This window comes from Oncorhynchus mykiss, chromosome 4 (assembly GCF_057628025.1).
Source record: "Oncorhynchus mykiss isolate SJ-2025 chromosome 4, ASM5762802v1, whole genome shotgun sequence".
Taxonomy (NCBI): Eukaryota; Metazoa; Chordata; class Actinopteri; order Salmoniformes; family Salmonidae; genus Oncorhynchus; species Oncorhynchus mykiss.
Window position 1 is genome coordinate 50942323 of NC_143025.1, and position 133724 is coordinate 51076046.

Consider the following 133724-nt stretch of genomic DNA (forward strand, 5'->3'; position numbering starts at 1 on the left):
ATCTCCCGCCGTCTCAGGGGAACACCACGGTTCTGGTAATTGTGGATCGGTTCTCTAAGTCCTGCCGTCTCCTCCCGTTGCCCGGTATCCCTACAGCCCTACAGACTGCGGAGGCGTTATTCACCCATGTCTTCCGGCACTACGGGGTGCCGGAGGACATCGTTTCTGATCGGGGCCCCCAATTCACGTCCCGGGTATGGAGAGCGTTCATGGAACGTTTGGGGGTCTCTGTCAGCCTGACCTCCGGTTATCACCCCGAGAGTAATGGGCAGGTGGAGAGAGTGAACCAGGAGGTGGGTAGGTTTCTGCGGTCGTATTGCCAGGATCGGCCAGGGGAGTGGGCACGATACATTCCCTGGGCTGAAATGGCTCAGAACTCACTACGCCACTCCTCTACTAACGTGTCCCCTTTTCAGTGTGTGTTGGGGTACCAGCCGGTCCTGGCACCATGGCATCCGAGCCAGACCGAGGCTCCTGCGGTGGAGGAATGGGTACAGCGCTCCAAGGAGACCTGGAGGGCCGTCCAGGAATCTCTACGACAAGCGAGTGGACGGCAGAAGAGGAGTGCTGACCGCCACCGCAGTGAGGCCCCCGTGTTTGTACCGGGGGACAGGGTCTGGCTCTCGACCCGAAACCTACCTCTCCGCTTGCCCTGCCGGAAGCTGGGTCCGCAGTGTGTAGGGCCCTTTAAAGTCCTGAGGAGGATAAACGAGGTGTGTTATCGATTACAACTCCCTTCCTATTATCGCATTAACCCCTCGTTTCATGTGTCTCTCCTCAGGCCGGTGGTAGCTGGTCCCCTGCAGGACAGTGAGGTACCGGAGGTCCCTCCCCCCCCGCTGGACATCGAGGGGTCCCCGGCGTACACGATCCGGGCCATTCTGGACTCAAGACGCCGGGTGAGGGGCCTGCAGTACCTCGTGGACTGGGAGGGGTACGGTCCGGAGGAGAGGTGCTGGGTACCGGTGGGGGACATCTTGGATCCCTCCATGTTGAGGGATTTCCATCGCCTCCATCCGGATCGCCCTGCGCCTCGTCCTCCGGGGCGACCTCGAGGCCGGTGTCGGCGCGCTGCGGGAGCCACGCGTCAGGGGGGGGGGGGGGTACTGTCACGAGTCCGACCGAGGGTGTTTCCCTTTCCCGGGCAGGTGGCGCTCGGCGGTCGTCGTCACCGGCCTATTAGCTGCCACTGATTGTTTTTCCTTCCCCTCCTTGTATGTTGAGTGGTAGCACCTGTGAATGTTTAATTAGTTTGTCTTTATTAGACAGCCGGCCCGCCTGGTTGTTGTGCGGGATTATTTCTATGTAAACCTTCGGCTCTGTGGTATAGGCACGTGTTAGTGTCCGGTCGGGATTGTTTCCCATTGTACATTTTGATTTCCCTGTGTTTTGGGAACGTAACATTTTTGTGAGCACCCTGTGGTGCATTGGTGCGATTAAAAGACGCGCAGCATTGAACTCTCTGTCTCCTGCATTTGACTCCACACCCACGACACCCGGAGCATTACACTTTGCTTTATCTTGGCTAGGTCGCAGTTGGAAATGAGAACTTGTTCTCAACTAGCCTACCTGGTTAAATGAAGGTGGAATGAAAATAAAAAATAAAATAAAAATGTCCAGGTTGTCCTGAGGTATGGGCCTAGGGCTCACGTCCTCCAAGAGAGAGAAAGAAAGACAGCGAGAGAGGGAGAGAGAGAGAAAGTGAGAGAATTAGAGAGCATACTTAAATTCACACAGGACACCGGATACGATAGGAGAAATACTCCAGATATAACAGACTGACCTTAGCCCCCCGACACATAAACTACTGCAGCAGAAATACTGGAAACTGAGACAGGAGGGGTCAGGAGATACTGTGGCCCCGTCCTACGATACCCCGGACAGGGCCAAACAGGCAGCATATATAACCCCACCCACTTTGCCAAAGCACAGCCCCCATACCACTAGAAGGATATCTTCAACCACCAACTTACCATAGGACCTACTGAAGAGATGAGTCTTCAATAAAGACTTAAAGGAGACCGAGTCGGCATCTCTAACATGGATAGGCAGACCATTCCATAAAAATTGAGCTCTATAGGAGAAAGCACTGCCTCCAGCTGTTTGCTTAGAAATTCTAGGGACAGTAAGGAGGCCTGCATCTTGTGACCGTAGCGTGCGTGTAGGTATGTACGGCAGGACCAAATCGGAAAGATAGGTAGGAGCAAGCCCATGTAATGCTTTGTAGGTTAGCAGTAAAACCTTGAAATCAGCTCTTGCCTTAACAGGAAGCCGGTGTAGAGAGGCTAGCACTGGAGTAATATGATCAAATGTTTTGGTTCTAGTCAGGATTCTAGCAGCCGTGTTTAGCACTAACTGAAGTTTATTTAGTGCTATATCTAGGTAGAAAGTATAGTCGTGGCCAAAAGTTTTGAGAATGATACAAATATTAATTTTCACAAAGTCTGCTGCCTCAGTTTGTATGATGGCAATTTGCAAATACTCCAGAATGTTATGAAGAGTGATCAGATGAATTGCAATTAATTGCAAAGTCCCTCTTTGCCATGCAAATGAACTGAATCCCCCAATAAACATTTGCACTGCATTTCTGCAAAATGCTTCAGGGCGCCCAAGAAAGACCAGCAAGCACCAGGACCGTCTCCTAAAGTTGATTCAGCTGCGGGATTGGGGCACCAACAGTCCAGAGCTTGCTCAGGAATGGCAGCAGGCAGGTGTGAGTGCATCTGCATGCATAGCGAGGCGAAGACTTTTGGAGGATGGACTGGTGTCAAGAAGGGCAGCAAAGAAGCCACTTCTCTCCAGCGAAAACATCAGGGACAGACTGATATTCTGCAACAGATACAGGGTTTGGACTGCTGAGGACTGGGGTATAGTCATTTTCTCTGATGAATCCCCTTTCCGATTGTTTGGGCCATCTGGAAAAAAGCTTGTCCGGAGAAGACAAGGTGAGCGCTATCATCAGTCCTGTGTCATGCCAACAGTAAAGCATTCTGAGACCAATCATGTGTGGGGTCGCTTCTCAGCCAAAGAAGTGGGCTCACTCACAATTTTGCCTAAGAACACAGCCATGAATAAAGAATAGTACCAACACATCCTCCGAGAGCAACTTCTCCCAACCATCCAGGAAAAGTTAGGTGACAAACAATGCCTTTTCCAGCATGATGGAGCACCTTGCCATAAGGCAAAAGTGATAACTAAGTGGCTCGGGGGAACAAAACATTGATATTTTGGGTCCATGGCCCGGAAACTCCCCAGACCTTAATCCAATTGAGAACTTGTGGTCAATCCTTAACCTGTTTGGGATAGGGGGCAGCATTTTCACGTTCAGATGAAAAGCGTGCCCAGAGTAAACCACCTGCTACTCAGGCCCAGAAGCTAATATATGCATGTTAGCTAGGATATGGATATAATTAGTAGATTTGGATAGAAAACACTCTGAAGTTTCTAAAACTGTTTGAATGATGTCTGTGAGTATAACAGAACTCATATGGCAGGCAAAAACCTGAGAAAAATCCAACCAGGAAGTGGGAAATCTGAGGTTTGTAGTTTTTCAAGTCATTGCTTATGGGGTCATATTGCACTTCCTAAGGCTTCCACTAAATGTCAACAGTCTTTAGAACCTTGTTGCAGGCTTCTACTATGAAGGGGGAGCGAATAAGAGCTGTTTGACTAAGGGGTCTGGCAGAATGCCATGAGCTAAGTCTCGCGCACGGCCGTGAGCGCGAGCTGCATTCCTTTTCATTTCTAAAGACAAAGGAATTGTCCGGTTGAAACATTATTGAAGATTTATGATAAAAACAACCTAAAGATTGATTCTATACATCGTTTGACATGTTTCTACGAACTGTAATATAACTTTTTTGACTTTTCGTCTGGACTTTCGTCTGGACTTGACCGCACCTTGTGACTTTCAATTGGTGAACTAAACGCGCTAACAAGAAGGAGGTATTTGGACATAAAGATTAACTTTATCGAACAAAAATAAAATTTATTGTGGAACTGGGATTCCTGGAAGTGCATTCTGATGAAGATCATCAAAGGTAAGTGAATATTTATAACGCTATTTCTGACTTTTACTGACACCACAACATGGCGGGTATCTGTATGGCTTGTTATTGTGGTTTAGCGCTGTACTCAGATTATTGCATGGTGTGCTTTTTCCGTAAGGCTTTTTTTAAATCTGACACAGCGGTTGCATTAAGGAGAAGTATATATTTAATTCTATGCATAACACTGGTATCTTATATCAAAGTTTATGATGACTATTTTTGTAAATTTATGTGGCTCTCTGCAAATTCGCCGGATGTTTTCGAGGCACATTACTGAACATAACGCGTCAATGTAAACTGAGATTTTTACATGAGATATAAAGATATAAATATGAACTTTATCGAACAAAACCAACATGTATTGTGTAACATGAAGTCCTACGAGTGCCATCTGATGAAGAACATCAAAGGTTAGTGATTAATTGTATCTCTATTTCTGCTTTTTGTGACTCCTGTCTTTGGCTGGAAAATGGCTGCATGTTTTTCTGTGACGAGGCGCTGACCTAACATAATCGAATGGTGTGCTATCGCTGTAAAGCCTTTTCGAAATCGGACACGATGGCTAGATTAACAAGAAGTTAAGCTTTCATTTGGTGTATTGCACTTGTGAATGTATGAAAGTTAAATATTTCAAAAAATATATATTTCAATTAAACGCTCTGCCATTTCAGCGGATGTTGTCGACGGCGGGTAGACAAACAAAAATCCACAAATTCTGACAAACTCCAAGCATTGATTATGCAAGAATGGGCTACCATCAGTCAGGATGTGGCTCAGAAGTTAATTAACAGCATGCCAGGGGGGATTGCAGAGGTCTTGCAAAAGAAGGGTCAACACTGCAAATAATGACTTTTTGCATCAACTTCATGTAATTGTCAATAAAAGCCTTTGACACGTATGAAATGCTTGTAATTATACTTCAGTATTCCATAGTAACATCTGACAGAAATATCTACAGACACTGAAGCAGCAAACTTTGTGAAAATTAATATTTGCGTCATTCTCAAAACTTTTGGTCACGACTGTAGAGCATTGCAGTAGTCTAACCTAGAATTGACAACAGCATTGATGAATGTTTGGACTGAAAGTTTCAGATTTTTGCAATGTTACATAGATGGAAAAAGCTTTCCTTGAAACACTCTTGATATGTTCGTCAAAAGAGAGATCAGGGTCCAGAGTAAGGTCGAGGTCCTTCACAGTTTAATTTGAGACGACTAATTGTCAGATTCAACAGAGGATCTTTTGTTTCTTGGGACCTAGAACAAGGGTCTCTGTTTTGTCCGAGTTTAAAAGTAGAATATTTCTCACCATCCACTTCCTTATGCCTGAAACAGGCTTCCAAGGAGGGCAATTTTGGGGCTTCACAATGTTTAATCGAAATGTACAGCTGTGTCATCAGCATAGCAGTGAAAGTTAACATTATGTTTCCGAATGACATCATGAAGACGTAAAATATATAGTGTAAACAATAGTGGTCCTAAAATGGAGCCTTGAGGAACACCGAAATGTACAGTTGATTTGTCAGAGGACAAACCATCAATAGAGACAAACTGATATCTTTCTAACAGATAAGATCTTAACCAGGCCAGAACTTGTCTGTGTAGACCAATTTGGGTTTCCAATGTCTCCAAAAGAATGTGGTGATCGATGGTATCAAAAGAAGCCAGTCATTTGACGCCATTAAAAGGTCATTTACCACCTTCACAAGTGCATTCTCAGTGCTATGATGGGGTCTAAAACCAGACTGAAAGGTTTCGTATACATTGTTTGTCTTCAGGAAGGCAGTGAGATGTTGCGCAACAAAAATTCAAAATTTTGGAGAGGAATGGGAGATTCTGTATAGGCCGATTATTTTTTATATTTTCTGCTTCAAGGTTTGGCTTTTTCACGAGAGGCTTTATTACTGCCACTTTTAGTGAGCTTGGTATACATCCGGTGGATAGAGAGATGTTTATTATGTTCAACATAGGAGGGCCAAGCACAGGAAGCAGCTCTTTCAGTAGTTTAGTTGGAATAGGGTCCAGTATGCAGCTTGTAGGTAGAAGCCATGATTACTTTCATCAATGTGTCAAGAGATATAGTACTAAAACACTTGAGTATCTCCCTTGATCCTAGGTCCTGGCAGAGTTGTGCAGACTCAGGACAACTGAGCTTTGGAGGAATACGCAGATTTAAAGAGGAGTCCGGAATTTCTTTCTAATGATCATGATCTTTTAGTTTCATGAATTTATCACTGCTGAAGTGAAAGCCATCCTCTCTTGGGGAATGGTGCTTTTAGTTAGCTTTGCGACAGTATCAAAAACATTTTTTTTCCTAAATTAAGTTGGAAAAATAGGATGATCGAGCAGCAGTGAGGGATCTTCGATACTGCACACAACTGTCTTTTCAAGCTAGTCGGAAAACTTCCAGTTTAGTGTGGCACCATTTCCGTTCCAATTTTCTGGAAGCTTGCTTCAGAACTCTGGTATTTTCTGTATACCAGGGAGCTAGTTTCTTATGACAAATGTTTTTCGTTTTTAGGGGTGCGACTGCATCTAGGGTATTGTGTAAGGTTAAATTGAGTTCCTCAGTTAGGTGGTTAACTGATTTTTGAACCCTGACGTGCTTGGGTAGGAGGAGGGAGTCTGGAAGGGAATCTAGGAATCTTTGGGTTGTCTGAGAATTTGTAGCACGACTTTTGATGATCCTTGGTTGGGGTCTGAGCAGATTATTTGTTGTGATTGCAAATGTAATAAAATGGTGGTCCGATAGCCCAGGATTATGAGGAAAAACATTAAGATCCACAACATTTTATTTCAAGGGACAAAACTAGGTCCAGAGTATGACTGTGGCAGTGAGTAGGTCCGGAGACATGTTAGACAAGACAATTCAAAATATATTTTATATTTGAGATTCTTCAAATAGCCCCCATTGACTTTGATGACAGCTTTGCACACTGTTGGCATTCTCTCAACCAGCTTCATGAGGTAGTCACATATAATGCATTTCAATTAACAGGTGTGCTTCTAAAGGTAATTTGTGCTATTTCTTTCCTTAATAGGGCTAGGTGTTCCGCTTGGTGTTCCGACAACATCCGGTGAAATTGCAGGGCACGCAATTGAAATAAATATTCGTAATATTAAACATTCATGAACATACAAGTGTCTTATATCATTTAAAAGCTTACCTTCTTGTTAATCCAACTGCATTGTCACTGTCAAACGCTACCTGAAACACTTCAGCGAGCAGGCCTTTCTAATCAACCTGGCCCGGGAATCCTGGAAGGATATTCATCTCATCCCGTCAGTAGAGGATGCCTGGTTATTTTAAAAAAATGCCTTCCTCACCATCTCAAATAAGCATGCCCCATTCAAGAAATTTAGATCTAGGAACAGGTATAGCCCTTGGTTCTCTCCAGACCTGACTGCCCTTAACCAACACAAAAACATCCTATGGCGTTCTACATTAGCATCGAACAGCCCCTGTGATATGCAACTTTTCAGGGAAGTTAGAAACCAATATACACAGGCAGTTACAAAAGCCAAGGCTAGCTTTTTCAAGCAGAAATTTGCATCCTGCAACACAAACTCAAAACATTTCTGGGACACCGTAAAGTCCATGGAGAATAAGAACACCTCCTCCCAGCTGCCCACTGCACTGAGGATTGGAAACTCTGCCACCACCGATAAATCCACTATAATTGAGAATTTCAATAAGCATTTTTCTACGGCTGGCCATGCTTTCCACCTGGCTACCCCTACCCCGGTCAACAGCACTGTACCCTCCACAGCAACTCGCCCAAGCTTTCCCCATTTCTCCTTCTCCCAAATACAGTCAGCTGATGTATTGAAAGAGCTGCAAAATCTGGACCCCTACAAATCAGCCGGGCTAGACAATCTGGACCCTTTCTTTCTAAAACGATCTGCCAAAAAGTCCTATTACTAGCCTGTTCAACCTCTTTCGTGTCGTCTGCGATTCCCAAAGATTGGAAAGCAGCTGTGGTCATCCCCCTCTTCAAAGGGGGGGACACTCTAGACCCAAACTGCTACAGAACTATATCTATCCTACCCTGCCTTTCTAAAGGTCTTCAAAAACCAAGTCAACAAACAGATTACCAACCATTTTGAATCCCACCGCACATTCTCCGCTATTCAATCTGGTTTAGAGCATGTCATGGGTGCACCTCAGCCACGCTCAAGGTCCTAAACGATATCTTAACTGCCATTGATAACAAACAATACTGTGCAGCTGTATTCATTGACCTGGCCAAGGCTTTTGACTCTGTCAATCACCACATCCTCATCGGTAGACTCGATAGCCTTCGTTTCTCAAATGATTGCCTTGCCTGGTTCACCAACTAATTATCTCATAAGAGTTCAGTGTGTCAAATCGGAGGGCCTGTTGTCCGGGCCTCTGGAAGTCTCTATGGGGATGCCACAGGGTTCAATTTTTGGGCCGACTCTCTTCTCTGTATACATCAATGATGTCGCTCTTGCTGCTGGTGAGTCTCTGATCCACCTCTACGCAGATGACACCATTCTGTATACTTCTGGCCCTTCTTTGGACACTGTGTTAATAACTTACCTCCAGATGAGCTTCAATGCCATACAACTCTCCTTCCGTGGCCTCCAACTGCTCTTAAATACAAGTAAAACCAAATGCATCGCTGCCTGTACCTGCCCGCCCGTCCAGCATCACTACTCTGGACGGTTCTGACTTAGAATATGTTGACAACTACAAATACCTAGGTGTCTGGTTAGACTGTAAACTCTCCTTCCAGACTCACATCAAACATCTCCAATCCAAAGTTAAATCTAGAATGGCTTCCTATTCTGTAACAAAGCATCCTTCACTCATGCTGCCAAACATACCCTTGTAAAACTGACCATCCAACAATCCTCGACTTCGGCGATGTCATTTAAAAAATAGCCTCCTCAATAAATTAGATTTTTCTACTGTATTATTGACAGCATGTTTGTTTTACTCCATGTGTAACTCTGTTGTATGAGTCGAACTGCTTTGCTTTATCTTGGCAAGGTCGCAATTGTAACTTGTTCTCAACTTGCCTATCTGGTTAAATAAAGGTGAAATAAAATAAAAAATAAATGCAAATTGTCGGATTTCAAAAAGGATTTACAGTGAAAGCATACCATGCAATTATCTGAGGTCAGCTCCCCTCATCAACATGTTTTTGAACCAGCACAGGCTTCACAAAATCACAAATAGCGATTAAATAAATCACTTACCTTTTGAAGATCTTCCTCTGTTTGCAATCCCAAGGGTCCCAGCTACAACATGAATGGTCGTTTTGTTCAATAAAATCCTTCTTTATATCCCAAAAAGTCTGTTTAGTTGGCGCCATTGATTTCAGTAATCCACTCGTTCAACATGCAGACAAAGGAGTCCAAAAAGCTACTGGTAGACTTTGTCCAAACAAGTCAAACAACATTTCTATTTAATCCTCAGGTAAACTATAATATTTCACACGGAAAGGACTATGTTCAATAGGAAAGGAACATTTGTAAGCGTCCGCCTTCTCCCTTGCGCGCCAAAAGACTGATTTGATTCAGGTGGTCCTATTACAAAAACTCTAAATACTTTGTTTGTTTTTCAAAAAAGAAGTCTGAAACCTTGAATAAAGGCTGTTGACATCTAGTGGAAGCCATAGGACTAGCAATTTCGGTGACAGACATATATAGAAGCAATAGGTTTCCATAATAAGAGCCTGGGAGCTGAAGAAAAAACAATTCTGGTCGGATTTTCTTCAGATTGATAAATGCTTCACAAAGTTTAAGTAACAGACGCATCTCAACATCAACTGTTCAGAGGAGAATGTGTGAATCAGGCCTTCATGGTCGAATTGCTGCAAAGAAACCACTACTAAAGGACACCAATAATAAGAAGAGACTTGCTTGGGCCAAGAAACACAAGCAATGGACATTAGATCTGTGGAAATTTGTATTTTGGTCTGATGAGTCCAAATTTGAGATTTTTGGTTCCAACCACCATGTCTTTGTGACACGGTGTGGATGAACAGATGATCTCTGCATGTGTATTTCCCACTGTAAAGTATGGTGTTATGGTGTGGGGGTACTTTTCTGGTGCCGCTGTCTGTGATTTATTTAGAATTCAAGGCACACTTAACCAGCATGGCTACCGCAGCATTCTGCAGCGATACGCAATCCCATCTGGTTTGCACTTAGTGGGACTATAATTGTTTTTCAACAGGACAATGACCCAAAACACACCTCCAGGCTATGTAAGAGCTATTTTACCAAGAAGGAGAGTGCTGCATCAGATCACCTGGCCTTCACAATCTCCCGACTTCAACTAAATTGAGATGGTTTGGGATGAGTTGGCTCGCAGACTGAGGGAAAAGCAGCCAACAAGTGCTCAGCATATGTGGGAACTCTTTCAAGGCTGATGGAGAGGCATACCAGGTGAAGCTTGTTGAAAGAATGCCAAGAGTGTGCAAAGCTGTCATTAAGGCAAAGGGTGGCTTTTTGAAGAATCTCAAATATAAAATATATTTTGATTTTGATTGGTTTAAAACCTGTTGGGGCAAGGAGTCCCCCCCCCCCGTTCAGCTGAAAAGGTGGCGCAGGGAATTCAAAAATATTCTATAGAAATATTAAACTTATCACACATTAACAAGTCCAATACCTCAAATCAAAGATAAACACCTTGTTCATCTACCCATCATGTCAGATTTTTAAAATGTTTTACAGCGAAAACACAACATATATTTATGTTAGATCACCACCAAACCAAAGAAAAACGCAACCATTTTTTCCAGCCAAAGATAAAATCACAAAAGCAGGATAATAAATCAAATGAATCACTAACCCCTTGAAAATTTTCATCAGATGACAGTTATATGACATGTTACACAGTACATTTATGTTTTGTTTGATAATATGCATTTTTATATCCACAAATCTCGGTTTACATTGACGCCGTGTTCAGAAATTCCTCCAAAATATCCGGGGGATTATAGAAAGCTACGCCAGATAACAGAAATACTCATCATAAACTTTGACTAAAGATACATGTTCTACATATAATTAAAGATACACTGGTTCTTAATGCAACCGCTGTGTCAGATTTTTTTTAAACATTACGGAAAAAGCCTAACAATAATTGCAATAATCTGAGACGGCGCTCAGACGTAACCGCCATGTTGGAGTCGACAGAAATACGAAATTACAACATAAATATTCCCTTACCTTTGATGATCTTTCATCAGAATGTAGTGCAAGGAGTCCTGGTTCCACAGTAAATTGTTGTTTTGTTCCATAATGTCCAATACTAGTGTCCAAGTAGCTGCATTTGCTATCACTTTCAGCTCACGTGCCCAAAAACTGACTGCTGGTCCAAGATAACTCGCACGAAAACTTCCAAAAGATATATTCCAGGTCGAATAAACTGGTCAAACTAAGTAGAGAATCAATCTTCAGGATGTTATTATTATAAATATCCAATAACGTTCCAACCGGATCATACGTTTTCATCTGGGCCGATTAGAACAGCCGTAGCACCCACAGAGAAATGCGCCACAGCAAAATGGCATTCTGTTGCGACACTGACTATTTTCCCTCCCATTAGGTCAAAGTTCACAGCAAATGCTCCATTACACTTTCTACTGAATGAGGACAACTAGTGGAAGGCGTAGGACGTGCTTCCAGATTCATATCTTGTTGGGAAAGGAGGGGGCGATGACGTCAAAGTTGCCCCAACTTTCAGAATTTCACTCCTTGTTTGGAAGATTGCCTGCCCTATGAGTTCTGTTATACTCACAGACATAATTCAAACAGTTTTAGAAACTTCAGAGTGTTTTCTATCCAATAGTAATAATAATATGCATATATTAGCAATCTAGGACAGAGTTTGATGCAGTTCACTATGGGCACGCAATTCATCCAAAGTGAAAATACTGCCCCCTATCCTCAACAAGTTTTAACACCTTTTTTGGTTACTACATGATTCCATATGTGTTATTTCATAGTATTGATGTCGTCATTTTTATTCTACAATGTAGAAAATAGTAAAAATAAAGAAAAATCCTTGAATGAGTAGGTGTTCTAAAACTTTTGACCTGTAGTGTACCTAAGTCTTAAAATAGTGAGAGAGCTACCATTGTTAACTAAATGTTTTATATGTTTTAAATACATTTTGTAACGTTTATTGACCAAGTTGGAAAACGTATTGACATTGCCTTCATTAGTCAATATGGGGGAAAAGATAGCTATAGCTTTACCACCCTGTGTTAGTATGTTTTACTCACTCAAATAGTTATTTATATTATTTCTAGTTACTTCTATATTCATCTGTGTTAAATCTAGTCAAGAAAAGTCTAACTGAAAAATGTCAATAGTAAGATTCTTCGGCTAGCTATATCTGGAAAATGTAAATAAAATGTTAATATATCCATTAAAATGCTGTGTCATGTTGTTTTTGATAAGTGAGGCATGTTTATAAATACTTTAAGTGTTTTATGAACGGGAAAATAGAAATCACATTACATTGACTGCATAGAATTAAAACATTAACCTTTAATGTTGGTGTTATAGATAATAGTTGCAAACTGTAGAGTTGATTGCCATGAAGTGCTTAGCTATTAATGCTTTTTGAATGGGAAATAGATTACTTTACTTTGACTGCATAGAATTTATGCATATACATTTAATGTGTACATTATAGACCAGTATGACCAACTTATTTATGATGTAGAGGAGGGCTGTTAAAACCTCTCTCGCCAACAGCCAGTGAAATTGCAGGGCGCAAAATTCAAAACAACAGAAATCTCATCATTAAAATTCCTCAAACATACAAGTATTATACACCATTTTAAAGACAAACTTCTCATTAATCCAGCCACAGTGTCAGATTTCAAAAAGGCTTTACTGCGAAAGCACACCTTGCGATTATGTTTGGTCAGCGCCAAGTCACAGAAAAACATACAGCCATTTTCCAAATAAGGAGAGGTGTCACAAAACTCAGAAATAGCATTATTTACTTACCTTTGATGATCTTCATCGGAATGCACTCCCAGGAATCCCAGTTCCACAATAAATGTTTGTTTTGTTCGATAAAGTCCATCATTTATGTCCAAATACCTCCTTTTTGTTCACTCGTTTAGCCCAGTAATCCAAATGCACAATGTTCGAGTAATTAGTTCAGATGAAAAGTCAAAAAGGTCTATTACAGTTCGTACAAACATGTCAAACGATGTATAGAATCAATCTTTAGGATGTTTTTATCATAAATCTTCAATAATGTTTCAGCCGGACAATTCCTTTGTCTTTAGAAATTAAAAGGAACGCAGCTCGCTCTCGCGGCCGCGCGCCTGACTTAGTCAAACAGCTCTTATTCGCTCCCCCTTCACAGTAGAAGCCTGAAACAAGGTTCTAAAGACTGTTGAATGGAAGCCTTAGAAGCCTTAGTGGAAGCCTTAGGAAGTGCAATATGACCTCATAGACACTGTATATTGGATAGGCAAAGACTTGAAAACCTACAAACCTCAGATTTCCCACTTCCTGGTTGGATTTTTTCTCAGGTTTTTGCTTGCCATATGAGTTCTGTTATACTCACAGATATCATTCAAACAGTTTTAGAAACTTCAGAGTGTTTTCTATCCAAATAGTCTAATTATATGCATATTCTAGCTTTTGGGCCTGAGTAGCAGGCAGTTTACTCTGGGCACCTTATTCATCCTAGCTACTCAATACTGCCCCCCAGTCCCAAATAAGTTATTAATGAGCTATAACATGATCCTCAACTACATTTTTTTATCTGGAAAATGTTCAAAGGATTCAACCCTGTGGGGATCTTCATGCACCATTGACCTTAGTGAGAAGGTGGTAAGGTACAGGCCAATACTGGCCAATGGGGGAAATGGGGCTGTTACTTGCCGGCTATATACAGTATCAGCATAATTTTCAAAACATGGTTTGGCCTTTTGGCATATTCACTAACACTGGTATGGCAGAAGCACACTTTTGAGAACAGCCATAATGATTGACACCATGCTGTCATTGAAATAATGCATTTATTAAGATACCTAAATATGAGCTATTTTAATGCATGACATGAATGTGCTATAGATATACTATGGATATATCTCATTAACTTTTAATAATGCGGTTGGGACATGTTATAACACGTTCATGAAATTCTTGTGAATGTGTAAATAATGCATTAAGGATATGTAGTCAAAGTAAATCATTACCGTTTTGGTATTAATTATTTTATATCTGCTATACATTCACTCAAAATGGGATCTTATGTTGCCAGAGTTATTGGTCAGATGACTAAGTCTGACAAAGTGTGTGATTCATATGGGGATTTTTATGACTGAATAAGATGAGTCTGACTATTATGACAAATGCGATGTAATGTTGGCAATGAGCCTTGTCATCACACAATCTGCTTTGACAGGATGTTGTAGGAACAAGCTGGAACACAACCGTCTTTGGCACGTCAGGAAAGCTCACCAGGGAGTATATGTCAAGAGTCAGTAAAAAGAGAAGAATCAAATTATTCATTTTCCTTAGGTGGTCTGTAGTGAAATATACATAATACACAATTTTGAAGTGAAATACCAACCTTCAATTACCTTTATCTTATTTCCTTATTCTTATGAATGTTGTTTTAGTGGTGTATTGCCTCATGAGTGGCTGGTTAGTATTTGGCAGTGGCATTTGCCCTGAGGTGGGGGTGGTGTTTATACGTAACACTCTATTACTGATGTGTAATCTATTCAGTGTTTTTCCTGCTGGAATGTAGATATCCTCTGGACGGTTTTGAGGTTGTGTGAATACACTAACTAAACCAACCACCAACAGGTATTCTAGCTATGGATTTTTTCTTAGTCTTTTTTAACATGTACTTTTTAACCCAGACCTTCACCATTGAATATCATTTTCTAACATACAAGTGGAATGGTAGGCATGTAGGATAATTGTTTTAGCTCATGGCCCCATGTGGGAAACCACGCACATACAAAGGAATTATTTTTACTGCAGCCAGTGGAGTCGAGATATGAGAAGCTGTGCTGTGTCACACACCCTCTACGTCAGACTACTCTTGCCTCAAACTTTTCTCCCTCATTCCCTTCACTCACGGCTGTCACCTTCTCCTGTAAAGTTGCCCCGGTAGAATGAAGGAGGACATTCTTGAAATGAGTAGTAGAACGAATGAGAAATTCCGTTTACACAAAGGATTCGATAGAAAATATTTGCACAGGTAAACTTCACCTGGTAAGTCAGTTTTCTTAAATGCTATGTTTAGCGTACATTTGCATATCATTTCCGGCATGATCTATAAGACTTACTGTCTTTCAACCGCAAATAAATCAACTTTTTTTGCATTTGGAAATTCCATATTGTAACCAGAGAGGTCTACATTTTAAGTGTTGAAAGACGAAGCATTTATGGCTACACTATTTTTATTATTTTTTATAAATAACTAGACATTCCATAGGAACGTTGAATTACATGGCAAAACATTTCTCTTGATTGTACTTTGGTATTTTATTCTGAAGCTTTCTGTCATACTAAAATTGGTTGTTTCACAAATTGCATGATACATAGTCATTAGAAAATCATGGGAATACAGTCTGTTCCTGTAAGTTGTTATATGGAAGAGATTGTATCCATGATATCTGTAAAAGTCATACCTAATTGGTTTTGGCAGAGTCCATTGCCTATACTGTTGGAAAATATCTTCATAGTTGAAGCTCAGAATGTCTTTATCCTTATCTCACTATACCTCTGTAATGAGAAAATGTGTGATTAACCAGTGATTTATGCATCTGTTTCCAGTAAAATGGGTGTTTGACATGTTGATTGCCCTTTAAAGTTGGGTAATTTAATCTTTCTCAGTTCAGGAGTTATTTGGCCTTGGGAAAATTGGCACGGTACAAATAATGGGTTTATTAGAATTTTTGGTCTGGAGTTCTCATTACCGTCCTTGCACTAAATTAGCCCATATAGTTATACTGTGTAGACCTACCATGGATTCCAAAAGGTTGATATTTGTTAGAATGTTAAAGAGAAACCAATAAATAATGCTTATTTTTTTCTCTCTTTATATCTCTTGTCAACTCTCGTCAGCAGCCTTTCACTCAAGATGGCCAGCCAGAACAAATGCTACCATGATGAGCCAATGAGCTTCTTCTACAACAACAGCAACCAGACCAAAGACGACTGGAACTCCACACAGCTCATTCTGGTCCAAGTTGTAGGCTCCCTCTTCTGCTGCTTTATCCTGGTGTCCAATGCCATGGTCATTGCCGCCATCATCACCAACAAGAGGTTCCACTACCCGTTCTACTATCTCCTTGCCAACCTGGCCGCTTCAGACTTCCTCGCTGGAATAGCCTACGTATACCTCATGTTCAACACCGGGACGGTGTCCAGGAAACTAACCGTGAGGGGCTATTTCATTCGTCAAGGGCTTCTGGACACCAGTCTCTCAGCCTCTCTGGCGAACTTGCTAGTGATCGCCTTGGAGCGCTACATCTCTGTGATGAACTGGAAGGTCCACAGTAACTTGACCAAGCGGCGGGTGACCCTGCTCATCGTGCTGGTGTGGGCCATCTCTATCTTCATGGGCACCGTGCCCAGCCTGGGGTGGAACTGCATCTGCAACCTTCAGGACTGCTCCCAGCTGGCACCCATCTTCAGCCGGAGCTACCTGATTTTCTGGTCCGTGTCCAACCTGGTTTTGTTCCTGGTCATGGTGTCCATCTACCTGCGGATTTACACCTACGTCAAGAGGAAAACGGCGGTGCTCAGCCCGCACACCAGCGGCTCCATCAACCGCAAGAGGACACCCATCAAGCTCATCAAGACAGTCATGACTGTGTTAGGTAGGCTTGAGGCCATCGGATTCCTCTCACATTGTGTCAATGTGGGAACTTCAAATGTGTTTCTGAGTAGTACTGAGTCCTTTATGAAGGACTACATTAAAAAAAAGTCATTGATTGGACCCATCAGAATTTCACTGTTGGGAAATGTAGTCCTTCCTAATGTCTGAGTAACACTAGTACTCTGTACTCTTAAGTAGCAGAACATTTGATAATTTCATTGGTTCTTAAAGGACTTTCCACATAAGCAGTTAGACACACTCATAAGCTTGTCTCAAAGGTTATTTAGCTGGTTGAGTGTGGAGAAAGGTAGGGAAAGCATTGTTGCTGACAAAAGTGGATTGTAATCTACATTTCCAAGATAGTGGGGAAAATCCTGATTAAATTAACTCAATTGAGGTTTGAGCAAAATGTTATGGTCAAGGCCTTCAAAAAAACACTTCAATATATCCGACATTGTGAGATAATTTGGCTGATATTGACATCATTTTTTAAGTGATCTTTGTTTGACCTGGGTGTTGGTTTAAAAAGTGGACGGTTGTACCATGAACCTCAAAGTTTGCTGTGCAGTTGTGCGTCTTCAACTTGGGCTGCAGTTACTTAGCACTTTATTCAGCACAGAAGCATATTATTTGCTCTGATCTGTCTCCGCTTAATAACAGTGTTCTCCACTTAGGATCACTCATCTGTGCACGTGTCTAAATCACTAACAAAGAAAAGTCATTTCAACTAACATCATTAGAGCATGTGTCGATACTGATAGGGTCGAAAGAAAGGCAGAGCTGCTCTCTAATCAGCTTTCTCTAGTCAAATCTTACCTTAACATTATAATTATTCAAAATACTGATGACGGATCAACTCCTAGAGTGATATTACCACCTATATGGCTGCAAATATTGAGTCAGCTTATTCTAATGCTTACCCACATAATGAAATATTACAGTAGCCTATTAGCGAAATATACAGTGCCTTGCGAAAGTATTCGGCCCCCTTGAACTTTGCGACCTTTTGCCACATTTCAGGCTTCAAACATAAAGATATAAAACTGTATTTTTTTGTGAAGAATCAACAACAAGTGGGACACAATCATGAAGTGGAACGACATTTATTGGATATTTCAAACTTTTTTAACAAATCAAAAACTGAAAAATTGGGCGTGCAAAATTATTCAGCCCCTTTACTTTCAGTGCAGCAAACTCTCTCCAGAAGTTCAGTGAGGATCTCTGAATGATCCAATGTTGACCTAAATGACTAATGATGATAAATACAATCCACCTGTGTGTAATCAAGTCTCCGTATAAATGCACCTGCACTGTGATAGTCTCAGAGGTCCGTCAAAAGCGCAGAGTGCATCATGAAGAACAAGGAACACACCAGGCAGGTCCGAGATACTGTTGTGAAGAAGTTTAAAGCTGGATTTGGATGCAAAAAGATTTCCCAAGCTTTAAACATCCCAAGGAGCACTGTGCAAGCGATAATATTGAAATGGAAGGAGTATCAGACCACTGCAAATCTACCAAGACCTGGCCGTCCCTCTAAACTTTCAGCTCATACAAGGAGAAGACTGATCAGAGATGCAGCCAAGAGGCCCATGATCACTCTGGATGAACTGCAGAGATCTACAACTGAGGTGGGAGACAATCAGTCGTATATTGCACAAATCTGGCCTTTATGGAAGAGTGGCAAGAAGAAAGCCATTTCTTAAAGATATCCATAAAAAGTGTTGTTTAAAGTTTGCCACAAGCCACCTGGGAGACACACCACACATGTGGAAGAAGGTGCTCTGGTCAGATGAAACCAAAATTGAACTTTTTGGCAACAATGCAAAACGTTATGTTTGGCGTAAAAGCAACACAGCTCATCACCCTGAACACACCATCCCCACTGTCAAACATGGTGGTGGCAGCATCATGGTTTGGGCCTGCTTTTCTTCAGCAGGGACAGGGAAGATGGTTAAAATTGATGGGAAGATGGATGGAGCCAAATACAGGACCATTCTGGAAGAAAACCTGATGGAGTCTGCAAAAGACCTGAGACTGGGACGGAGATTTGTCTTCCAACAAGACAATGATCCAAAACATAAAGCAAAATCTACAATGGAATGGTTCAAAAATAAACATATCCAGGTGTTAGAATGGCCAAGTCAAAGTCCAGACCTGAATCCAATCGAGAATCTGTGGAAAGAACTGAAAACTGCTGTTCACAAATGCTCTCCATCCAACCTCACGGAGCTCGAGCTGTTTTGCAAGGAGGAATGGGAAAAAATGTCAGTCTCTCGATGTGCAAAACTGATAGAGACATACCCCTAGCGACTTACAGCTGTAATCGCAGCAAAAGGTGGCGCTACAAAGTATTAACTTAAGGGGGCTGAATAATTTTGCACGCCCAATTTTTCAGTTTTTGATTTGTTAAAAAAGTTTGAAATATCCAATAAATGTTGTTCCACTTCATGATTGTGTCCCACTTGTTGTTGATTGTTCACAAAAAAATACAGTTTTATATATTTATGTTTGAAGCCTGAAATGTGGCAAAAGGTCGCAAAGTTCAAGGGGGCCGAATACTTTCGCAAGGCACTGTAACTCAATTGATTGTCAAGCAATCAATGTACATAATGTATTTCAGTATGATTTAAATATATAGGTATATGTAGCCTATACTGTATTTATCTTTTAATGCAGTCATCTCAGTTTTAATTTCAGGCATATTTTTATCCTTTGCTTGTTTGTAACAATTGCAAAGACATTCACAACTTTGTTTTTGTAGTTATCGGTGGTCACAGACAGATGGACAAACATCTTGATTCTAAGTTTCGTTTAGTTTATTCGGATCCCCAATAGCTTTTGCCGAAGCAGCATATATTCTTCCAGGGGTCCACACAAAAACATAAAACACGACAAGTAACAAAACACCAATACACTGATAGACAAGACCAGTCACACAAATGTAAAATACAATGATATACAACGATATACATATATAGCGGAGATCTTCTCTATAAAGTGATGCGGGAGGGCAAAAAGCATCTAACGATGCACTTAGCTGTTAACAAAGCTACTACGAAGGTTCCAACAATGAACTTAGCCTTAAGATGCTCTTGGGAATCAGGGCCCAGGTCTCCCCTGTAAAAAATATATTCTGAACTGAATGACCTCAAATTCCTGCATAAATGAAGGTAAAAAAAAATTGCAGATCAGTCTACAAGGGCTTGTTTTCAACATGTGTGTGAATAGCAAACATACCATAAATGTGCGGTCCTAAACATACACATTTGCACATGAGCATGCACATCCCAGATAAGATAATGCGGGCCTCTGCTGGTAGGTGTGTCGGAACAGGATATGTTGCACTTAAGACAATAGTTGAGCACACCCACCCTCTCCTTAGCATGGCTCCTCAGTACAGGTCAGACGAGTTTGATTGTTATCAACTCGGCCAGTAGGTGCTGCTGAATTTTCTAAACATCAACTTTTTGTATGTTCCAGATAGCATATTTACAGCTCTATGTTGTGCTAGAAGGAGTGTTTTCTTATATGATGTCCTCCTGCCAGATTAATCGCCCCCCAGATAGGCGTGGAGGAAGCTGACTCGCTCTCTGTACAGAGTGTCTTCAAGACTGCTCTATGTAATTATCTCTCGCACAAGGACACACACAGTCACACACTGGTTAGGCTGCCAGGCATCTCAGCCGAAACCGCCCAAGACTGCACGGTCTGCGGCTTTCTCAGAAGAACCCCCAAAAAGAACCTATACTTTCAGGGGGTTTTCAGGCAGCGTGCAATTGCTTTCAGATGCAATTGTCCCCATTAAACTAGCTGTTGTGCTCTTATGTCTTCAAGTTTCAAGTCAAGCCTACCGTTACGTTATTCTGAGGTGAAAGACTCAAGACGCTAGGGAGTGTGTCTCATTGTATTATTTTGAGCCTGCTGGAATTTACCCACATTATAGGCATGGGTCATTTGACGTTGTGTGTTACCCAATCACTTTTGTCATGATACAATTGTCTCTATCCTAGAGCAATTTGGAAGAATTGATGCAATTCTCCACATTCCATCTGTGAGTTGTTGTTCGATAACATTGTGATGCAGAAAGTCAACTCAAGATTGAAAAATAAAAACTCTATTGTCAGTATCACAGTTGGGAATACAGTAGGCAGCAAACTGGTAGAAAAAACGTAACAAGCTTCTAAATATGCCTAAAATGTTCATGTGAAAGCATTATCCTATGTGACAAAGATAAGAACATGGGAGAAGTATGAGAGAAAGTGAGGAAAGGAATGGGAGTTTAAGAAACAAGTACTCAAGTATATTACTGGGGCTGTAGGAAGAAAACAGCTCTTGTTAGCTCATGTTTCAGGTGAATAGAAATCTGTTCTTTTGTGTTGACTAACACTGAACTAGTGACTGGATAAACCTGTCCAGACTTTTTCTGGGGCCTCATTTATAACCGCTGCATACATTTCACATTAAATATTGTGTGCGCACGTACAAAAATATTGATGTCTATAAACTTAAATAATAAATAAGCATGTTCCCTGTAATCAATCAGATCCATGGTGAAAACTCCACCTGAAAAATGCCAATCATTCACCTTTTATGGTGACAATAATGCCCTTATTTGCTGTATACTTTGGAAGTATTGGAATTAGGCCAAGGCAGTTTCTAAAGGAACTAGCAATTGTGAACTTCATAAAAATGTCTGGAGGTGTTGGCAGAATGTTTAAAACTTTTACAGGGACATATGCTATATCTGACAGTTTCTGAAAGAAAAAAAATATTGCAAATTGTTGTGGACCTGAAAACAGATGGTTTGAATTAAATAATGATTTGCATTTACTTTTGCACCGAACCTAAATATGCTGCACTGCCTGCAAATTCTGAAACATTGTATTGTTAGTATGTCTACTGTATAAAAAATAATAATAAAAAAAAACAGTAGGCCTACTTGCAGTGGTAGCCTACACACTTCAAAGCAAAAGATCAACTGTCTGTTCATCTGTAAAATCTATACTGTATATTATAAACCACGCTCCCATTTGGATAGAGAGGCTATTATTTCAAGTATTTTAGGCAGTAGGCACAATTCAATGAGAGATGCACAAGGCAATTTGTTGTAGGCTAAAGTTTCTTCAGGAATATGAACCCATCAATGTCAGAAAGGGTGGTGAGGAATGTATTCTGCAATGGTTATAAAAAAATATGTATTATGTAGGCCTATTATGTTTATAAATTAAATATTGTTTACTTGAGACATTTGAAATGACAGTAGGCTATTCAGAAGTACAGTAGTCTAAAAAAAACTAAATGGAAAAGGTGAACCGTCTGTTCGCATAGAGAAAAATACTTGAAATTGTTAAAATATTTACAACTGTAAAGTGGGTCCAATGAAATGAGAGATGGGACATTGTAGGCCTAAGGCTACTTTGAAAATATGAAGCCATCACAGTCAGTAAGGGTGATGAATGTATTCTGTCATGGAAATTAAATAGGAAATATATGCCTATTTCTAACTATTTCAAAGACGCAAAGATACAAAAAACAATATTTTCTCTTCTCACTAACGCAAAATGATTGCATCTTATTATTATATTTACCTTTTGTTATGAATAAGTGTGTCATCATATTCTTAATTTGCACAAAAAACTAGGCTACTTGCCTGCTTGTATTGCAATACTTCAACCACTAGAAACTGTTTATGCATGGTCTGAACTTTTGCGGGAACTAAAGTTTGCAGGTAGCTAAACAAATTCTCACATAGAGTTTGGTTATAAATGCCAACTTTTGCCTGAAATCTGATGCATGCATGTTTTGGAGTATATTTTGTACTCAACGTTTATAAATGAGGCCCCAGGGGCGGGTGGGTGTGTCGAAAGAGTGGGTGCAAAACCGCAAACTGGACATACTATTTGTTGCCACTCAAGGCCGTTTTGCATGGCTGATTGGACTTGGACGACGAGTCGATAAGCCGGCGACTAGCACACCAGTGTTGTATTGACGTGCCTGCCGACCTTTATTTATTGTTATTTAACTAGGCAAGTCAGTTAACTTCTTAAGGTATAGGGGGCAGCATTTTCACTTTTGGATAAATAGCGTGCCCAATTTCAACTTCCTGCTACTCATGCCAAGAATATTAGATATGCATATTATTAGTAGATGTGGATAGAAAACACTATGAAGTTTCTAAAACTGTTTGAATCATGTATGTGAGTATAACAGAACTTATGTTGCAGGCAAAACAAGGACTAACCATTCAGATTTTAAAAAATGTGCAGGTCACTGTCTATTCAATGTGCGTTCATTGGGGAACTATATTTATAAGGCACTTGTTTGCAGTTCCTACCCCTTCCACTGGATGTCACCAGTCTTTGGAAAATGGTTGAGGTTATTCCTTTGTGAAATGAAGAAGTATGGCCATCTTGGAACTGGGTAACACTGTTGAGAGTTGCCCAAGACTTGAAAAGTAGCGTTGGTTTGTTGTCTTCCTGTATTGAACCCAGATAGACCTGTCTTCAATTTGATCGATTATTAACGTTTAAAAATACCTAAAGTTGTATTACAAAAGTAGTTTGAAATGTTTTGGCAAAGTTTACAGGTAACTTTTGAGATATTTTGTAGTGACGTTGCGCAAATTGGAAGCTGTTTTTTCTGGATCAAACGCACCAAATAAATTGACATTTTCGATATAAAGGACGGAATTAATTGAACAAAAGGACCAATTGTGATGTTTATGAGACATATTGGAGTGCCAACAAAAGAAGCTCATCAAAGGTAAGGCATGATTTATATTTAATTTCTGCGTTTTGTGTAGCGCCTGCAGGGTTGAAATATGCTACTCTCTTTGTTTACTGTTGTGCTATCATCAGATAATAGCTTCTTATGCTTTCGCCGAAAAGCCTTTTTAAAATATGACATGTTGGCTGGATTTACAACGAGTGTAGCTTTAATTTAGTATCTTACATGTGTGATTTAATGAAAGTTAGATTTTTATATAATTTTATTTGAATGAATCTGTATTTTCCCTGGTTTTGGCCAAGTGGGATGCTAGTGTCCCCTATCCTAGAGAGGTTAAGAACAAATTCTTATTTTACAATGATGGCCTGCCCCGGCCAAACCCTCCCCTAACCAGGACAACGCTGGGCCAATTGTGCGCTGCCCTATGGGACTCCCGATCACGGCCGGTTGTGATACAGCCTGGGATTGAACCAGGATCTGTAGTGACACCGCTAGCACTGAGATGCAGTGCCTTAGACCATTACGCCAGGTGCTTCCTACTAGGCAGATGTACCACAGTTGTGTCGCCGGCAGTAGCTAACTTGACAACAACAACAAAAAATCACCCACATGATTTTATTTCAAGTAGGATAGCAGCCTATACAATAAATAACTTATATTGATAACCATCTAGATATCAATTCATACATACAGTACCTTCAGAAAGTATTCACAACCCTTTACGTTTTCCACATTTTGTTGTTACAAAGTGGGATTAAATTGTAATTTTTGTCAACGATCTACACAAAATACTCTGTAATGTCAAAGTGGTAAAACATTTGGGGGGAAAAATGTGCTAATATATCTTGATTAGATAACTATTCAACCCCCTGAGTCAATGCATGTTAGAATCACCTTTGGCAGTAATTACAGCTGTGAGTCTTTCTGGTTAACTCTGTAAGAGCTTTCCACACCTGGATTGTGCAACATTTGCCCATTATTCTTTTCAAAATTCTGCAAGTTCTGTCTAATTGGATCTTGATCATTGCTAGAGAACAATTTAGGTTTTGCCATTTGTCTTCAAGACAATTTTAAGTCAAAAACAACAATGGGTTAACTGCCTTGTTCATGGGCAGAACGAAAGATTCTTACCTTGTCAGCTCGGGGATTCGATGCAGCAACCTTTCGGTTAATTGCCATACCTTTCGGTTAATTCCCATAAACAATTTAATCAATTTTAGAAAAAGACTAACATAGCAAAATGTGGAAAAATTCAAGTGGTCTGAATAATTTCAAATGCACTATAGATATACAGTTGAGTCCGGAAGTTTACATACACCTTAGTCAAATACATTTAAACTCAGTTTTTCACAGTTCCTGATATTTAATCCTAGTAAAAATTCCCTGTTTTAGGTCAGTTAGGATCACCACTTTATTTTAAGAATGTGAAATGTCAGAATAATAGTAGAGAGAATGATTTATTTCAGCTTTTATTTCTTTCATCACATTCCCAGTGGGTCAGAGGTTTACATACAATCAGTTAGTATTTGGTAGCATTGCCTTTAAATTGTTTAACTTGGGTCAAATTTTTAGGGTAGCCTTCCACAACCTTTCCACAATAAGTTGGGATAATGTTTGCCCATTCCTCCTGACCTTTTATATAGGATTGAGGTCAGGGCTTTATGATGGCCACTACAATAACTTGACTTTGTTGTCCTTCAGCCAGTTTGCAACACCTTTGGAAGTATACTTGTGGTCATTGTCCATTTGGAAGACCTTTTTGCGACCAAACTTTAACTGACTGATGTCTTGAGATGTTGTTTCAATATATCCACATAATTTTCCTACCTCATGATGCCATCTATTTTGTGAAGTGCACCAGTCCCTCCTGCAGCAAAGCAGCCCCACAACATGATGCTGCCACCCCCGTGCTTCACGGTAGGGTAGGGATGGTGTTCTTCGGCTTGCAAGCCTTCGGCCATGATGTCAAGCAAAGAGGCACTGAGTTTGAAGGTATGCCTTGAAATACATGCCAGAAGGTATGCCAGAAGTACACCTCCAATTGACTCAAATTTTGTCAATTAGCCTATCAGAAGCTTCTAAAGCCATGACGTAATTTTCTGGAATTTTCCAAGCTGTTTAAAGGCACAGTCAACTTAGTATATGTAAACTTCTGACCCACTGGAATAGTGATACAGTGAATTATAAGTTAAATAATCTGTCTGTAAACAATTGTTGGAAAAATTAATTGTGTCATGTTCAAAGTAGATGTCCTAACTGACTTGCCAAAACTATAGTTTGTTAACAAGAAATTTGTGGCGTGGTTGAAAAACGAGTTTTAATGACAACAACCTAAGTGTATGTAAACTTCCTTACTTCAACTGTATTATACACAGTACCAGTCAAATGTTTGGACAGATGTACTAATCCCAGGGTTTTTCTGATTTTTTTTTTACTATGTTCTACATTGTATAATAATAACTATGAAATAACACACGTGGAATCATGTTGTCTCCAAAAAAGTGTTTAACAGATAAAAATATATTTAATATTTGAGATTCTTATATTTGAGCCACCATTTACCATGATGACAGATTTGCACACTCTTGGCATTCTCTCAACCAGCTTCATGAGGAATGCTTTTCCAACAGTCTTGAAAGAGTTCCCACATATGCTGAGCACTTGTTGGCTGCTTTTCTTTCACTCTGCGGTCCAACTCATCCCAAACCATCTCAATTGGGTTGAGGTCAGGTGATTGTAGTGGCCAGGTCATCTGATGCAGCACTCCATCACTCTACTTCTAGCCCTTACACAGCCTGGAGGTGTGTTTTGGGTCATTGTCCTGTTGAAAAACAAATTATAGTCCCACTAAGCACAAACCAGATGGGATGGCATATCGCTGCAGAATGCTGTGGTAGCCGTTCTGGTTAAGTGTGCCATGAATTCTAAATAAATCACTGACAGTGTCACCAGCAAAGCACCCCCACACAACCTCCTCCATGCTTCACGGTGTGAACCACACATGCAGAGATCATCTATTCACCTACTGTGCATTTTACAATGACACAGCGTTTGGATCCAAAAATCTCAACTTTGGACAGATTTCCGCCGATCTAATGTCCATTGCTTGTGTTTCTTGGCCCAAGCAATTATCTTATTTTTATTGGTGTCCTTTAGTAGTGGTTTCTTTGCAGCAATTTGAACATGAAGGCCTGATTCACACAGTCTCCTCTGAAAAGTTGATGTTGAGATGTATCTGTTAGTTGAAGTACTATTTGAAGCATTTATTTGGGCTGCAATTTCTGAGGCTGGTATCTCTAATGAACTTATCCTCTGCAGCAGAGGTAACTCTGGGTCTTTCTTTCCTGTGGCGGTCCTCATGAGAGCCAGTTTCATCATAGCGCTTGATGGTTTTTGCGACTACACTTGAAAAAACGTTTGAAGTTATTGACATTTTCCGGATATGCTGACCTTCATGTCAGTATATAATGATGAACTCTGATGGACTGTCATTTGCTTATTTGAGTTGTTCTTGCTGTAATATTGTCACGCCTTGGTCTTAGTATTTTGTGTTTTCTTTATTATTTTTGGTCAGGCCAGGGTGTGACATGGATATTTATGTGGTGTGTTTTGTCTAGGGTTTTTTTGTAGGTTATGGGATTGTGGTGTAGTATAGTTGTCTAGAAAAGTATATGGTTGCCTAGAGGGGATCTCAATCAGAGGCAGGTGTTTATCGTTGTCTCTGATTGGGAACCATATTTAGGCAGCCATATTCTTTAGGTGTTTCGTGGGTGATTGTTCCTGTCTCTGTGTTTTTTTGCACCAGATAGGGCTGTTTTGTTTTTTTCACATTACGCTTAGTATCTTTCGTTATTATCTTTATTAAAGATGTTTCTAAATAACCACGCTGCATTTTGGTCCTCTCCTTCATCGGAAGAAAACCTTAACAAATATGGACTTGATCTGTTACCAAATTGGGCTGTCTTCTGTATACCATCCCTACCTTGTCACAACACAACTGATTGGCTCAAACACATTAAGAAGGAAAGAAATTCCACAAATTAACTTTTAACAAGGCACACTTGTTAATTGAAATGCATTCCATGTGACTACCTCATGAAGCTGGTTGAGAGAATGCAAAGAGTGTGCAAAGCTGTCAAGGCAAAGGGTGGCTACTTTGGCAAATATAAAATATAAAATATGAACGGTATATGAATAGGAAAGGTGTGTATAGCAGTAGTTATATAGGATGAGCCTTGACTACCTTACAGTAAATACATATGAAGTGTGTAAAAACTGACCTTTTGAAATAAAGTAAATTCATCTCGAAGAGATACAGTGCCTTCATAAAGTATTCATACCCCTTAACTTATTCCTTATTTGTTGTGTTACAGCTTGAATTCAAAATGTTTTTGTTTTTTTATTCTCACCGATGACAAAGTGAAAGCATGTTTTTGTATTTTTGTTTTTGCAAATGAATATGAAATACAGAAATGTCTAATTTACATTAGTATTCACACCCCTGAGTCAATACTTTCTATATGCACCATATGTGCTCTTCTTTGCGAGGCATTGCAAAACTTCCATGGTCTTTGTGGTTGAATCTGTGTTTGAAATTCACTGCTCAACTGAGGAACCTTACAGAGTTGTATGTGTGGGGTACAGAGACGAGGTAGTCATTAAAAAATCATGTTAAACACTATTATTGCACATAGTCCATGTAACGTATTATGTGACTTGTTAAGCACATTTTTACTCCTGAATGTATTTAGGCATGCCATAACAAAGGAGTTGAATACTTATTGACTACACATTTTTTTTATTAATTTGTAAAAAAAAAAAAACATAATTCCCTTTGACATTATGGGATATTGTGTGTATGCCAGTGACAACAAATCTAAATGTAAGCAATTTTAAATTCAGGCTGTAACACAACAACAACAAAAAGTCAAGAGGTGTGAATACTTGTTGAAGGCACTGTATATCTCCAATATCACTAACATCTATCATTTAGGAAATGGTGCAAGGAGAATGCAGGGAGATATGGCATCACCTGGCTGGAGTTTTAATGTTATTTATTTTTGACCATTTTAATTGAAAACAATCACAGTGATGTACTTCATTGTTACCCAGAAATTATTTAATATTGAGATCAAAATGGCTGCATTGGACGCTAAAGTGTTTTCTACACTGTTATGGTTACAGTCATCTCTCATGACAGATATAAACAGCTAGCCAGGTGGCATTCACAATATGTGATATTTGACTAAAGATTTTGAGGAGCATTAGGTTAGAAGAAGCCCCCCATACAGGTAGCTGTAAAATCATCTCAAAAATTCACACCGAGATTGGGACCTGATTGTGCTTGATGGTTGCTATTTAGGCACACGTGCATAAACTTAACCCCTATGCTTTGATTCATCATCCTTGTGTTTCTGTGGAAAGGAAGAAGGCTAACATTCATGATAGCCATTTCACTGTAATATGTGGGACCATTTATGGATTTAGACTGAAGCAAACAGAACTGCAGAACTCATTCTGCTTCCCTTGATGTATAGCCTGCCATATATTTCAGAGGTTAATGAATGCTGCTCAACTGAAAGCTCACATGTGCTAGAAACATGCCCGCTTCCCAACCCAGATGTTTTTTTGTTTTTTTGAATATTTCATATGAAACACCCATGGAACCCCACCATTTCTTTCTGCCTGCTCCTTGTATTTTAGTTGGTGACCTTGTATTTTTGAGAGAGAAGGTGTGGCTCATATTCCCTCCCTCTCTTCTCTCTTGTGGAGAACACAATTGTTGTTTTTGTTCTACTGAGCTGAAGCAGGGTTCTGGAGAAGTATTGGCAGAACGGACAAGCTGCTACATGTCCTAGAAAAGCTCCCTAAAATCCCTTAATCTTGCCGCAACACGCTCTGCTGTCGGTGACTAGCCTAGATACATACTGGTTGGGATTTCACGTTGAATGAAAATTCAGACAAACATTGAGTGTAGTGTCTGAGACACAAAGATTGAAAATTATAATTTATTCTTTGGTCCGTCGGTTTTCCTCTAACTTGTACCTGCTTTCCTCAGCCTCCACCTCTCTAATACTTTTAGATTTGTGAGAAGTAGTGAATGAGTGCACACCTCAGGAGAAAGGAGATATTATTGGGACAGCATCCTATCCCTCATTGCCTCTTTTCTAACTTGAATCAAGCATTAATTATCTCTTTCAATCTATGCACCCAAGTTCAACAGCCGTCTTCAGTACGATAAGCTGTTGCTCAAGTCCACTGAATGACACTGAATGAGAATGAGTTTTCAGTCACCTGACTTGTTGAAATAAAGTAAACAGATCTCCAAAAGAGATATCTATAATACATCTAGGGCTCTATTTTCATCTGGAGTTAATTGCCAAAGCTTTATTAAAATATAATTTTCGCAGCAGCAAAACAGTGAGTGGACAGCTATGTAGGCTATTACATAATTTTAGCCAGCTACTGTTCTTATTTTGGATATGCATAAAAAACTCTCCATGTAGGCCATATGCCCATCATGGAACGAGAGATGAGATAATCTGGTGACACTTGAATTTAGAAAAATATAAGTTATTTTCCTGTAACAATTGCTAGTTTTCCATTTCGTTTGATAAAAAAACAAGCCCTTAGTAGGTTACCCTTACCCTACTCAAGCAAAAGCTTGTTCAACCGCAATGCTTTTGGTGTCTTTCTTATCCTGGCCATGCATTAGCCAAGTAGCCTATCCATAAAATGTTTCTAAAGGGTCTACTCATGAGGCTTTCATGCTTTTGCATTATTCATAATTCAAATAGGCCTACCTGCAGGGCATACTCCATTCTGTTTGGATCTATCCCCAGTGCCTGTTGTCTGGTTACCAAAAGTGCGCTCCTCCAAACACAGGCTATTCACATTTTCAGTCCTATAACACCATATCAACGGTAGGTCTCTAGGCTATATCTTGCTTCTTGAGAACATACAATACAATTTAGCGCAGTGCTTAAAGGCCAATACTATTTGAATCCAATTACAACAATGCTGACTGTCAACACTCAAAACATATTGAGCAAACACTGGATGTTTTTTTTCTACTGTTGCTATCACTGTAGCCTATGCTATTTAATACATAATACTTGAATCTTACCCTTATTTCCTAAACTGTATTATCAATCCACAACGGACTAGGATGAGAATATTCCATACCCCCAGACAAATTGGAGTTGATGACAACAAAAAGACTAACACATGCAATATTAAGCCATGGAATGCCTTGATTGGCCAGTGACTGTCCAAGCCCTGGTCACACCTACAACTTGTTTATGCATCAAAACCCATCCCTTTCGTGCCACCACCAGCTTTTGCGCTCATAATAACTGCTGTGAAAATAGCACTAATATTTCTGACCCACCCAGGGACCTGTAGCGCTACCGCCAGCGCTTAGATTTACCATTACATTAGGTTTGATAAAATATAGCCCCTAATCTGTAATAACATTGGAGATGTCTCTAATATTCCTAATAATCTCATCTCTAATGATGATAAAGATATCAACAACTTTTGACCTTAATAAACATGTTGGCTGGAGTTTTACTGTTATCTATTGCCAGGGAAGGAGAGTTGTGTAATAAGTCCAGTGTGACTCTGGCAAATAGTATATATTATATTTCTAATAATCTCTAATCTATTGATCGAATCTCTAATGCTTTTGGATATATCTCAAATATTTTGAAATAATATAATATATTTTATCATCTTTAATATTGTCTTTCATGACAGGGGCGTTTGTGATCTGCTGGACGCCGGGCCTGGTGGTGCTGCTGCTAGACGGCCTTCATTGCCAGCAGTGTGAGGTGATGCTCTTTAAGCGCTGGCTCCTCCTGCTGGCAGTACTCAACTCGGTCATGAACCCTGTCATCTACTCCTACAAGGATGACGAGATGTGGACCACCTTCAAGAACCTGCTTCGCTGCGTGGGCAATGGCACCCGGCGCCAGCGCTCGTCCAGGGCCAACGCCCGGCCCCTCAGCTCAGCCCAGGAGACGGGCACCACGCCGCAGACCTCTGAGGAGAAGGAGACCACCAAGGGCTCTGACGCCCAGGAGATGCTCAAGGCCTGAACCAAGACCTGAGGCAAGCAAGGCCGTTGTGGGAGTGTCTCTACAAGTGGATGTAGAGAGACATATAAAGACACAGATGGGTCTTCTATGGTCCAATGTTGTCTTCAGTGTAGCTGACTGGTTTAAAGGGCAGCTCAAACTGGGTCTGGACCTTAGTGGAGGATTCTTAGAGGAGTGAAGGGCCATCCCTACTCTGCCCAATATGGGATATTAGCCTGCAAACTAAGGGGGCGACTACAGTATATCCAAATGGCTGAAGAAAGATGTTGTGATATGAAGTAGACAGTGGTATAATTGTACATTTCCTGTTTTTACCTCAATAGTTTTTTTAAGATCTTGAAAAGAGTAACTGATGCTTTTTCCACCGTATAACCTTTAAGTCTCATGGATTTTTTTCATCAGGGTATTAATCTTGCCCTTATTTCCTTTTGAAAACAAAGTACTGTACTTGACGAAATAGCATTGTTCTTAATACATCATTGTACTATAGTACTAGGCTTATTAGGGGTTAAAGATGGTTTTCAATTCTCATTGTTCATATTTTTGATACACACAGGGAATCATAATCTACTGTATTTGGCTGCTAACATCCCTGAATGTTGTGTTAATTAATTGACAAATTCCTTTCTAATGGAAGGAAAATGTGTGAAACTAGAATCGATAGCACTAGTCCCAATTTGCTCCCTTCCCCTTGCTCTTGTCCCTTACCTTAAAATGTTTGCAGATCTGAAGTGTCAGTGTAGTGGTGGAGAGTCCACCATTTTGTGTGCCTTACAATCTGCTAACATCGAAGGATTCGGGCCAATGGGTTAATGAGGGACGATTTTTGGAAACATGTCAAACTTTTCTAATGTCTAACTGCCCTAGATACACAGTACATGGCTATTGGCACAACTGTCATTATAAAGGAAGACCATTAAATCCTTTGACAGTTAGTGGTCCATGCAGTACCCCAAAAGGAAGTCATTTCTTTTGCCAGATATATCATCAGTACAGCTGTCACTCCCTTTAACACTACTACATGTACAGTGCATTGACTTTTTTCAAATTTTGTTGTTACAAAGTGGAGTTAATTTCATAGTCTTTATTTTTCAATGATCTACACAAAAAAATATATATATTAATGTAAAATTAAACACGAGTTCAGTGCTTTCAGAATGTATTCACACCCCTTGAATTTTACACCTTTTGTTTTGTTTTGTTTGTTTTGTTACAAACTGGGATTAAAATGGATTTAATTGTCATTTTTGTTTGTCAATATACACAAAATACTCTAATGTCAAAGTGGAAGAAAAATTATAACATTTCTAAAAAAGCTAATGAAAAATAAAACACTAATATATCTTCATTAGATAAGTATTCAACCCCTTAAGCCAATACATGTTAGAAACACTGTTGGCTGCGATTACAGCTGTGAGTTTTTCTGGGTAAATCTCACACCTGGATTGTGCAACAAAACTAGGTTTTCCACTAGGATTTTGCCTGTGCTTAGCTCCACTCCCTAGTCCGATTACAAGCATACCCATAACATGATGCAGCCACCACTATGCTTGAACATATGGGGAGTGGTGCTCAGTAATGTGTTCTATTGGATTAGCCCGAAAACATAACACTTTGTATTCGGAAAGAAAATGTATTGCTTCACCATGTTTTGCAGTATTGCTTTAGTGCAGGGGTATTCAACTCTCACCCTACAGGGTCTGCTGTTTTTCTGTTCTACCTGATAATTAATTGCACCTACCTGGTGTCCCAGGTCTAAATCAATCCCTGATTAGAGGGCAATAATGAAATATTCAGTGCAACTGGCATCGAGGTCCAGAGATGAGTGTGATGGGTTTAGTGCCAGGATGCATGTTTTGGACTATTTTTTATTCTGTACAGGATTCCTTCTTTTCACTCTGTCAATTAGTTGTGGAGTAACTACAATGTTGTTGATCCATCCTCAGTTTTCTCCTATCACAGCCATTAGACTCTGTAAATGTTTCAAATTCACAATTGGCCTCATTGTGAAATCCCTGAGCGGTTATCTTCCTCTCTGACAACTGCGTGAAGGACGTCTGTATCTTTTTAGGGTGTATTGATACACCATCCAAAGTATAATTAATTACTTCATCATGCTGAAAGGGATATTCAATGTCTGCTTTTTTCATTGTTTTTTCATAGGTGCTCTTCGTGAGGCATTGGAAAACCTCCCTGGTCTTTGTGGTTGAATCTGTTTTTGATATTCACTGCTCGACTGAGGGACCTTACAGATTATTGTATGTGTGGGGTACAGAGATGAGGTCGTCATTTAACTTATTATGTGACTTGTTAAGTAAATGTTTACTCCTTAACTTATTTAGGCTTGCCATAACAAAGGGGTTGAATACTTATTGAATCAAAACATTTCAGCTTTTCATTTTTAATACATTCGTCAAAATTTCGAAAAACATAATTCCACTATGACATTATGGGGTATTGTGTGTAGCCCAGTATAAAAAAAATCTAAATTTAATACATTTCGAATTCAGGCTGTAACACAATAAAAGGTGTAAAAAGTCAAGGGGTGTCAATACGTATGAAGGCACTGTATATCAACACACAGTCAATGTCCAAGCTGAGAAGAAAAAGAAAAGCCTGCAGCACTGTCAACATCAAATGTTTTTTACTTTCGCAGTGGAATTTTTGCACATCCTTTCATGCAACTCGTAATGGCGATCGCCGCCTCATGTTGACAAAACAGCTGCTCGCTCACCTGAGAGCAAGGCCCAGGCTTGTAAACATTGCGACACACTGGATTCCTGCAGTAGATATGCCTGCAGGGAACTGACAAGGATATGACTGGAGCACCCCTTCCTCCCACAGGAGACCAATGATTAATAATTTACTGGGTCATTGAAACTCTTTACCTGCTGTACACTATTTATGTGGTTAAACCACTCTTTGTGTAAAAGGAAAAGCTTCATTAAAACACATTTTTCCTCTGACTTTGTTTGATTCAGTCGGACGTGTTGGAATGTCGTACATGTAAACAGGATGATGAAAGCATTGTGATAACTCTGTAGTCCAATGATATAAACGCAAAAAAAAAACAGGAGACCTCTTGGTTTCAGAGTCGGGGTGGGGGGGGGGGGGGGTTGTTGAGCGGTGCTATAAACAGGAAAGATATGCGTGCTGTGGCCTCAACAGGGTAGTGTTCTTTAGGACACACCGTAGCAAAACAATGAGCATTTCTTATAGGACAAGTACAGACAGTTCCTCCCCGTTTCACTGTGCCTAGATTTTTTTCTTCTGTTTGGTGCCTCATAAACATTATCTAGGTTTTTCTCCAAACCCACATGGCTAGGTCAAAAAGTCCCTTTTAGTCAGTGTTTCTCAAACTTTGATGTATCAGTGACCAGCATAAAATTTGAATAAAAATAGTGATGTCAGCTTACTCACAGCGGACCTTGGTTGTGTTCATTAAGGAGAAAACATTTTGAAATGGATTGAAATGGGGGAAGTGCTATCTAACTGAACGTGTCCAATAAGAACACAAACATTTGTGCTCTTATTTGACACTATCAGGTAGCACCTTCCTGTTTCACTCTATTTCAAAAAATGTCTACCTACTGAACACCAGATAGAGTAGCATGGGTGGAGAAACACTGCCCTAGATTGCTTGTGCTCAAGTAGAGGTGCTTCAGAGTGATTTACTCTGTTTTGCTGGACTAATGGATGACCCTTGGTTGCTATGGGTTCAATTGAGTCATTTGTTAAAGTGCTACAGAAAATCGTTGGACAGTTAGAAAGGAGGTACATTTGACCTTTATAAAATAAACTGCTCTCAACAGTTTACTATTTCAGACAAATTTTAGTTCCTTAACTCTGATTTGCTTGACTGACTGAGAACTGCTGGGAACCTATCACCCTTTATTGGTTGAAACTCAACGTAAGCCTACTGATGGCAAGATTACATCATCAAACAGCTATTTCACAGTCTGTTGTCAAATTAAATCTGTTGGTGACATTTCATGTTGTGTAAGGTACATTATCATTAAGCAAATTAAGTCTTAATTTTAGTCAAGGTAAATAAAAAAATAAGGTAAATGATATATTTGGGCTTCAAATCTCAGACTGCCTCTTTCAAAAGAGTGTACAACTTTGACTTACTCAAAAACATGTACCCTGAATTAATCGGAAAGCTAGCCCACCCTAAACCTAATGTTACTGTTGCTCACTGTTCTGCGTTTATATTCTCTCAGACATGGACTGTAAACTTAGTCCAGTGGTCTCATTTCTACTGCTTTACTGTTATTACCGTGCTCTTGTAATGCAAATTAAAGCTGCAATATTTAACTTTTTGGGCAACCCCAGTGTACATGTTAACAGAAGCTCTTATCCAAAGCGACTTACAATAGGTAGTGCATACATTTTCATACTTTTTCTATACTGGTACCCTGTGGGAATTGAACCCGCCGTGCTCTACCAACTGAGCCCCACGGGACCATAGAAATCTGCGTTATAGCTCTTTCATTCTCATTGAACGTAAGTCTGAGAGGTGGTAGATCCCTGGGTTGTTAATCTCATCGCAATTGTAAGTGTTGTATACTGTAAGTGCATGCAATGGGCCAGTTTCTACCTTTTTGCTATTTTTTTTGCTCTCGGAAATGGTCCATTGTCCATGTACAGTAGATACTTACACTTGATATGATATTCCAGGAAACAGTTGTGTGTGAAAGGTACACAGCAAATTAACTTGTGTACATTTAACTCAGAGACTGTTAAATGTAACACCACTACATACTCGTTTCACAGACTACATACACAACAATAACAATCAATTTGTTTTTTTAAACTCAATGGAGGCTTAAAAAAGAGAGGGGCAACTTCATGCCCAAATACTTGGTTCTGTTGGTTGTTTCCTGTTGGTGTTGGTGAAGGTTAGGTGAAGGTGAGCCACAGCTCCAGAGAGCCAATCCCCAATCTCTGATTGGAGAGACTATTTTTACTGATTGAACAATTAAGGGGGCTTCAGTACCTCCGTTGAGAGTAGAGGGCAATCTGGGCACACACACACACACACACATGCTCCCACACTCTCTCTCACACACACACACACTCATACACACTCACTCGCTCACACACATAGTTGGTCGGTCATTCTGGAGCTTGCCATTCACAGAAACAGACCTCATGGCTTTATGGATAGCCCTATACCTATCCCTCTTCTTGGTAAGTGCACAACACAAACTGTGGATGTTGTCTGTAGAGTGTACATTGTATGTGCAGGTAACCAAGCTGTTGTGATGGTGCCTGTGACTAGGTGGCAGTGCCACCATATCTATGACCAGAGGAGTGTTGGAGGTACGTTTGGTGTGATTGAATTTATCTCAATGTAGCTGTTCCATAGTCTGAGCATCTTAGTGCATACAGACGTCCACACCATGGCGAATGTCATTTGGATTTTGTTCACAAAAATAATATGCTCATTATTGTTGAGGGAACACCCTTGCTTTTGTTATCGTGTCAGAAACACTTGTGGCTGCAGACATGACCTGCGTCATTTCACCGGGCAAATGTAGATTGCACTCTGGCTAGAAGTGTCTGTCTGCAAACAGGGCTGCTCAGCATATGTCTGGTTAAGAGTCTGGTTAAGATTTGTAAGGTACATTTTCTTTAATATCCTTAGTCAGTACATTTGTCACCTGCTCTGATGTTCTCTATCTGTGGTGACTGTTTGTTATATGGGGTAATTACATCAGAGGGTGATTTTCTCAGTGAGTGCTGCCTCACTTACCTAAATAGCATTTTATTATGAATTCACTGCTTTTCTTTGAATTTTGATTTTGCCAACAGATTACCAAACAGGCTAGTGTTGAGTCTGAGCGCACATGTGAGGTCACATTAAATCCGATGGTGGGCCAAAAATGTTACTTTTTATTTTATTGTTTTATTTATTTACTTTATATACTATACTTTGTTTAAGCTTTTTGATGGATTAATCTGTTGCACGTAGGTTGTCGATTGCTGGCATGATCTGGATAACACCGAGTATGACTGTTGGCCATTAGATAGCCCTAATGATTACAACATGATCAACTGTGGAGGTAAGTCCAACCCCATTCATTGTGTGGAATTGACTTAAAGGAGGGAAGGCGGGCTGTTGTTGTAGTGCTAATAAGTTGATGGTCAGAAAGTGCAGAAATATTGCTTTGATGATTTCTGGTGTCAGTGGATTCCTTATCTTGGAGAATACACACAAAGTCCTTCCTCAACAGTGTGTCTCTGTCTGTCTGTCTGTCTGTCTGTCTGTCTGTCTGTCTGTCTGTCTGTCTGTCTGTCTGTCTGTCTGTCTGTCTGTCTGTCTGTCTGTCTGTCTGTCTGTCTGCCTGCCTGCCTGCCTGCCTGCCTGTCTGCCTGTCTTTCTGTCTGTCTGTCTGTCTGGCTGTGTCTGTCTGTCTGTCTGCCTGCCTGCCTGCCTGCCTGCCTGCCTGCCTGCCTGCCTGCCTGCCTGTCTGCCTGCCTGCCTGCCTGCCTGTCTGTCTGTCTGTCTGTCTGTCTGTCTGTCTGTCTGTCTGTCTGTCTGTCTGTCTGTCTGTGTGTGTGTGTCCAGGGCTGGAGATGTCGTGGGTGCTGCGGCCACCGGAGAAAGTGACGGACGGGGAGGAGTTCAATGTCACCTACACCATCACGGCATCAGACGACTTCTACGAGTATGCAGTCAAAAACAAAATATTCCAGTTCAGGTAAGCCAATGTCTATAATTCACTCCCTGCCAAACCTATCTGCCTATCCGTCCGTACATTTGAAATGGATTGAAATGACCACAACATGAGGAAGATTACAAATGTACTGGGAATGGGAATGCAGAGAAAGATACTCAAACATTTACTTTATAGATTGAACCTTACAGTGTACACAGTAGATCTACTGTGCATCCAATCTAGTAGATTGCCATCTACTGTGTACACTGAAAAGTCCAATCTATAATGCAAATGTTTGAGGCATATCTTCGCAATCTAGTGAAAAGATGTAATTTACTCAGTCAACATTTGTGTAAAAAGTTGTTGAGGTAACCAAGTATATCCTATAGGGCCTTTTAAATATATTACCCGTGAATCTCCTGTGTTTTACTTTAGCCTCATATCTGGATGCCTTTAGATACTGTACATAATTGCTGTTTAAACAGAGTGTAAAGATCTATCTGTCTATCTACCCACCACTCTCCAGCAACGCCTCCGAAGCCAAAAGGTTCTGTGACAAGCACGACTGTCCCGCAAATTGGAACAGCGCCAACGAGATCAACTGTTGCATTTACCATGCCAACATTCACTCCTGCCCTCTGGCTCTCATGGTCAGTACTGTCACCCTAAAAATCTGGGTTGTGTTCATTGGGCACTAAACGTAAGAAAACGGACTGAAACAGGGAGAGACTAAATGGACTTGTCTAATAAGAAATGTTCATTTTTGTTTTCAATTTCAGAACGTTTTAAAATGTTTTCTTTTTCATGGCTTAATGAACATGATCCTCGGCTTCCCTGTCTGTATTGGGTCGCTGCCAGTCTGATGAAAGTACACTGAGGGGGAAGACAGATGCAGGCTAGGCTACTTGATAGATGTAAGAGGATTAGATAAGTGTGAGCAATAGTAATATTGTGCCTCCACTTTGGCTTCTGATTGAATGGTATGTATCATATTATAACACCTATCCAGGGGCATAGCTCTCAACATGTGTATGTATGAAGTTGTCGGGAAATAGACAGAAGATACATTTCTGGTCTAACCAAATGGACAATAATGCTATTCTATTATTGTATTCAATACTTTTAGGTCTACTCAAGTGGCCAGGGTGGGGGCTATAGGGGTTGACTTTAAGGAACTTTTTGGGCTAGAGGCATACAAAAAAGATAATGGTAGCAACAGTAGCATTTGGAGTCCCTTCGAATTGCTTTTGTGTGTGAGGAAAAGCTGCCCTATTTTACATGGGCAGCTGAGAGCCTTACAGATACACTGAGGCCTGAGGCCAGCCCATTATCTTGCTGCTGACATTAAAACATTTGATTTGTGTGCAAAGGACCTAAGGGCATCAAGTATGTCTCATCAGAGGCCTGAATGTTTTGTTAGCAGGGATGGTAAAGAATTACAAAATACATTGAAGATCAATGCATCTAAATAAACTACAAAATACTTGTATTTTGAAATGTATTTCATTAAAATACATGTATTTTGCATTTTAAAATAAATAAATACATTTGCAAATAGCCGGCCCGTACAGCAACAACATTCTCAGTAACAGTTACAGAAACCTTTTACTTGCTTTGACTGTGACATGACTGTAAGTCACTCTGGATAAGAATGTCTGCTAAATGTACAGTATGTGTGAAAATAAACATACCATTTACCATGTACCATGTACATTTACATTTAGTTAATTTAACAGACACTCTTTCACACAATAGTGTGACTTCTGATACCAATGTAGTGTGAAGGAGAGCCAAAAAATCGTGATCCAAAATAAAAATGGTATACACAAGTATTTTGAAAATACAAATGACAGCTCTCAAAAGTACCTTGTTACAAAATCCATTGGAGTGTAGTTCAGCCCAGAGTAAAACAAATTTAAAAATTGTCAGAAGTTGTCAAAAAACTGTCAATCTCTGCTTGTTAGCCCTCATTCTCTCTCCCCCACCTACTAATCACTGTTTGTTGAGTACAATGGTATAACATTGCAGAAGATTGAAGGATTTAGATTGGTTTTGATTATGATGCTAACCCAATCATGTCGCCCCCATAGAGGCACGGCGGTATTTGTGGCCCGTGGATCCCTGATGACGGGAAGATTGTGACACACACCGTGTCCAAAGCAGGAAAGATGAGCAAGAAGTTCTGGACATCAAAGGTACCTACCACTGCAAAGTAAATGTAAGGGCTATTCACACAACTGAGCCGAACTGAGCTGAACCAAACCAAGCTGTACTGCTCTGGCCTGGCTAAGCATCCACCATTGTTTTTGGAATTGGGCGGAAAAGGACAATGTGAAAAGAAATATCCAAGCCAGTATGGGCACGATACTGTGTTAAGGGTACTAGTAAACAATAGTGCTCATGTTGTCTTTATGTGCTTTGGGAGCTATCTGACAATTGAGTTTTTAATCACGGTCCCATCCAGGTGGTTCTGATTCATGTAGGAGTGACCTCAGTCATTGCACATATCAAAATTGGACATATGCATGCAGCTCTGGAGTCCAAGGTGCTGGTTGTCAGTGCTCAAGGTCAGTGTGCTGCTAACACCAGTAGTGTATCAATTTGTTATTATGCAAAACTTCTATTGCTACTCAAGGCTCACCCCTGTGGTGAGCATCAAACTGTGTTCTTTATTTGTTGCGGAAAAATACAGACATTAGGATGTTGTTGCTGCACAGAAGTGTTAAACTCTAGCCTGGGTCGTAGTGGTAATCTTTTCTTCTTGGTGCTGAGATTGACACGCTAATGTTATTGATGAGCCAGCTGGTTTCCCAGGTTCCCAGTAGTTATTTCAAGGCACTCTTGTGCCATAATAGTTACATGGGATTTTGTGTGTGAGTGTGCATCTCTGTGTGTGTGTGTGTGTGTGTGTGTGTGTGTGTGTGTGTGTGTGTGTGTGTGTGTGTGTGTGTGTGTGTGTGTGTGTGTGTGTGTGTGTGTGTGTGTGTGTGTGTGTGTGTGTGTGTGTGTGTGTGCGTGTGTGTGTGTGTGTGCATCTGTGTGTATCTCAGTGTGTGGGGATGACGTCTGCGAGCTGGAGGAGAACTGTCTCACGTGCCCGGCGGACTGTGGTGCCTGCCCCATGTCCATCACCATCAAGGTGGCCATCGGACTGCCCGTCACACTCTTCTTCGGTGGCTTCATCTTAACCATGGTGGTGAGGCACCAAACAAAACATATACACCAAACAATACTACTTTTTTTATATTCTCTTGCATCCAGACCAGGCACAAAACAAACTCACTTCAGAGTTTGGCCATGACCAGGCAAATCATTCTCATCCAATGCAGATGTTTTTGATAGATGTCTTCTCTCTTTCTCTATAGTGGTTCCAGTACCAGAAACAGAAGATGTTTTGGGACGAAAGTTGGATTATCAACTATAAAAATATAATGTTTGGTAAGATGAGATGTCATCTGAGATTTATAAAAGAGAAAATAAGTGAAAAAAGCAAACAGGTTAACTCTTTTGCTTGCTTGCTTGCTTATGCAATGCAGTTCAATACATACAGTGGCAAGAAAAAGTATGTGAACCCTTTGGAATTATCTGGACTTCTGCAGAAATTGGTCATAAAATGTAATCTGATCTAGGTCACAACAATAGACAAACACAATCTGCTTAAACTAATAACACACAAACAATTCTATGTTTTCATATCTTTATTGAACACAACATGTAAACATTCACAGAGCAGGGTGGAAAAGTATGTGAACCCTTGGATTTAATAACTGGTTGACCCTCCTTTGGCAGCAATAATCTCAATCAAACATTTTCTGTAGTTGCGGATCAGACCTGTACAACGGTCAGGAGGAATTTTGGACCATTCTTCTTTACAAAACTGTTTCAGTTCAGCAATATTCTTGGGAGGTCTGGTATGGACTGCTTTATTGAGGTCATGCCACAGCATCTCAATCGGGTTGAGGTCAGGACTCTAACTGGGCCACTCCAGAAGGCGTATTTTCTTCTGTTGAAGCAGTGTTTTGGGCCGTTGTCCTGTTGCATCACCCAACTCCTGTTGAGCTTCAATTGCCGGACAGATAGCCTTACATTCTCCTGCAACATGTATTGATAAACTCTTGGGAATTCATTTTTCATTTTTGTGCCTTTTTTTCCCCCACACATAGTGTTGTATGTTTCTTCCAAACAACTCAACTTTAGTTTCACCTGTCCACAGAATATTTTGCCAGTAAAGCTGTGGAACATCCAGGTGCTCTTTTGCGAACTTGAGACGTGCAGCAATGTTTGTTTTTTGGACAGCAGTGGCTTCTTTTGTTGTGTCCTCCCATGAACACCAATCTTGCTTAGTGTTTTACGTGTCGTAGACTCGTCAACAGAGATGTTAACACGTTCCAGAGATTTCTGTAAGTCTTTAGCTGACACTCTAGGATTCTTCTTAACCTCATGAAGTATTCTGCGCTGTGCTCTTGCAGTCATCTTTGCATGACGGCCACTCCTAGGGAGAGTAGCAACAGTGCTGAACTTTCTCAATTTATAGACAATTTGTCTTACCATGGACTGGTGAACATCAAGGCTTTTAGAGAGCCTCCGGCGCTGACAGAGATGGCCGCCTCGCTTCGCGTTCCTAGGAAACTATGCAGTTTTTAGTTTTTTTACGTGTTATTTCTTACATTGGTACCCCAGGTCATCTTAGGTTTCATTACATACAGTCGAGAAGAACTACTGAACATAAGAGCAGCGTCAACTCACCATCAGTACGACCAAGAATATGACTTTCGCGAAGCGGACCCTGTGTTCTGCCTTTCACCCAGGACAACGGAATGGATCCCAGCCAGCGACCACAAAAAACGACTTCGAAAAAGGGGAAAACGAAGTGGTCTTCTGGTCAGACTCCGGAGACGGGCACATCGAGCACCACTCCCTAGCATTCTCCTTGCCAATGTCCAGTCTCTTGGCAACAAGGTTGATGAAATCCGAGCAAGGGTAGCATTCCAGAGGGACATCAGAGACTGTAACGTTCTTTGCTTCACGGAAACATGGCTCACTGGAGAGACGCTATTGGAGGCGGTGCAGCCAGCGGGTTTCTCCACGCATCGCGCCGACAGAAACAAACATCTTTCTGGTAAGAAGAGGGGCGGGGGCGTATGCTTTATGGTTAACGTGATGTGGTGTGGCCAAAACAACATACAGGAACTCAAGTCCTTCTGTTCACCTGATTTAGAATTCCTCACAATCAAATGTAGACCGCATTATCTACCAAGGGAATTCTCTTTGATTATAATCACAGCCGTGTATATTCCCCCCCAAGCAGACACATCGATGGCTCTGAACGAACTTTATTTGACTCTTTGCAAACTGGAATCCATATATCCGGAAGCTGCATTCATTGTAGCTGGGGATTTTAACAAGGCTAATCTGAAAACAAGACTCCCTAAATTTTATCAGCATATCGATTGCGCAACCAGGGCGGGAAAAACCTTGGATCATTGCTATTCCAACATCCGCGACGCATATAAGGCCCTGCCCCGCCCTCCTTTCGGAAAAGCTGACCACGACTCCATTTTGTTGATCCCTGCCTACAGACAGAAACTAAAACAAGAAGCTCCCGCGCTGAGGTCTGTTCAACGCTGGTCCGACCAATCTGATTCCACACTCCAAGACTGCTTCCGTCACGTGGACTGGGATATGTTCCGTATTGTGTCAGACGACAACATTGACGAATACGCTGATTCGGTGAGCGAGTTTGTTAGAACGTGCGTTGAAGATGTCGTTCCCATAGCAACGATTAAAACATTCCCAAACCAGAAACCGTGGATTGATGGCAGCATTCGCGTGAAACTGAAAGCGCGAACCACTGCTTTTAATCAGGGCAAGGTGACTGGAAACATGACCGAATACAAACAGTGTAACTAATCCATCCGCAAGGCAATCAAACAAGCTAAGCGTCAGTATAGAGACAAGGTAGAATCTCAATTCAACGGCTCAGACACAAGAGGTATGTGGCAGGGTCTACAGTCAATCACGGATTACAAAATGAGAACCAGCAACGTCACGGACCAGGATGTCTTGCTCCCAGGCAGACTAAATAACTTTTTTGCCCGCTTTGAGGACAATACAGTGCCACTGACACTGCCCGCAACTAAAACATGCGGACTCTCCTTCACTGCAGCCGACGTGAGGAAAACATTTAAACGTGTCAACCCTCGCAAGGCTGCAGGCCCAGACGACATCCCCAGCCGCGCCCTCAGAGCATGCGCAGACCAGCTGGCTGGTGTGTTTACGGACATATTCAATCAATCCCTATCCCAGTCTGTTGTTCCCACATGCTTCAAGAGGGCCACCATTGTTCCTGTTCCCAAGAAAGCTAAGGTAACTGAGCTAAATGACTACCGCCCCGTAGCACTCACTTCCGTCATCATGAAGTGCTTTGAGAGACTAGTCTAGGACCATATCACCTCCACCCTACCTGACACCCTAGACCCACTCCAATTTGCTTACCGCCCAAATAGGTCCACAGACGATGCAATCTCAACCACACTGCACACTGCCCTAACCCATCTGGACAAGAGGAATACCTATGTGAGAATGCTGTTCATCGACTACAGCTCGGCATTTAACACCATAGTGCCCTCCAAGCTCGTCATCAAGCTCGAGACCCTGGGTCTCGACCCCGCCCTGTGCAACTGGGTACTGGACTTCCTGACGGGCCGCCCCCAGGTGGTGAGGGTAGGCAACAACATCTCCACCCTGCTGATCCTCAACACTGGGGCCCCACAAGGGTGCGTTCTGAGCCCTCTCCTGTACTCCCTGTTCACCCACGACTACGTGGCCACGCACGCCTCCAACTCAATCATCAAGTTTGCGGACGACACAACAGTGGTAGGCTTGATTACCAACAACGACGAGACGGCCTACAGGGAGGAGGTGAGGGCCTGTGGTGTCAGGAAAATAACCTCACACTCAACGTCAACAAAACTAAGGAGATGATTGTGGACTTCAGGAAACAGCAGAGGGAACACCCCCCTATCCACATCGATGGAACAGTAGTGGAGAGGGTAGTAAGTTTTAAGTTCCTCGGCGTACACATCACAGACAAACTGAATTGGTCCACCCACACAGACAGCATCGTGAAGAAGGCGCAGCAGCGCCTCTTCAACCTCAGGAGGCTGAAGAAATTCGGCTTATCACCAAAAGCACTCACAAACTTCTACAGATGCACAATCGAGAGCATCCTGTCGGGCTGTATCACCGCCTGGTACGGCAACTGCTCCGCCCACAACCGTAAGGCTCTCCAGAGGGTAGTGAGGTCTGCACAACGCATCACCCGGGGCAAACTACCTGCCCTCCAGGACACCTACACCACCCGATGTAACAGGAAGGCCATAAAGATCATCAAGGACAGCTACCACCCGAGCCACTGCCTGTTCACCCCGCTATCATCCAGAAGGCGAGGTCAGTACAGGTGCATCAAAGCTGGGACCGAGAGACTGAAAAACAGCTTCTATCTCAAGGCCATCAGATTGTTAAACAGCCACCACTAACATTGAGTGGCTGCTGCCAACACACTGACTCAACTCCAGCCACTTCAATAATGGGAATTGATGGGAAATGATGTAAAATATATCACTAGCCACTTTAAACAATGCTACCTAATATAATGTTCCCTACATTACTCATCTCATATGTATATGTATATACTGTACTCTATATCATCTACTGCATCCTTATGTAATACATGTATCACTAGCCACTTTAACTATGCCACTTTGTTTACATACTCATCTCATATGTATATACTGCACTCAATACCATCTACTGTATCTTGCCTATGCCGCTCTGTACCATCACTCATTCATATATCTTTATGTACATATTCTTTATCCCCTTACACTTGTGTCTATAAGGTAGTAGTTTTGGAATTGTTAGCTAGATTACTTGTTGGTTATTACTGCATTGTCGGAACTAGAAGCACAAGCATTTCGCTACACTCGCACTAACATCTGCTAACCATGTGTATGTGACAAATAAAATTCGATTTGATTTGATTTGAGATACTTTTGTAACCCTTTCCAGCTTTATGCAAGTCAACAATTCTTAATCTTGGGTCTTCTGAGATCTCTTTTGTTCGAGGCATGGTTCACATCAGGCAATGCTTCTTGTGAATTACAAACTCTAATTTTGTGAGTGTTTTTTATAGGGCAGGGCAGCTCTAACCAACATCTCCAATCTCGTCTCAATGTCTGTACTCCAGGTTAGCTGACTCCTGACTCCAATTAGCTTCTGGAGAAGTCATTAGCCTAGGGGTACATACTTTTTCCAACCTACACTGTGAATGTTGAAATTATGTTTTCAATATAGACAAGAAAAATACAATCATTTGTGTGTTATTAAGTTTAAGCACACTGTGTTTGTCTGTTGTTGTGACTTAGATGAAGATCAGATCTATTTTATGACCAATTTATGCAGAAATCCAGATAATTCCAAAGAGTTCACATACTTTTTCTTGCCACTGGTTTTATTGTCCAGGGATGGTAATTTGTAGCATTCACAATTGTAATTTGTAGGATTATTTTTTTGTTTCTTTAACATATCTCGCACAATATAGCAAATTAATTAATGTAAAAGAGCATGTCACGCATCCAAACATGTTTTCTTCAATGCTGCACACAAATTGCCATCCGGGGAATGGAGTCTTTTACATACATTTCTATACCTAATAGTTTCCTTTTTTTGGCATACGCAGGTAAAGTGTGTTACATGGGTTTCTGCAGTACGACCAGTCTCCAGCCGGTGAAGAGTAACTCCAGTGTGAGCCGAACTACAGACGTGACTGTCTGCACTGTGGTCAACACCACCTTTAAACAGAGCTTCATCCAACCTGCCATTTAGTAAGACGTCTTACCTTAACACTGTACTGCATAACACATGTCTAAGGCATGGTATTTATTACACAGTTGAAGGGGGAAAGTACTGCGGCCTGGGACAGCTGTAAAGTGGAGCATGCAGAGATATTCACGGCTATTGATAATAATGTATTTGATTCAGAACTAGTGCACTGCAATGCACTTAAACGGAGTACATGCACTTATCCAATGTGCACCTATCAGTCGTCAACTATATTCTCAGACAATTATTGTATGAGGAACATGTTTATTTTAACACCTGTTGCTTTGCATCTGTCAACGTGTAGTAAGTTTGCTGTTTTTCTTGATAACTAAAAAAAAGTCATTATTTTCTATTGGTTAGTGATGGAAGGACTGTAGCAGTGAAACACATCCAGAATAAACACTTCACCCTCTCCAAAACTATCAGGAGGGAGGTGAAAGAAGTGAGGTGAGTACAACGTGTGTACTCCTAAAACCCCATACACAGACACAATTACCTAGAGTATATATTTTGATTGATCTCATGCAACATTTTCATCACTTACTGAAGATCTGATAAAAGTCACATAGTAGTATCCCATCAGGCAAAAGCATTTTGAATTAAAATCAAATCTGGCGCCAACCCAGACAGGAAGACCACGTCAGCGACTCAACCCACTCAAGTGACGCACCCCTCCTATGGACGGCATGGAAGAGCACCGGAAAGCCAGTGACTCAGCCCCTGTAATAGGGTTAGAGGCAGAGAATCCCAGTGGAGAGAGGGGAACCGGCCATGCAGAGACAGCAAAAGCAGTTAGTTGCTCCAGAGCCTTTCCGTTCACCTTCACACTCCTGGGCCAGACTACACTCAGTCATATGACCTACTGAAGAGATGAGTCTTCAGTAAAGACTTAAAGGTTGAGACTGAGTCTGCGTCTGTCACATGGGTAGGCAGACCATTCCATAAAAATTAGGCTCTATAGGAGAAAGCCCTGCCTCCAGCTGTTTGCTTAGAAATTCTAGGGACAATTATGAGGCCTGCGTCTTGTGACCGTAGCGTAAGTTTAGGTATGTATTGCAGGAGTAGAGACCAGAGAAGGCTCGGCCTCTGACTCCAACTTGCTGCTTAAAGGGGAAAACCGGTTGAAAGTTTCTGTCGGCTGAATGAGTGACACCGGTTGAGCATTCCTACAGCATTTCCCTCCAGAAGCCATGAGAAAGTTGTCTGACCGTGCGAGGGGATTTATACTTCTAACGTTACCATCTGCACTTACTGGTGGCACAGACGCTGTTTCATCCTTTTCTAAACTGAAATTACCCTTACCTAACGATTGCGTCTGAAGCTGGGCTTGCAGCACAGCTATCCTTGCCGTAAGGCGATCATTCTCCTGTATATTATGAGTACAGCGACTGCAATTAGAAGGCATCATGTTAATGTTACTACCTAGCTTCGGCTGTTGGAAGTCCTGACGAACCATGTCCACATAAAACGTCTGGAGTGAAAAGGTTGAATGAAAAAAAGTTGAGTGAGGGAAAAACAAAAAATATAAAAGGTAATTAAAAAGTACAAAACGTGAAGTTGTCAGGTAGCAAAGTAAGTTTGGCAACAAAACGCACAGCAGCACGTAAACACATAATCCTATGTAGACCTTTCCTGCAGTCAATGACCAAAAGCGCCCTCTTTGGCTCCATTTGTGGATGGTTATTAATATTTTTCATAAGGAATAAAGACTGATGAAAATCCGGTGTTTTCATGTCAATCCCGTTTCTATGTCAACATTCTCTTAACATCACAATTCAATGTTGAACGTACAGTTTTTGTCTAATTTCAACCTAGATTTCAACAACATATCAACGGCAGGGTGATTTCAAGGTTTGGTTTATTTCAAATAAATTCACCTTCGTTGACAACTCAACGTCAACTAAAATTGGATGTTGATTTGTTGTTGACGTCCGGTCTGATTGGATATGACACATTTGCACCACTAGTTCATTTCTAGATATGGCATTGCTTTTCCTTAGGGAACTGGATCACCCAAATCTCTCCAAGTTTATTGGTGGTTCCATTGAGGTCCCCTACGTCAGTATCATCACTGAGTACTGCCCCAAAGGAAGCCTGGCTGATGTCCTCCTGAATGAGGATGTGCCAATCAACTGGGGGTTCAGGTGAATGTCAAGACATCAGCTTTTTCTACCATCTGTCTGAAGAGAGAATACTGCACTGTGTAGGGCGGTTTCCTGGACATTAACCTAGTCCTGCACTAAATGCATTTCCATTAAACATGCTTCTTAGTCTAGAACTAGGCTCAATATGTGTCGGGACCGTGAAGTAATATAACTATTTTTTTTGTGTGTTCTTCATTTATGTTCTTTGTGTTCTTAATTTATGCTGGCACACAGGTTGTCCTTTGCTACTGACATAGCCCGTGGAATGGCTTATCTCCACCAACACAAGATGTTTCATGGCAGACTTCACTCAAGGAATTGCGTCATTGACGACCGCTGGGTTTGCAAAATCTCAGGTGATACAATTAAGACTTCCCTCTGTAGGAGTGTGTAGGCAGGCACCATATCTCAACATGCTTCTACTGTTGTGTCCTTGAGCAAGGCACTTAACCCCTAACCTGCTCCAGAGGAACTCCTCTGCAGCTGACACTATGTTGTTTCAAGCCTCTCGTGTGAGTATATACAATTGAAGTCGGAAGTTTACATACACTTAGGTTGGAGTCATTAAAACTTGTTTTTCAACCACTCCACAAATTTCTTGTTGACAAACTATAGTTTTGGCAAGTCGGTTAGGACATCTACTTTGTGCATGACACAAGTAATTTTCCCAACAATTGTTTACAGACAGATTACTTCACTTATAATACACTGTATAACAATTCCAGTGGGTCAGAAGTTTACATACACTAAGTTGACTGTGCCTTTAAACAGCTTGGAAAATTCCAGAAAATAGGCTAATTGACATCATTTGAGTCAACTGGAGGTGTACCTGTGGATGTATTTCAAGGCCTGCCTTCAAACTTAGTGCCTGGAAAAATCAAAAGAAATCAGCCAAGACCTCAGAATAAAATTGTAGTCTGGTTTATCCTTGGGAGCAATTTCCAAATGCCTGAAGGTACCATGTTCATCTGTACAAACAATAGTATGCAAGTATAAACACCATGAGACCACACAGGCATCATACCACTCAGGAAGGAGACGCGTTCTGTCTCCTAGAGATGAACGCACTTTGGTGCGAAAAGTGAAAATCAATCCCAGAAACACAGCAAAGGACCTTGTGAAGATGCTGGAGGAAACAGGTAAAAAAAAGTATCTGTATCAACAGTAAAACGAGTCCTATATCGACATAACCTGAAAGGCCGCTCAGCAAGGAAGAAGCCACTTCTCCAAAACCGCCATAAAAAAGCCAGACTACGGTTTGCAACTGCACATGGGGACAAAGATCATACTTTTTGGAGAAATGTCTGGTCTCAGGTCTGATGAAACAAAAATAGAACTGTTTGGCCATAATGACCATGGTTATGTTTTGAGGAAAAAGGGGGAGGCTTGCAAGCCAAAGAAGAACATCCCAACCGTGAAACACGGGAGTGGCAGCATCATGTTGTGGGGCTGCTTTGTTGCAGGAGGGACTGGTGAACTTCACAAAATAGATGGCATCATGAGAGAGCAAAATTATGTGGATATATTGAAGCAACATCTCAAGACATCAGTCAGGAAGTTAAAGCTTGGTCTCAAATAGGTCTTCCAAATGGACAATGACCACAAGCATACTTCCAAAGTTGTGACAAAATGGCTTAAGGACAACAAAGTCAAGGTATTGGAGTGGCCATCACAAAGCCCTGACCTCAGTCCTATAGAAAATGTGTTGGCAGAACTGAAAAAGCATGTGCGAGCAAGGAGGCTACAAACCTGACTCAGTTACACCAGCCCTGTTGTAAGGGCATTTGTCTGTAGGAGGAAGAGAAGCGGACCAAAGCGCAGCGTGGTGGTTATTCATGTTTTAATAAATCACTACACATGAACAAACTAACAAAAAACAAGAAATGTGAAAACGCAAAACAGTCCTATCCTGTGACAACAAACACAGTGACAGGAACAATCACCCACCAACACACAGTGAAACCCAGGCTACCTAAGTATGATTCTCAATCAGAGACAACTAATGACACCTGCCTCTGATTGAGAACCATACTAGGCCGAAAACATAGAAATGCCCCAAAACACAGAAAAACAAACATAGACTGCCCACCCAACTCACGCCCTGACCATACTAAATAAATACAAAACAACAGAAATAGAGGTCAGAACGTGACAGTACCCCCCCCCAAAGGTGCGGACTCCGGCCGCAAAACCTTGACCTATAGGGGAGGGTCTGGGTGGGCGTCTGTCCGCGGTGGCGGCTCTGGCGCGGGACGCGGACCCCACTTCACCATTGTCTTAGTCCGCCTTATTGTCCGCCTCCCTGGCTTACTCACCATGGCCACCCCTCTCAATGACCCCACTGGACAGAGGGGCTGCTCGGGACAGAGGGGCAGCTCGGGACAGAGGTGAAGCAGCTGCTCGGGACAGAGGGACAACTGCTCGGGACAGAGGGACAACTGCTCGGGACAGAGGGGCGATAGCAGCTCGGGACAGAGGGGCGATAGCTGCTCGGGACAGAGGGGCGATAGCTGCTCGGGACAGAGGGGCGATAGCTGCTCGGGACAGAGGGGCGATAGCTGCTCGGGACAGAGGGGCGATAGCTGCTCGGGACAGAGGGGCGGCAGCTGCTCGGGACAGAGGGGCAGCTGCTCGGGACAGAGGGGCAGCTGCTCGGGACAGAGGGGCGGCAGCAGCTTGGGACAGAGGGGCGACAGCTGCTCTGGACAGAGGGGCAGCTGCTCGGGCGGCCCCTGGCTGACTGACGGCACTGGCGGCCCCTGACTTACTGGCGGCCCCTGGCTGACTGGCGGCACTGGCGGCCCCTAGCTTACTGGCGGCCCCTGGCTTACTGGCGGCACTGGCGGCCCCTGGCTGACTGGCGGCACTGGCGGCCCCTGGCTGACTGGCGGCACTGGCGGCCCCTGGCTGACGGGCGGCACTGGCGGCCCCTGGCTGACGGGCGGCACTGGCGGCTCCTGGCTGACGGGCGGCATTGGCGGCTCCTGGCAGACGGGCGGCACTGGCGGCGCTGGGCAGACGGGCGGCACTGGCGGCGCTGGGCAGACGGGCGGCACTGGCGGCGCTGGGCAGACGGGCGGCACTGGCGGCGCTGGGCAGACGGGCGGCACTGGCGGCGCTGGGCAGACGGGCGGCACTGGCGGCGTTGGGCAGACGGGCGGCGCTGGCGGCGCTGGGCAGACGGGCGGCGCTGGCGGCGCTGGGCAGACGGGCGGCGCTGGCGGCGCTGGGCAGACGGGCGGCGCTGGCGGCGCTGGGCAGACGGGAAGCTCAGATGGCGCTGGGCAGACGGGAAGCTCAGATGGCGCTGGGCAGACGGGAAGCTCCGATGGCGCCGGACAGGTGGGAGGCTCCGGCAGTGCTGGACAGGCGAGGCGCACTGTAGGCCTGATGCGTGGTGCTGGCACTGGTGGTACTGGGCCGAGGACACGCACAGGAAGCCTTGTGCGGGGAGCTACTACCGGAGGGCTGGGGTGTGGAGGTGGTGACGGATAGACCGGGCCGTGAAGGCGTACTGGAGATCTTGAGAGCAGGGCTGGCACTAACCGCCCTGGCTGGATCTTCACCCTAGCCCGGCAGATGTGGGGAGCTGGGATGTAGCGCACCGGGCTAAGCACGCGTACTGGGGACACCGTGCGCACAACTGCATAACACGGTGCCTGACCAGCACCACGCCCGCCACAGTTAGCACTGCTAGGAGCACTGTAGTGCTGAGATGGCACAGGACGTGCAAGGCTAGGGAGATGCACAGGAGGCCTGGTGCGTGAGGCTGGCACAGTCTTCACCAGACCCCTCGCACGCACCTCAGGATGAGTATGGAGAGCTGACCCCGGTGCCATTAAATCCCTGACACGCTCCGTCGGGCGAATGTCGTGCCTCATGCACCAAACCAGCAAGTCCCTCATATCACTCTCCTCCAATTTCCCCATTAACTCCTTCACAGTCTCTGCTTCGCTCACCTCCAACACCAGCTCTGGTTCTGAGCTCCTCCTTGGCTCCTCACGATAAACGGGGAGAGTTGGCTCAGGTCTGACTCCTGACTCTGCCACACTCCCCCTGTGCCCCCCCCCAAGAAATTTTTGGGGGTGACTCTCGGGCTTCCATCCGCTCTGCCGTGCTAGTTCCTCATAATGCCGCCTCTCTGCTTTTGCTGCCTCCAGCTCGGCCTTGGGGCGGCAATATTCTCCTGGCTTTGCCCAGGGTCCTTTCCCGTCTAGAATCTCCTCCCAAGTCCATCTCTCCAAGTAGTGCAGCCTCTCCCACTGCTGATTTTGCTGCTGCTGCTGTTGCTCCTCCTGCTGCTGCTTTTGCTGCTGCTGCTGTTGCTCCTGCTGCACCAGTCGCTTCTCCTGCTGCTGCTGTTGCTGCCGCCTCTGTTTACCACGCCGCTTGGTCCTTGGTAGGTGGGTGATTCTGTAAGGGCATTCGTCTGTAGGAGGAAGAGAAGCGGACCAAAGCGCAGCGTGGTGGTTATTCATGTTTTAATAAATCACTACACATGAACAAACTAACAAAAAACAAGAAATGTGAAAACGCAAAACAGTCCTATCCTGTGACAACAAACACAGTGACAGGAACAATCACCCACCAACACACAGTGAAACCCAGGCTACCTAAGTATGATTCTCAATCAGAGACAACTAATGACACCTGCCTCTGATTGAGAACCATACTAGGCCGAAAACATAGAAATGCCCCAAAACACAGAAAAACAAACATAGACTGCCCACCCAACTCACGCCCTGACCATACTAAATAAATACAAAACAACAGAAATAGAGGTCAGAACGTGACACCTGTCAGGAGGAATTGGGCAAAATTCACCCAACTTATTGTGAGAAGCTTGAGAAAGGCTACCCGAAATGTTTGACCCAAGTTAAACAATTTAAAGGCAATGCTACCAAATACTAATTGAGTGTATGTAAACTTCTGACCCACTGGGAATGTGATGAAAGAAAGAAATGCTGAAATAAATCATTTTCTCTACTATTATTCTGACATTTCACATTCTTAAAATAAAGTGGTGATCCTAACTGACCTAAGACAACGAATTATTACTAGGATTAATTGTCAGGAATTGTGAAAAACTGAGTTCAAATTCATTTGGCTAAGGTGTATATAAACTTCAGAGATTTGGAACAACATAAGAAAGAAAAGGCAACATTTATTTCACAAAGGACAATTAAAATGTTATTGTATTGTAGCATATTATGTTTGGTTTATATTAGTGAGTACACAGGACCAGTAAAAAAGCAAAAGAAAACATTTGAAAATTGAATTTATCCTGTGTTGTTCCAGACTATGGCCTGACAGCCTACAGAAAGGATGACTTTGAGGTAGTCAGTAATGGGTTCCACTGTGAGGATACCTACCGTATATACTATGCCCCTGAGGTCCTCCTGGGAAGCAGCTCTAATGTCACTCCGGCTGCTGACATTTACAGGTACTGTAGCCCAACTGCGACAGCTATTATATAGTTGCACCATGGGGATAACCATGTTTGGGACTAATTCCATTTCAATTCAGTCAGTTGAAAAGTAATGCGGGAAATTCAAATTTGACTTCGTGAATTTACAGTTGAAATGGAATTAAGCCCGACCCTGGTGATAACAATTGTATTTACTGTATGTAATATTATTATGCTGGTATGGTAATGACTTAAATACTAGACCATGGACATGTTGTTTAAATCAGCACAACAGTACCTGCAAGTTTTTCATCCAAAGTGATTTACTATATGTCAGTAGTTTTATGCTATGCTAAATTGAGTCAGACATGTAGGCTATAAAAGAGCATGCATGAAAAATCTGGGATATGGTGATACCATCTGTATGATCTGGTGTTATTAGATGTGTTCAATGGTTTCTGTCTTCTCCTCCCCAGCTACTCTATCATCTTAGTTGAGATTGCCACTCGCTCTGACCTCCTTTCAGTAAGTATGATACAAAGATAATACTAATGATAATGACCTTTGACCAGGCACGCTTAGGTTTTTGTTTAACATTTTTTTCTACGAACACCTCTCCGACAGGACCAAACAGAGGGCGTGAAGTTGGATATCATGTGGCGTCCTTCCCTGCCTGAACTGAAAGCTGGGAAAGCGGATACTGATTGTCCTGACCGGGGAGATTACTGTGAGGTCTGTGACAAAATCCACTGACATTTGCCGTGGCTTATTATTTAATATACTTTGTCCAATGATTCAGATCTATTCATTTAAGCACTTTAAGGAGAATTTTACACCCAAATATTTTTTTACCTTTGTTCATGTTATGTATGTCACCATTCAAGTTTTGTAAAGTAAAATCCTTTAGTTGTACTGTAAATGTGCCAAAGATGCTATTTTTTTTTTTTGTATCTCTACTCTAATACTTCAACAGCTGATCAAGAAGTGCTGGTCTCAAAATGTCACATTGAGGCCAACTTTTGAGCAGGTGAAGAAGATGCTGGATAAAATGAACCCACACAAAGTCAGCCCTGTGGACATGATGATGAATCTGGTAATGCTATGATATAACATTTGGCCACTTAAAGGATGAGTAAGTTATTTCAGTAGCTAACAAATTCATTACTTACCAACAGCTGCAAATCTCAATAAAACTACATATTGATTTGAAGTTCACTTTCCTTACTTTTTCTTAATACACAGTCCTTAATCTAGCAAACAAGTTTTGTGGGTCAGAGTGCAGTATTTATTTAGTTTCATAGCACAAACACTTGCTAGCAAGTTTCTCACACTGGCTTTAGCCGGGGCCTCCCTGGAGATGCATCCAGGTACAGACCCGAAGCAGCTTGCTTTCCTAACTTCCTTTCCTTTTCATTTCCTGGCCATGGTTAATCCCTACCACATACTGTACATGTGAACTCCTTTTCTTTCTAGATTGCCCTTTTCTCCTTCACTATAATGGGGGATCCTGTTTTCTGCAAACAATGCTTGAAGTACCCCGGTCCGCCTTGAAATTCGTGGATTGAATGAGGGGGGCAGTCATTCTCCCCTGGTTCTCCCCTGGTTTAGCGTAACAGCTAAAATGGCTTTGAAAAATACGATTTCAGCTAATCGGGAGAAGTAGGCCTATCTAAGAAAATAACTACATTAGGCATTCACTAATCATAAATCATTTTTAAGTGATAATGCCCTCTAAGCCGGTGTTTGGAGGATATATTGGCATGGGCAATGTTAGGCCTGAGACGAAGTCGAGGTCAAACCGTGCCAATATATCCTCCAAACACGGGCTTCGAGGGCATTATCACTTTTTTACAACGGGTTACCAACATATTCAAATAATGATTGACATATTTTCATTAAAAACGTTATTTTGATTAATTTATTCATATTATTTCATCCTTCCACCAGATATAGTCCAGACACAATTCTAGTGTTGCTACCCAAGCCGGCTGGTGTTGTTCAGTATCTATGGACCCAGTCGTTCATTCTAAATGTTCCATTTTCATACTGGCTAGCAATGTTCTTATCCCTTGCTTGCTAGCTGGCCAACTATGGCTAAAAAGTACAGCCAGAATAACAGAAAAGTAGCTTAATTTGCATTTGTTTAACTGTTTTCTAGTGACATTTAATTGGATACATACATAACAATAAGCTAATGAGGCGCGATTTCACCTGGCATAGAAAATGTGCTCACTCGTCAGGACACTTGTTCAGAGGAGTTAGCCAACACCACAGCTAACACAATCACTTCAAATTGACGCTGGAAAGACTGCAAACTACAGTTGCTGCAGTTCATTTCGTTTGACCTTTTTTCAAATTACGTTTCTTTGTATATATCCATAAAAATGATGCCAGCTGATTAAAGATTTAGACTTACTGAGAAACGCTGTCTATCTGTTTGTTTCGTCCCGACTCGTTCATTGCAATGGGACAGCTGGAGATCGAATTTGATTATTGAAACAATGTTGCAAATGTTGGAGACAGCAAGGTTTATACAAATCTCCACTGTTGAAACTAAATGTTAGTCTAAAAGAAATGTAGATAATGTCTAGATGCTTTTTATAGTGGAGATCAAGTTTATAACTGGCCTAGCTGGGATGATGAGAGTGGATTGCGCAGTCAGATGGAACAAAGTAAACGGGCATTTTAACATCATAGATTTAGCCGGTAGCAACTTGTGGAATAGACACTGTCTGGAATGCGATTTTAACCAGCATTCAGGATTGGACCCACCCGTTTTATTAACATATAACAGAAACGTTGGTACATTTGTGGACAAAATTCTAATTTATGGCTCTAGTCAATCTGCATTGCTGAAGCGTTACTGAATGTGTGATAGAAATGTAAAAGTAATTTCCGATTGAGCCGACTTATGCAGCATTTACCGTGAATGCAGTCTCCGTTAACGTGGAAACATTTCCTTTAAATTTATATCACGCTGTAAAGCTGACCTTCCTCCATACAGATTGAATAGAGCCCTTACTGAAGCTTTAAATCAAAATGTTACATATTTGGAGAAAGAAAATCAGCAGACTGATTATTATGTTTATCACAATACATGTCATGAATATCACAAATCTGTAATATAAAATAATTTGGACTTTAGATCAAAATGGAGATCTGTTGTGTATGGATCTCTGGAACTGCTTTCATAATTAGCAACATACAGTATATTTTCTTATATGTACACTGCATAACATGATGTCTGTTACAATTCTAGATGGAAAAGTACAGTAAGCATTTAGAGGCCATTGTAGCTGAGAGAACACAGGATCTTCTCCAAGAGAAACAAAAGACAGACTGTTTGCTATACAGTAAGTACATGAAACCACAAATGGTCCACGATATGGCTTCTTACACTATATATACAAAAGTATGTGGACACCCATTTAAATTAGTGTATTCTGCTATTTTAGACACACCTGTTGCTAAAGGGTGTATAGAATTGAGCATACTCCATAGACAAACAATGACAGTAGAATGGCCTTACTGAAGAGCTCAGAGATTTTCAACGTGGCACCGTCATAGGATGCTACCTTTCCAACAAGTCAGTTGGTCAAATTTCTGCCCTGCTAGAGCTGCCCCGGTCAACTTTAAGTGCTGGTATTGTGAAGTAGAAACTTCTAGGACAAACAACAGCTCAGACTCAAAGTGGTAGGCCACACAATCTCACAGAATGTGACCGCTTTAGGGCTAAAGTGCGTATCGCGTAAAAATCGTCTGTCCTCAGTTGCAACACTCACCACCGAGTACCAAACTGCCTCTGGATGCAACTACAGCACCACACACAAGCTTAAGATCACCATGCACAATGCCAAGCATCAGCTGGAGTGGTGTAAAGTTCACCGCCATTGGACTCTAGAGCAGAGGAAACCCGTTCTCTGAAGTGATGAATCACGCTTCACCATCTGGCAGTCTGACAAACGAATCTGGGTTTGGCGGATGGCAAGGGGAACGCTACCTGCCCCAATGCATAGTGCCAACTGTAAAGTCTGGTGGATGAGGAATATTGGTCTGGGTCTGTTTTCATGGTTCGGGCTAGTATGACAATATACAAAGCGAGGTCCATACAGAAATGGTTTGTCGAGATCGGTGTGGAAGAAATGGTCTGCTCTGCACAGTCCTGACTTCAACCCCATCAAACACCTTTGGGATGAATTGGAACACCGACTGCGAGACAGACCTAATCGCCCAACATCAGTGCCTGACCTCACTAATGCTCGGGGCTGAATGGAAGCTAATCCCCACAGCAATGTTCCAACATCTAGTGGAAAGCCTTCCCAGAAGAGTGGAGTCTTTTATAGCGCAAAAGCGAACCAACTCCATGTTAATGCCCATGATTTTGTAATGAGATGTTTGACGAGCAGGCGTCCACATACTTTTGGTCATTTAGTGTGGTGTTGCCTCCACTGTCATCTAGTGGTAAAGAAGTAGAAGGTACCACAATGACAACATAAATGCTCCCAAAATACATTTGGATGTTGCTTTTTTTTAACGTTTTGAAGAGAAAGAGTTATTTGAATACAAAGCCATTGGTTACACCAATGACCAGCATATCTACATTCAACAAAATTCCTGAATGAAACAGTTTGAAAGGCAGGAAAATATTTTGAATCTTAAGTTACTTCTTGTCTCCAGGTATGTTACCAAAGCCGGTGGCCGATGACCTTCGTCAGGGTCGCACAGCAGAGGCTCAGAGCTACTCCAATGCCACAGTCTACTTCAGGCAGGTGTCATTTGTAGGGCCAAGAGTTTTTCCTAATCAGGTCACGTGATCTGGAAAATCTCTTGGATCTAGTCATAAGAGAGTGCAGTATTGTGGTACATCCACATTAGTTTATGTATTGTGTCCTATGGAGGTGTTGAATTCGGTTTTTATTTAAACATTAAGAAAGTTCTATGCAGATTCCCTCCCAGCTGCCACTGTCTACCTTTTCAAGTTAAAGATTTAGAGATGAGTAACATTTCTTTCTCCTTGTTGGCAGTGACATTGTGGGTTTCACAGAGCTCTCTGGCTCAAGCACTCCTCACCAGGTGGTGGACTTTCTAAATCAGCTCTACACCACGTTTGATGACATCATTGATAATTATGATGTCTACAAGGTGGAGACTATAGGAGACGCTTGTAAGTATGATGGCAAAGAATCTGTCACTGCTTCGATCCATCTGTTTGTGACTGCCTGTCTGTCTCCATCAATCTGTCCATACTTCTGTCTGTTAGTTAGTTAGTCTGTCCACCCATTCATGTGTGTGTGTTTGGGCATTGTTATCAAGATTGATCTAAATGTGTCTGCCCCTCCAGACATGGTGGTCTCTGGTGTTCCCAATGAGAATGGCATAAACCATGCGGGGGAGATCGCCAGCATGGCTCTGGGTCTGGTCAATGTTTGCCATGCCTTTAAAATCCCACACAAACCCACCACGCAGTTGAGGATACGAGCTGGCATACACTCAGGTAAACAAGTCCAACTGGGCTATGTTCATTAGGGCACACGGTTGTGCCTACTGAATACAAACCTTGTGATGTCTCACTGTTTGAGTGGAATAATTGTAATAATTGGTAATAATGGTCAAAATATCTAACTCAATTGCATCTGGTCTGCCCTTGTTGAAATGTTAGGCAGTTTTGCTAACAGAATGTACATTTATTTTGTGCTATGTATTCAATCTGAAATAAAAAAATGTGTGTTTTCCCATGTTTAAATCCTACTTGTATTTGTGAGAGGTATTTTCATGTTGAAAGCACCGAGCTGTCTGTTTGAACTACTGGCACAAAGCTCGGACACCAATGCATACCCCACGAGAGGTCTCTTCACAGTCCCCAAGTCCAGAACAGACTATGGGAGGCGCACAGTACTACATAGAGCCATAACTACATGGAACTCTATTCCACATCAAGTAACTCATGCAAGCAGTAAAATAATATTTGAAAAAAAACAGATAAAAATACAACATACGCACTATTCCACATCAAGTAACTCATGCAAGCAGTAAAATAATATTTGAAAAAAACAGATAAAAATACAACATACGCACTATACACACATGTGCACATTAATTTTGTGTTATAGATATGTGGTAGTAGAGTAGGGGCCTGAGGGCACACGGTTAATATGATGTGAAATCTGTTATGAATGTATTGTAATGTTTTTTGCCTTGGCAGCAGCTAATGGGGATCCATAATAAATCAAATACAAATACATCCCCACAGGACCCGTAGTTGCTGGTGTCGTGGGAACCAAAATGCCACGGTATTGCCTATTCGGTGATACAGTGAACACAGCATCGCGGATGGAATCAACAAGCGAAGGTACTCAAAGATCAAATACAACCCTTGAGTATATAAATTTAAACTCTGTGAGAGTGCAGTTTGTAGGCCAAAGTAACAGTGAAATATTCAGATTCTTTATCTGATTCAGGGTCTTTAACAGGCCAACTGACTCTACAGACCACTCAGCCTGGCTAAGGTTGAGCATATTGTTCATGGGCTGGGTGGCAGCTGAGGTTGCCATTGGTGGGGCACCGATTTAGCCCCTCTGCCTTTATGCCAAGCTGAATTTTCTCTGTCTGTGCTCTTCAGCACCATGCAGATGGGTTACATCACGAGAGAGAGCCGTTCTCCTCACTGAGCTCTTATAATCCTCGGAACCAAGCAAAAAAAGACAATGAGGGTAGAAAACAGTGACCCTCGTGCGGCAGTGATTTTAAAACGTGAAACAGTGGCTTTTAGGCTACTACATGAAAATATATTATTTCTCATGTGATAGGGCAGGATGCACAGCATTACTTTTGTAGTACTGAATTACTTGTTGTACAATGTTACTTTTCTAACACTGTATTTGCCTTTTGTAGATTGTCATTTATAATCCAGCTAGTATAAAACAATGTGTGATTCTGTCCATAGCTATGAAGATCCAGGTCAGTGGAGCCACTGCTGACCTGCTAAACACACTGGGAGGTTACACTCTGATCTGCCGAGGATCACTAAACGTGAAGGTAAGATAATCAGCCATTTCCCACTCAGTAGTATCGATAAGGATACAGTTGCCAAGGGTTAATGAGGAGAAAATCTAGCCTAGTCCCAGATCTGTTTGTGCTGTCTTGTCAACTCCTGGTCATTGTCTTTGCCAAAAAAATATGTTTTTGACAACTCCTATGGTCGTTGTTTGGGAAAGACAGTGGCCATATGCAAGACGGCCTATGAAATACAAACTGTATCCAACAATAGTGTTGTCATATCACCTTCTCACACTACTAGTTTGACCTAATTTAAGACTTCTCCTAATTAGCAAATTTACAATATAGTATTATCTGTCTGTTCTGTGAACTGCTACTGTCGGTTAAAAAAAAGTGATGTGCTAAGAGTGTGCTATGTTAAGGAAATTTTTTGACTTGGCCATGGTGGTTGCTGTAGAAATCTTGCCAAAAACAAAAATGTATTATATTCACCCCCTCCGTCTCATGGGCTGGTATTCATGCAGTCACGAAGACCTTTGATTTGAAGGGAGGGAGGGAGTTAGTAGAGGGTGGACAGAGAGGGGGGGTGGGGGGCAAGTGTATCCCATGGGATGGGGCCCAACGTTCATACTCATTGAAAGACTGCATGTCTCCATTAGGGAGCGGCCTCAGCTGCTTTGTGCTTGTCCCTTACTAACCCTAATGGCCCTCATTTAGTATTTACAAGGACACACACATGCTCCCCAAATACAGCCCCTTTCTCAGGAGAGAGAAAAAGCAAAACAACAGTCATTGGTCTTGATAGGCTGTCAGACATGTCAGACATACAGTATGCTGCTTTTGGATGGTGTATGACCTACAAGTTTAGCCTCCATTTCTTTGTATCAACGATACTGCTCTTTGTTTGTAAAGGGAAAAGGTGAAATGACGACTTGGTGGCTGGAAGCAAAGAAAGAAGAATCCTCTGACCCACTCCTCAGATCCACCGAGTTCAGAGGAGTCCCTGTGCCAGTTAGCAACTAGCCAACTACTAGCCTTCATAGTCTCTGTCTGCATAATGTATGGACCACAGTTTGTGTTTAACAGCTGTATTGTGCAATTTATGTCAAATATATTTCTATACTGCCCGAGAATCTTGGAGCTGTATTGTGAGTTTGTACAGTGATTTTATGTTCTGGCAGTTATTGTATTTATTCATATCCATATGGTGGATATATACTTGATATGTGCACTCATATTATATATTGTAATGGAGATGGATGGGGGAGAGGGAATAAGCACAAAATTAGATTAGCCAGTGTGGAATTCAAACCACAAGTCACATGATTTTTTCTTGCGTCTCTAACATTGCCGCCAACAAGTCGAATGACCACCAGAATCACACCCCAAATGCCATAGGATATCTGGAAAATAATCCATTGCAGAGAGGTAGTCTAATTGTCCACATAGTCCAATATGATGAATTGAAATGCACAGTATTGTAGCATATAATATATTCTGATATTATCTTTACCTGATTTGATTCCATGTGTAAAATACTGTAAGCACGTTATTGTTCTGTATTGCTATGTAGCGCCTTTTGTTGGTAGGGAGGTTGTGTTTTCTGCTGCATTTCCCACACACCTCATTGCTACCAAAATAAGAATTAAACTGTGATCCTTCTGAGTTTCTTCACTTCTTTATAACATGTTTCTCATCTGGTGCAACACAAATAATACATAATTTGGCATTATAAACTGGGTGGTTCGAGCCCTGAATGCTGATTGGCTGACAGCTGTGGTACATCAGATCGTATACCACAGGTATGACAAAACATTTATTTTTACTGCTCTAATTACGTTGGTAACCAGTTTATAATAGCAAAAAGGCACCTCGGGGGTTGGGGTATATGGCCAATATACCAGGGCTAAGGGCTGTATCTAAGAACAACCCTTAGCCGTGGTATATTAGCCATATACCACAACCCCTCATGACTTATTGCTTAAATAAACCATTCAAAATATATGGCAAAAGTATGTGTTATTTACAATGTTACTACAATTGAAACTTGACACATTACATTTAAAGTTTCTCTCCTGATGGCAGCTACATGTCTGCTTGACCCAGAACAAAAAAAACCTGTTGCGACATTGCAGATACAATAGTGGTGATGCACCACTATGCACCCTCACTCTCAGTGAAAAGCATTGCACTAATCTAGCTTCAACAGCCTGCCATTCACATGCAGTGATATTTTTTGTATTAGTAAATTCATGGAAAATGTGTTTCTACACCAGCCCTGTTCCTGGAGAGCTACTGTCCTATAGGTTTTCACTCCAAAAACCTACAGGAAAGTAGCTCTCCAGGAACAGGGTTGTGATATGGATCAGTGATTGTACACAAGGATTGGGTGAAAGAGCAAAAGCAGGCCACGTCATTGCAACCTTTTGAAATCATGCTTCAAACATCTTCAAACATGCGATTGCTTGCTAAAAGTGTTGTTTGGGAATTTGTCGAAAATATTATAGGTTTGCAACCAATCGAGTAAGGAGGTGTTGGTTGCCTGACAACGCAGTAGCCAATCCCTGAGGTGTTTGGTTAGTCAGCTCCGGAGTCTACAGGCCAAGCAAGCTCGTCAGACGGGTTATGCTTTTTTTTCCGAGGGTACCTTCATGATGACATAACACGTAGGTTAAGTTTTATTACACGTCACCTGTAGAATGTTCTATGTAGGAGACATTCGCATATCCCTTGGTCTAGATATTGGCTTTATGTTAGTAGCTAGCATGCTAACTCTACTGTACCTGGTTTGACCGTTCAAACAAGTCATCGTTAGCGAGCTAGCTACTGAGGCGTTAAAATCTGTCCTGCAAACGATATTAACTGCGCTGTTAGACGAGCTATATATGAGTGCTCCAGCTTGTTGTCTTGCTAGCTACCCCTTGCCCATTGTTCTACAACGGGCTGGTGAAAACAAGCATCTGTGTTTGGTTAAGACGCGTCCATATGTTTAGCACAGTTTTTAATATATATATATATATATGTTTTTTTAATGTTTAGCACAGGTGTCTTGGTCTGTCTTGTGGTGAGGAGTTTTGTTAAGAGCCGCGACGCTCTGTCTAAATATACACGCATCGCTTGCGCCACGGTTTTGGAAGACCTTTCAAACTGACGAAATTTTATTTTCCTAAAACAAAATGTTAAATTAATACACAACTTTATAGAGTTAAGATTCCCACATGGCCATATTTCGCCGCTTCTTTAGGAGAACAGACGAAAGTGAACTACTTGTGTTAATGAACGCCTGTGTGTAAATGACACAAACGTGTTGTCACTGAAACATTCTGCCGGCTGCAACTGTTAAAACATGTATAGTAAGTGTGTATTTTGCTTTTTTAAAATTATTTTGATGTGATAGGAAAGTAAAGGGAATTGTTTCTAGGACTCTACGGCAATTGAGACTCGATTCACGTTTAGAAAGAGTATTTGGCTTCCAGGGCCAATTCGCTCTTTGAACAGAACATGTAAGGTCCATGGACTAAGGAGTAACTTTAGTTAATAACAATAATGTGCTAAATTACCCCTAACCAGTCTATCAATAACAAGTCATCGGGGAGCTCGAGCCTTCCACCATTCACCAACTGGTCCCACTTTTTTTTATTCTGGCTCTCTGTTTCAAACTCGATGATGTAGTGTGACACTGTATCATGAACTTAATCTGGTATTGGAAGTGGATTTCTAATCACACATTCAACCTGGCACACCAGGTCATTTCAACGTGGACATTTGTGTAATATTGATATCAACCTTTATTCACACTTATAAAGACTGCATAACGTTTGTTGAATTCCCAGTGTGTTATCACTATACTTTAAACAATCTAAAAGCACAATCACATTCCAATGGAAAAACAATGTCAGATTGTTGATTTAGTTGCCATCTAAATGTGTTATCACTGCACTTAATTTTTTTTTTAAAGATACAACAAAGTTCAAATGGGAATACAATGTCAGATGTGTTGTATTTATACAACAACTTAATGTTTTATCTCTGTGCTTAATCTAGGCCTAATAGCTAGGGATGCACAATATATCGGTGAACATATCAGAATCAGACGATATTAGCTAAAAATGCCAACGCCGTTATCTGCCTGATGTCTAGTTTAAAGCCGATGTAAAAAAACAATGTCAAAGCTGACGTGCATGCCTATATAACATAGGTACATGAAGTAATGACGCCACGTAAAATTTTGCGCTACATGTTCAACACAGCATTCCTAACCCAGCCCACAATGTCTGCTGTGTGGATCGAGCAGTCATTTGAAAGAGTAAGAACATTTCAGCGAGACAACTCAAAGGCGAAATCCATTAACTACAAGACAATGGAATTCATTGCCCTTGACAATCAACCATTCTCTGTCGTGGGTGATGTTGGCCTTAGCGACTGGTCGAGCACCGGTACACACTATCGTTACCAAGTGCGCTATTGTTGAGATGTTGCCCTACCGTAGTTACACAGTAATAGCGCCACTGCTTTTAGCTTCACTGATCTGATTGGTTACTAATAATATAATTTAAAATCCCTCAAATTGTGTCCTATATGTGTTTAGACACGGTGACCATTTACGGTGTCATGCACAAAGTAGATGTCCTAACCGACTTGCCGTTTGGGTCATTGGAACGCCATTTGGGTCTTTGCTTGTCAACACTATTTGACACGTCAAATAACACTGTTCTTTTATAGAATGTTGTATATTCTGAATAGAGTTCGACCGATTATGATTTTTCAACGCCGATACCGATTTATTGGAGGACAAAAATGGCCGGTACCGATTAATCGGACGATTTTTAAAATTTATTTAAAATGTATTTGTAATAATGACAATTACAACAATACTGAATGAACACTTTTAACTTAATATAATACATCAATAAAATCAATTTAGCCTCAAATAAATAATGAAACATGTTCAATTTGGTTTAAATAATGCAAAAACAAAGTGTTGGAGAAAAAAGTAAAAGTGCAATATGTGCCATGTAAGAAAGCTAACGTTTAAGTTCCTTGCTCAGAACATGAGAACATATGAAAGCTGGTGGTTCCTTCTAATATGAGTCTTCAATATTCCCAGGTAAGAAGTTTTAGGTTGTAGTTATTATAGAAATTATAGGACTATTTCTCTACCATTTGTATTTCATATACCTTTGACTATTGGATGTTCTTATTAGAGGTCGACCGATTAATCGGAATGGCCGATTTGCGGATTTTTTACATTTGTTATTTATTTTTTATACCTTTATTTAACTAGGCAAGTTAGTTAAAGGCACAGTCAACTTAATGTATGTAAACTTCTGACCTACTGGAATTGTGATACAGTGAATTATAAGTGAAGTAATCTGTCTGTAAACAATTGTTGGGAAAATGACTTGTGTCATGCACAAAGTAGATGTCCTAACCGACTTGCCAAAACTATAGTTTGTCAACAAGATATTTGTGGAGTGATTGAAAAACGAGTTTTAATGATTCCAACCTAAGTGTATGTAAACTACCGACTACCGACTGTATCAAAGCTAAGCAGGCTTGTTTAAAACCTTGGATAGGAGACCAAATTGACAGCCATAAATAGATAATGTCTTCGGTAGGAGATGCTGCCCAGCCTATTTATTTGTATCTGAAAGTGGATATAAAGTTTAAGATCTGACATTGTTTCAAAGGTATGAATTCAGCGTATTGTATACAAGGTTTGTCTGTGGAAAATTGGTTACCTTGATGAAATAATCCGGTGGTTCAAATTTCACCCTCAACAACCGTTTATGTGGATGACTTAGCAAATCCAATGTATTTTCCACGTAGATTCCACATCACAATGCAGGGACAAATTACTTTAAAACAACTAGAGGTCGAAGGATTATGATTTTTCAACGCCGATACCGATTATTGGAGGATCAAAAAGGCCGATACCAATTAATCAGACAATTTTTATTTTATTTATTTGTAATAATGACAATTACAACAATACTGAATGAACACTTATTTTAACTTAATATAATACATCAATAAAATCAATTTAGCCTCAAATAAATTATGAAACACGTTCAATTTGGTTTAAATAATGCCAAAACAAAGTGTTGGAGAAGTAAAAGGGCAATATGTGCCATGTAAAAAAGCTAACGTTTGAGTTCCTTGCTCATAACATGAGAACATATGAAAGTTGGTGGTTCCTTTTAACATGATACTTCAATATTCCAAGGTAAGAGGTTTTAGGTTGTAGTTAATATAGTCTTTATAGAACTATTTCTCTATACCATTTGTATTTCATATACCTTTGACTATTGGATGTTCTTATAGGCACTTTATTATTGCCAGTGTAACAGTATAGCTTCCGTCCCTCTCCTCGCCCCTACCTGGGCTCGAACCAGGAACACATTGACAACAGCCACCCTCGAAGCAGCGTTACCCATGCAGAGCAAGGGCAACAACCACTCCAAGTCTCAGAGCGAGTGACGTTTGAAACGCTATTAGCGCACACCCAGCTAACTAGCTAGCCATTTCACATCGGTTACACCAGCCATTAGGCTGATAGGCTTGAAGCCATAAACAGCACTGTGCTTGCGAAGAGCTGCTGGCAAAACACAAAAAAGTGCTGTTTGAATGAATGCTTACGAGCCTGTTGCTGCCTACCATCGCTCAGTCAGACGGCTCTATCAAATCATAGACTTAATTATAACATAAGAACACACAGAAATACGAGCCTTTGGTCATTAATATGGTCGAATCCGGAAACTATCATTTCAAAAACAAAACTTTTATTATTTCAGTGAAATACGGAACCATTCGGTATTTTATCTAACGGGTGGCATCCCTCAGTCTAAATATTCTTGTTACATTGCACAACCTTCAATGTTATATCATAATTACGTAAAATTCTGGCAAATTACTTCGCAATGAGCCAGGCTGCCCAAACTGTTGCATATACCCTGACTCTGCGTGCAATGAACGCAAGAGAAGTGACACAATTTCATCTGGTTAACCTGTCTACGATACTGGTTCCCAATTGGGAATCAACCCTCCCACGTTCAGCTGAAACGGTGGCGCATGGAACGCAAAAATATTCTTAAAAATATTTAACCTCCACACATTAACAAGTCCAACAGCTCAAATGAAAGATAAACACCTTGTTCATCTAGCCAGCAAGTCAGATTTCTAAAATGTTTTACGGCGAAAACATAGCACATATATATGTAAAACCACCACCAGACACAGCTCATTTCAATAGCCAAAACATGCAATCAACAAACGCAGGATTAAAAAATAAATCGCTCACTAACCTTTTGAAAATCTTCATCAGATGACAGTAATATGACATATTACACAGTACATATTTTTTTTTTTCAATAATATGCCATTTATATCCATAAATGTCCATTTACAGTGAGTTCACCTTCAGAAATTACTCAAAAATGCCCGCAGGAAATCTATGTAGCGCGGCAAGATAACGTAAATAGACATCATAAACTTTGACTAAATATACATGTTCTACATATAGTTAGAAAGATACACTGCTTCTTTATGCAACCGCTGTGTTAGATTTATTTTTAACGTTACAGAAATCGCACACTATTCCATATGCTGAGACAGCGCTCAGTTCCAAGCTACATTTCCACGTAATGTTGGAGTCAACAGAAACACAGATTTAAGCATAAATATTCCCTTACCTTCGATGGTCTTCGTTCAGAATGTTCTGGAAGGCTTCATACTTACCCAATACATCGTTTGGTTTCAAGACTTGCGTCTTTGTATTAGCTACTGCTAATAACATCAGCTGAAATGCACCCAAAACGTCCTCTGGTCCGGATAAGTTGCGCATCAAAACTTCAAAATTACACATTATATGTCGACTAAACAGGTCAAACTAAGTGCAGAAGCAAGCTTTATGATGTTTTAGACATGCAAAACAAACTTCAATTCAATCGGCCATCGTCTGCCCTTCTCTTGAGTGCTGGAAACAAAGGAATGGCTGGGACCAATTCGCGCCCATACGCACAGCCTATTCTCTCGTGGCACGCACTAATTTCACTCCCATAGGGTCAATTCTCGCGGGATTTGAACGATTCAAAGCTCTAATGAAAGAGGACATCTAGCGGAAGAGATAGAAAGTGTCCCCAGAATCATAGCTGGTTGGGAAGGGTGGGGGCCATGACGTCAAAGTTGCTCCAACTTTCATGGCCACAAAAACTAGTTTGGAAGAATGCCTGCCCTGTGAGTTCTGCTATACTTACAGACATAATTCCAACGGTTTTAGAATCTTTAGAGTGTTTTCTATCCAATAATAATTTATTTGCATATATTAGCAATTTTTGACAGATTTTTTTTCCAGTTTACTAGGGGTACCCAATCTCTCCAAAGGGGGCGTATGTCTGCCATATCCTTAACAGGATTGCCTGCTAACCTGGATTTCTTTTAGCTAAATATGCAGGCTTAAAAATATATACTTCTGTGTATTCATTTTAAGAAAGGCATTGGTGTTTATGGTTAGGTACAGTCGTCCAACAATTGTGCTTTTTTCACAAATGCTCTTTTGTTAACTCATCACCCAGCGTTGCATATAATATATGCAACGCAGGACACGCTAGATAAACGAGTAATATCATCAACCATGTGTAGTTATAACTAGTGATTATGATTGATTGTTTTTTATAAGATAAGTTTAATGCTAGCTAGCAACTTACCTTGGCTTCTACTGCATTCGCGTAACAGGCAGGCTCCTCGTGGAGTGCAATGAGAGGCAGGTGGTTAGTGCGTTGGACTAGTTAACTAAGGTTGCAAGATTGGATCCCCCGAGCTGACAAGGCAGTTAACCCATTATTCCTAGGCCATCATTGAAAATAAGAATGTGTTCTTAACTGACTTGCCTAGTTAAATAAAGGTCTAAAATAAAAAAAAAAACATGTAAAACATTATTTTTTTTACATCTGCAAAATCGGCGCCCAAAAATACCGATTACTGATTGTTATGAAAACTTGAAATCGGCCCTAATTAATCGGCCATTCCGATTAATTGGCCGACCTCTAGAAACAACATTAATTCAACCAGTTTGTGCCCAGTGGGATAACTCAATCAGATGGAAGGAATTTGGCTGTGCAGTTATACCTAAACCACTGGGCAAAAACCTGATTGAATCAACTATGTTTCCACGTAATTTCAAACCCCAAAATATGTGACGGCGTTGAATCAATGTGAAAAATGAATTTGATTTGCAAGAAGTCATCAACATAAGGGCATTTAGACTTTTTTTCACCCAACTTTTAAATCCAATGACGTTGAATCCACGTTAGTTGACAACTCAACCAATTGTAAATCAAAACTAGACATTGAACGGACGGACGTCTGTGCCCAGTGGGCAGGATTTATCAAGTTAATTAAGAGTCAGTTTATTAAGTGTCTGACTAGCCTAAATAAGCTTGGTAGGTTCACCATCTGTTCAGTAGATTCAATTAGATTAAGTGTCACCAGAAGGTCCTGAATGGTTTGGGTGGTAAAGCAATATAAATGATTGAAACAATCCCAACATGCATAAATTGTTTTCCCACTTCCTAAAATTGTATTTTTTGTTTTGTTATTGTGATTTTGTTTACTTCAATTTCATTTTGTTGACCCATTTCAAATTTAACAAAGCCTACATTTTATAGCCCTAGGCTAACCCTACAATTATTAATTTCCTCAGTGCTTGTCTGGTCAACTGTTTTTGAAAGGGTAGCCTACAAGCCATTGGTTGTTTTAATTGCACAAGGGACTGTCTGTTTCTTTAGATAAAATACCATATTATGTCTCTTGGATTAGGCTGGTGATAAGAGTATGAGGAGATGGTATGTAGCTATTCCATTTGTTAATAGCTTAACTTCATTGGTAAAATTGTTTATTGCCCAGTTTCTTTGCTCTGACTTGGTGGTTCCTTCTTTCCACAACCACATTTGTAGTTGTACAAATCATATGCTATAACATGCTAATATAGAATACTAATATGTAGGTTTATTTTATGTGCAAAAACCATCAGTGCCTTAAACTGCAATTCAACCTTTGGATTCTTACAATGACGATATGAATCCCGGCCTGTGTTGCTGTAGAACTGGTGCCTGCTGAGATAAAGGATTTGGCTTTGTCCCTTCCTAATAAGCTCCCCACACTCCCCTGTTCTTTAGGCTATTGCATGTTTCCATCCCTCCTTGTAGACGTCCTTCGTCCCTAGTAATCCCGCGTCCACTTGTTGAATGTGCACTGCTAATCTATTATCTGCCCCTCTATTTCAGGAGCTGTCTGCGTAGGCCATTCCGTGAGCTGCATGTATCCTGGGAGGTAGCGGATGATCCAGACACATTCGGTGTGTTCTGAAGCACCGCTGCCCTGAGGGAGTCTGGAGGACTGCAGCGATGCCAGAATCTTCACTTGGTGAGTATTACATTGACCTTATGTACCGCTTGTGGTTTTCATTGAAATTGTGATGCACTTTTTCAGCTTTGTTTAGTTTGATTATGATTCTCCATTTGTCACTCCACTAGTAGTATAGAGCTAGCCTACTTAGTTAAAGATGCAGTGATGAGTAGCTAGGCTGCTACTGTCTCATTTTTCTGGTGCTCTACATAAAGTAAAGCCTCATGTGTAAAGGAGAAGATTAAATTGACAGAAATAGCAGATGAATGCTATTTTAAGGTTGTGTGCCCATAGTAACCTCAATTCCAAAATTCACTCGTAAAAGGAATGCCTCATTGCCTTTTTGTTATCGCGAAGATATTATACTATCTATGTATACTATTTTGCTTCCCAATAGTCCACCACAGTAGACGCGTCCATAATACCCAGAAAAACACCGAAATAGTTCTAGTGTTTATTTTTTTTGCATTACATTTTTACATTGCAATAAAACATAGATCTTTTTTTATTGTGTGTTTGGTGCAGGCTTACCTTGGCGCAACGTTTTTTAGTTTGTGTAATTCTCTCTCGAACAATGTGAGTTTTATCAATATATTCACCTCAATTTACTCCAAAAAATGTGCAATGCTAGTTATTGATAAGTTACCTTGTCCGAGAGAGATTTTTGCGGTTATCAAAATGTCGCGCCGGGGTAACCCTACATGAAGTAGTTCTAAAATCCCAGATAGAAAAATGTAATAGTGAAAAAACTATTGAAACATTTTCTGGGTTTTATGACTCATACTGTTGTACTCAATGTCGTTTTCTGTTCCCAGAATTTTGTATTTATTTCATGCTAATGATTCAAAATTAGACTGACAATAAGGTTGGAATTCAAGTGTTTCTAATAGCCCTGGATTTTCACTCAGTTTTTATACTGTAGCCTATTGGGTGTTTCAACCATGTTGAAGGAGAATTTGACTATTTAGGGCTTTAATCTGTATTTTTTTATGTGTATTAAAGAAGGGTCCTGAATCTTACCCCATCAGCAATTAACTTCCTCAAACTCATTCTGGAGTTCAGGGCATCCAAAACATGAACAAAGGCTTCAAAAACACCCGAATACGTAATTTTACAAACGGCAAAGCTCTCACGAACATTTCTGACTATGTATACGAGGATGAAATCGAATTTGCAGGTGAACCTTATTTCTTTGAACCGGAATACACAGACGAGGAGCTTCAACAGATGGAGAATGACCGAGAAAGGAGAGAGACAGAGCAGGCAGAGGCTCAGGCTTATAATCATCAAGCATCCGAGGCCCGACTCAGGACATCTGGGGACTGGTGCTGTACCTGAGGGCAATGCCAAGCGATGCCCACTGAGAACTAGTGTCTTTGCTGCCCAGATTGGGACCTGCTTATGCCACCCTTGGAAAATCTATGTGTCTGGCGACGAGAGAACGTTGACCCGCGAGCCCACCCTACTCTGTGTAACCAGTGACAATAACTTTCCAGCCCTCATTAACCAGGCAGTTGTAGAAACTTTTTCCATGTGCGAAAAATAAGCTGGAAGAAGAGACCTCGGCCAGGGGGACCAAATGTCCACCTGTCAATAAAGTAAGTACCGGTAGTTTTTAAGTGATAAATAGACTTCCCAGCATTACAGTATTCATAGGCTGCGTCAAATGTCATCCCTCACCCAAATGCTCATCAGTAGGCCTACCTAGTGTTATTCTGCTTTCGCACAGATATTTATATTTATTAATTTTCTAGGCAATATAGACTTGTGGTCTTGGAATGGGGATTGAAAGGCAAATTACTTGGCGTTGGCCAAAAACGAGTGTTACTCAGTTGCATCGTCAGAATCATCTGCAACAAGTACCCTTCACCCACCGGTATCTACGTTGGATTCAAGGAGGCAGATGAAGCCTTCAGAATCCTTTGCACAATCTTCAACCGATGGCTCATATCCTTTCCCCTTCTATACTGGTGTATTCGGAAAGTATTCAGACCCCTTGACTTTTTCCACATTTCTTGCTACATTACAGCCTTATTCTAAAATTGATTAAATCATTGTTTTCCCTCATCAATCTACAAACAATACCCCATAATGACAAAGTGAAAACAGGTTTTTAGACCTTTTTGAAAATAAAAAACAGATACAAATTTACATAAGTATTCATACCATTTGCTATGAGACTCATCCTTGAGATGTTTTTCAACTTTATTGTATTCCACCTATGGTAAATTCATCTTTCCCTCGATCCTGACTTGTCTCCCAATCCCTGCCGAAGGAAAAACATCCCCAAAGCATGATGCTGCCACCACCATGCTTCACTGTAGGGATGGTGTCAGGTTTCCTCCAGGCGTGACGCTTGGCATTCAGGCCAAAGTGTTCAATCTTGGTTTCATCCAGACCAGAGAATCTTGTTTCTCATGGTCTGAGAGTCCTTTAGGTGCCATTTGGCAAACTCCAAGCGGGCTGTCATGTGCCTTTTTTTTTACTGAGGAGTGGCTTCCATCTGGCCACATAAAGGCCTGATTGGTGCAGTGCTGCAGAAATGGTTGTCCTTCTGGAAGTTTCTCCCATCTCCACAGAGGAACTCTGGAGCTCTGTCAGAGTGATCATCGGGTTCTTGGTCACCTCCCTGACCAAGGCCCTTCTCCCCTGATTGCTCAGTTTGGCCGGGCGACCAGCTTTAGGAGGTTCCAAACTTCTTCCATTTAAGAATGATGGAGGCCACTGTGTTCTTTGGGACCTTCAATGCTTCCCCAGGTCAGTGCCTTGACACAATCCTGTCTTGGAGCTCTACAGACCATTTCTTCAGCCTCATGGCTTGGTTTTTGCTCGGTTTTTGCTGGGAGCTACTTTAGCATCATAGTTTGGGTTGGGTTAGCTGCTTTGCATCATATGAAAGAGGATAGATGTTGGTGTAATTGTACTCTAAACAACATGTTTAAGGCATTGATGTGAAAGCATATACAGTACTGAGTTACCTTAATAAGAGGATGTAGGATTGTTGCAATGGAGGAGAATTGGGAACAAAGTGAAAATGACATGGCTTGGGAACACCTCTCGGAACCTGGGGCCAGAAAGGGGAAGACTGGGCGAAAGCATGAGGAGGCTTTTTAGGGATTTCATTTTTGTGGAATCCAGCAGAAAAAGTATCCTGGAGAAATGGGAGTGGGAATTGTTATGGTCTCAGTCTTTGGTTTTCATGCATATATAATAATGCATAGCTTACCACATTGTTAATAGTATTATGTTTTGTGTGTTTTTGTTGCTTTCCAAGTCTTGTGCTATCACTCTCGTAGGAAACAGAAGGAGAGAGTGGAGAAACAAAAAGAAGCTCCAAATGACATGGAACAAGACAGCAGATTCAGCTGAAATGTCATTTTGTTGTGTGATTAGAGATGGAAATAAGATTGTGTATGGTGTGATCATAGACCAGGCCATAACTCTCCGAGTTTGTAAACCTCCCGGTGGTGAATGTTTTTTTTATCATTGTTCGTTCATTTATAATCATGTTTTATTTATATTTTATTTATTCATTTTCGTTATCAATTTTTGTTCATTTATAAGCAATTTCTTGCTTTTTCTTGCTTCCCCCACAACACGGGAAGCCATGTCTGGTCTGATATACAGCTGTATCGACCCTTTGGGAAGAATTAAACTTGGTTAAGCTTCACTAGTGTCCGTGAGTTATTTCCTCTGAAAATTAGAACCTAACAGTATAGTTGTTTTCTTCAAATATATATATATTTTTTTTTACCAATGATTTTTCTTGTTGGTTGTGGTTTTCAGAGGTCGTCACCAGAGAAATGCTCACTACAAAACCGTAGATCCAGTCTTTAGATGGGAGTGTTTATGCATCTTTGCAGGACAACTAACTAAAGTCTCAGTAAATCTGTGTCCAAAGGAAGTCCGTGAGAAGATATCGGACTGTGTTTTGTCTTTGCGTTGTCACATGTTGGGATTTCACATCTGCAAACCATTTTCAACAATATTCAGCTATTAACCTAACAAAAACTATTTCTGTCCCGTTTTCATCGCCTGGCTGAACTCATGACTGACTATCAACGTAGCTAGCTAGGTACCTAGGACTGTATCTGTGCCAGTAGCGTTCCCCCTATTTACACACTCGCAGTAGCGAGAGGAATTGGATTGAAGAAGTACATGCATGGTAGCGAATATGCTTGAACTGTAAATTATCGCTCGAGTTCAACTAAATGGATTATAATGTTCGGTATGACACAATTTCATGTGTACAACATCTAGAAGACTATACTGGAGCAATAGAGCATTTGTTCATGTTTTTGGATGCCCCGGAACTCCAGAATGAGGCTGAGGAAGTCAATTGCTGGTGGGGTAAGTTTTTCAAAACCAAGTGAAATTCCCCCCAAAATTTCTGCACCCTTCTATAACATGCCATTTACATCAAAGATACAGATTAGGGTCCTAAATAGTGAAATTCTCCATTCGCTCCAACATAATGTATCTTAACCGTTTTGTGGTTGGATGGCTTGAACCTCCTTCAATCATTTTCACTGGACATTTCATTTCAACACTAAAGCAAGATGGCTGCGCTTCTTTGAATCACATACCTCTTTGTCCACTTTGAAAGACAGTTTGCAATTAATTGATTTTGACCTAACTAGTAATGGCAATCCTTTTGTCCTATTATTCCTGCACAGAAATCAAGGACACTTCCTGCAGCTCTTCAAGATACAGAATGTCTTCTCTGAGGCAGTACAGCCAATCATCAGTGCTCCCTCTGCCAATGACCAGAAACCCCTACAACATGCCTACAATAAGTGCCTTCTGTACAGAGGACAATGTGTCAGAATGTATCTCATACATCAATCGGGTAAGAGACCTCAAATGTTTTAATTCATAAAAGATGTCACAATGATGTCATTGCAACCTTTGTTGCCTGCTGGGTTCATGCTTGCTTTCATGTGTTTGATGCCAGTAGCTAACCGCTAAGCTGCATGTCTGATCCCATCCCTGATTTGCCTCTGCAGGAGGTATCCTCTCTGGGCTTTCCATTGCTTTGCACAGAGTCTAACAACGGTCCTGAACTGAATCTGGTGGACGTGCTGAATAACGTGTACAACCTGCTCCAGCTGCACCGCCGGTGCCTGCAGACAGTGGAGGACATTGAAGTGGAACAGGTCAAGTCCAACAGCAACATGGACTATCTGCAGCTCAGCAACACTAGACTGAAGGTTTGCCCTTGACTTACTCACTCGCTAACCTTCTTAGTTTATTATCCTTTATTTATTCTCTTAGTCCTGTCTATGCACATCAATTGCTGTTCAAACGTGATTTACCCTTACGCAAACACATAACACATTATAAAGAGTGGACATGTAGTTTTATTAGGAATTCTAGCTTTGTAATTAAAACCACAGTTTTTATATATTTGTTTTTATATGAATCCTTATAGGATCAACTTGAACTCTCCAAGAGGGAAAACACTGGACTTCTTGAGAGAGAACGTCAGCTACAGCTGAAAGTGAAGAGCTTACATAACTGCCTGAAAAATGAAAAAGAAGAGGTACGCTTCGTTGATTTATATGGAAACTTGAGATAAGATTAGAATATCTAGTACCAGTCTATTTATTCCTAGAAAGGATTATCATGTAATAGCCTACTTGTATTGTTTTCGTGCCAGGTACAGAAACTTCAAAGCATCATAGCAAGCCGTGCCACTCAGTACAATCATGACATGAAGAGGAAAGAAAGGGAGTTCGGCAAACTAAAGGAGCGCCTGAATCAGCTTCTGATCGACAAAAAGGATAAGAAACAAAGTAATCATTCGAGTTATGCTTCATCCTCTGATCGCCCATTTTTATTTAATACGTTAATATTTTCCTTTTCACCAAATGCTATGCATCATACAGTTGATACTGTGGTGGAAGTTGACCTATGTGTAATTTCTCTATTCTAGCGTTTGAAGTATTGAACTACGTGGGAAGATCGGATGGGAAGAGAAGCCTTTGGAAAACTGGGAAGACTGAGGCCAGGTAACTATGTATACTGAACCAAAATATAAATTATGTAATAATTTCAAATCAGTCAATTTAAATAAATGAATTAGACCCTAATCTAGGAATTTTATGTGACTGGGCAAGGGCGCAGCCACGTGTGAGCCTGGGAGGGTATAGGCCCACCCACTTGGGAGCCAGGCCCAGCCAATCAAAACAAGTTTTTTTCCAACAAAAGGGCTTTATTACAGACAGAAATGCATGTCAGTTTCATCAGTTGTCCGCGTGACTGGTTCCAGACGATCCTGCAGGTGAAGAAGCCGGATGTGGAGGTCCTGGGTTGGCATGGTTACACGTGGTCTGCGGTTGTGAGCAAGGTTGGACGTACTGCCTAGTTCTCTAAAACAATGTTGGAGGCGGCTTGTAGTAGAGAAATTAACATAAAATTCTCTGGCAGCAACTCTGGGGACATTCCTGCAGTCAGCATGCCAATTGCATACTCCCTCAAAACCTGAGACATTTGTGACATTGTGTTAAGTGACAAAATGGCACATTTTAGAGTGGCATTTTATTGTCCCCAGCATAAGGTGTAATGATCATGCTGTTTAATTGGCTTCTTGATATGCCACACCTGTCAGGTGGGTGGATTATCTTGGCAAAGGAGAAATGCTCACTAACAGGGATATAAATACATTTGTGCAGAAAATATGAGAGAAATACGCTTTTTGTACATATGGAACATTTCTGTGATCTTTTATTTCAGCTCATGAAACATGGGACAAATACTTTACATGTTGTGTTTTTTTTGTCTCATACTGGCACTCATGACATTACCAATTACTTCCATCTACAGTGAGCTCCAAAAGTATTGGGACAGGGACAGTGTTTGTTGTTTTTGCTCTGTACTCCAGCACTTTGGATTTGACAATGAGGTTAAAGTGCAGACTGTCGGCTTTAATTTGAGGTTATTTTCTACCAAATTAGCGCTTTTTGTACGTAGCCCCCCCCCCCCCCCATTTTAGGGGACCAAAAGTATTGTTACAAATTCACTTGTGTATTAAAGTGCATCAAGCTTGTGACTGACAGATTTGTTTGATGCGTTTGCAGTTTTCTTTGGATGTGTTCCAGATTATTTTGTGCCCAATGGAAATGAATGGTAAATAATGTATTGTCATTTTGGAGTCACCTTTATTGTAAATAAGAGTCGATTATGTTTCTAAACACATCTACATTCATGTGGATGCTACCATGATTACGGATAATCCTGAATGAATCGTGAATAGTGATGAGTGAGAAAGTTAGACGCACAAATATCATACCCTCCCCAAAATGCTAACCACTGTTATTGTAATGGTGAGAGATAAGCATGTCTTGGGGGTATAATATTTGTGTGTCTAACTTTCTCACTCATCATTATTCACGACTCATTCAGGATTATCCGTAATCATTAATGTAGAAGTGTTTAGAAATATATTCTATTCTTATTTACAATAAAAGTGACTGCAAAATCACACACTCCATTATTTACCATTTATTTCTATTGGGCACAAGCTTGAAGTAGTCATTGCGTGCTATGAATATGGGAATTTGTCACAATACTTTTGGTCCCCTAAAATGGATGGGACTATGCACAAAAAGTGCTGAAATTTCTAAACGGTTCACCCGATTTGGATGAAAATAACCTCAAATTAAAGCTGATAGTCTGCACTTTAACCTCAGTCATTGTAGTAGAGAGTAGAGAGAATCATTTATTTCAGCTTTTATTTCTTTCATCACATTCCCAGTGGGTCAGAAGTTTACATACACTCAATTAGTATTTGGTAGCATTGCCTTTAAATTGTTTAACTTAGGTCAAACATTTCTAAGTTGGGTGAATTTTTTTACGTTTATCTCTAGGAGACAGAACGCGTCTCCTTCTTGAGCGGTATGATGGCTGCGTGGTCCCATGGTGTTTATACTTGCAGACTATTGTTTGGAAAGATGAACATGATCCCTTCAGGTGTTTGGAAATTGCTCCCAAGGATGAACCAGACTTTTTTCTGAGGTCTTGGCTGATTTCTTTTGATTTTCCCATGACGTCAAGCAAAGAGGTACTGAGTTTGAAGGTAGGCCTTGAAATATATCCACAAGTACAGCTCCAATTGACTCAAGTGATGTCAGTTAGCCTATCAGAAGCTTCTAAAGCCATGATGTAATTTTCTGGAATTTTTCAAGCTGTTTAAAGGCACAGTCAACTTAATGTATGTCATCTTCTGACCCACTGGAATTGTAATACAGTGTATTATAAGTGAAATAATCTGTCTGTAAACAATTGTTGGAAAATTACTTGTGTCGTGCACAAAGTAGATGTCCTAACCGACTTGCCAAAACTATTGTTTGTTAACAAGAAATTTGTGGTGGTTGAAAAACAAGTTTTAATGACTCCAACCTAAGTGTATGTAAATTTCCAACTTCAACTGTATGTACTCCCTATGGGAGTCCCAATCACGGCTGGTTGTGATATTGCTTGGATTCGAACCAGGGTGTCTTGTGATCCCTCAAGCGCTGCGATGAAGTGCCTTAGACCCCTGCGCCACTTGGAAGCCCCCATCATCACATGCACTGAGAAAAGACTAAGCACAGGTGAATTTCTTTATTTTTCAGACATGAGGGAGAGATGTATAAGACTCTACTGAACGACTACGACAGTCGCCACAAGGACCTATTGATGGAGAACGCAGAGTTAAAGAAAGTATTACAGCAGATGAAAAGGGATATGGTCACCATTTTGAGCCCCAGGAAACATAGCCAAAGTGGCGAGAAACATGATGACAGTCTAGAACAGGTTTGTCTAGTAGTATTGTCTTTGTCATGGGTACCCAATATGCTGTACCGGATGGTGTATTTGGTATTTACAGTCCCCTCCATATGTGTGTGGACAGTGAGGTTAACATTTTTAAATGGTCTCTAAGCTAACATTTTTCATTTGGCTCTATACTCCCGCATTTTGGATTTGAAATCAAATGTTTGAGGCAACAGTACAGAATGTCACCTATTTATTTGAGGGTATTTTCACACATCTGATTTACCATTTCGAAATGAAGCACATTAGGTATCTAGTCCCCCTATGTGAAGTCATAACTATTTGGGCAAATTCACTATGACTCAACAAACTCGTTGGATGCATTTGCAGTTTGCTTTTGTTATGTTTTGGGTTATGTCAAATTGTAGAAACCTCTCAAGGATGACCAATGGAAACAGGATGCAACTAGGGTTGCACATTTTGGGGAATATTCAGGGGTGGAAACTTTCCGTGGGAATTAACGGGAATATATGGGAATTAACAAGGATATATGCAAATTTATATTAATACCATTTAAATGTAGATTTTTTTGCATTGGATATATTTACCGTATCATAAGTAGACATAATTGCAAATTATTAAATCCTTCCAATAGAAAAATATATATAATAATTGTTGAATTGAACTTTAATTAAATAAGTTGACTCTTTGCATGGGATGATTTCACTGAACAACAAAAGAAAGGGAATATTGAATGATCCATCATATCTCCCAAAAAACGTTTTCATCATACGTCTGTAAAATTATAGTCTAGAAACTAAAGCTTTGGTTGCCTTCCTCTCAGGCCTCCATGTATTCTCCCTGGACCTCCTCAATGTCCACCTCTTGAACATCATACTGAGGCCTCGTCTTCACTGTCACTTTCCAACCTAGTTGAGGATGGCTCGTTGTCAGGCTCAAATTTGTCCAGATGGGCACCATTTTTTCAACCCTTGTATTGGTCAGCCTGTTGCGTGGTTTTGTGTGTGTTCCCAAACAAGGACCAGTTGCGCTCTGAGGAGGCTGATGTTGGTGGGATTTGGAGGATGATTGAGGCAACAGGAAAAAGAGCCTCAGATCCACAAAGTCCCTTCCACCAGGTGGCTGATGATATGTTGGCACGACTGCCATATTGCATTTCCTTCCCAAAGTCCTTACCAAACTGCAAAGAACCTAGGTCTCATCCAGGCGGCGAGACACAGTAGTGATGACACCATTGATCTCTGCACCAGACAGGATGCTCCTGCCAGCATACTTGGGGTCCAACATATACGCTGCGGCGTGTTTGGGGTTCAGGCAGAAGTCTTCACGCTTTTTGATGTATTTTAGAACTGCAGTTTCCTCTTCTTTTTTATTTAATTTAACTAGGCAAGTCAGATAAGAACACATTTTTATTTTCAATGACGGCCTAGGAACAGTGGGTTAACCGCCCCTCCCCCCATGGGTGTTGCTGGGCAGCTTCAATGTGCTGCACTTATTCTTCTCACTTTGCTTGGTGAGGTAGATTGCTGCTCTAACTTGATGACCCTTCACAAACCTAACCATTTCCTTGACTCTCTTGTAGAGTGTATCCACTGTTTTCAGTGCCATGATGTCCTCTGGGAGCAGATTCAATGCATGAGCAGCACAGCCAATGGGTGTGATGTAAGGGTAGGACTCCTCCACTTTAGACCAATCAGCCTTCATGTTCGCCGCATTGTCGGTCACCAGTGCAAATACCTTCTGTGGTCTGCAATGTAGAGACCGGTGTGTCTGTTGTCCCTTGTGTCTGTGCTCTTGTAGAATACTGGTTGAGGGATGGAGATGTAGTTAATTCATCTTTGGCCCTCGAACAGTTTACCACCCATCAGAGATGATTTGATTTGCTTGACCTTCACTTGAAATCTGTTGAACTCTGCATCCAGCATATGAGTAGATAAAGCATGTCTGGTTGGAGTGGTGTGTGCTGGGGGAAGAACATTCAAAAAATCTCTTCCAATACACATTGCCTGTGAGCATCAGAGGTGAACCATGTGAACAGCTCAAGCAAGACATTCATCAGCCATTCTCTGAATACATTCCTCCATTGAGTCAAAAAAACTTCTCATTCCAGGAGGACCATGAGCTGTTGCTATCGATAAGGTGTCTGATTCATAATTTTCACCTCTGACCAAAGTCCCTCTACTTCTATTCTAGATTGCTTGTTGTGAGCGCTGAGGGAACTTTATGCACTTGGCCAGATGATTCTGCTTCTTTGTTGCATTCTTCACATGTGATTCGGCACAGTATTTGTATACAGCTTTTCCTTCTACATTAGCTGCATATTCCTGTAAAAATTTGAAGAAAATTAGTATAAAAAAAAAACAACAAATACAATTCCATGTACAGATAAATAGTTAAGCAGTTAGATTAAACAACTCCTTTGTAAGAGAAATGTTTTAAATGAAACATGTATGGAAACGTGAATTAACACTCCTCAGTTAATAGGCTCAAGCAAGCTAAAACCCACATGGTAGCAAAAACTAACTAGCAGAAATTGTTAACAAGTTAGAAATTATTTAAACACAATTTGCTGTAGGTTACTATTTACCAGTTAACAAAAAATCATGTATGTCGTATAAAATAGTTCACAACTGAAATTACTCCGGCATAGTTTTAAAACCATCTGCACACAAAAATAGCACACTATATAAAGGTGACTGCTTAATTAAATAAATTAACCAATTAATAGTCTATGCCTGTTGTCACGACATCTCTCTGCAACAGACCAGCTCAGAAGAGGATGAGGTGTGTGACTCAAGTAGAGAGAGCCTGGAGCTGTCCTGTGAGCATGCAAGGGAACAGCTCACCAATAGCATTCGCCAGCAGTGGAGGAGACTAAAGAGCCACGTGGAGAGACTGGACAGCCAAGGTATTCTTTGTCACATACTACTCACATCATCCCTAGAGGGCAGCCACTTGTGAGGTTTTGTTTGCTTACCACCGGAGAAAAAGGTCACTCAGGATGCTCAGTTTTATTGTCTGTGGTATTATAGTTTTGTTATAAATAACATGAAAGACTACCGGACTTTGAGTTGATTAAATGTCCACTTAAAGCTCAACTGAACAGTGATACAAATCGCTTGTTATAAGTAATGTCAGTTGATGGGTGGTCATTTTACTCTGTTATCAGCCAAATCAAATGAAAAGAGTCCAATAAAAGTGGTAGCCACTGTCTGTGAAACATGAACCAACTGACACCTCTAGTGGTTCTTTGAGGAGAAGCTGTTTTTTATTTGTATATTTTTCAAACCCAGACCTTTAAATCCATTAGTTAAACCTATTATTACCGTAATCATAAACAATAAACCATCTCAGAATCACTGGTAATGTTGTGATGTGATTCCTGTCCAGCATCCTTGGTAGGGGAGAGAGCCAACATGAATGCCATCCCCAAAGAGGTCCATGAACAGGAGATGGACAGGCTGAAACTGGAGATCCAGCAGTATAAAGACTTCATCCACACGCAGCAGCAGCTCCTGCAGGTATACACTTAACTCTCTTCTCTATGATGCTGCTTGAGTTCAATACTTATTCAGCCTTGTTTGTTTTTAATTAATCTGGCTATTACACCTACAGTGTCTTATCTACCTCATTCTAGCAGACCTGTAAATTTGTCTACCTATTGCCTCAATAGATCTATCAGCATAGACATTAAAGTAAATGGAAAATACTTATTAACAACTCGAGATCTTGGGACTATAAGGTTCTATTTGACATTTTTGTCAAAAATGAGTTCACATATAATTGATATTTTAGATGTGTTCATATGTCTGTGAAGTTAGATTTTAGAAAGAGTGCATTTTAAGTGGGAAAAAATGACAAACTACAAAATGATGAGGTTCTGTCTGCAATCCAATCACAAGCCTGAACAAATACAAACGGACCAATCAGAACAATGCCTTTGCTATCTCCTTCTATTATGGTCTTGTCTAGTCAGTAATAATGGCACGGAAAGCAAAAAAAACACTTGTCAGAAATCTTAAAGTAAATGATGTTGTCTGGTGACAGTAATTCGTTTGATCATAAATATTTATTGTATTTGATGTGTTCTGACTATCATGTACATATTTAAATAGTTTGTTTTCTTAACTGAACATGTGTAATTCAGAAGTGTCAGATAGAACCTTATGGCTAAACTCAAATGGACATTTCAGAGGCGTAAGGTTCTACTGCGATTGCGCCCAACAATTTTTATTTCTTTCTTTTTTTCCCACCTTTGTTTAACCAGTTGAGAACAAGTTCTCATTTACAACTGCGACCTGGCCAAGATAAAGCAAAGCAGTGCGACAAAAACAACACAGAGTTACACATTGGATAAACAAACGTACAGTCAATAACACAATAGAAAAAATCTATATACAGTGTGTGCAAATGTAATAAGATTAGCGAGGTAAAGGCAATAAATAGGCCATAGTTGCGAAATAATTACAATTAGCATTAACACTGAGGTGATAGATGTGCAGATGATGATGTTTAACTTCCATTAAAATTGCAGAGCGCGAAATTCAAACTACAGAATTAAACAAATTTAACTTTCATAAAATCACAAGTGTAATACATAAAAATAAAGCTTAACTTCTTGTTAATTTAGCCGCTGTGTCAGATTTCAAAAGGCTTGACGGCGAAAGCACACCATGCGATTATCTGAGGACAGCGCCCCTTCATACAAAACCATGAAAAACCTATTTCAACCAGGCAGGTGCGACACGAAAGTCAGAAACAGCAATATAATAAATGCCTTACCTTTTATGATCTTCTTCTGTTGGCACTCCAAAAGGTCCCAATTACATCATAAATGGTCCTTTTGTTCGATAATGTCCTTCTTTATATCCATAAAAACTCAGTTTAGCTGGCGCGCTTCAGTCAATAATCCATCCAGTTTCCCTCCATCAAAATGCATACAAAATGAATCCCAAATGTTACTAATAAACTTTTCCAATCAAGTCAAACAAAGTTTATAATCAAACCCTAATACTTAAATAAACAATCAAATTTAAGACTGAGAATCGTTATTGTCTTTACCGGAGGAAAATACCAAAGAACGCGCTCTCATTCACGCGCTTGGAAACACTACAGCCAAAATGGGAGCCACTTAGAAAAACTACAATTTCTGGCTCATTTTTCCAAAATCCAGCCTGAAACTCTTTCTAAAGACTGTTCTAGTGGAACCATAGGAACTGCAATCTGGGAGGACTTCGCCTTATAATATAAGTGACAGCCATTGAAAATAGTGGTAGGCTGAATTTGTTTTGTTTTTTGGGGGGGGGTTGTCCTCGGGGTTTCGCATGCCATATCAGTTCTGTTATACTCACAGACATTATTTTAACAGTTTTAGAAACTTTAGAGTGTTATCCAAATCTACCAATTATATGCATATCCTAGCTTCTGGGCCTGAGTAACAAGCAGTTTACTTTGGGCACACTTTTGATCCGGACGTGAAAATACTGCCCCCTACCCAAGAAGGGTTAAGTAGAGATACTGTGGTGCAAAAGAGCAAAAATAAATAACAATATGGGGATGAGGTAGTTGGGTGGGCTATTTACAGATGGGCTGTGTACAGGTGCAATGATCGGTAAGCTGCTCTGACAGCTGATGCTTCAAGTTAGTGAGGGAGATATAAGTCTCTAGCTTCAGTGATTTTTGCAATTCGTGGCAGCAGAGAACTGGAAGGAGTTGGCTTTGGGGATGACCAGTGAAATGTACCTGCTGGTGCGCGTGCTATGGGTGGGTGCTGCTATTGTGACCAGTGAGCTAAGATAAGGTGGGGCTTTACCTAGCAAAGACTTATAGATGACCTGGAGCCAGTGGGTTTGGCGACAAATATGAAGCGAGGGCCAGCCAACAAGAGCATACAGGTCGCAGTGGTGGGGTGTATATGGGGCTTTAGTGACACAACGGATGGCACTGTGATAGACTACATCCAATTTTCTGAGTAGAGTGTTGGAGGCTGTTTTGTAAATGCCATCGCCAAAGTCAAGGATCGGTAGGATAGTCAGTTTTACAAGGGTATGTTTAGCAGCGTAAGTGAAGGAGGCGTGTTGCGAAATAGGAAGCTGATTCTAGATTTAATTTTGGATTGGAGATGCTTAATGTGAATCTCAGGATTTTTATACTCTGCAACTTTAGGACCTTTATGGGTTATGAAAGAAGAATCCACTACAAAACAGATCTGGGATGTGAAAACATTGATGCTTTAATATCTCAGAACTTTGCTTTGCACCGATAAAACATTATAGTCCCAAGGTCACGAACTGCTACCTCACTTGTCAGTAATAATCAGTTGTCTGTAATTCTCCCTCCTAATCCTCAGTCTCCACTGCTCTGTGTGTTCTGTTCTCACAGCAGCAGCTGAACTCCCCATGTGACGATGAGACAGCCTCGCTGCTCAACGACTGCTACATGCAGGAGGAGAAGGAGCGCCTTAAGGAGGATTGGAAGTCCTTCGAAGAAAAAAGGAAGAACTTTGAGGCGGAAAGGAGGAACTTCACAGAGGCAGCCATAAGACTGAGCCACGAGGTACAGAGAGGGTACAAGAGGGCAGATAACTTGGAAATTTGATTACTTGCAATTTCATGAATTATTTTATTTCAAAGTGAATTATTCAGGCTAATATTCAAACATTTGTCCTGCAGAGAAAAGCATTTGAGGAGGACCGCGCTACATGGCTCAAACATCAGTTTTTAAACTTGACTCCATTTGGAGATCAAATGAAACCACAGATGTCAAAGTCTCAAAGTGCCTTATCAGGATGTAAGTAATTAGCTACTCCTGAATACCATCAGCACCAAGCTGGAGGACATGGCTCTTCCTTCATATCAGTCAAATCAAATAGAAAGCATTTGTCTCTGAACATTTCATAAAGCGACCTGCACCGAAATTCCCAAAAGAGAAAGTCTACTGTAGGGCACATTGGTGGAATTGGTGAAAACTGTTTTGTCTGGTTGTTGACACATCATGACTTATTTAATATCTTTTGCCAGGGGCTGAGTCAAAGGTTAGGCCTGTGTCGACTCCAGCAAAGTTAAATAAATCACTATCCCACACGGCTTTCTCCACATCCAGAGCCTCCCCAGCGAAGACGCCATCCACGGCAGATCTGTATCGCACACACCGCCTTATCCCAGAAAAAAGGTACCCTACACATGATATAGATATTCATAACAGGTACACGTTACAGTGCAGCACTCAACACAATTGCAAAACGAAAACAAACTAATTGCAAAAGGAAACTAACAAAGCAGAGCTTAAATCAATTGAAGCAACCGTCTCATACATATGTAGATAGATGTCCTCTGTATGCACTGACTGTTTGTTGCTCTGGTTTAGAGGAACTGCTAGCTAAATAACTATAATGTCAAGAATTCAAGACTTTGCTCTCGATGTGGATGAAGACGTAATGCTGTATAAAATGTTCTTTCCAGCCCAAGCACAATCCACCCAAAGCAAGACTCCAGCATCCTTCGCAATGGTGACATTCCTGCCCAGCTCCGACACGTGAATGGAGGAGCAAATTGCTGAGCATACACATTCACGGGAGATAGAAATGGCTCCATTTAAACACAGGGATAGACACCTTGGCCTTTTCCCATGACAATCCATGCTCTTAAACCATTCAATATCAAGTGTAGTATCAAAGGTAGTCAGACACACTTAAATGGAAACGCCAAACACAAAATATATTTAGTTCTTGTTTGTAGAACTTTATAAAATAAAAATCTATAATTTAACTAGACAAAAAGGACCCGGACAGACGAGGCCCCTGTCTTAGTTTTGATAGAGCCATAATATTTTGGCTGCTGAGTGGCTCATTGTAAATGACAGGGACAAATTAGTGTGGTTTTTAATGTAATGTTGGTGTTTGTAGAAGTCGTTTTGTATATATTTAATGTCAAATGTCTTTGTTGTATTACCTTTTTGTTAAGGTCATGTAGTTTTATAAAGTTGAATGTTTATCCGTCGGCACTCTGTAAGAGCGTAATGTATTTATCATGGTCAACATTGTTTCCCCCTTAAATGTTTGATAGCATCTTAGAATGTACTTTTATTTCAATGCTGCTGATACACCAAAGGCAATAAGATATATTAGTTCTGTCAATTTCATAAATACATTTAAATTGTGTCTTTCCCCTTGAAGTGATTGTGGTGATGATGACAAAACAATATTGCTCAAGGCTATTGTGTTTATTGTTGTTGATGCAGCGCACGGAACAGTCACAGCGAGGCAGATGCACTTTATAACTGCATATATCACTTTGAAAGTGTTTTCTGCATTGATTTCTTATTTTACAATTCACCATGAAAAGTGATTGCCATTAGATTACTGTTGTTAGAGGGCTATAATATATCAGAGACCATCTTTGAATGCACAGTTGGATTTATTACAATTTGAATGGTCAAGATCTCAGTGATGTGAAATGATGTATTTTCTGTTAGAAAGGTTACATAGTATCTGCTCCACCAGAGCTCTAAGCACACTGCTCAGAGCAGCAACAGGCCACATGGGCTTCTGCCTTCTCCCTCAGGTCCACACTCTAATCATAGATGCTGCTCAGATATTCAGAGCGGTTCAGGTTGGAATCTGTAATATGAAAGAAAGTAAGAAATCAGTATTTTTTGAATACATCACATACAGTATGGTGTCTTCAGTAAAACAGTTGCCCATTCTAGATTCACTGACTGCCAGGCAGTGGAATTGTGTAGGTGGTCCTCACTGGGAGGCAGACAGTGCAGGACATGCTTAACAGTAGCATTTGGACTTCTTGCCATCAACAATCACCTGCTTCTCCAGCTTCAGACTCAGGATTCATGTGACATTCTGGGATAGAGAGGTACAGTAATAATGTTAACTAAATGAACTGACATTTGTTAAAGTGATGCAACATCGGCAGTTCTCGGAAGAAAGCACCCAAGAATGGGCAAAGCTGATTGGGCTCTGGAGGCCACTAGGTGTTCCGTACTCCTGTCTGACTTCCCCATCAGCCTTTCCCCAGATTCAACAGGTCTGTCCCTTCATTCAGTCCACAACTTGAAACTGAGTGCCAAAATCATACGATTTAAAACTTCTCTAGCTTATGTTTTAGTACCCTTTAAAAGCACTAACCTTTTGGTGACATTTGGTTGGGCACTTCACCTAGTCTTAAAGTGAATTTCCTGCAATTCTATTTTGCCGTGGGGCAGAGATGTTTTAGTTTCACATCTGAATCCTAGGTTTCTTCCTTGGTTCCTTCCTTTCTATGGAGTTTTTCCTAGCCACCGTGCTTCTACATCCGCATGCAAATCAAAATGTATTTATATAGCCCTTCTTACATCAGCTGATATCTCAAAGTGCTGTACAGAAACCCAGCCTAAAACCCCAAAGAGCAAGCAATGCATGTGTAGAAGCACGGTGGCTAGGAAAAACTCCCTAGAAAGGCCAAAACCTAGGAATACACCTAGAGAGGAACCAGGCTATGAGGGGTGGCCAGTCCTCTTCTGGCTGTGCCAGGTGGAGATTTTAACAACATGGGAAAGATGTGCATATGTTCATAAATGACCAGCATGGTCAAATAATAATAATCACAGTAGTTGTCGAGGGTGGAACAGGTCAGCACCTCAGGAGTAAATGTCAGTTGGCTTTTCATAGCCGATCATTGAGAGTATCTCTACCACTCCTGCTGTCTCTAGAGAGTTGAAAACAGCAGGTTTACGACAGGTAGCACATCCGGTGAACAGGTCAGGGTTCCATAGCCGCAGGCAGAACAGTTGAAACTGAAGCAGCAGCACGGCCAGGTGGACTGGGGACAGCTAGGAGTCATCATGCCAGGTAATCCTGAGGCATGGTCCTAGGGCTCAGGTCCACAGAGAGAGAGCATGCTTAAATTCATGCAGGACACAGGATAAGTACTCCAGTTATAACAGACTGACCCTAGCCCCACGACACAAACTACTGCAGCATAAATACTGGAGGCTGAGACAGGAGGGGTCAGGTGGCCCCTTCCAATGATACCCCCGGACTGGGCCAAACAGGCAGGATATAACCCCACTCACTTTGCCAAAGCACAGCCCCCACACCACTAGAGGGATATCTTCAACAACCAACTTACCATCCTGAGACATGGCCGAGTATAGCCCACAAAGATCTCCGCCACAGCACAACCCAAGGGGGAGCGCCAACCCAGACAGGAAGACCACGTCAGTGACTCAAACCACTCAAGTGACACACCCCGCCTAAGGACGGCACGGAAGAGCACCACCTACTGAAGAGATGAGTCTTCAATAAAGACTTAAAGGGTGAGACCGAGTCTGCGTCTCTCACATGGGTAGGCAGACCATTCCATAAAAATGGAGCTCTATAGGAGAAAGCCCTGCCTCCAGCTGTTTGCTTAGAAATTCTAGGGACAATTGGGTGGCCTGCGTCTTGTGACTGTAGCATATGTGTAGGTATGTATGGCTGGACCAAATCGGAAAGATAGGTAGGAGCAAACCCATGTAATGCTTTGTAGGTTAGCAGTAAAACCTTGAAATCAGCCCTTGCCTTAACAGGAAGCCAGGGTAGGGAGGCTAGCACTGGAGTAATATGATAATTTTTGGGGTTCTAGTCAAGATTCTAGCAGCCGTATTTAGCACTAACTGAAGTTTATTGAGTGCTTTATCCGGGTAGCCGGAAAGTAGAGCATTGCAGTAGTCTAACCAAGAAGTATCAAAAGAGTTGATTAATATTTCTGCATTATTTTTGGACAGAAAGTTTCTGATTTTTGCAATGTTACATAGATGGAAAAAAGCTTTCCTTGAAATGGTCTTGATATGTTCGTCAAAAGAGAGATCAGGGTCCAGAGTAACGCCGAGGTCCTTCACAGTTTTATTTGAGACGACAATACAACCCATCAAGATTAATTGTCAGATTCAACAGAATATCTCTTTGTTTCTTGGGACCTAGAACAAGCATCTCTGTATTGTCCGGGTTTAAAAGTAGAAAGTTTGCAGCCATCCACTTCCTTATGTCTGAAGCACAGGCTTCCAGCGAGGGCAATTTTGGGGCTTCACCATGTTTCATTGAAATGTACAGCTGTGTGTCATCCACATAGCAGTGAAAGTTAACAGTATGTTTTCGAATGACATCCCCAAGAGGTAAAATAAAAAGTGAAAACAATAGTGGTTCTAAAACTGAACCTTGAGGAACACTGACATTTCCAGTTGTTTATCAAACCATCCACAGAGACAAACTGATATCTTTCCTACAGATAAGATCTAAACCAGGCCAGAACTTGTCTGTGTAGACCAATTTGGGTTTCCAATCTCTCCAAAAGAATGTGGTGATCGATGGTATCAAAAGCAGCACCTAGGTCTAGGAGCACGAGGACAGATGCAGAGCCTCGGTGTGTAGCCATTAAAAGGTAATTTACCACCTTCACAAGTGCAGTCTCAGTGCTATGATGGGGTCTAAAACCAGACTGAAGCATTTCGTATACATTGTTTGTCTTCAGGAAGGCAGTGAGTTGCTGCGCAACATCTTTTTCTAAAATTTTTGAGAGGAATGGGTGATTCGATATAGGCCAATAGTTAAAAAAAAATATTTTCTGGGTGTCACGCCCTGATCGTAGATTGCTTTGTAAGTTTCTATTTTTTGTTTGATCAGGGTATGATGTGGGTGGGCATTCTATGTTTGTATGTCTAGGTTTTGTATTTCTATGTATTTGCCGGGTATGGTTCTCAATCAGGGACAGCTGTCTTTCGGTGTCTCTGATTGAGAACCATACTTAGGTAGCCTGTTTTCATACTGTTAGTTGTGGGTGGTTATTTTCTGTTTAGTGTTGGTTGCACCTTGCAGAACTGTTTCGGCTATTCTTTTGTTATTTTGTATTCAGTGGTCAGTCAGTTAAGCTATTAAAGATAAACCCGTACCCCGCTGCACTTTGGTCCAATGACAGTGGACAAAGGTTTGGCTTTTTCAAGAGAGGCTTTACTAGTAGTTTCAGTAGTTTAGTTGGAGTAGGGTCCAGTATGCAGCTTGAAAGTTTAGAGGCCATGATTATTTTCATCATTGTGTCAAGAGATATAGTACTCAAACTTTTGAGTGTCTCCCTTGATCCTAGGATCTGGCAGAGTTGTGCAGACTCAGGACAACCTGAGCTTTGGAGGAATACGCAGATTTAAAGAGTCCGGAATTTGCTTTCTAATGATCATGATCTTTTCCTCAAAGAAGTTCATGAATGTATTACTGCTGAACAGAAAGCCATCCTCACTTGGGATGCTGCTTTTTAGTGAGCTTTGTGACAGTATCTGAAATAAATTTCAGATTGTTCTTATTTTCGTCAGTTAAGTTAGAAAAATAGGATGATCGAGCAGCAGTGATGGCTCTTCGATACTGCACGGTACTGTCTTTCCAAGCTAGTCGGAAGACTTCCAGTTTGGTGTGGTGCCATTTCCGTTCAAATTTTCTGGAAGCTTGCTTCAGAGCTCGGGTTTTTTCTGTATACCAGGGAGCTAGTTTCTTATGACAAATGTTTTTCGTTTTTAGGGGTGAGACTGCTTCTAGGGTATTGCGCAGTTAGGTGGTTAATTGATTTTTGTCCTCTGACGTCCTTGGGTAGGCAGAGGGAGTATGGAAGGGCATCAAGGAATCTTTGGGTTGTCTGAGAATTTATAGCCTGACCTTTGATGATCCTTGGTTGGGGTCTGAGCAGATTATTTGTTGTGATTGCAAACATAATAAAATGGTGGTCCGATAGTCCAGGATTATGAGGAAAAACATTAAGATCCACAACATTTATTCCATGAGACAAAACTAGGTCCAGAGTATGACTGTGGCAATGAGTAGGTCCGGAGACATGTTGGACAAAACCCACTGAGTGGTTTTGATGGCTCCGAAAGCCTTTTGGAGTGGGTCTGTGGGCTTTTCCATGTGAATATTAGTCACCAAAAATTAGAATATTGTCTGCTATGACTACAAGGTCCGATAGGAACTCAGTGAGGAACGCTGTATATGGCCCAGGGGGCCTGTAAACAGTAGCTATAAAAAGTGATTGAGTAGGCTGCATAGATTTCATGACTAGAAGCTCAAAATACGAAAAAAAATGGGATTTTTTGTAAATTGAAATTTGTTATTGTAAATGTTAGCAACACCTCCGCCTTTGCGGGATGCACGGGGATATGGTCACTAGTGTAACCATGAGTTGAGGCCTCATTTAACACAGTAAATTCATCAGGCTTAAGCCATGTTTCAGTCAGGCCAATCACATCAAGATTATGATCAGTGATTAGTTAATTGACTATAACTGCCTTGGAAGTGAGGGATCTAACATTAAGTAGCCCTATTTTGAGATGTGAGGTATCACAATCTCTTTCAATAATGGCAGGAATGGAGGAGGTCTTTATTCTAGTGAGAATGCTAAGGTGAACACCGCCATGTCTATGTTTGTAGATAAGATGAGAGCACCCCTCCAGCTAGGATGGAGTCCATCACTCCTCAACAGGCCAGGCTTGGTCCAATTATCTACAAATTCCCAAAATCTTTTGGGAGGGGCAGAAAACAGTTTTCAACCAGACATTGAGTTGTGAGAGCTCATCACAATTGGGAGGGGGCCAGAGACAATTACTCGATGCCGACATCTTTCAAGCTGATTTACACACTGAAGCTATGTTGCGCTTGGTGACCTCTGACTGTTTCATCCTAACATTGTTGGTGCCAACATGGATAACAATATCTCTCTACACTCACCAGTTTTAGCTTTAGCCAGCACCATCTTCAGATTAGCCTTAACATCGGTAGCCCTGCCCCCTGGTAAACAGTGTATGATCGCTGGATGATTTGTTTCAAGTCTAATACTGCAGGTAATGGAGTCACCAATGACTGGGGTTTTCAATTTGTCAGAGCTAATTTATTTTTTATTTTACCAATATTTAACTAGGCAAGTCAGTTAAGAACAAATTCATATTTTCAATGACTGCCTAGGAACAGTGGGTTAACTGCCTGTTCAGGGGCAGAATGACATATTTGTACCTTGTCATTTGAACTTGCAACCTTTCGGTTATTAGTCCAACACTCTAACCACTAGGCTACCCTGCCACTAATGGTGGGAGGCTTCAGCGTCTCAGACCCCGTAACAGGAGGAGTAGAGACCAGTGAAGGCTCGGCCTCTGACTCCGACTCGCTGCTTATTGGGGAGAACCGGTTGAAAGTTTCTGTTGGCTGAATGAGCGACACCGGTTGAGCATTCTTCAGCATTTCCCTAACCGTAAAGTTGTCAGGTAGCAAAGTAAGGTTAGCAACAAAACGCACAGCAGCACGTAAACTGCATTGCTTGCTGTTTGGTGTTGTAGGCTGGGTTTCTGTATAGCACTTTGTGACATTGGCTGATGTAAAAATTGCTTTATAAATACATTTGATTGATTGATTGACAGATTCGCACCCACTTTGAGATCTAAATATAAATGTAACCTTGAGCGACAGGGAGAGAGAACTCCAGGGCCAGACCCTGGTCTCTTCACCATGAGATACTGTCTTGCTGTGAATTAAGTATCATTCATACAAATCTTAACCTTGTGACCCATTCATATATATTTTGGTTGTCATGAACATCCAAGAGGATGGACTTTGCTATAAAATGCTGTGTCTCAAACCAGCTCATTGAGTTCTCAGTGATCACCTCCAGGGGAGATTACCGACCAGCTCCATTACTGCACTAATAAATAATACAGTTTGATTGCTTTACTAAAAGTCTCTCCTTTTGATTACAATAATTCCACCACACCTTACCAACACATGCAGTGCCCTTTGCTCTGTTGACCAAATCCTCCCCCTTTCTTTTTTATTTTCTTTCTGAGTAGCCCACACAGCGCTCCCCATCCCAGTAAGGATGTGTCTGTCATGAACACCCTGCGAGACACAACTCGGCTCATGACAACCCCTTACAGCAGTCGCGGTACTCTTGAAGGAGTCAATGCCCTTAGGCACGACGGGGATTACTTGAGCAACCAATGGCAGTGGTTCAATTTGTCCAGACACGTAGCAATCACCCAGTGCTGAAACAGACATCAACAGAAGTCCCAGAGTTAACACAGCTATCATAGAGGACATAAGACCCAATAACTGCATGCACAAGGGAAAAGGCACTGAGTGCCCCAGCTGAAACCGTGCCAGACAGGGCCAGAATGCAACCCTCTGTTGAGACAAAAATGCATGATTCAAAACCGAGTCCAGAACGAGACCCAGAAACTGAATGCACCGAGCCAGAGTCAAACAACTTTTTTTGTGATTCATTGTGAATCCCAGCGACTGAATGTAGTAAACCAGCATAGCTGCGTGGAGCTCTACATGTTCCCTTATCTCCGCTACGACCAGCCAATCGTCCAGATAGGCCAATACTCTGATCCCCTGGCACCGCACCGGTGCCAAAGCCACCTCCACCACCATAGAAAAGTTGCAGGAAGATGGGGAGAATGTTTAAATGAGATTTGATAGAAGCAATTCATATTGCCTCCAGACAGCTGTTGTGTGTAATAGCACATGCATCCTTCAGATCTATGGAGGTGAACCAATCGCTGGGACGCACCAACTGCAATGGAAGTGTGAGCATTTTCAATATTCAACATTGAGGTATTTGTTTAAAGCACACAAGTCCAGGATGGGACGCAATGTTCCACCACTCTTGGGAAATAACAACTACTGACTGTACCAACTGCTCTGTACTTCTGACTAGAGGTCTTCACGGATCCACCTTCACCCGAATACACAAGACCCAATCTAGGACCCGAGCGGATCCGGATCCAGAATGCTAAATGATGTCACAGGTCTGGGTCGGATCTTATATGATTTCTACGAGTTTCGGGTATGTGTAATTTCAATTGACTTGTCCGGAAGGTCCCATACAGATCCGAACATGACTGCTGCATCAGAGAGAGAGGTGAAGAAATTGCATAATTTATGCTGCTGCTCTTTGCTTTTCATTAGAGTGGCGCATGTACCTTGTTGTTGTTGGCCAATCATAAGCCATCAAAGCGGCAATAGGATACAGTCCTATAGCCTCAGTGTGGGGCAAAAGTGAGGAAATATCTAATCAATGGAAGATGTGAAAAGTGATCATACTTTATCACTCAGATATGAACAATGGTGCTAATTTGCAAAGTCATCAACAGCTTTTGTTTCAATTCAACCCAGGATTCAACTAAAAACAGACAATACAATATGCTTAGGGTTTCAAGCTCTGGGTAATTTTAAACACAATGATTTTTTTGTGATATTGAATTGTATTTGGTTGTCAACACAACCAAATATCTACATTTGAAGGAGAGGCATCTTCTGCTTGGATAATTTCATATGTGCCACTGACTAAGTCTACAAATTAATAATTTATATGGTGGATTCAAGTCTCCATCCCAACCAAAATCAAAGTTAAAGAATAGGACTAAATCAGATCAAATCAAACTTTAAAGGCACTTTAAATCAAGTTTGATTTGATTTAGTCCTATTATTTAACTTAGATTTTTGGTTGAGATGGAGATGTGAATCCAACATAACATAACAATGTTTTATTTGTCAGTGGCACAGATCGAACTATCCAAGCAGAAGATGCATCTCCTTCAAATGTTGATATTTGGTTGTGTTGATAGCCGAACACCATTAAATATCATTTTTGAAATACAATAAATAGCCTATTAACTTGTCGACAAGTTAACAAATTATACTGTATGTTGAATTCACATCTCCAACTCAACGAAAAATAAAAGTTAAAGAATGGTATTTTGGTATTTTGCCAGTGGCTCAGATGGAAAAATCCAAGCAGTTGATACCTTTAAATATGGATATTTGATGGCGTTGTCAAACAAACACAATTCAATATTACTTTTGTAATACAGTAAATAGCCTAAAGTTATCTTACAAACGAATATAACATTCAACCTTAAAATGAGTAACACATCCATGGCCACATTTTCAGGTAACTGTAACTATACATTTATTTTTATGTAATCATATAACGTGTGCAAGATGTCCAAGATAGGATGCGTAGGTCGTCGTAGGTCTGGGCATATTTTCACAATTACTGTAATAATCTACACAGAATCTTGAATGGCATTGATCATTTGCACCATGTAATTATTATGAATCTCAACTGCAATCCAGGTCATTTGGTTCGGCTATTAGAAGAAGCACAGTGATAACACATTAACAAACAAAATATCTGACATTGTATTCCAATTTGAACTTTGTTGAATATATACAGTGAGGCCCAAAAGTATTTGGACAGTGACACATTTTTGTTGTTGTTATGGCTCTGTACTCTAGCACTTTGGATTTGAAATAATATGATGACTATGAGGTTAAAATGCAGACTGTCAGCTTTATTTTGAGGGTATTTTCATGCTAGGTAAACCGTTTAGAAATTATTGCACTTTTTGTACATAGTCCCCCCATTTTAGGGAACCAAAGGTATTTTGACAAATTCAGATAAAGTAGTAAAAATATGAGTATTTGGTCCCATATACAGTACCTAGCATGCAATTGTAACCGGTGCTGTACTGCACCGCTGTCACTGTGCGTTGTGTGTGGTTGATTGAGACTATAGACGTGGACTTTGGAGATTAAGTTGTTTAATGAATCAGAATTCACTCTCTGCATCTGCATCCAAAAGGAAATAAAACATTTGTAGAGCACATATGTTCTGAGAATCGTCCCTCTTTCTACAACAGATGCACAAGGGACTGGGATCGTTCGAGGAGCTAGCCACCGTTCACACATACACATGCTAATACCTTAGCTAGCTATTAACCACATATTGAATTCAGAATGTTAATATCATCCTAAAAAATAAAATTACAAGTGCATCTTAACAATACCATCCACCTATGAGTAACCTCTAAATATACATTATTCATGAACAAAACACTGTGTATATGACTTTGTGCTTAAAAGAATCAAACTTTTCTGAAGACGACAGAAAAAGCGTGCCTACCTCTCATTGTGCATCAAAATGATTTGAGCACGAGCACGCAGGAGAGAGAATAAAGTAGACGGCACGGGTCAACATTTTGATTGATGACCCTGTGTCCATGATGACGTGTACATGTCCAAATATGGGCCTCCGACCATGCCATCCTGTTCCTGTGGTCACGTGTTAGAGGGTGTGTTATTTTATATCTATATTGCATCCTTTGAAGTAGTCATACTGGTCATTCATTATGCAGACATTTGTTTTATTAGACTCTATTTCTCATTAGGAATACGGTTGTCAGCCCCTTGGAGGCTTGATGCATGTACAAAGAAAAAGTACCAAATTCAACCATGGGTGGCTGTTAACTAAAATAATGGCAATGCGTGTAGTCATGTTAAGGTTTTCATTGTTTTCTTGTCAGAGTTTTATGGTTTTGCATATGACTGTGCATTACATGCTGTCGTAATAGGGTTGAGGATCAGATCAAGCTGTCACGATCGTCGTAAGAAGCGGACCAAAGCGCAGCGGGGTGTGAATGCATCGTTTTAATGGATGACGAAAACACGAAGTAAACTGAACAAGCCAATAAATGAACAACGACCGTGACGCTATATACCAAATGTGCTGACACAAGCACCTAACATAGACAATCACCCAACAATGACAAAACAGGCTACCTAAATATGGTTCCCAATCAGAGACAACGACTAACACCGGCCTCTGATTGAAAACCATATCAGGCCAAACACAGAAAAAGACAAACTAAACATACAGCATAGAATGCCCACTCAGATCACACCCTGACCAAACAAAACCTATAAACATACATAGAAAACTATGGTCAGGGCGTGACACAAACCTATTGGGAATTCTTGATCAATCAAAATGTACCTGTTTTCTGTATAGAATGACATGTATACAGATTATATTACAACTTTTTGTGTTTTGGCTTAGTGGTTGTTTCTTTACTAACTAGGAAAACTCAACAGTGTGTAAGTCTGAGAAACATTATTGAGATGGTTGGTTTATTGTTGTTGAAAGCTTGAAATGTACACACATTGAGAAGTGATATTGCAGCAACAGTTTTAAAGTGGGTAATTGTATTATATATATATATATATCCTTGCATGTTTGAATTAGAGCTCCTTTAAAGTATTTTCATCACCGCCTGGTAAACACATTCTTGTAAATTGTCTACGTTGACATTTCTGGTTATGTCTCACATGTAACGTAATAATACTAAAGATTATGATAATAATGTTATATTATTTTTATAATAATACATATCTGCAAACCAAATGTATTTCTGAAAACCCCTTTTTGCATCTTCAATAGTTGTAGATTTTCCAACGTTCGTAGATGATCCTCAGGGGCATATAACAACCAGGGTTGTTGTAGAGTTCAACACTCAGGAGTCAATGTCCTAGCTTTTGTCTTTTTCATAGCCTGAGAGAGAGAATATATTCCACAGCCTTGGTTTCTAATCATACTTTCTAATCAATAAGCAGGTCATGTTGACCCTAAGAGGGCAGAAGCTATTGTTTACAAACAGTGTGAATAAAAAAACATTGTTTCATTGTATAAATAGTCTTCATTTTTAAAAACGTACATGTAAATGCCTAGAATTAATACCTATCATTCTTAAATAATATATATCTATATACATACACATCACCTTGAATATTCAACTCCCCCTCAAAAAAGTTCCATGAGGAAGGAATGATTCCCCGATTATCGTTTTTATCTGTCCTGGGACTGCTGCCTGGTGTTTGGAGTTAGGGTAAGGCCGCTAGTACAAGAAACGTAGAATAGCATCTGTTTCATCGGTTCCTCCGATGTCGTTCAGAGTCCCTAATGCATCCAAGTCACCCGTTGTGTCAGTTGTCCATCATACCTAAAAAAAATTAAATAATAATAATAATAATTTTAAAACATCGTTGTCCCCCTGTTTAAAACACAAATAACTCGTGTTTAATATTACAATATCACGATAATATTCAAACAAAACTTATATATATATATATATATATATATATATATTTTTTTTTTTTAATTCACAAAATATATTGAGGGCTTTACAGACTATGTTATCTGTCCTGGCAGCTAAATATTCAGGGCTGTGTGTTTGCGCTAAAGCTGTGGTAACATAGTGTTAAAATGTATGCTCCACTAGACTCGCTCCACGTTCTGTCCCTAACTAGCGAATGTACGGAATGAGTTTACAGGGCCGTGGTGGCATTTTTTCGGGAGATATCATGTATGCAACACCCTGTATATTTGGTTTAGAGTACAAAGGCGGTGAATTCAAACAACAGGAGGGGGTGTCGAGACATTCTGTCTACAACCGGGGTGGGGGGCACCGGGCGCTGATTAGAGATATCAATATTTAACCCCGGGCGTTCGGGAGATATCTCGACATGCCGTATGCATGATGGTGCACACCTTGGTTTTAAACGATTCTCTACAGATAGAATGGGGCTACATGGTTGGGCCCTGTTGAACACACACACACACACACACTTTTGTTTTTGAAACGCACACACACTCCTGCTGCTCCGTCACACGCACACTCACGCACGCCCCCTGATTTTCGGTGTCTTTTTTTGTTCGCGACAGACCGGGGTGATGGCTGGAAAGGACATTTCCCATCGTTAAAGGGTGAGATACTGTTTTAAAACCATTGATTTAATTCCAAAATATATAGTACAAACTTTTTAAAGACATGTTAGAATTAATTACCAAATTGTACTACTATTTAAACATGCATCATTAGTGTTATTATGTAAAAACATTGGAGGCCTACAGTTGTACATTATTATAAACTTTATAACATACCATTGTAGGAAAGACTATAAAATAATACATGTTTTTTTCAGACATTACATTTCTTTGTGACAGACCGTGGTGATGGATGGAAAGGACATTTTCCTGTCATTAAAGGGTGATATATTGTGTATTCTATAATAATTTAAGGTCCATAAATATTTGATGCAAAATAATGAAAGCTTAATGTAGTTCAGATAGAGCACGATCAGCAGGGCGGGCGATAAGAGTACACAACTGTATCAACGGCTTGAATTTCTGACAAAATAATATTATCAATGTGTACAATATATTTGTTTATTAGACCTACCAACATATAACAAAATATTGAGATACTAAAAAATGTATATGCAACCTGTGGACTGATCTAGACTATGTTGAAATAATCTAAATGAATGCAGCGACCACTTCATTAAAAACCTATAGATGCATTTGACCGTAGACCATTTTGTTTTATAATGGTTACATGTTCAGTACACACCCTTGCATTCTATATTATAAAGTGGGCTGTTGGTCTTTGAGGTCCGTTATGTCAATTTGCCTTTATACATCTCATTGACCTACTGTCAACTCCCTCCGTTGTAAACATCTACAATAATCATTAGACGTACGCGTCAGAGTTATCATACCCCGTGTCGGGGTTTGTACAGAGTTGGGTAAATCCGCTTTTTGCTCCCCACTTACATGGGTAATAATCTCCAAGCTGCTCTAAACGTTGATGTTTTGGTGTCTCTAGGTTCATCTCTAGACTGTTGAATGAGGCCTGTTACAACTTTCTTACAAAACCTTTAAAGGGAGTTTGTGAAACCATTCAGTCGTGGATGTATGTAAAACATATTTAACACGAATTGCAGGTTACAGAAGACTCCTGTTGTACTATGAATCCCCACTCATCCCTGTTAGATCTTGATGTGTTGGCTCTCTATGTATGTACATGTTTATAATCCACATAGTGTGAATATTGTTTTCCATAAAGTTAATAACCCCCTAAACCGAAATATGAAATTACCGCTTCCCCTATCGTTAAAGCGTGAGATACATTTTTAAAACCAGTGATTTAATTCAAAATATTTTGTACATTCATTTTAACACATGTTATAATTCAAAATGTTTACTATTTCTTACAGATAAAGGGTCCGGTTAGCCCTAACCATTATCCGTTTCGAATTCACCATCGCAAAGACGCTTGTCCGCACCATCAAAACTCCGTAAGTTTTCCCTCCATGTGTAGATCAACCATCCTGCATGTAAATCCTGGGTATGCCCACATTATTAATTAATAAGATGTGTAGAAAACTGTTTAGCCATAAGTAAAGGCCTTTCATAAAGAGGCTGTCATGATTGCCTGTGCCACATATTTAACACATATTGCTTGTTAAAGAATACTACCGTTGTACATTTAATATCCACTAGCAGATTTCGTCGAATTTGCACAAATTCTGTCATGTTACTGTGGTCTTTTTAAAAATCAATAAATATGTGTGTAAAGTGTACATGTTTGTTTCACTGTAGATTTGTTTAAGCCCTCCTAGAAACACCTCATTTTATCCCACAGCATTAATTAATAAGCTGTGTAGAGTAAAGGCCTTTGATAAAGAGGCTAAACCTGAATCTGAAATTACCTTTAGGATCTTTTCTTTGGGGTTCTAATCTCTCCAGGTGTACATGCACTTAAAATCCTTAGGCTGGAGCCATCTGGAAGTTCTGTGCATGTACATATAAAGATAACTAAATAGGAAACTAGGCTGAGAAACATTATTTAGATGGCTGTTTAATTGTTGTTGAAAGCTTGAAATGGACACAATGCCAAGGGACCTTGTTTCTAACACACACACTCCAGCTTCATAGATAGCAACCAATGACGGCCTAGGAACAGTGGATTAACTGCCTGTTCAGGGGCAGAACGACAGATTTGTACCTTGTCAGCTTGTCAACCTTCCAGTTACTAGTCCAACGCTCTAAGACACTAGGCTACCCTGCCGCCCCTAAAGTGAAGTCATGTTAGTCACATTACACCTAATCTCATTCCCAGACACTTCCGCCCAAATGTGCAGAAGGTCTGGTGGACCAACACATTAAACTTGGCCTTCATTAGTTAAGGTTAGGTTTAACATTACTATTTAAGAAGATCAATTGTGTAAATGGGCAGGGTTTAGCAATAATTATGACTTTTTGACTGTGTTAAGTAGTGATGATGACAAACACTTTACCCGGTAAGGTCACACCTATAGAATTCTGTCGTTACTCCCACTAAGGCTAACTTTGAATGGTTGATATCCCAGGCTTATATGTGCCATGTGTGGAGATGATGTTCCACCAAGAAACACTTACCTTGATGAAAGCCCCCAACCTAGAGAAATTGAGTGTGTCTTTCTTCTGGAACCAAGTTACATGTTCCTCAGTACACAAACATGCACACAACAAAAACCATCCATAACGCACGGTGCTCTGCCCAGTCAGGTCTTTGACACAATGTAACAGGTTGTAATCAACCCTGGTCTCCATCATGGGGACAGAAGAGGAATAGCTGGTGCGGAAGTGTCAGGTTGGACAACTCCAAATAATCTTGGTTCTGACACACACACACACACACACAAATGCAAACTTTGCAGATCCATCAATCAATTTATTATTGTTTTATTTATAAAAGTACATTTTACCCCCTTTTTCTCCCCAATTTCGTGATTACAATCTTGTCTCATTGCTGCAACTCCCTAACAGTTCAAATCAGACAACTTTTGTCATGTATAACACATACATAAATGCATTGTATCATATGACGCTGTACTTACTATAAATTCAGACACCTTTGGTCATTCATAACACATACATAAAGGTTTAATGATGTAAACAGATGTATTGTCAAAAAAGAATAGAACACGTCTGTGGATGCTACTGTTGGATTCGACATTTTGAACATTGAGATATTAAATAAATTATAGGGAAGAAGTAGAGCAACGGTTGAGATAGGGGAGACAGATGGACATCTGTGGACTAGGGGAAGGAACGGTTGAGGTCAGGAGGTGAGGTCAGTTCCCCTTAATCCCCTTAAGGGAGTAATCCGGGTTTAGTATCTGGTTACCTTATTCCTGTTGAGAATAAGATGTAAGGATTGGAGAGAAGGGGGAGTGTCTTAAGTGGGATATAAATATCTGGATGGGACAAATGTTGGGTTGTCTGAATACAGCTGTACAGAACCTTTGGGAAGGACTAAACTTGGTTAAAGCTTCTCTATGATGAGAAAGTTAGAGGCTCAAAGATCCCCCATGACATGCTAATCTCTCACCATTACCAAAATCAGTCATGTATACAGCCATGCCTTCATTGCCTGGTCTTCTCCTGGGCTGCTGCAATGATGATGAATGGGCCATGTCGGCGGATAATGGGGCCAGACAGCTTAGCATTAGCTTGGGTTTCATAGTGTTGCTGTGAATGGGGAAGTGGACTGCATTTAATAGCACGCACGTTTTCCAATAACAGCAGCATTCTGCAAGGGCTGACCAATACTTTATCAAAGCCTTCGGCGAGGGGACGGACTAAAGTTAAACTGTTACATCAACATCACCTTCCTTAGCAGCTATAGTGGAACATTTAGATGTTTACCAATTGACACGGGCACAGTTCTTTAAGTTGCTCAATGTCCTCTCAACTGCCCAGTCTGAGAACAACCAGCAGGCTAGAACCTTCCACTAGTCTCAAACCCTTAAGCTTTTGCAGATGTATGATAGAAAGTAAAAGCAATAACATAGTAGAAGCGAGGATAATAGAATTGAGTAGATGCAATAAACCTATCCCATTCCTACGGCCTGCTTCTACCTATCCAGTTCCTACCACACCTACAGTGATGTAATTCTGGTTAATTATACACTATTAATGATGCCCATTTAATGGGAACCGATGAACTTTAAATGCATTTGAAGTTCATTGGTGTGAACTGGGATGAGTATTTGATTCGATCATTTCATTAGTACAGTGCTCTGTTTTTCTCATGCACACACACAAACACACGCACTTACACACAGTAGTGACCCAATCTAACTGTGAGCCTTTCTTTCTACCCACACAGATCAATGTACTCCAGTCTAAGAGAAGATCGGAAATCCTCAAATGGGTAAATATCGTTTTCTACGAAAATAACCATATGAACTTAACTGTTGTTCCCATGTCTTTTGCCTCGTGTACGACGTCTCTGATTGGTACGTTCCTGTCCGTAGATGCTGTCCTTCATGTACGCCCACCTGACCTTCTTCCACCAGGGTTACGACCTCTTCAGTGAACTACAACCTCTCATGGAACAGCTGGGGGGACAGGTAGGCCTTTACCCCATTTACTCCCATTAAACTGTAACTGTATCTCCACCTGGCCCATCCGAACACAAAGTGGTTCTTAAACCTCTCCTCGGGGATCCCCAGATATTTTACAATTCACCTAGTTAAGGGCTTGATGATGATAAGTTGCCAAGTTGAATCAGGTGTGCTAGCTCTGGGGGGGTTCCCCGAGGAGAGGTTTGAAAACCACTGTCCCCTCAGCGCTAACATACCTGATTCAACTTGGCAGCTTATCATCAAGCTCTTACTCTCTATATAGAAAGGTAAAGCCATGCCAGTCAACGCTTTTTTCTCCCTGCCAAGGGGTTGAACTAGGGTGAAAATGAATTGCTTCGCCCCACAAACCAAACTGTTGTCCATTATTTTCGATGGGTGCATATGTACACAAATGTGCCCTAGTTTAGTTCAGTGGCACTAGGTTGGGACAACCAACACTGGGCCTGTGGCCAGTAATGATGCACTTTCATTGTGTGTTCCATGGTCACTGGTAAGGGCTGGGAATTGCCGGTGACCTCCTGATGCGATACTATCATGATCCTTAGATGCCGATACGATAGTTTTGCGATTCTCACGATTTTATATGTATTGCAAATCGCGATTGCGCACTATATGTCTGCTGCGGAGAGAAGAGAAAACAAGTTTTGATCAGTCAGAGAAATAAAAGTACTGAAGAGATGTTGGCTCACTATTAAAAAAAAGATATAGGATAAAACAAACTGGAGTTTCGGCTCAGGTACAGCCGACTAGCGCTAGCTAACGCTACCTACAGCAGCAAATGTTAGTAATTGGATTTTTTTTAAATATAGATTTTTTTTCCACCATCACTGGTCAGATACACCAGCAGCTTCCTCTGGGCCAGGGGGAGTTTAAAACAGGGCTGGGCGATATGGCCAAAGTATCATATCACGTATTGCCGGTTTGACAGCATTTTATGTTTTGTGAGTAGTGCGTGACCCTAGGGTGGCAACGCAAACATTCTAAGTGATTTCAATGGGTCTTTCTCCATTCTGATTGTTTTATACTGTTGAATTCCACTTCAATCAAAAATAATTTCCTGCATTTATTTGTGATAATTTCCACACTGCCACAAGATATTTCTATTTAACTAGGCAAGTCAGTTAAGAACAAATTCTTATTTACAATGAAGGCCTACCCCTGCCAAACCCTAACGACACTGGGCCAATTATGCGTTGCCCTATGGTAATCCCAATTACAGCCGGTTGTGATACAACCTGGAATCGAACCAGGGTCTGTAGTGACGCCTCTAGCACTGAGATGCAGTGCCTTAGACCGCTGCGCCACTCGGGAGCACAAACATAGCAAGGCCGTCATTGTAAAAAATGATTTATTCTTAACTGACTTGCCTAGTCAAATAAAGGTTCAATTAAAAAAAAATAATATCAGGAGAGGTTAGCATTTTTGGGGGGTATGATATTTATGCTTCTAACTGAAATCTCTATCTGACTGAGGAACAGGATGAGGTTAACCCAGCCTTTCATATCTACTTCTCTGTGTTCAAATGATCAGTGTCCAATCTACAAAAAAGTGTCCATTTCCATTTACCTTTATCTTAATATTCTTGACAATAAAATGTTTTACAGTATGTCCTCACTTATTTTCTTTGAAATTGTAGTTACAAAACAAACATAGGTTACATTATTACTGGCTGCCATGGCCACGCGTGTGTAGAGGGGCCGATGGGGTCTCAACCTTCTCGTGAAGTCAAAGGGTGCAGGGCAAATCAGATGCCCAGTCACTGTCCTGAAATGTGGAGGTGGGTGGTGCATAGAGGCTCACCTTTTTGGACGGTGACTATGGAGCCAATGTGTTAAGTTAATGTGTTCTGGCTAAGCAACACAAACATAGGCACAGACACATGATAACATACGCACTATACACACACGTACACATTAATTTTGTGTTGTTGATATGTGGTAGTGGAGTAGAGGCATGAGGGCACACATTTAGTGTGTTGTGAAATCTGTTAAGAATGTATTGTAATTTTTTAAAAATTGTATAACTGGCTTAATTTTGCTGGACCCCAGAAAGAATAGCTTCTGCCTTGGAGCAGCTAATGGGGAACCATAATAAATGGAAATATGTTGTGCGCTCCTTTTGGAAATGGATTGATCATCACTCACCAATCTTTGAATTAGTTAGAATGGTTTATTCATGAAAATCTGTACTGTTTTATATATAATGTTTTGGGAGAGCAGTTAAATGTGTATTGTTACAGTGGTATGTTTTGCAAGTGTGTGTGTACATAGGACAGTAATTTAGATAACTCTGGAACAACCCTGGCTGGCTTGGCTGTGCCCACTCCCTCTCAGAACCCTGAATTTAGTGTTTTCTTCAATACTCTCATTACCAGTGTGCATTGCATGGTTTTGTCTATGTATTTATTATTACTGCATGCTACAGCCTTTGGCTAACTACAAATGTCCAAGTTTCCGGGGGTATATGGTGCTCCAGGTGTTACCTGTTAGTGGTGGGGGGTGGGGTGTACATGTAGACGTGTACAGCTTGCCGTGTTCAGGTAGGAGAGAAGTGTTGTACGAGCGACAGTGCTGAAGATGGTGTTTGAAATGTGCGAGCGCTCCGATTATTATTTTATTTTTGGGGGGTCAGCTTTAATATTGTAGATTGAGGCTTCCATCAATGTAATTGTCTGCATCCTTTCAAATCCCCCATTAATTCAAAAAAATATACAGTATATATATATATATATTTTTTTTTAAATATATTTTCCTTTATTATTTTCCACTAACCCTACCATCCCTCCCCTAATTGGAGTAAACTAATGGACAACAATTCTTAGGCTTCTACTTCCAGCTTATTCATACTATATACATTTTATCAACACTGTATAGTTTATAATACTTATATTTTCTTTGTTTTTAGTACCATCCTTCAGCTCCACTCAACCCCTCCCATCAATCTCTGAAAACCATCCAGTTTTGATATCTATTTGCCATATATTTTTCAACTGTGCTGTGATATTTCACAAGTTCTGAACCTTTCTATTCTCATAGATTCTCCATATTAAAGAATTAAAGAAACATTTTTGCTAAGAGTATTATTTAATCGACTGACTATGACTTAAAATTAAAAATTAAAATGACCCAGTAGTGCTATTTGCAGAGTTAGCTCCAGGTCAATGTTGCAATTCTTTAGCCATTCCTGAGCGCTCCAGTTATTGATTATTGAACATTATGATTTCATTGCTGTTATAGGCCTACAGAAAATAAAAGCTTTGCATTGCAATCTCTGATTATTTCCACGCTCCATCCATGATGGTAAAGAATCTGGGTTTATTCATGTTTAGTTGTTTATTTAATGATCCTCACCTCATTAAACCAGGTGGCATAACAGCTACAATCTTGAAATTGTAAACAACTTGTGCTGTAGTTTGAATGCTGCAACAGCTAACTGGTGAATGTTTTAATTGAATCAGTAGATTTTGATCGTTTGTGTATTTTAAAGCTGATGCTATGCTAAATGAATGTATGATTCTGACAGTAAGCAACTTCTATCAAAATGTGTATATGACAGTGTTTGCAAACTGTATCCGACAGGATCAAGCATTTACAGTACTGAAATGTCCATCTGGCTCTGCTAATTTGTCAGAGTAGTCTCTTGAAAAGTGGAGTTTCATCTGTTCTTATTTAGTGCTGTAATCCAAAGGATTGAATGTGAATCCAAAATTAATATGAATGCAGCCGAAGCATCACCCAAGTAGGTGCTACATATCGTCAATGGAGGAGCAGATACCTACGGAGGAGCGGCTACTATAGGGAAACTGGGAACAACGGAGAAGCCGAGGGGCCCTAATGAAATGCTCCTGGCATGTCTGACAGACTGACTTTCTCCCTGGCTGTACCAACGATGCCCCCTCCACTCCAGCCATAGGCTTCAGACTTTTTCAAACCCTCTGAACTCCTTTTCCAAGCAAATATCTGAAGCGGACTAGAGACACCATACACTCGCCTCTTTAATTTGTTTTGCTTTAAATGCTTTGAGATTATTTTGTAATATAAAGTGCCTTCAGAAAGTATTCATGCCCCTTGATTTATTCCACATTTTGTTGTGTTACAGCCTGAATTCAAAATTGATTAAATATACTGTTTTCACACCCATCTACACACAATACCCCATAATGTGAAAACATGTTTTTAGAAATGTTAGCAAATTTGTTGAAAATTAAATACTGAAATCTCATTTGCATAAGTATTCACCCCCCTGAGTCAATACTTTGTAGAAACACCTTGGCGGTGATTATAGTTGTGAGTCTTTTTGGGTAAGTCTCCAAGAGCTTTGCACACCTGGATTGTACAATATTTGCCCATTATTCTTTCAAAAATTATTCAATCTCTGCCAGCTTGATTGTTGATCATTGCTAGACAGGCATTCAATTCTTGCTATAGATTTTCACCGATTTAAGTCAAAACAAACTGCTGTAGGCCACTCAAGAACATTCAATGTCGTCTTGGTAAGCAACTTCAGTGTAGACTTGGCTTTGTGTTTTAGGTTATTGTACTGCTGAAAGGTGAATTTGTCTCAGTGTCGGTTGGAAAGCAGACAAAACCAGGTTTTCCTCTAGGAATTGCCTGTGCTTATACAGTTGAAGTCGGAAGGTTACATACACTTAGATTGGAGTCAATAAAACTTTTCTTCAACCACTCCACAAATTTCTTGTTAACAAACTATAGTTTTGGCAAGTCGGTTAGGACATCTACTTTGTGCATGACAAGTAATGTTTCCAAAAATTGCTTACAGACAGATTATTTCACTTATAATTCTTTGTATCACTATCCTAGTGGGTCATAAGTTTAAGTACAGTAAGTTGACTGTGCCTTTAAATAAACAGCTTGGAAGATTCCAGAAAATGGCGGCATAGCTTTAGAAGCTTCTGATTGACTCAAATGATGTCAATTAGCCTATTGGAGGTGTACCTGTGGATGTATTTCAAGGACTACCTTCAAAACGCAGTGCCTCTTTGCTTGACATCATGGAAAATCAAAAGAAATCAGCCAAGACCTAAGAAAAAAAATGTCAACCTCCAAGTCTGGTTCATCCTTGGGAACAATTTCAAAATGCCTGAAGGTACCACATTTAGCTAGACAAACAATTATAAACACCATGGGACCACACAGCCGTCACACCGGATGGGACGTTAAACGGGTGTCCTGACTCATTAAAGATCTCATGGCACTTATCGTAAGAGTAGGGGTGTTAACCCCGGTGTCCTGGCTAAATTCTCAATCTGGCTCTCAAACCATCATGGTCATCTAATAATCCCCAGGTTACAATTGACTCATTCATCCCCCTCTCCCATGTAACAATTTCCTAGGTCGTTGCTGTAAATGAGCACGTTTTCTCAGTCAACTTACCTGGTAAAATAACAGATAAAAAAATACCACAGGAAGGAGACTCATTATGTCTCCTAGAGATGAAGTACTGCAAATCAATCCCAGAACAGCAGCAAAGGACCGTATGAAGATGCTGGAGGAAACGGGTACAAAAGTAACTATATCCACAGTAAAACAAGTCCTATCTCGACATAACGTCGGCAGTGTAGCCTAGTGGTTAGAGTGTTGGACTAATAAAAGGTTGCAAGTTCAAATCACCAAGCTGACAAGGTCCAAATCTGTTGTTCTGCCCCTGAACAAGGCAGTTAACCCACTGTTCCTAGGCCACCATTGAAAATAATAATTTTTATTAACCGACTTGCCTAGTTAAAAGGTAAAAGTAACCTGAAAGGCTGCTCAGCAAGGAATACACTGCTCCAAAACCGTCATAAAAAAAGCCAGACTACGGTTTGCAACTGCACATGGGTAGAAAAATCGTACTATTTGGAGAAATGTCCTCTGGTCTGATGAAACAAAAAGGGTGCTTGATGCTTGCAAGCCGAAGAACACCATACCAACCGTGAGGCACGAGGGTCGCAGCATCATGTTGTGGGGGTGCTTTGCTGCAGGCGGGACTGGTGCACTTCACAAATTAGATAGCATCATAAGGATATATTGAAGCAGCATCCCAAGACATCAGTCAGGTTAAAGCTTGGACGCAAGTGGGTCTTCCAAATGGACAATGACCCCAAGCATACTTCCAAAGTTGCAGCAAAATGGCTTAAGGACAACAAAGTCAAGTTATTGGAGTGGCCATCACAAAGCCCTGACCTCAATCCTATAGAACATTTGTAGGCAGAACTAAAAAAGCGTGTGCGAGCAAGGAGGCCAACAAACCTGACTCAGTTACACCAGCTCTGTCAGGAGTAATGAGCCAAAATTCACCCAACTTCTTGTGGGAAGCTTGTAAGAAGGCTACCCGAAACATTTGACCCAAGTTAAACAATTTAAAAGGCAATGCTACCAAATACTAATTGATTGTATGTAAACTTCTGACCCACTGGGAATGTGATCAATTAAATAAAAGCTGAAATTAATCACTACTATTATTCTGACATTTCACATTCTTAAAATGAAGTGGTGATCCTAACTGACCTAAAACAGGGATTTTTTTACGAGGATTAAATGTCAGGAATTGTGAAAAACTGATTTTAAATGTAGTTGGCTAAGGTGTATGTAAACTTCGACTTCAACTGTAGCTGTGTTTCATGTTTTTATCCGAAAAAAAACAAGCATACCACATTTTTTGCAGTATTACTTAAGTGCCTTGTTGCCAACAGGATGCATGTTTTGGAATATTTTTACTATGTACAAGCTTCCTTCTTTACACTCTTTCATTTAGGTTAGTATTGTGAAGAAACTACATTGTTGATCCATCCTCAAATCACAACAATTAAACTCTGAAACTGTTATAAAATCACCATTGGCCTCATGGTGAAATCCCTGAGTAGTTTCCTTCCTCTCCGGCAACTGAGTTATGAAGGACACCTGTATCTTTCTAGTGACTGAGTGTATTGATACACCAGCCAAAGCCTAATTGATAATGTCACCATGCTCAAAGGGATATTAAGCGTTTGCTTTTTTTTTTTACCAATCTGTGCCCTTGGTGCGAAGCATTGAAAAACCTCACTGAGCTTTGTGGTTGCATCTTTGCTTGAAATTCAATACTCGATTGAGGGACCATATATATATATATATATATATATATATAGATAGATGTGGCTGGGGTACAGAGATGGGGTAGTTATTTAAAATAAAATCACGTTAACCACTATTGTTGAACACGGAATGAGTCCATGCATCTTATGTGATTTGTTAAGCACATTTTTACTCCTTAACTTATTTAGGCTTGCCATAGCAAATGGGTTGAATACATTGACTCAAGACGTTTCAGCTTTTAAAAAAAACTGCAAAATGTTCTACAAACAAAATTCTACTTTGATATTATGCAGTATCATGTGTAGATCAGTGACAAAATCTAAATGTAATATAACACAGAATTCGGGAGAAAGCAAAGGGGTGTGAATACTTTCTGAAGGCACATACTTTCTGAAGTCTTAAATTATTATGTTTCATAGTCCCACCATTTATTTTTTATTATTTTCAGAAAACAATGGGTTTTGCAATGCTGCTTGAAATGTACTCAAATGTATATTAGGAACAGTCATTCAGAATATTGGTGAAATAAAAGAACTGTGTTTGTGGCAAAGATGACAATGAAATTAAGCACTTCAGTGCAGCGACAAACCAAATGGTCTTCTGCAGTCTCCCTCAGGTCCACACTCTTATCATAGATGTTGCTCAGACCCATTCAAATTGAAATCTTGAATAGGAAAGAAAATGAGGAATTAGGATTTGCAGATGTGTTCATTGACTACATCAGATACTGTTTGACATCTTCAGTAAAACAGTTTTGTAGACTTACCGGTGGGGAGGCAGTTAGAAACCACTGGTGACAGGGATGGTCCTCACTGGGAGGCAGCCAGGCAGACAGCGCATCACATACTCAGTAGCATTTGGACTCCTTGCCATCAACAATCACGTGCTTCTCCAGCTTTACAGACTCGATCTTCATGTGACATTTTGGGATAGATGGGTGCAGTAATATGTAAACTAAATTAACTGACATTTGTAAAAGTGATGCAGCATAGGCAGTAGGCTAAGATATACCAGACTTGTCACGGCAGTTTTCGGAAGGAAGCACCCAGGAATGGGTGAAGCTGACTGGGCTATTGGTCAGGCATCCACTGGGTGTATGGTATTCCTGTCTGACTTCCCCATCAGCCTTTCCACAGATCTGTCCCTTCATCTAGTCCACAACTTGAATCTGAGTGCCAAGGATCAAACAGGGAATTAGCCAGGCTCTATTTCATGTGTTGGCCCTCCTTTATAAAACACTTTCCACTGGGAACACACTGATTGAATCAACGGAATGTGACATGGAATCTACGTGGAAAATACTCTGGATTTCAAAAAAGTTATCAAATTGTATTTGTCACACGCGCCGAATACAACATGTGTAGACCTAACCGTGAAAGCCCTTAACTCTATTTCTTGAACTGCATTATTGGTTAAGAAAATATAGACTATATACACTAAAGTAACAAAATAAAAAGTAACAAAATTACATAACAGTGAGGCTATCGGTATCTATAGGTAGTTTCAAATTGTGAAGTTCAAATTATTTTCTAACAAGTTTTACTAAAAAAAGTTTGAATTGTGATGTGTTCCGCCTCATTAATTCACATATGTAGCCCATTTCACTGTTGTGGACAATTTATGTTTAAGCCTTTACTGAGCCAGACAACTTCTCTTCAACAACAGCCCCAGCACTTCTCTAGACGTTTCTCCAGATCAAGTATGAAGACATCCAAGACTTCCCATTTCCCGGTTGTTTTGAACCTTCAACAGATTGTAAATATGGTACCTCAGGGTTGCCAGCTCAGACCCCCCTCCTTTCCAGGGATTTTATTTAGCGTATAAACTTGCAACCCATTTATTGATAAATCCCCCATCATAGGAATATTTCCTGCATCATATCCCCCCCATGATCCGTCGCCGATTTCAACCTCCCATGGAGTAAAAAAAATAAAAAAATAAATAAACCCCCCCCTAAATGGTTTCATCCCCATTTATTTTATTATGAGTAGATCAGCTTTAATATTGCAGATAGATTGTAGCTTCCTCAATGTAATCGTCTGAGTCACTTCCAATCCCCCATTCAAAAGTTCAAATACACACCCAGTCAAAAGTTTGGGTTCACTTAGAAATGTCCTTGTTTTTGTCCATTAAATAACATCAAATTGATCAGAAATACAGTGTTGACATTGTTAATGTTGTAAATCACTATTGTAGCTGGAAACGGTTGATTTTTTATGGAATATCTACACAGAGGCCCATTACCAGCAACCATCACTCCTGTGTTCCAATGGCACGTTGTGTTAGCTAAGCCAAGTTTATAATTTTAAATGGCTAAATGATCATAAGAAAACCCTTTTGCAATTATGTTAGCACAGCTGAAAACTGTTGTCCTGATTAAAGGAGCAATAAAACAGGCCTTCTTTAGACTAGTTGAGTATCTGGAGCATCAGCATTTGTGGGTTCAATACCAGGCTCAAAATGTCCAGAAACAAAGACTTTCTTCTGAAACTCAGTCTATTATTGTTCTGAGAAATGAAGGCTATTCCATGCAAGACATTACCAAGAAATGGAAGATCTCTTACAACGTGGTGTACTACTCCCTTCACAGAACAGCGCAAACTGGTACTAACATGAATAGAAAGAGTGGGAGGCCCTGGTGCACAACTGAACAAGAAGACAAGTACATTCGTGTGTCTAGTTTGAGAAACGGATGCCACACTAGTCCTCAACTGGCAGCTCATTAAATCGTACCCGTAAAACACCGTTCTCAATGTCAACAGTGAAGACTCCGGGCTGCTGTCCAGTGTGTTCTTTTGCCCATCTTAATATTTTTATTGGCCAGTCTGAGCTAAGGCTTTTTCTTTGCAACTCTGCCTAGAAGGCCAGCATCCCGGAGTCTTCACTGTTGAGACTAGTGTTTTGCGGGTACTATCTATTTTTGCTGATTTTCTATTAATTTATTGGAGTGAGATCATTTATTTATGTCAGGATATGTATACTGAGTATATCTCCATAACCATAAGAACATTGGTAAACTACATGGTAATGCAAAAGTAAACTTTTTTTGTGATCCAATACGTAATATCAATTATCATAATTTTTATAACCTCTGGATTACAACCAAATTATCTAGATCCTCTATGAGGGTCTGGAGGGATCCAAGTTGTGGATTTTAAAGAAAACATTAATCAGCGTACAATGACACCTTTGTTTTTAAGCCCTGCATTTCTAATCCCTTGATATTGTTGGAGCTGATTTTAATAGCCATAATAAATATGCCAATAGTGGACAACCTTGTTTTACTCCTCTTGACAGTTTAAAACTTTGAGAAGTAGCCATTATGTACTATTTTACACATAGGGGTACTATACATAACTGTAACCCATTTGATAAGAGATTCTCCAAAATTGAAGTGATCCATGCACTTATAAACTCCAGTCGTACTTATCAAAAGCCTTTTCAAAGTCAGCTATGAAAAGCAGGCCTGGTGTCCCAGATTTTACATTAGTGTTCTATTGTTTCCAGTACATGCCTTATTATCTCCAATGTATCGTCCATGTAAAAAACCTGTCTGATTAGAATTAATAATACCCGACAATACCTTTTAATTCTGTGCGCTATACATTTTGCATCACAACACTGTGTAAGAGGCCTCCAATTTTTTTAAACGGACTGGATCGTTATATTTCCCACTTGTATCCTGTTTCATTAATAATGAAATCAGACTTACTTGTTGAGTGTCTGATAATCTACCATTTAGATAGGAGTGGTTAAAACATGCTAATAACAGTCCTCTGAGTATATCAAAAAAAGGTTTGGTATACCTCAACTGGTATGCCATCCAGCCCTGGAGTTGTCCCAGACTTACAGGCTTCAATTGCGTCAAGAAGTTCCTCCTCTGTAATTACCTTCACGTGAGTATTTGTATTGCTGTTAATTTTACATTATTAATAGAAAATAAATCCATACAATTAGCTTCAGTTAGAGGATATGGAGGAGATAAAGGAAAACATATGCTTAAATTATTTTTGGTACCATTTCAATGTTGAAGATTAAAACAGATGTTGGTGGATTTTTTCCCATATTTCATCCAGTTTGCTTTAGTCATCCAGGTTTAGCTTTCGTGCTATGGTTAGGCTAAGCAGTAGGCTTGTATTTGGGGTGAAGATCTGTGAGCTGATAACATTTTATTTGCTTCGTGATTTGTCAAAAATGGTAAACGACTTGTCAAGTCATGTCCCCCGGTTCTTGTATACACTAATAAGTACATACAAGATTTGTAATGTGCTGAAGTGGCCAAACTAAGTTAATATTTTTCAGGCAATGGGCGCAGCCATCTGACTTTGTTTATGTGCATCTTATAGTGAATGCATTCTGGGATTATGGAGTTCACGCTTGTCAAACAAACATGGCTGAATTTAGAGTAATGAATTTAGGTACTGTTAGCTTAGCTGACACACGTCTCTTTTCTAAACAATATTACATATACTCGCTTGTGCTCACCAGAGATGTGGTACATTGTTAACAAGTCTAGCTGTTTGGTCACTAACTTGCATTTTGTTTTTTGACCATGCAACCTGTTTTTTAGACTGGTTTATGGAATGAGTTTGGCTGTGGATGTGTTCAGTGATGAGGAAATTGAGGAATAAATAAAAGTGAAGACCTTTATTTCCCAGCAGTACAAAATATTGTTTAGATGCTTTTCAGACAATGCTGTTTAGATGCGGTTGTTGCATCATATGTTCTGTTGCTACGGTTCCAATCACATGCAGTATGTGAATTGATTGCCCCCCCATCTATCGTCAGAGCTCATACTGTTAGGGGACCTAAAGTGGGACATTGCCCTCAATCTCACAAGTTATCAATGAACCTACCAGGTACAACCCCAAATCTGTAAACACGGGCACCCTCATTGATAAAATCCTAACCAACCTGTCCTACAAATACACCTCTGCTGTCTTCATCCAGGATCTCAGTGATCACTGCCTCATTGCCTGCATCCGTAATGGGTCTGCGGTCAAACGATCACTGTCACACGCTCCCGAAAACACTTCAGCGAGCAGGCCTTTCTAGTCGACTTGGCCCGGGTATCCTGGAAGGATATTGACCTCATTCCGTCAGTAGATGATGCCTGGTTATTCTTTAAAAGTGCTTTCCTCACCATCTTAAATAAGAATGCCCCATTCAAAAAAATGTAGAACCAGGAACAGACATAGCCCTATGTTCACTCCAGACCTTACTGCCCTTGATCAGCACAAAAATATCCTGTGGCGTACTGCATTAGCATCGAATAGCTCCCGCGATATGCAACTTTTCAGGGAAGTTAGGAACCAATATACACAGACAGTTAGGAAAGAAAAGGCTAGCTTTTTCAAACAGAAATTTGCACCCTGTAGCACAAACTCCAACAAGTTCTGGGACATTGTAAAGTCCATGGAGAATAAGAGCACCTCCTCCCAGCTGCCCACTGCACTGAGGCTAGGAAACTGTCACCACCGATAAATCCATGATAGAGAATTTCAACAAGCATTTTTCTACGGCTGGCCATTCTTTCCACCCATCTACCCCTACCCCGGTCAATAGCCCTGTAGCCCCCACAGCAACTTGCCCAAGCCTCCCCCATTTCTCCTTCACCCAAATCCAGATAGCCAATGTTCTGAAAGAGCTGCAAAATCTGGACCCCTACAAATCAGCCGGGCAATGCAATCTGGACCCTTTCAAATTATCCGCCACAATTGTTGCAACCCCTATTACTAGCCTGTTCAACCTCTTTCATATCGTCTGAGATCCCCAAAGATTGGAAAGCTGCCGCTGTCATCCCCCTCTTCAAAGGGAGAGACACTCTAGACCCAAACTGTTACAGACCTGTAGCTACCCTACCCTGCCTTTCTAAGGTCTTCGAAAACCAAGTTAACAAACAGATCACCATATCAAATCCCATCGTACCTTCTCCGATATGCAATCTGGTTTCTGAGCTGGTCATTGGTGCACCTCAGTCATGCTCAAGGTCCTAAACGATATCCTAACTGCCATCGATAAGAGACAATACTGTATTCATCAACCTGGCCAAGGTTTTCGACTCGGTCAATCGCCACATTCTTATCGGTAGACTCAACAGCCTTGGTTTCTCAAATGACTGCCTCACCTGGTTCACAAACTACTTCTCAGACAGAGTTCAGTGTGTAAAATCAGAGGGCCTCTGTTGTCCGGACCTCTGGCAGTCTCTATGGGGGTGCCACAGGGTTAAATTCTCAGGCCGACTCTTTTCTCTGTATACATCAATGTTGTCGCTCTTGCTGCTGGTGATTCTCTGATCCACCTCTTCGCAGACGACACAATTCTGTATACTTCTGTCCCTTCTTTGGACACTGTGTTAGTTAACCTCCAGACGAGCTTCAATGCCATACAACTCTCCTTCCGTGGGCTCCATTTAACTGCTCTTAAATGCAAGTAAAAATAAATGCATGCTCTTCAACTGATTGCTGCCCGCACCTGCCCGCCCGTCCAGCATCACCACTCTGGATGGTTCTGACTACAAATACCTGGGTGTCTGGTTAGACTGAACTCTCCTTCCAGACTCACATTAAGCATCTCCAATCCAAAATTAAATCTAGAATTGGCTTCCTATTTCACAACAAAGCATCCTTCACTCATGCTGCCAAACGTAGCCTAATAAAACTAACTATCCTACCGATCCTTGACTTCGGCAATGTCATTTACAAAATAGCCTCCAACACTCTACTCAGCAAATTGTCACCAAAGCCCCATATACTACCCACCACTGTGACCTGTATGCTCTCGTTGGCTGGCCCTCGCTTCATATTCGTCGCCAAACCCACTGGCACCAGGTCATCTATAAGTCTTCGCTAGGTAAAGCCCCGCCTTAGCTCACTGGTCACAATAGCAGCACCCACCCATAGCAAGCGCTACAGCAGGTATATTTCACTGGTCACCCCCAAAGCCAATTCCTGCTTTGGCCACCTTTCCTTCCAGTTCTCTGCTGCCAGTGATTGTAACGAATTGGGGGAGAAAAAAAAAACGTATAATTACTTATACCTATCCATTTGATTATTGAGGGTCAACTTATACACTGAGTATACCAAACATTAGCAACACATTCCTAATATTAAGTTGCCCTCAGAACAGCCTCAATTCGTCAGGGCTTGGACTCTACAAGGTGTCGAAAGCGTTCGACAGGGATGCTAGCCCATGTTGACTCCAATGCTTCAAACCGTTGTGTCAAGTTGGCTGGATGTCCTGTGGGTGGTGGACTATTCTTGATACACACGGCTGTTGAGCATGAAAAACCCAGCAGCGTTGCAGTTCTTGACACCAACCAGTGCGCCTGGCACCTACCACCATACCCTGTTCAAAGTGTTCTAATTTTCGTAGTAAATAACTCACGGACACTAGAGAAGCTTAACCAAGTTGAATTATTCCCAAAGGGTTGATACAGCTGTCATTCAGAGAAACGACATGTCACAAACACTGATATTTATCCCTTTCTCCTAGGCTGAGTCTTCTCCTCCACATCTGAACAGCCAATGCGTCGCTGTTGTTCGACAGAACCTTAGTGATATCTGTTCTTCCTCACTTCATCTAACCTGACCTCTACCCCAAAGTGCTCACTCCTCCCTAACTCAAGGCTGTCATGGTGATTGGTACCAGACTGTCTCTTCTCCTCTCAGAGGATCCCTGATGGCTAACAATAACATATCCTGACATAATGTAAACGTTATACATTCCCCCTCTCCCTCAGTGACATTGTTAGGTTCTAAGATCTCCACCCGTCTCCCCTTATCAATGTCTGCCACATGTAATCGCTTTCCTACACTCAACACATTCCAAGCTTAGTGGCAGACTACATACCGTCCTCCTATAACCCTTAACTTCTGGTGTAGACCCTCTAAACCTTAGCACTCCATCAGTGACATGAATAAGTATATTTCACATTGAATGGCACACATACACAATCCATGTCTCAATTGTCTGAAAGCTTACTAATATTTTTTAACCTGTCTCCTTCATCTACTCTGATTGAAGTGGATTTAACAAGTGACCTCAATAAGGGATCATAGACTTCACCTGGATTCACATGGTCAGACTGTCATGTAAAGTGCAGATGTTCTTAATGTTTTGTATTCTCAGTGTACAGTAAAAACAGCATTATTTGTATTTATTAGGGATCCTCACTCTTCCTGGGGTACAATATATAAAGCACTTACATTATATGTGTCACGGCTTTTGTCGGAAGAAGAAGAGTTATTGGACCAAAATGCATTAGCTTAACTGACTGAACACTGAATACAAAATAACAAAAAGAATCTCCGAAACAGTTCTGCAAGGTTTAACCAACACTAAACAGAAAATAACCACCCACAACTAAAAGTGGGAAAACAGGCTACTTAAGTGTGGTTCTCAATCAGAGACAACGAAAGACAGCTGTCCCTGATTGAGAACCATACCATACCAAAACATAGAAATACACAACCTAGACATAAAAACATAGAATGCCCACCCACATCACACCCTGACCAAACAAAAAATAGAAACATACAAAGCAATCGACGGTCAGGGCGTGACAATATGACATTAAAATCAAAAGATTAAACAGCACATCATACAACATTATTACACTACTACATACAATACAAAATGTTTGATACCACTATTCAACAATATCACAATGCATGCGTATGTCTGTACCTTTGTGTGTGTCTCTTCACAGTCCCCGTTGTTCCATAAGGTGTATTTTTACCAGTTTTTTTATCTGATTCTACTGCTGCATCAGTTACTTGATGTGGAATAGAGTTCCATGTAGTCATGGCTCTATGTGTCACGACTTCCGCCGAAGTCGGTTCCTCTCCATGTTCGGGCGGCGTTCGGCGGTCGACGTCACCGGTTTTCTAGCCATCGCAGATCAACCTTTAATTTTTCCATTTGTCTTGTCTTGTTTTCCATCATACCCGGTTTCAACTCCCTCAGTATTAGAGGTGTATATAACCCTCTGTTCCCCCCCATGTCTGTGTGTGGAATTGTTTGTTGTTTCATGTATGTGCACGCTAGACTGGTTTGCGCTGGGTTATGTCAACCCATATTGTGTTTAGTGTTCTTAGTGCCGTGCGTTTTGTTAGCCGAAAATAAAAGGCCCCTTTGGCTACCCAACTTCTGCTCTCCTGCGCCTGACTCCCTTATAGCCAGTTACGCATACCTAACAGAATTCCACACGTAACCATGGAGTCAGCAGGAGCAGGTACCCCGGTTATAGGAGTCGAGGAGTGTGTCAGAGAACACACGGCGATGCTACAACATCTCGGCGTCGCAATGGACCGCGTCGTTCAGACGCCTCCACCAGCACAACAGGGGTTACCACTACTCGTCCCTCCTGGATCCAGTCCCAGTGGGATGCGTCTCGCCCTTCCCAGGGAGTATGATGCGACGGCGGCACGGTGCCAGGGTTTCCTGCTACAGCTGGACTTATACCTGGGCACCGTTTATCCGGCTCCCTCGGAAGTGAGAGGGTGTCCGCCCTCGTCTCGTGCCTCTCGGGGAGAGCTCTGGAGTGGGCTAACGCCGTGTGGGGAGAAGAAGATGTGGTGTTGGGTCACTTCGAGGAGTTCACCCGCCGCTTCCGGACAGTCTTCGACCACCCTCCCGAGGGTAGAGCGGCGGGTGAACGTCTCTTCCACCTGAGGCAGGGGACGAGGAGCGTCCAGAAGTTCGCCCTGGAATGTCTGGTCGCAGGAGCGGGATGGAATGACAGGGCCCTTATCGACCACTACCGCTGCAGCCTGCGCGAGGATGTCCATCGGGAGTTGGCCTGCAGGGATACCACCCTCACCTTCGACCAGCTGGTGGACCTGTCCATTCGGTTGGATAACCTGCTGGCCACCCGCGGACGTCCAGAGAGGGCTCTGTCGATTCCCCCTCCCAGCACCACTGCCCTATGGAGCTGGGAGGTGCTGGGCTCAGGGAGGCCGGAGGAGGGGCTTTCACGTGTACCATCTGTGACCACAGAGGTCACACTGCTGGTCGGTGCCGGGTTGGTTCCTCTAGGAGTCGAGGCAGCAGACAGGGCACTCTGGCGTCACCCCAGGTGAGCCTGCACCACTCTCATCCAGAGCCCTCTGTTGTAAACCTGTTTGTGCATGTTTACTTTCCTGAGTTTTCCCCGCATTCCCAGCATAAGGTGCTTGTCGATTCAGGTGCAGCTGGGAATTTTATCGACAGAGCATTCACCCATAAGTTAGGGATCCCTATTGTTCCAGTGGTTAGGCCTTTCCCAGTTCACGCTCTGGACAGTTGACCACTAGGGTCTGGGTTGATTAGTGAGGCTACCATTCCCCTGGGCATGGTGACGCAGGGGGGTCATGAGGAGAGAATCTGTCTCTTCCTCATTGTCTCTCCTGCGTTTCCCGTGGTACTAGGCCTTCCCTGGTTAGCTCGTCATGACCCCACCATTTCATGGCAACAGAGGGCTCTCAACGGGGTATTCGCGAGATTGCTCAGGGAGGTGTTTAGGGGTTTCCGTTGGTGCTACTACGGTGGAAAGTCCAGACCAGGTCTCCACAATGCGCATTCCCCCCAAATATGCCGATTTGGCTCTCACCTTCTCCAAGAACAAGGCGACTCAATTACCACCCCATCGACGGGGGGATTGTGCGATAAATCTCCTGATAGACGCCGCACTTCCCAGGAGTCACATGTATCCCCTGTCACAGGCGGAGACGGCGGCTGTGGAAACATATGTCTCCGAATCCCTGCATCAGGGGTACATTCGGTCCTCCACTTAACCCGCCTCCTCAAATTTATTTTTTGTGAAGAAGAAGGAGGGAGGTCGTGTATTGAATACCGAGGCCTACTAGAAAGTGTGTGCCCTCAGGTCTGGAGGGAAGCTAAAGTCATTCCGCTACCCAAGAAAAGTAAAGCCCCCTCTACTGGCTCAAATAGCCGACCAATCAGCCTGTTACCGACCCTTAATGAACTTCTGAAAAAAATGATGTTTGATACAATGCTATTTCACAGTTAACAAATTGACAAGACTTTCAGCACGCATAGAAAGGACACTCAACAAGCACAGCACTTACACAAATGACTGATGATAGGCTGGGATAAATTGATGATAAAATTATTGTGGGGGCTGTCTTGTTAGACTTGCTCTGCATTCTTAATAACACTATCAACAAGGCAGTTCCTACAGGCCCTGGTTTTGTCGCACCTGGCATACCTGTCAGTAGTGTGGTCAGGTGCCACAAAGGGGGACTTGGGAAAATTGCAGTTGGCTCAGTACAGGGCAGCACAGCTGGCCATTGAAAGTACACAGAGAACTAACATTAATGACATGGATGTCAATCTCTCATGGCTCAAAGTGGAAGAGAGATTGACATCATCACTATTTATTTTCGTAAGAGGTGTTGAAAAGCTGAAGGTACCGAGCTGTCTGTTTAAAATACTTGCACACAGCTCAGACACCCATCCATACCCCACAAGACATGCCACCAGAGGTCTATTTACAGTCCCCAAGTCCAGAACAGACTATGAGAGGTGCACAGTACAACATAGATCCATGACTACATCAGGTAACTGATGCATGCAGTAGAATCAGATTTAAAAAGCAGGTAAAAATACACCTTATGGAACAGCGGGGAGTGTGAAGTAACACAAACATAGGCACAAACACATGCATACACACACATTATAACATATGCACTATACACACACGTACACATGGATTTTGTGTTGTAGATATGTGGTAGTTTAGTATGGGCCTGAGGGCAAGGACTTAGTGTGATGCGAATTATGTAATGAATGTATTGTAATGTTTTAAAAAATGTATAACTGCCTTAATTCTACTGGACCCCAGGAAGAGGTTAATCAGTTGTAAACTCAGCAGAAAAAGAAAAGTCCCTTTTTCAGGACCCTGTCTTTCAAAGATAATTCGTAAAATCTAAGTAACTTCACAGATCTTCATTGTAAAGGGTTTAACCTATTTAATCCCATCAGTCACAATAGTGACCATAAAAAACGTTTCAAGTTATGAGGCTCTAAAAATTGTACTGAATGATGTATCAATGCAAATTCCAGCAAATATTGAAATAATAAAGGCTATAATAGAAATATGTGCAGTGTCACATGTTTATTGTAAATTGTCACATGACCAGAGCTGTTTACTTCCTGGTTGCACCATGAGAAGACGCTGGCTGCATCAAAGCTCCCAAACAAAAGGTTAGTAAAGTATGTTAACATTCAGATAGGACAAAGATCTTTGGTACACATCATCTTTAAGGTGTTGATATATGTATTTGCAATTACTCAACTGTGTTCAGTGTGGTCATAGAATAAGTAAACATGTTGACGGCAACAATAGTGACCGGTGGGATAACACAGTGCATCTAGGTATACACATACTTCTTGTTTTACCAAACTTTCTACTCTGTTCTTTCTTTTAGTTTCACTTTGTGTCATGTTCTGGATATGTTGGATCTAGGTGACTGCTCAGACAAGGCTAGCAACATTGCAGTTATCCCTCAGAGATTGTGATAGCGATGGGTCAGATATGGACTATGAGGGGGAGATAGGCCATTTGCCAGCCAGGCTGTTGAATGTATATGCTGAACCTATGCAAACTGATCATGACAGGAACAACGTTATCAGTGATGATGACGAACCCCTCATCACCCCACACTCTCCTCCCTGAGACTGGGTTGGGTCATGGGCCCAGTGTCGTTCTTGGTGTTGCAGAGCAATCTCAGGTGTCTCAAAGTTGCAAGTTCCTTCATGACAACCTCTTCACTTCGCTTGCACTCCTCAATGAAAAGACAAAAAGAGGATGCGGGAGCTCTGGAACGATGAGGCAAAATCGTCTGTTTGATGTCCCATTCAAGCCACAGAAGGACTTCATGAAGTTAACCCGGGAACCTCTGAGTTTCTGACCCAAGGAGACAAGTTGCTGGTCCGTTAGAAAGACAATAATATTGTCACAGTGGCAACAAACATAGTGAGACCTCTGTCAAGAGATGGAACAAGGAGCAACGTGCCTTTTGACAAAGTCCCACAACCAAAATGCATCAACCGATACAATGAGCACATGGGTGGTGTTGAACTTAACAACCTACAGGTTTCAAGATACCATATCTCCATCAGGTCTAAGAAGTGGTCGTGGCCCATCTTTGCAAGGTCTCTCAACAGTGCACTCGTAAACAGCCATTTATTTTACAGAGATGTTATGGGAGGGACCATCAACCTGCTCACCTTCTCATGGATAGTGCCACAGTCTCTTCTGCAAAAGTTTGGCACGAAACCACTGAGCCACGGAACGAGATCTCTACTGGCTGCTACTGTTGAAGATCAGGCAAGATCTGACAAAGCTTCTCACTGGCCAATCAACACGATGCACCGGTTCCATAGATGTCGTCTTTGTGACAAATGCATATGAGAAATGCGAAGAGCACTGCACATTGAGTGCTTCAAGATATATCACGGACAGTAGAAAAGGAGATAAGAGTGAATGAAAAAGGGCTGAAAAAGCCAATAAAATAAAAATTGAAAAGTCAATAAAGGGTGAGGAGAAGCAGTACAACGGACTCTAGGAAGAAAATAAAAGTCGACGAAAAAGGGGAAAAGACTATCAAAATGACTGAAATGTTTCTGGAAAAGAGGATCAATTGATTCAAGACATACTGTATCTGACTGATTGTAGTTCAAAATAGTGATTCACAAACTAATCGTGCACTTGGTTCTGAAGCCTACCTCTTTAATATGTGTATAATATATATATATATATATATATATATATATATATATATATATATATATATATGTGTATATATAATATTTTTTTTCAGTGTAGCCCTCTACTTGAATGCATGTTCTACAGGCTACCTCTATCCTAAATGTTACCTTTATGTTCAATGTGAATGAATGACACGGCTGCTATACAGTTGTTAGTGAATGTTGCACTAAAATGTCACAATGACAAGGTTACAATGAATATTGCACTAAAGTACAAGATCAAATGTTACAATAAAGTTACAATATTAATGTTTCAATACATGTTGCACTAAAGTTACAGTGTTACAATGTATGTTACAATAAAGTAACAACATTGAAATACGTTGATGGTTGTTGTTTTTTTGTTTTTGCTCTCGGTATTCATATCGATGTTGTATAAGGGTTTTTGATATGTAAAATAGTCACACTAGAATGTGATGGGGCATTCTAGTAGCAATGCTGGGGACTGCCAGCGACAGAATGTGTTAATAACTGGGCTGGGATATATAAGAATGTTCATGACTGCATATGAGAAATATGTTAATTCAACAATTGTGACCGACCATAAAAACACACTTTTTCACCTACGTTTTCCATGAAAATGTTAAAAAAATATATGATTGGCTATTTCAAAGGCTTAGTAATGACACAAGATAAGGATATTTTCATGTCTGGGAAAAATGTGGGATTAAATGGTTTAAACACTGTTTCCCATGCTTGTTCAATGAACCATAAACAATTAATGAACATGCACCTGTGGAACGGTCATTAAGACACTAACAGCTTACAGACGGTAGGCAATTAAGGTCAGTTATGGACACTTAGGACACTAAGTCTGAAAAGCACCAAAAGAAAGATGCCCATGGTCCCTGCTCATCTGCTTGAACGTACCTTAGGCATGCTGCAAGGAGGCATGAGGACTGCAGATGTGGCCAGGGCAATAAATTGCAGTGTCCGTACTGTGAGACGCCTAAGACAGCGCTACAGGGAATGAAGAGCGGATCGTCCTCGCAGTGGCAGACCACATGTAACAAAACATCACTGCTCTAGAGGAGATCTGCATGGAGGAATGGGCCAAAATACCAGCAACAGTGTGTGAAAACCTTGTGAAGACTTACAGAAAACGTTTGACCTCTGTCATTGCCAACAAAGGGTATATAACAAAGTATTGAGATAAACTTTTGTTATTGACCAAATACTTATTTTCCACCATAATTTGCAAATAAATTCATAAAAAATCCTACAATGTGATTTTTCTGGATTTTTTTCCTTCTCATTTTGTCTGTCATAGTTGAAGTGTACCTATGATGAAAATTACAGGCCTCTCTCATCTTTTTAAGTGGGAGAACTTGCACAATTGGTGGCTGACTAAATACTTTTTTGCCCCACTGTATCTTCGAGTGGTTTTAGATGTATATGTCATTTTGACTAGAAGCTATGAGCATTACATCTGTATGTCAATTAATAGCCAAAGCTGTAATAGGATAAATATTTGTAGAAAATCAAATGGGATGAATTTTGAAATATAAATTTGCTTTAATAAAAGAGGTCAGGGAACTCACCACACTTGTCTTTAGATCTCTAGCATATATGGATTGGAAGCCATTCATAATGATAATGATTTATAATCAGATACATTTTAATTGGGAATTCTAATGGGGATATCATGGATTAGGGACATCAGTCACTTTGCTACAAGTGATTTTAGCTCTCTAGGTCATGCAGGTAGGTTTCAGTAGGTTGCGTACTAATGAGAAAGATCATAGACCTATTTATATTTTTGGAGCTCAAATTTTTACATCAAATCCATTCAAAATAAACAATAATTTTTTTATGTAATTGTTGAAAAAAAAAAAGAGAAATAAAGTTTATCTGTAAACAGCAGGTTTGGCTGATTGCCGCAAGTGTATAATATCACCCCATTGAAACAATGTAAAGTTACTTTTTGAAAACAGAACATAACGGAGGGAGAACAATGAGTAGGGCACTGATAAAAGGTGTCATATCAGGCGTCTCGATGGAGATTGAGGCTTCATGGTTTAAGATGAACATGCCAGGAATAGTTGATTCACGTCACTTAACCCGCACTTGTGAATGGAAAGGAAGAAAGCCTTTCTGTATTATTGATGTGTGATGAACAATTTATTTCGACCCTTGTAAAGCTGGGATATATGAGATATACGGTGCAAGCTTATATACAAAAGCCACTTCAATTTCATCAATGTAAAATGTTTAAAGTGTGTGCAAATGGAATATCATTGTTGAAGAGTCTGAGGATGCACAGTGTTGGAATTGGGATGGGAATCACATTCCACATTTCCCTGAGTGCCATGTTATGGTGAAGGAGGTCAAAGTAGAAAGGATCAGGGCTGTTGAGAAGGTCTCCTATGCAGAGGCAGTAAAAATGGTTGAAGCAGCGAGTAGAGATGATGAGGCTGTGGCAGTGGTTACCCAACAGTCTGTGGATGTCAGTCAGTTGAGAGATCCTGAAACACTAATAGTGAAGAAGATTGATGTTGTTGTGTTTATTGTGCAGGTGATTAATTGTACAGGAAAAACAAACCAACAATTTAAGAAACTAGAAATCATTGTGAAAGTGTCTAAAAGGATATTGGATCTCCAGGATTTCACAAGCCCCAGAACCTGTGTAAGGATCTGAGTACATTTGACTAATTGAAGGAGTACATTGACTTTTGTCATTATTATTATTTTATTATTATCTCCTTGAAGTAGCTCAGTTTTTACCCCACCCAGTAGGTCGTGGCAATACACCTTATTGGATGTAGTCCGCCAATAAAACCTTGAAGAAGAAGGAGGAGGAGGAGGAACGAAACAGAGGCATTGTCCAATTCTATTCGCTCGAGTAAAGTTGGTGAGAATGAGTGGACGATGGTGAAGTAGAGTGGAGTAAAATGTGCTAAAGTTGTAAATGAACAACAGTTTATGGTTGGAGTGCGATTCACAAACAAGGATGGATTTTTGGGTGACCTGTTTGCAGTCTCGAAGATGGTGAAGGATGAATGGAATTGATCAGAGTAACCAGGAACATCATATGATGTTGATTTCAATGTGTGTTAAAAGCTCAAAAAGAGAAAGCTCTGTGACTACAAGCTATCAACGTATGATGTGGAAAGTTATGATTTTCCGAGTAGGGCACTGGTTAAAGGTGTCATCTCTGGCGTCTCGTTGCACATAGAGGCTGTGTGGTTTAGGGATAACAGGCCATGAGTGGTAGACACACGCCGCTTGACCCAAATGATATACTGGAGGAAAACTTAAAGAAGGAAGAAAGCCTATCGGTAGTATTGATGTTTTGAGTGGTGGTTCTCCCGATTTGTGTAAAACTTGGGTATGTGAGGTATGGGGTGAGACCATATGTACAGAAGCCGTATGTACAGCGTTACAATTGTAAAAAGTTAGGACACATGGCAAGTGTTTGTCGAAGAAATAACTAGGTCGTAGTTGAAGAGTCACTGTAAGTGTGATGGGAATCATCAGAGCGCCCTGTAAGGATGAAGGAGGTGTCAGTAAATCAGAGCTATCCAGCAGGTCTCCTATGTGGAGCCAATGAAAATAGGTGAAGGAGTGAGTAGAGATGAGATGGTAGTGGATGTCCCACTGCCTGCAGTGAATGCCATTCAGGAGAAGGCTCCCGAGTGGCACAGCGGTCTAAGGCACTGCATCTCTCATGCTAGAGGCGTCACTGCAGACCCGGGTTTGATCCCGGGCTGTTTCACAACTGGCCGTGATCGGGTGTCCCATAGGGTGGTGCACAATTGGCCCAGTGTCGTCCAGGTTAGGGGAGGGTTTGCCCGGGGAAGGCCGTCATTGTAAATAAGAATTAGTTTTTAACTGACGTTTCTAGTTAAATAAAGGTTAAATAAAAAAGAAGGATCCCGACACGCAGTGAAGAAGGTGTTTATAGCATAACTGATCAATTGCACTAGTCAAACTTATAAAAAATCTAAGAAGCTAGGCATCATTGTGAAGGCGGCAAAATTCTGGATCTCCAGGACTTTACAGCGGACTTTACATCCAAAAATGTTACAAGGAATACTGAATGAAGAGATTCCCCTGTCCCAGGTTCCTGAACGTGTGTAGGGATCTGAATAGAGATTTAAATCAGCCTGAATGAGTGCAGTTTTAGTTTTAGTTTACTTTTGAATAGTATAAGTATATTTTTCACTTTCCCCTATTATTTTACTAAAAGGTCTTCACCCCATCCAGTAGGTGGAATCATACACCTATAACATTGTTTGCAGACTACCATAATACCATACAAGAATACGAAGAAGAATAAGGAGGAGGAACGGAACAGAACAGAGAAAAAAAGCAAGTATGGGTAAGAGCCCTTTACTTGTGCTTGATTCGAAAATGTGGTCGGAGGCGCCGTATAGATGGTGTGACGCAATTGTGAAGCCTCCGGAGGCAAGCAGAGGCCAAATTGAGATCAGTACCGCATCGCCATGCGCCTCTCAAATTTTGTAACAATGCGGAGGGTTCAGTATAGCTCCGCATTGACATTATTTGTTGACGGTAGGTGAGGGAAGGTCCTGTATTAACACAAACTCTCTTCTTTCACAACAGCTTTGTGCTGCTCGGCGAAGCTTTGTGCTGCTCTGACTTCTGCAGAGACAATATCACCGTAAATGCTGCACGACCAATGCAGATGGTGGATTGACCATGCAGCACCTTTTACTGCATAAGTGGAGTGTATCTGAAAGTGAGAGGATCAACAGCGATAGGCGTCACATCAGTGCTCTGTATTTGATTGTGTTTGAAAGTGGGCGTATCAACAGCGATAGGAGATTCACCTGCGTTCTGTAAGCTCTGTAATTGGTTAGATGGTTTTGATGGAGCATCTTGTTTTTAGTTTCTTAACATGTTTTTATTGATCAGTTCCCAACCATGTGAAACAAGACTGGGAGAGCAAAAATGCCCTATTCTTGATAGAATCATACTGGGCCATTTGAATGTGAACACAACAAACACCTCACTTATAGCCTAAATATAATTTATTGGTCTACCAGTTTTTCATTTATTACCAGTAAATCTTCATTATTGGGCCTCTAACTCATTATGAAGTCTCTTCAGCTATCTGATGACAATACAATTGTGTTTTGTGAATAAAGCTCATAATTACTCTTGGGCATCAAACAGCCTACTGATTTTTCACTTACCAATAAATCTATGTTTGATTATTTTAACTCATTATCAGACATCAAGGCAAGACCGAGATGCAGACGGTTGGAGTCTTGCAATGTTCATTAATCCAAAGGGGTAGGCAAGAGAATGGTTGTGGACAGGCAAAAAGGTCAAAACCAGATCAGAGTACAGGAGGTACAGAGTGGCAGACAGACTCATTGGCAGGCGGGTACAAAGTCCAGAAACAGGCAAGTGTCAAAACCAGGAGGACTATAAAAAGGAGAATGCAAAAAGCAGGAGACCGGGGAAAAAACACTGGTTGACTTGGAAACATACAAGACAAAACTGTCACAGAAAGACAGGAAACACAGAGATAAATACACTGGGGAAAACAAGACACCTGGAGGGGGTGGAGACAATAATGAGGACAGGTGAAACAGATCAGGGTGTGCCGTCAGATGATGACAATAAAATTGTGTTTGGCTCAATTGAATTATTCTTGTAGAATTGGGCAGCAAACCAGCTTAGAATGAAGTGTATTCTAGAAAAAGTGTTAGCAATAAAATACATCACTAATATGACTCCCAACATAAAACCACTCAACACGACAGACGAAAAGAAAATGGCAAATTAACTTAATGACTTCTACATAGTTTGACTGAGATTACTTATCTGCCAAAGGTGTTAACATGCTCAATGGCTGTGACCCCAAGTTAGAATTTGACGCTATAGAGAGGCCACACAAGTCTTTAAGCATACAGGCAACAGACCTGATGGCGTCTCTGCTTTGTGCAGAGGAACTTACACCAGCCTGGGTCTCTGTCTTTCAGAGGTCTGTACATTCCCACACACTTCCACCTCTAATAGAAGGTCATCACCCCTCTTCCCCAAAAACCTTCTCCCAAAGAAAACAAAGACTGTAGACTTGTTTCTCTGACCTCCATTGTAATGAAGTATCTTAAAAATATCATGGTGTGTAAGCTTCAGTCATACTAAACACATTTGACCGGGCACACCCCCATTCTCATCGGCGTGGCTGTAGTGGAGCAGGTTAAGAGCTTCACGTTCCTTGGCGTACATATCACCAACAAACTTGTAGTGTCTTAACACTTAGTACTTATTTATGTAATAAGAAAGACTCTGAATACAAGCAATTGAACTGGAGCTTCACATTTACTCAAACGAGTTAGTACCAGAATAACATAGAACAACACTGCGCATGATCAACACTGCTTCATCCTTAAAGGGGACATCAGTAATTAACAGAACATAACAAAACTAACATGGTCCAAGCACACCAAGACAGTCGTGAAGAGGGCACGAGAAAACCTATTCCCCCTCAAGAGACTGAAAAGATTTGGCATGGGTCCTCAGAGCCTCAAAAGGTTTTCAAGCTGCACCATCGAGTGCATCCTGACAGGTTGCATCACTGCCTGGTATGGCAACTGCTTAGCGAACGTTAGCTTGGTAAATTAAAGTCATGTTAATGTTAGATAGCAATAAAGAGCTAGTATATGTACACCAAAGACACCGATAAAAGTGAATGGCAAAATGTTTCGCTTAACTGAAATTCTTTACTGTCATCTCTGCTAACCAAGACCATGACAAAGCCTCACTGAAAGTGTGAAACACAGCATACCAAGCAGCCACGGATTTTGTGTTAAACA

At 41.1% G+C, this 133724-nt stretch overlaps 3 protein-coding genes across 8 annotated transcripts; all 3 read left to right on the forward strand.

Moving 5' to 3' along the window:
• The first annotated feature begins 14834 nt into the window (after positions 1-14834).
• Positions 14835-34689, forward strand: lpar3 (lysophosphatidic acid receptor 3). 3 transcript variants are annotated; one of them, XM_021599966.3, is made up of 3 exons: positions 14835-15286; positions 16142-16899; positions 31383-34689. In XM_021599966.3, exons 2-3 carry the CDS (start codon positions 16158-16160, stop codon positions 31721-31723), a joined length of 1083 nt encoding a protein of 360 aa, XP_021455641.1. In that variant the 5' UTR covers positions 14835-15286; positions 16142-16157; the 3' UTR covers positions 31724-34689. The 3 variants fall into 3 exon arrangements, with proteins under 3 accessions (XP_021455641.1, XP_090088381.1, XP_021455639.1); XM_090232255.1 differs by having other exon boundaries at positions 15047-15272; positions 16145-16899; XM_021599964.3 differs by having other exon boundaries at positions 15058-15286; positions 16145-16899.
• A 2005-nt stretch (positions 34690-36694) lies between these two features.
• Positions 36695-63478, forward strand: LOC110521960 (atrial natriuretic peptide receptor 2). Of its 2 annotated transcripts, XM_036975477.2 has the most exons (23): positions 36714-36916; positions 37701-37791; positions 38298-38430; positions 38915-39038; positions 40479-40583; positions 40853-40955; positions 41439-41584; positions 41754-41826; positions 47129-47273; positions 47632-47718; positions 49272-49415; positions 49650-49771; positions 54714-54858; positions 55299-55347; positions 55447-55554; positions 55796-55915; positions 58082-58175; positions 59500-59587; positions 59847-59986; positions 60164-60316; positions 61073-61171; positions 61766-61857; positions 62731-63478. In XM_036975477.2, exons 1-23 carry the CDS (start codon positions 36770-36772, stop codon positions 62839-62841), a joined length of 2619 nt encoding a protein of 872 aa, XP_036831372.1. In that variant the 5' UTR covers positions 36714-36769; the 3' UTR covers positions 62842-63478. The 2 variants fall into 2 exon arrangements, with proteins under 2 accessions (XP_090088372.1, XP_036831372.1); XM_090232246.1 differs by lacking the exons at positions 59847-59986; positions 60164-60316; positions 61073-61171; positions 61766-61857; positions 62731-63478 and adding an exon at positions 37541-37600 and having other exon boundaries at positions 36695-36916; positions 59500-59765.
• A 707-nt stretch (positions 63479-64185) lies between these two features.
• Positions 64186-89169, forward strand: ssx2ipb (synovial sarcoma, X breakpoint 2 interacting protein b). 3 transcript variants are annotated; one of them, XM_021599960.3, is made up of 14 exons: positions 64186-64484; positions 72102-72240; positions 76899-77071; positions 77229-77432; positions 77654-77764; positions 77882-78017; positions 78158-78233; positions 80838-81018; positions 83761-83905; positions 84388-84518; positions 87379-87552; positions 87669-87786; positions 88017-88167; positions 88458-89169. In XM_021599960.3, exons 2-14 carry the CDS (start codon positions 72222-72224, stop codon positions 88552-88554), a joined length of 1716 nt encoding a protein of 571 aa, XP_021455635.1. In that variant the 5' UTR covers positions 64186-64484; positions 72102-72221; the 3' UTR covers positions 88555-89169. The 3 variants fall into 3 exon arrangements, with proteins under 3 accessions (XP_021455635.1, XP_021455636.1, XP_090088379.1); XM_021599961.3 differs by having other exon boundaries at positions 64234-64484; positions 87382-87552; XM_090232253.1 differs by lacking the exon at positions 64186-64484 and adding an exon at positions 65151-65171.
• Positions 89170-133724: the final 44555 nt, after the last annotated feature.

What these genes read in the sequence shown, in the direction of transcription:
- lpar3 (XM_090232255.1), top strand. Translation starts at nt 15,187, where the DNA reads ATGAAGGAGGACATTCTTGAAATGAGTAGTAGAACGAATGAGAAATTC. An exon ending in GATAGAAAATATTTGCACAG is followed by an intron (nt 15,273 to 16,144) that starts GTAAACTTCACC and finishes TCTCGTCAGCAG; the next exon opens with CCTTTCACTCAAGATGGCCA. An exon ending in GACAGTCATGACTGTGTTAG is followed by an intron (nt 16,900 to 31,382) that starts GTAGGCTTGAGG and finishes CTTTCATGACAG; the next exon opens with GGGCGTTTGTGATCTGCTGG.
- LOC110521960 (XM_036975477.2), top strand. Translation starts at nt 36,770, where the DNA reads ATGCTCCCACACTCTCTCTCACACACACACACACTCATACACACTCAC. An exon ending in CCAATCAACTGGGGGTTCAG is followed by an intron (nt 49,416 to 49,649) that starts GTGAATGTCAAG and finishes GCTGGCACACAG; the next exon opens with GTTGTCCTTTGCTACTGACA. An exon ending in GGAGACTATAGGAGACGCTT is followed by an intron (nt 59,987 to 60,163) that starts GTAAGTATGATG and finishes CTGCCCCTCCAG; the next exon opens with ACATGGTGGTCTCTGGTGTT.
- ssx2ipb (XM_021599960.3), top strand. An exon ending in GTATCTCATACATCAATCGG is followed by an intron (nt 77,072 to 77,228) that starts GTAAGAGACCTC and finishes TTGCCTCTGCAG; the next exon opens with GAGGTATCCTCTCTGGGCTT. An exon ending in ATGATGACAGTCTAGAACAG is followed by an intron (nt 81,019 to 83,760) that starts GTTTGTCTAGTA and finishes TCTCTGCAACAG; the next exon opens with ACCAGCTCAGAAGAGGATGA.